Genomic DNA, 144,179 nt, shown 5'->3' with positions numbered 1-144,179 from the left:
ATCTGGAAAGCTTTGGGATTATTTAGTATTTTTTCAACTTAATATTCTCCACACTGTGTGCAATGGCGCTTTGTAAGAAGTAGCATAAAAATAAAGAAAATAAGGATGTAAGCAAAGTTCTGCTGGATTGGCCCATCTAATCCAGCAACTCTCATAGTCACGAGTGTCAAACTCACGACCTCACGTGATGTTTTTTCAGATTGCCGGCAATGGGGTAGGTGTGGTTTTGGCATGACACATCTGGCCCACGGGCCAGCAGTTTGACACCCCTGCTCATAGTGGTCAGCCACCTCCACAGCCAATTTTTTCCGTATTCTTTGTCACATGTTGACCAATCAACAACTCACAAACATAGAGAAACACTTTTGCTCTCTTTCACTCTCACTGTCTAACCCCTGACCCTTAAGATAGGTTACCTGGTAGTCTGATATTCTGTTGATTTGTCTCATCCCTCATTAAACCCATTTTAAAATGGCAGCCATCAGTACAACTGGTGGCAATGAATACCACCTGTATGTTAAGTAAAGAATGGCTTCTATCACACCAGATCTGATTCTCCCTGTATTTTGTTTCAGTTGATGACTGTGAGTTCAAGGGAACAAAGAGAAGGGTTTCTCTCTGTCCACATTTGCAACATCACAAACTAATTGTAACATGGTTAACTTTACTTCTATTCATCCTAGTCTAAATACTGCAGTGCTGTATTTCTTCATCAAAAGAGATCTGTTCTACCTCTCTAACAAATTAGGTTTTTTTCTAGATCCACAGTATCTTGTTAAAGGCATGGTTATTAAAATTATACAAGCACCTCAAAAGCAATATAACTGTATATAAGCATTTTGTTCTATAGGCAACTTTTTTTGCAGTTTCCTTCTTAATAATATCTAGCGCAAAATTGGCTTTTGGACAGCAGTATACCTAGGTTGACTTTTTTTTTTTATTGAACTGTCACTACTATTTCAAAATCCTTTTAAAAATCAATCTCTGCCATCTCAGGTGTTTCTAATATAGGTGTACACCATTAATGTATGTACAGTATTTGTACCAGCACACATTACTTTCTATTTGCTTATGTAAAACTCACTTATGTAAAACTTGCCACTTTGATACCCATCCATCCAGTGTGTAAGTAAACACATTACAAGTAAAAAAAAATCCACTGGGACCTTTACTGATCAGGGAGACATCTCTCAAATATGAAAATGTTCCATTGGTGACTGGGATGTCAACCCAAGCACACCTAGAGACATTGTATGCAGAAAGCTTGAACCTCTCTTTTTTTTCAGTGAGATGTGCAGAGCCTCAAAATGTTTGATAAGCATCAGCCTCTAGCCTTAAAGCTTTTACCTTAATCACTCTCAAAAAGTGGAAGCTATGGGTTGTAGTCAGCAAAGGGGCCTCTCTGTAGATAACTAGCAGCATCCCATACTTGTCTATAGCTTTTCCGGGTGAAGTTTTTTCTCAAAGATAGAAAGGGGAAAGTTGCAAATGATTTGTCTAACAATGTAAAAATCCATTATCTTGAGACTTGAAGTTCCTAATGGTAGCAGAATATATTATTTATATGAAGTCCACAAGTCTTCAAGTTGCCACCCTCATCCCCTAGGCTTCTATCACAAAGACGCCTTTCATGGTCGTGGATGACACACGGAAGTACATCTTTTGCTTTGGGCAAAGATAGAGGGATCTTGTACACTGAAGCTTCTGCAGCAAACTGCAACAATGCCAAAATGATGATGCCTGTGATGATGTAATCATGCACACCCTACAATTAGAGACTGTGTCGGGAATAAATCTCATTTGTATGATGACTCCATATATATATATATATATATATATATATATATATATATATATATATATATATATATATATATATATATATATATGTTGTCCTTTGCCCTCCCATCTCACACACACTATTCCTTCTAGGATGACCAGATGTGGAACAGATGTGTTTACATTTAGGATCTGAAATCTACTAGCATGGTATACTGAGCAAACCCAAAAACTAGTGAAAATGCAGAGTAAGAGAAAGACAGAAAGCGCTTGGCTTAAACAAACCACTAGAGCTTGCTGAATGAATTTTTGCCTATATAAGCCAAGGTGCAAAGCATTCTGTACAACACATGATTTAATCATTTAACTCAATGCCTTTTTCCTACAATTATGTGGTCTTCTTTGAATGTTTATATTGTGATTAAAGTGATTGTATTATGTTTTTATTGTGCATCTGTTACAGAGAATGGATTCATTCAATAAAACTTTAATAAAATATAATGAAAATGAAATGCATGCTTAATTGAATGTAGGTTAAGCATAGTGTAAGGAGTGGACTGGCACACAACTGTTGTAACAATTGCATGTTGAACATTCTGAACCATGCATATGAGCAGCGCTTCTGGGGTTTGAACTGGGTATACCATAAGCCAGGGCGTTGTTTTTATAATTGCATGGACTTGGCAAGGAAACCAATCTGTCAAATATAAAATATGTGCAAAGGTAACCCTGCCTCTCAGATGAGACTATCTTGAGAAATGGGTGAAGGGCTCTCTGTTCCTCACTTCAATTACTCCAGGTTAGGCTGCCTGTTTACTTACACCTCTGCCTCATCCCTCTCTGCCCATTGGAGAGGATGTGGAAGGAGGCCTGGGGTGGCTGCACCCTCACCTCCAGTCCATGGAAAAACAAACACAGCCCTTCTTCTGTTTGTTGTTATAGCGCTGGGCTTGCCCTTCATAACAAAGCCCATTTCCCCCTGCAGGCAGCAGGCAGAGACTTGTTTGCTTATCACTCCGTCAAGGAAGAGGAGGCTTCAGAAGGCGTACAGTCTTCAAGCATTTATATCCTGTTGATAAACAGAACAAGAAGGAAAGGAAATCTGGTCTTCTCCATTCTCCTCCAAGTTAGGCCTAGCTCAGGGCTTTAGCAATTCCTCATATACTGCACTGTGGAGGGTGGTGGGTGGGGAGAGACTTGGTTTCTGGCATAGAAAAAGATCCTTTCAGGGGTGCTAGGTTGAACATGTGCTTGTTCTCTCAAATAGTCTTATGCATTTTGAACCTCCTAAACGCCTTATATAGTTAGCAATGAAGTTATGCTCCTATCTTACACAACATGGATATTTTCACTCACCCATGCAATGCTTGTTATCGACATGACTTGCATTACTGAAAAAGAACATGACCCTGAACTATCTGTGTGTGAGGGCTTGCACATATCATCAGGCTAAATGTTGCAACCAACCATTCCCTCCCTTTTTACATTGTGTAAGCGCATAGATCTTAAGACATAGCAGAACTCAAGAGGTCTGTTGCCCTTGAATGCAGACGTGAGCAGCTCAGTCACACCCAGCATCTTTTCAGGTTCATAGAAAGCCTTCTGCCATCCATTACTCGTCAAGATCCATTTTTCGGTCATCAGTCATTTTCCACTACAGCCTTGTTTCTGACAAACCAATTTGAGATGCATTTCACTATGTTTCACTGAACGTCAACTCGTGATAACTCAAATAGTTTTAAATCTGGCTGGATTCTTTCCAGACTACAACTTAAGCATGAAAAGGGCCATTTGTATATCAAAACTAACAAAAGCCTGATCTTCATGACTTTCAATAAAATTATACTGTAGGTATATTTTTATGACAGTTTGACTGTACCTGTGCTGGAATTGCAGGTGGTGGTTGAGCAGGAATTATCCAGCCCCTGAAGAATTTAAACTATTGTTTAAGTATGTGACTTTTTATAAAGGAAAAATCAAACCTCTTTTTTGGTTCATTCATTTTCAAGAGCCTTCTTTTTTAAAAAAAACACAACCCACTATTATGCAGCTCGCATATGTACTGTTAAACTATCTTTGCTTGCAGTATAAAATAAAATAATGCATTGATTCTGGTCAGTAGTAGAAGAAAATCTGAACACATATTTTAACATAGTTGTCCCTAAACTATCAAAATGTCAATGTGCACAATAAAGATTTCATGGTTTAGCTGTGCACCATTGCATAGTTTATTGAGTTCTTGGTTTATAGCTTTGTATACTGTCACAGATGGCTTATATCATTACCGAAGAACCAAAGAAACTTTTTGGATGAGAAGTAAAACATTTTCAAAAAAAAATCAAGGAAGTCCAGTTGCCTTTTGGAATATGTCGTTACTCCACAGTTTTGTGCATTAGCAAGGCAGCAAGTAAATGCTGACTATTCACATGAATTGTCTTCATTTTTCTGTGGAAAAAATAAATCAGAAATTATAGACTCTTAAACAGTGTAAATAGCTTGCACCAATGTGCATCTTCCTTGGAAACATGATCAAAACTTCTAATGGGTGTCATGGACTTCTAGAAGCACTCTCCAGAAACGAAGCGGAGTAGAAGTCTAGTAAATACTTGTAAAGTTTCAGTCGTAAATTAATATAGATTAAGTGTGCCTATGGATAAAAAAAATACTTTGCAATGCTCAATTCACAGAGCACCTATTTTTATTTTATTTATTTTATTTTATTTTTATTCCATTTATATCCCGCCCTTCTCCAAAGACTCAGGGCAGCTTACAAGCTTAGCAGTAGCCTTCATTCTATGTATATGCCTGCTTGTTAGGGCTTTCACACACACCCCAAGTGGCATTATTACAAAGTCAGCTTAATTGCCCCCAACAATCTGGGTCCTCATTTTACCTACCTCGGAAGGATGGAAGGCTGAGTCAACCTTGAGCCTGGTGGGATGCGAACCTGCACTCACTGCAGGCAGCTGGTGTTACTTAAGGAGGCATTAGCCCACTGCTCCACCAAGGCCTATTGTCTGTCTCTGTGCTGGTTACACGAATCCAAACAGCATAGGTGCTCTAGCACACTAAAATCAGACTAATTGTGATAACATCAAATATCTTTGCCAAGAATGAAGAACCTGAGGCCCTTCTGAGTGTGTTACAGTACCAATCATCTCTGACTATCATTCATGGCTGTGAGCGATGGAAGCGGATGGAAGCTGAAAATGCAACAGCAGTTGGAGTTTTCTGGACTTTGTTATTGTACTAAGAATATTTTAGACTAGTTCTTACTTCAGAATTGCTGATGCTAGCAAGGACCCTGGAAACCATAAATCCCAAGAAATTATATTTCTTCTTGAAACCTCGAGTAATACCAGATGACATTCCCCTTTGTTCAGGTAAGCATGTCTTCCCAGACAATGGAAACCAATCAGAGAAAAATTATACTTAGCAAAGGAACCTCCCATCTCTTGTGTCTGGCCAACAAATTAAGGATATTTGGCAGCCCTAGAAAGGCTGCTCTTTATATAGATGCAAAAGAAAGAGTGAGGGGATGAGTATTCTAAAACCTTAGTAATAAAAATACCTTGCAATGACCACCACAACATCTGCTTTTCCCAAAAGCTTGGCTTTAAGCTTGCGGTCTCTGGATAGCTTCCATCCCAAACGCATGTCACATTTCCTCCCAATGAAAGCCAAATATTTACATTAATCTGGGTTCACTTGGAGGCCAGTCTGCTATCATAAGTTGGAAAGACTGCAGAGGAGACAATGGATGGAGAGTAAGATGGATGGATTAACAGAGGCATCCAGAGCAAGTAAAGGAATGGCTTCTCTGCTTTAGCTGGAATCAATCAACCTGAAGAATCAAAGGTAATTTCAGCTGGAGAATCGGAGCTTTGAGCAAGACAATAGGTTGTGTTCCATCTTTGGGAAGACATCTGGGTGAAACATTAGAAACTACATAGAGAAGACTGAAAAAGTTTGAGTTTCTGAATTGGATCTACCTCCCTCCGTCCAGTGCGCTCCCATAGAGAGGGCCTCCTCAGGGTGCCTCCGATCAAAGAATGTCGATTGGTGGCCCCTAGGGGGAGGGCGTTCTCTGTGGGCGAGCCAGACCTGTGGAACCGCTTGCCGGTCGAGCTCCGGATGGCCCCCGACCTTCACTCCTTCCGGCGGGATCTAAAAACTTATTTATTCGAGCAATCCGGCCTGGTTTGATGGGTTAAGGGTTGGGTTTTTAACATGGTTTTAATTACTGTTTATATCGGGCATAATATTTAATTGTTTTTTAACTTTTGTACTTCGTTTTTAATATTTATTGCCCTGTACACCGCCCTGAGTCCTTCAGGAAAAGGGCGGTATAAAAATTTAATAAATATAATATAATATAATTTGTGCCCCGATCACTTTCTTTTTCAGCCTGTGCTTTGTAACAGCAGAAAACAAGGATTATTTTAGCCACAAAACATTCACATACCAATGGCATAGAAGAAAGAACATCACATTTGGTAATGATACATGATAGTTAAGCTAGCACAGGGCTGGCAAAGCCATGTTCACATTATGCAACTGACTTCTGAGATCTTCATATGATAAAACATATGAATATGATAAAACATATGAAGAACATTTGCAGGAATTGGGTGTGTCTAGTCTAATGAAAAGAAGGAATTGAGGCAACATGATAGCAGTGTTCCAATATTTGAGGGGCTGCCACAAAGAAGAAGGGTCAACCTATTTTCCAAAGCACCTGAAAGGCAGAATAAGAAACTATGGATGAAAACTAATCAAGGAGAGAAACAACCTAGAACTAAGGAGAAATTTCCTAACAGTGAGAATAATAAACCAGTGGAATTGCTTACCTTCTTGTGGTTGCCTTCAGGAAATATTTCAAAAAAGGAAAAAAAGGAAGGGCATCTCTAATCAGGGAAGGATAAAAGAAACAGGGAGGAAATGATTTGTTTAGACAGTGAAAAAATTCCCATAATTTCTTTTCTTTTTTTTAGCAAAATAGTGCAAGCAGGACTGTACATTTTTCACCCTGAATACGTTGTTGTGTACATTCTATTTTTTAAGTTGTATTAAGTAGATTATATTAGTAAGTCTTATTTAGTCTGGTTCACTAACCTGTAATAATAAATTTGATATGATTTCAATATTGTTCTTTATATAGTTATATAGATCAATTATTATTATTTATAATTATTATTTCTTATATATTTAAAAAACAAAATCCTCCATGTTGACTTTTGAACTGGAAAAAAACAGTGTGATTAAGGCTATTACTATAGAGTATGCCGGGGTTCGAGACCGCCAGTGGGACCTCCCAGTACTTGCCCCAGCTCCTGCAAATCTAGCAGTTCGAAAGCATGCAAATGCAAGTAGACTAATAGGTACCACTTTGGTGGTCAGGCAACAGTGTTCCATTCACCTTTGGGCATATACTCATGCTGGCCACATGACCACAGAAAGGGTCTTCAGACAATGCTGGTTCCCTCAGCCAAGAAATGGAGATGAGCACTGCCCCCTGAATCAGAAACAACTGGACAGGGGAAATTTTTACCTTAACAGAATCTGACATTTGTTATTGCTATTACCACCAGGACCACCACAACTCATTGGCCTTGTTGGTTTTCATCTACTTGCTCTAGTTTTTTGCCATTTATGTATAACCTGCAATCATATACCACATTTTCCTTCTTAAACACAACCAACTTGGTCTTTGATACACATTTTTCAGATCCATATCACCATTGCATCACACAGTTAATCTTCCATTTGTTGCAAATTACCAGGTTCTCAGACAACATCCCAGCATCCCAATATCTCTAACATTACAACTTTTCTTTATACACTCATCCATAAATACTTCAAACAGTGATTGTACATCCCTGCTAAATGTGCTAAGTAACCCATTGTGATTTTGTTTGTTTTGTGTACTTTTTTTAAAAAAAATACTACTCTTACTGTCTTCAGCAACAAAACGTCACTGCCATACCCCTGTAAAAAACCCTCCATAATTGAAGCCTGCATCATATGTTTTCTCTACGTTAAAAAAAATCAATAAAGTTTCTTACGTTTCTCAGTGACCTGCTGCAGAGCAAAACCTGGTCTGTACATCCCCTGCTGACATGAAGCCTCATTGCACTTCCCAAATTTTGTGTATTGTCACCTTACAACCCCTTTTGATCAGAGTTCTGTCAAACATTTTTAGGCACACATAAACTAATCCCAAATTATTCTTCCTCTCCTTTGAATAGAGGTAATACAGTAAAAGCATTTCCCCAGCCACCAAGCCGAGGTGTAGAATTCATAAACACATTAGACAAGCGTTGCAGCCACTTCATAAGCATAGCATGCCTACATTTTAGAGCACTGATTTAAGTTCCGGTCTCCCATATGTCGCTGTTATTCCCTACAAATCTTTAAAATATTTCTGCAGCATGCATTCTCTCACTTTGTCCAAAATCATTTCATCTCTTTTATTTTTATTACTGTTACTTACATTACTGTCTTCACGTGCTTCTAAAACAGCTCGCTATTTACAATAAAACAGGCTGGCTAAGAAATTCTGGGAGCTGAAATCCACCAATCTTCATTTTGCTAAGTTTGAGAAACTCTGTTTTAGGATAATCCTTGCTCTCCTGGACTACATTCTTTGCAACTATATTTTTTTTCTCCCTATACAGATGACAAAATATAATTCGCTCATCCTCATTTGGAGAGTAATCATACCTGGATAAGGAATTTTTTTTCATAGTCACAGCTTCTAACATTTTCTTATTCCACCAAACATCCTTTTTCACATTTCCCATTAGTGAACCTTCATATAAATCTGGGGCATTTTACAACATAATTCTTTTCATCATTTCCAATGAAGCTTCTATTCGATCTTTATTCATATCTACTTTTGATTTGTTCTTTTCAGAGATTAATCAGTCTTCTAATATTTTAATAAAAGATTACATCTTTACTTTTTCTTCCAAGTGCATTTTTATCCAAAATCCACTCTTAACACCACCAAAAGATGTCTATGGAGATCCTCGGTCATGGTTGTCCCAAAGGTGCTTTTTCAAGAGGTAACTGGATTTTCTTGTTTTTCTTTGAAGACATTTCGCTTCTGATCCAAGAAGCTGCTTCTTCAGAGCTGAAGAAGCTTCTTGGATGAAAAATGAAACGTCTTCAAAGAAAAACAAGAAAGTCCAGTTGCCTCTTGAAAAAGCACCTTTGGGGCAACCACCAAAACATGGTCTATCCCACTTTCATGACCCTTGTTGGCAATTTCCATTTTTTATCATGGTAACATGCTCCCCCCAACTAAAATTTGTTATTACAGCACCTTCCCCCAGGAATGCTATCCCTCCAGAACTTTGACTAGCCTCCATGCTTTTCTCCTTTAGATGAGCCTTAAGGCTTCAGGCTAGGATGAGTGTGTGGCTTTTTTGAAGATCAGATTGTGTTATAAGAATGTGGGCTTTTCCCTCTGGCTTAATCATTCTTGTCACTTAAGATTGGCTCGTTTTCTTTCCAATTTTGGTTCCTTTTATTCTCATTCACTTTCCAGAGTCGTGCGTTTATTCATTAATTCTTGCATGCTGCCAGGAGGCATACAGAGGTGGGCAGCCACTTATTAATTTATTAATTTTAAAATAAATAAACCTTTTGCTGTGTACGAGGATAAACAGCTATATGCCTAAACCACAGATTTAAAACAGAATTCTAGCAAGGAGATACTCATCAAGCAACCAGTGTTTTTGTTGTTTATTCTTGGGTCTTAGAATGTCTGCACCATTTTTCTGTACTTTCTCATCTCATATCCCACCATCCATTCATGTCACCCAACTAAATATATATTTTTCGCCTGGATCTTATCTTTCCATGTATTCTACAGTTTCCATAAGTCATGATCACCAAACCATCCTAGGAGCCTGAGTTTGACCTCCAGTACCCTTTGTGGCTTTGGTCAATCAAGGCTTTCACATAATTCCTTTTAGTAGGATAAACTAAATAATAAATTAGGTTATTAACCTTAGTCATATCCTTGCCACGTGCAGATTCCTTGCAAGAGTGAATCCTGTACTTAGTCATTTGGGGTAGAATATCAGTATATTACAAGCACAAAAAGAACACTGGGTGAGCATATTTTCTTTTCTAATCACTTTTGGAAAGGAAAGAATCAATAGTAATAGATGCTTTGAGTGTAGTCCCGAAAAATCTAGAGCACCACTTGAATACTTTAGGCATTGACAAAATCACAATCAGTCAATACAAAAGGCAGCTTTACTTGGAACAGCTTAAATCCCACACCGATACCTTTAACACCACCAAACAACAACATCTGTCTATTCCAGATCCTTGAGAAGGACTCTATAGGTGGATAAAAATGTCAAATCTAATCTAAGCATCTGGCTAACTATGCCGCAAACCATAATAATAATAAATGTTGGATTAAGACTAATATATCTGGGGAGATTTCTGCAAGGCCAATTCAAAAATCAGATTCAAGAAATACACAGACTGCCTTCAGGGAAGGGAGTAGGTAAACTATAAATAACCATTAAAGAAAAGAAATGTCAGATAATGTGCATATGAAGAATGAGGCTTTAAGCAATTATTCATTATATAATTTTTATTTTTCTCCCTACATGGCTTAGGCCTGGGATATTTGCAGGACCGTCTGCTACCGGGGACGACTTCCCATCGCCCAGTGCGCTCACACAGAGAGGGCCTCCTCAGGGTGCCGTCGGCCAGACAATGTCGGCTGGCAACCCCCAGGGGGAGGGCCTCCTCTGTGGGAGCACCAGCCCTTTGGAACCAACTCCCCCTTGAGCTTCGGATGGCCCTGGACCTCCGGTCCTTTCGCCGCGACCTCAAAACTTTTCTCTTCCATCAGGCTGACCTGGACTGATGATGGGTTTTTAAATATGTTTTAATTTTTAACTGTAGTTAATTTATTTTGGGGCTGTTATGTAATTCTTTTTTTTATTTTTTGTATTGTTGTTTTTTATTGTTGTAAGCCGCCCTGAGTCCTTCGGGAGATAGGGCGGCATATAAGTCCCAAAAATAAATAATAAATAAATAAATACCTTTTTAGGCTAAATGTGAGGTGCAGTTGGAAACTCTGGTTGCCCCGTTCTTCAATATACAGTACAGGTAGTTTACAATTTACAAAAGTTCTTTTAGTGACCATTCAAAGTTACAACGACACTGAGCGTTTTTCACAGTTACAACCTTCGCAGCATCCCTCGTGGTCACGTGATCAAAATTCAGATGTTTGGCAACTGGTTCATACTTAGGACCACTGGAGTGTCCAAAAGTTATGTGGTCACCTTTTGTGACCTTCTGACAAGCAAAGTCAATGGGGAAGCCAGATTCACTTAACAACAACTAAGGCAAAAAAGGTCACCCAAAAGAGGCTAAACTCACTTAACAAATGTCTTACTCAACAACAGAAATTTTGGGCTCAATTTTGGTCATAAGTCGAGGGCTACCTGTATGTTAAGCTAAAGCATGTTACTTCAGTCAGAAAAGAGTTTGTCTACATCTACAGCAGGGGTGTCAAGACTCAATTTCATTGAGGGCCGCATCAGCATTGCGGTTGCCCTCAGGGGGCCAGATGGGTGTGGCCTGGGTGGGCGTGGCCTACTGGGTGGGCGTGGCTAAAGTGTGTATGGCCTACTGGGTGGGCGTGGCCAGCTCTACATCGTTCGCATCGAGGATGCCTATGGGGGCCTGGGCAGGAGTGGCACAGATCTGAGGGTCTCTGGCAAAAGGAGGGTCTCTGGGCCAGGGCCAAGGCAGTGGGGGCCGTTCCCTCACTGTTTCCAGGATGGCTTTGCGGGCCGCATGAAACCACTTCGCGGGCCAGATCTGGCCCCCGGGCCTTGTGTTTGACATGTCTGATCTACAGTATGCATGGGGAAGGAGATTGTAAGCATTTCTTCTGAGATGATAATATATCTCAGAGTTATCCAATAATCACATTGCATCAGACGCAAAACTGGAATAAATCTAGTGACCTTAATGTGACCAAGAGCACTGATACTGTGCATGTGTTCACCTAAAATAAGACTGATTATAATTGGTATAAGACTGACCTGGCTTTCTCTTGCTTTTCCCCCCCACATAACTGTTTTGCTATCTAGATTAATATAAGAGTTTCCACTTTCTTTGTATCAGTTTAGTAGATGAACCAAGTCAGCAAGTATATTGAACCTAAGTGAGACTTCTGAAAATTTGGCTGGCCAAGCATTCACAGGAATAACTTTCCTTGGCTTGACCTCTTCCAGGTCTCATGGAATCACAACTCTCAGTATTTTCATGCCACGGTAGCTAGGAATTCTGGAAGCTGTGGTCTAAATATATTCAGAGGATGCCTGATCGAGGAAGGCTGCATTGAGCATCCTTACATTTTCACAACTGCTCTCCTATATATTAGCTGTTTCTTTCCAAAATCACACTTGTCAAACAATTACTGCAGTTATAGAGGAAGAAGCCATTTTGACCATTGAGTCCAATCTATTGCTCAATGTCATAGTCGAATTCAGGCATTCCAGTCTCATGGCTGCCTGGCCTCTACTTGAATATAATCAAATGAACATTTAGGAAGCCCACCACTCTCTGAGTAATTGACTCCACCATCAACCAAGAACATTCTTCTTACTGTCAGCATTTTGTTTCCAAATACTTAATTAGAATCTGCCTTCCTGGAACTTTGATTTATTATTCTATGTCCCACCCTCCTCCATAAGAAAACAAGTCTTGATCTTTTTATATGCTATCACATCTCCTCAGTGACTCATCTTTTTTATAGGCTAAGCACACCCAGCTTTTTGGTCTCTCTTCAATGCCAGACTCCTGATTGTCCTTACAGCTCATCTTTTGCATTCTCTGATCCTTCTTAAAATAGATGCTCAGGATTAAACACAGTATTTGAAGGTGGGATCTGGCCAAATCAGAGTGAAATGGAACAATTGCTTCTGCTAAGTCAGTCTAACACTGGTATGTGAAGCAAATTTCTTCTGTTTTAGAGCTATTGTAGTTGGGATGGCCGTGAGTGGCAGGCCCAAAGCCACTGTTATGTTACTAAAATTTTATTTATTTTATTTATTTATTTTATTGAATTTATATACCGCCCTTTCCCGAAGGACTCAGGGCGGTTTACAGGGTATTTAAAACAAAGATCGATACAAAAGTTAAAAACAATTAAAAAAGATTAAATCAGATCCCTAAAAATAAAAACCCCAATTAAAATTCTCAGCCTGGGCCGGAAAGCTCAAAGAGCGAGGTCTTCAGGTCCCGGCGAAATGAGCGAAGGTCGGGGACAGTCCTAAGCTCCACGGGCAGCTGGTTCCAGAGGGCAGGTGCACCCACAGAGAAGGCCCTCCCTCTGGGTGTTATCCGCCGGCAATCTTTTACCGGCAGCACCCTGAGAAGACCCTCCCTGTGTGAGCACACTGGACGAAGGGAACTTGATGCTGGCAGCAGGTGTTCCCTCAGATATGCCGGACCCAAGCCATTTAGGGCTTTATAGGTTATCACCAGCACCTTGAATCTCACCCGGAGGGCAACCGGAAGCCAATGCAGCTCGCGGAGTAGAGGTGTTACATGGGAGTATCGGGAAACCCCCATCACAACGTGCACGGCTGCATTCTGCACCAGCTGAAGCCTCCGAGTGGTCCTCAAGGGCAGCCACATGTAGAGAGTGTTGCAGTAGTCTAAACGGGAGGTCGCGAGTGCATGAGTGACTGTGCGTAGGGCATCCCGGTCCAGGTAGGGTCGCAACTGGCGCACCAGGTGAACCTGGGCAAAAGCCTCTCTGGTCACAGCTCCTATATGGTCTTCAAAATTGAGCCGTGAATCCAGGAGGACGCCCAAGTTGCGAGCCCTATCAACGGGGGGTAACACCTCACCCCCCATCGTTAAAGGTGGAATAATGTGGTTAACCCGAGATTCCGATATGCACAGCCACTCAGTCTTGGCAGGATTGAGACGAAGCCTGTTTCTCCCCATCCAGACCTGGACCGCCTCCAGGGAACAGGACATCACGGCGAGGGCATCGCTGGGTTGGTTCGGGGTGGAGAAAAAAAGTTGGATATCATCAGCATACTGATGATACCCCACCCCGAAACCACAAATGATGTCACCCAGTGGCTTCATATAGATGTTAAACAGGAGGGGCAAGAGCACCGACCCCTGAGGAACTCCACAAACGAGAGGCCTTGGGGTGGATCTCTGCCCTCCTGTCAACACCGACTGCGAGCGGCCCAGGAGGTAGGAGGAGAACCACTGTAAAATGGTGCCTCCCACTCCCAACCCCCTGAGACACTGCAGTAGGATACCATGGTCGATGGTATCAAAAGCCGCTGAGAGATCTAATAGGACTAGGACAGAGGAACAAACCCTGTCCCGAGCCCGCCAGAGATCATTCACCAGCGCGATCAATGCCGTCTCCGTGCTGTGTCCGGGCCTGAAACCCGATTGGTACGGGTCCAGATAATCAGTTTCCTCCAGGAACAGAGGAAGCTGATGCGCCACCACACTCTCAACAACCTTCGCCAAAAAGCGAAGGTTGGAGACAGGACAATAATTATTTAAAACAGCCACATGAGTCGGGCCTTGAATTACCTGGGTCAGGTCCAAGGCCGTCATGGAAGCCATGAACTCCCAGGCTAACTCCGACGACCCTCCCAGGGAAGGCAGGTTGAAGTCACCCAGCACTATAAAGCCTGGGGAATTCCACCGCCAACTCTGAGAGGGTGTCGAGCAGCTCAGGCAGAGCTGTTGCCACACAGCTGGGCGCCAGGTATGTGAGCAACAAGCCCATCTGAACCTGAGGACCACATCTCAGGAGGAGGGAATCACTCCCGCCAATCTGGACAATGGTGGTCTCCCACGGACATAAAGTCTCCCTGATAACCACCGCCACCCCACCACCCCTACCCTGAGCCCGTGGCTGGTGTAGCACACAGAAACCTGGGGGGCATAACTCGATCAGAGGGACCCCTCCCTCCGAGCCCAACCAGGTTTCCATAATACTTGCCAAATCCGCGCCTTCCTCCTCGATCAGGTCACGAACGAGGGGAGCCTTATTAACAATGGATCTGACATTAAGGTAAACCAGCCTGAGCTCAGGGACCTGATCACCCTCACCCCCGGGCAAAAGGGTGCTAACTGGAGGGTCGGAGCACATCACCGCTTGCAAGCAGCGGGGGCGCAATCCCGGATGTCGATACGGCCCTCCGTGCACACACCTGCTGCCATTCCCTATCGTCGTGGGGATTTGAAACCCCACCCCAACACATCCAGAACCAGCAGCCTCTACCCCAAACCCCATCCTGCCGGGACCACAAACTGGCCCGGACTGAGTGCCGGTTAATAATTCCCTCCCTACCCTCACCCTCCCTAACCTTTTAAAATAACCGGCTAAAAAGTAAATCAGAAGCCTCTTAATACGTCTCCGCTCAAGGCCCCTATCTAAGCCCAACCACCTCTCGGGGTTCCAACAATTGGGCCCATCATTAAGGGAAGCGTAGAAAAGGGCGGCAGGTCGAGCCCAGGAGGAAGAAACCCCCCTAAGGGCATACAAATCAGCTCCAGAGTAATGCAGGTGAACCATACAATAGTAAAAATGTCCGCATAGGGCTGATGTTAATAATGGGTGGATCAATGATATTGATGATATTAAGTCTGGTAGGTGTACCACAGTCCATTAGTCCAGCTCAGCTCTCACCTGAGGTGGTACTCAGAAAAGAAACCCCAACTGTCCTCTCACTACAGCTGAGGAGTCCAGCCTGTCATGGACAAAGTAAGGAATCCCGGGGTAAAACCTACTCCAACTGGTCTCCCACACCAGTGGGGCGGTTGATGACCAATCCAAGACCGTCCTTCCACCACGGTCCAGACCCAGGTCCAATCCGGAATATTGATGGGAAGCACTAATCCCCAACCGGGCATTAAAGCGTAACCATGGCCGATCTTCGGGCCATAGTAGTGCCTGCCAACCAGCACAAGGAGAAGGGCCAAGCCCCGGCCGATCTTCAGGCTGCCGACCATTACCGCCAAACACAATATAACGGCAAGGAGAAGGCATTTCCATCCCCAAATTCCCAAATCCAGGCATCTACCAGCAAATCCACGGCGGTAGGACAAAACCACGGCCAATTTCCAGGCCAGGAAGCCACCGCCGCCATTTGGGGGAAGAGGGAGGGCTCTGCGCCGCCGAAAACAGCACCTACCAGCTGATGTAAAACCAAACTCCAAATCAAATCCCCAGCTCGTCCGATCATCGCCGCCGCCGCTCCAACAAGCGGTGGGTATCCATGGCGAGAAAAACAGCAGAGGGAGCCTGTAGCACAAAGCCCTGGCCGATTTCCAGGCCAGGAAGCCACTGCCGCCGTTTGGGGGGAGGGGGAGGGCTCCGCGCCACCAAAAACAGCGCCTACCAGCTGATGTAAAACCAAACTCCAAATCAAATCCCCAGCTCATCCGATCATCGCCGCCGCCCCTCCAACAAGCGGTGGGTATCCATGGCGAGAAAAATAGCAGAGGGAGCCTGTAGAACAAAGCCATGGCCAATTTCCAGGCCAGGAAGCCACCGCCGTCATTCGGGGGGAAAGGGAGGGCTCCGCGCCACCAAAAATGGCACCTGCCAGCTGATATGAGTCCCAAGCTCCAAACCAAGTCCCCGGCTCATTCAATCATCGCCGTCGCCCCTCCAACAAGTGGGGAGTGTCCACGGTAAGAAAAGCAGCAAAGGGAGCCTGTAGTATTTTTTTTTAATTTTAATTCCATTTATATCCCGCCCTTCTCTAAAGACTCAGGGCGGTTTACAAGCTTAGAAGTAGCCTTCATTCTATGTATATGCCTGCTTATTAGGGCTTTCACACAAACCCCAAGCGGCATTATTATAAAGTCAGCTTATTGCCCCCAACAATCTGGGTCCTCATTTTACCTACCTCGGAAGGATGGAAGGCTGAGTCAACATTGAGCCTGGTGGGATGCGAACCTGCACTAATTGCAGGCAGCTGGTGTTACTTAAGGAGGCATTAGCCCACTGCTCCACCAAGGTAAACGGAGAGAGCCTGCAGCAACTTCAATAACCATCTGGAAGTCCCGGATAACAAGGCCTGACCATGAACAATCTCCAGGCCGGTAGGCAGACGCCGCTATCCAAAGGGGGAGGGAAAGCTCAGCGCTGCCAAAAGCAGCGCCTGGCAGAATGTCTTTGTATCCAACTCCCCCTTAAAACGGTCTACCATGTCATGCCGCGGTCGGGCCTCCCCAGCTGACCCATGTAGAGCCCGTTTCGGAGTGCACGGAGCTCAGACTGCAGCTGCCGCCATCTTGGGCAAAAAAATAAATAAAAATAAATTGTGAACTAAGATGGGCCTTCTCTGCATATGGGAGATATTATATAACACACACACATACACACAGAGGAAATACAGAGTTGTGTTTTACATTCTTCTAGAAATACACTTTTCACTGATCAGTGCAACTGAACTGGTCATGATGTGAAGGGGAATTTCTGCCTGGAAGGGAACTCAGCATGACTCATTGTCTCATGAGTGCTTGGAGACAAATATCTTTTCAATAAAGAATATATGCTCTTGAAATGCAGCCAATCCTGTTTATAGCTAGTGCGTGCTAAATTCCACATACATCCTCTGTTAACCCTCTGAAGTCATTGCTTGATTTCTGTGTGGGGCTTCTGTCCCAAATGAATCAATGATCACACTAACTTGTATGTACATCTAGATACTGACTTTGACTTTGCTACTCCTTAGTTTAGCTTGACATCCTCACCTCAGTCATAAAAATGGAAATGAGAAATTGCTTTGCCTCTTTTGTTGGGTAGGGCCTCATCTGAGTTTATGGTATTCTCACAGGGGACAAAATTGAACTGCTTAATAAACAACAAATAGGTCCTGAGCCAAAGAGGAATATTTTTTTTCTAACACAAGGAAGTTAGCAACAATACATTTGTTTTAACGGGCTAATCTCTAGGACAAATGGTTCATTTTATTGCCTGAGTGGAAAGACAAGATGGCATTCTCTGATTTCACATATAGATAGATGAATCTTTAATTCAGCCCTGGTAGGCTACTTTACAGGCTACAGAGCAAGCCATGTGATACGACCACAGCTTTAGTCTCTAATTTCCTGGGACCACTCTGTCTTCAAACATCTGCTATTGAAGGCAGTTGCTTTCCTCCTTGTAATGGTAGGGCTGGGTCTGATCATTTTACAACTGATCTGTAATGCAGCGCTGATGACGTAGCCCAAATACACACAGTATTACAAGTATCTCAGGGACAGTGTCTTCTTATTCATTATTATGGCTTCTCATTTCATGGAAAGTAACTCTGGATGATATACAACAATCCAATAAAAACAGTAATAGTTCAATGACACAGTTCAATGGCACACTTGTCTTCTTGTGTCTGTGACCCTAAACATCTCCCTTCCAACTCTCTCATCCATCCTTGTTGTCTTGCCACACTGATCATTGCTCACATATCCACTATTACGCTTTCATTTTATTTTATTTCACCTTTTGCAGTTTTGTATATTATTCTTTTGTTTTTTTAGAAATAAGCTGCCCTGAGGGTTCAGTTTGAACAGAAAGATAGGCAGTGACTGAAGTAAAGAAGTAAACATATAGAAAGCAGAGCAGGGCCAGTTAAGCATTAAATTAAAAAAAAAACGAAGTCTGAAAAGCAAACATACTAGAGAAATGTAGCCTGAGGTTTGTGCTCCAGGATGTTGCAAATTACAAAAGAGAAGCTGTGAAAAATCCAGAATGTTGGACATACTTGGAAGTGATATAGAGCACCTATTTTTCACTACATCAGGTAAAAGGAAAATATACTTTTTATGTGTTTGTTTATTTCAATGGTTAGATCTTTTGTTCAGGAGCTGAAGGAGAGATACAATTTTTCTCCTCCATTTTTTTCCTTGTAGCCACAACCCTGTGAGATAGGCTGGACTGAGAAACAGCAACAGGTTCATAACTATTCAGTGGGTTTCCATGGATGAGGATAGACTAGAATTTGGGTGCTTCAATGCCAGTCCAAGCCCTTAACCATCATGCACTTAGGAAACAGACTTCCTGTTCCCTCCTACCATTTCTCAAAAATATTTTTCGGATGCTGCTCCAATATGACATGAATTTATCACTTTCTCTGCTAACACTAGGGGCCTCATGTTTTATTAAAGAGCAAACAGGGAACCTCACATGCTCAGATTAGGAACAAGAGAAACTGAAAATCCACCTTCCCTAAACATGACTTTTGAGACTTCAGATTCCATAGTCCTCCAACCAGTATGACCAAGGGCCAATTGCTTCTTCGTTTCTGTTTGCCCAACTAAAATGTTAGCTTTTTAAAATTGTTTTCAGTGGTCTCGTAAGTCATAGAATCATAGAATTGGAAGGGACTTGGGGGTGGGGTCTTCTTGTCCAATCTCCTGCCCAAGTTATTTTTGAGCTAAAATGTCAGTGTGTGAACTCCCTTGACTTCTGAAGAGAGCATCAATGCAATTTCCTTGGGACTATTACGGAAGTGGTTTCCCATTACATTTTTCCAGGATGACTGTTTAGCTTCCCAATCTAGCCAGTACCACTTCAGTGGTTAGAGAACACCCAACCCCCAGTATTAACTAGATATACCTCTGCTGAGCTTTGAGATCAACAGAGATTGTTAATAAACAATCTTGATCTGACCCCTTTCAGTCTGGTTTCAGATCAGGTTATGGGACAGAAAAGGCATGGATTGCGTTTGTGGGTTGATCTCTGGCAACCAGTTAAACGTTTGCTTCTGGATCCAATTCAAGGTGTTCGTTGTTACCTTTAAAGCCCTAGATGGCATGGGTCCATCTAGACTAGGACAGCTGAGGAGCCCTTTCTCCCCACCCCATCCCACCAGCAGAAGAGGCCTGCCACGGATCCCATCTGGTAAGGAATCAAAGCAGGCAAGTCCAAGGAGAAGAGCCTTTTCTGCTGTGGCCCCATCCCTGTGGAACATTCTACCATTGGTGGTGAGAACTGCCCCTTCCCTTTTGGCCTTCTGGAAGGCCTGGGGCCCCAAGGGGGGTGCTTACCGCTGTAAGTAGCTGAGACCTCACCCCTGTCCCATCCATCTCTTACCTCTCTTAGTTTGGCTTTAGTACAGTTTTAAATAATATTTTAATCTGTGTCATTTTAATCTTTTACCTCTTTTTTGCTTATTTTATAATTTGTAAGCCTCTCAGAGTCACCTTGTACGGGAGATGGCTTGCTAATCAATCAATCAATGCTCCTTCCACCGTGACCTGAAGACATGGATGTTCCAACAATCGGGCCTGGACTGACTATAGTTTTAAATTTGGTTTTATTGGGTTAATTGTTATGTATTTATTACATTTGTGGTTTAATTCTTTTTTAAATTTTGTATTTTATGTTTTTTAACTTTTTATTGTTGTGAACCGCCCTGAGTCCTTAGGGAGAAGGGCGGCATATAAATTTAATAAATTCAAATTCAATCAATCAATCTTCTAATTTGGGGCAGTCAAATAATCCAGTCAACTGGATGGGAGCAAAAAGCTTGGTTTTCATATTTCCTTGCTACAACGTAGGGGCCATTTGGATTTTTGCAATCCAGATGAGAAAGTCCTACAAGTAAATATAGAAAGAGATGATGAGACTTTTCTATTCAAAGAAGCATTTGCTTTCTGTTACCAGATCCTCTTACCTGAAGGCTGCATACATTACTATACTTCGTTTCACCGGGAAATCCCTTTGCTATATCTATATCTTCTGTCATGGCCTGTGGGGGGACCCCCTGGTATTGTTGGAAGTTGTAATCCAGGACATCTGGAGACTACCAGATTGAAGGAGTTGAACTTTATTGTAGCACTGTTTATTAGTATTGATGTATATATATTAGCCCTAAAGGTCCCATGTCTTTCTGTTCTTGGAGATAGAGCTTCTGTGTTAGAATTAAGTTCCAGCTAATGACCTCTAACAACTTTCACTAAAACAGTGGAACAATATAGGGTGAAAAGTTAACCTCCTTTGAATCGAGATTATTTCTAATGATTTAATGGACACATCCATGTGGTTGTCTTGGGAACAATATGGAAGTCTGAAAGTGCTTCTGGCTTTGGAGAAATTACATTAGCAAGAAACTTATATTAAGTAATTGCCTATGTTGTAAGGTTCATTTTTGCAGTTCTTACATGTAGAATAACAGGTGAAGTGTTGAACTATCGATAGGCAGAGAGGAATTATGGAATTATGGAGGTCAAATGCACAAACACACAATACCGTTTGGCTTTGCTTATATGACACATTTAATTGAGACTCTAGTGGGGGTTATTCTGTTGCGGCAGTAGATTGACCTACCCAGCTAAACCAAACTAAATGAGTTATGTTTAGCCTAAACAAATCCACTCTTGCATAGAACTAAACAACCTCCAACAATTAGCCATATCATGAGAACTGCTGAATATAGGATTAATTAACCCTGACTTCCTCTAAATCAAGCTGAAGTTGTTGAGGTTCCATGGAAGTAAATCTTTGCTAGGCATACATTGTTTCAGCATCTCTTCCATGCAATCACATGCGACAGAGTGGAAAGTAAGCAAAACCTATCTTACTCTGTACACCGCCCCGAGTCCCTCGGGAGAAGGGCGGTTTATAAAAATAAATAAATAAATAAATAAATAAATAAATAAAACCTATGGGAGGTAAGATTGCCTGCCTAGACCTGTCTAGGATAATGCTCTATTTGAGCCACTCAGAAGTTGAAGTTGGGCAGGATCAGAACTGAATGAATAAACAAACAAGCAAACAAACAAACAAAAATCATTCTAGCTTAGAGGGTAAATGAGGAGTCCGGCAGACAGCTTTCCAGATCCTTTGTGATGACTGAGAAGTCTGTAAAAACAGGCCAGAGTATTCCCATTTGTGTGCTGTCTGTTCACAAAAGTTTCTGTGGTGCCTGGGAAATGGCTAGATTGCTTGGGTAGTACATAGCTACCAGAAACTTCAGATTTAATACAAAAGTCTGGATCAGATTCAGTGGAAATTAGAAAAACCCTCTTTGCTGCCATCAAGTGACCATGCTGGTTTTTGCAGTCCAGATTTGCTAGCAGTAGGCAGAAAAAAGGGCCTTAATATTGTATGCATGACTGGATAACCTGAAGCATGTTGTTACGTACTCAGTTTTGAAAAAATATTATTTATGAGGTCCATTTAATTTTCTATTCTTGTGGAATAGTTATCTGCAATCAATATGCAATGTATATTTCCATAGAGTCAAAGGATTCCATAAACTTCCATTCAAGGAAACATATGTATGTGTTAGGCAACCAGTATGTATATGGCAACTGGCATTTAATTCAGAAGTAGTCCATAATATTAAAGAGGAACCAGATGTTTCATCCTAAAGCTGTTTGTTCTTACTCAAGTCACACCCAAGTTCCTCTTTCCACAACTGTATGACAATAAGACAGCATGAGTTCTTTTAAAAAGTATAGATTCTCTTCCTCTTGGGGGGGGACTAATATACATGAAACCAGTGTGGGAAGTAAGCCGCCCCCCGAGGAAAGAAATATTTTGGGAATATTAAAAGGCAGAATATTATATTTCCCCAAAGGATCTTAAAGGCAGAAACCAGCCCCACTCCCACCAAGCCTCTCTGCCCCAAACAGAAACCAGGTCTGCAGAAATGCAAATGTGATAATCTTGTCAGAAAGATTGGAGCAAGGAAGCTTGGATTAGAAAGACAAAGATCCCTAGAATCAACAATCCCTCACACCAAAAAATCCAACAGTCATCAGCCCCAACCCCAGGGAAGCAGGATGTGACCTTTGGGACATACAGTAATAGTATCCACCACTATCAGGATACCAGAAAGGCACACTCAGTCTCAGGTCGAAGTTCATACCACAGGAACAACTCCAAACAAAAGCTCAAGAAGGTATAAAAACCCACCACTCCCTACTTCATGTGGTCAGATTTCCCAGAGGCATCTTTCCATCTGGCTCTCCTCTTCAATAAACTACAACCTTCCTTCTAAAGCAGTCTCCATTTCGTTTATTCCCAGCTTGGACTGGACCCTGATGAAGATTTTTCTTTCTACACCAGCATTTTTGTATGTCTCCATTTTACAGCCTGTATCTAATGCGTGTGTCATCCTTTGCCCTGGAGTATCCATTAGAGGTTGATCAAAGGGAATTGAAGGCTCAGCAAAACTGTAGGTACTTCTCTTGAATGTGTGCGCAGGAAAGATAAGATAACCTTTATTGTCATTTTTTTATTGTGAGCACAACAGCACACATCAAAAATGAAATTTAGTTGCCCACTCTCAAAGTGAAACACATACATGACACACACCTAAACATACTATATACAACATATGTATAGACCCACCGCCATACATATACATAACAAATAAATATTAAATACTGTCCATCTTGAATATATAACGGAAGGAGGAAGCTTGAGAGTTCACAAGGTTAATGCTGTATGAAATGAAACTATGGCTGAATCTGGATGTTCTGCTGCAGATACCATGAAGCCTCCTCAAAAAGGTAACAAGGAAAACAGGTCATGAAGAGGATGTGTAGTGTCCCAGATAATCTTACGGACCCTACTCAAGCAACGCTTCTGTGCTATGTCCAGGATGGGATGGAGGGAACTGCCAATGATCTGTTTGGCCATCCTCACCACTCTCTGCACCGCCTTCCTGTCTGAAGCAGTGATGCTTCCATACCAGACTATGATGCTGTATGACAGGATGCTCTCAATCGTCCCCCTGTACAATGTGGTCAGGACAGGGGAACAATATCTGTGAGCTGCCTGAAAAAAACTAACCTTAAAAATTGTGTTGAACTATTATTGTTCTTGATGATCTAAAAAATAAATATTTGGAGCAATTAATTTTATTTTTAAAAATGTACAATTCCTACCATTGTGTTTTTAATTTAGCCTTTGTAAACAAGCAGTCATATTAATTCTCAAACTCCATCTGACTTTTGTTATGTTGAGTATTTAACATTGATATTAGAAACATGTGAAGAACCGAAAAAGCCAGTATTCAAAGTTATGACAAAGATAACAGCAAAAAGAAGGTAATCTTGAGAAGACTTGGGAAGTTACCAAGTGCAATGCTATTGCTTTTTGATGTTGTTGTTGTTAGCTGCGAAGTCGTGTCCGACCCATCGTGACCCTATGGACAACGTTCCTCCAGGCCTTCCTGTTCTCTACCATCTTCTGGAGTCCATTTAAGCTCACGCCTACTGCTTCAGTGACTCCATCCAGCCACCTCATTCTCTGTCGTCCCCTTCTTCTATTGCCCTCAATCTTGCCCAGCGTTAGGCTCTTCTCCAGTGAATCCTTCCTTCTCATTAAGTGGCCAAAGTATTTGAGTTTTAGCTTCAGGATCTGGCCTTCTAAAGAGCAGTCAGGGTTGATCTCCTCTAGGACTGACCGGTCTGATCGCCTTGCAGTCCAAGGGACTCGCAGGAGTCTTCTCCAGCACCATAGTTCAAAGGCCTCAATTCTTTGGTGCTCAGCCTTTCTTATGGTCCACCTTTCACTGCCATACATTGCAACTGGGAAGACCATAGCCTTGACTATATGCATTTTTGTTGGCAAGCCGCCCTGAGTCTTCGGAGAAGGGCAGGATATAAATGGAATTAAAATAAAAAATAAATAAAAAATGTCTCTGCTTTTTAGTGTGCTGTCTAGATTTGCCATGGCTTTCCTCCCCAAGACCAAGCGTCTTTTAATTTCTTGGCTACAGTCCCCATCTGCAGTGATCTTGGAGCCCAGGAAAATAAAATCTGTCACTACCTCCATTTCTTCCTGATCTATTTGCCAGGAATTGAGAGGGCTGGATGCCATGATCTTAGTTTTTTTAATGTTAAGTTTCAACCCACATTTTGCACTCTCCTTCTTCACCAGCAACAAGAGGCTCTTTAGTTCCTCTTCACTTTCTGCCATTAGAGTGGTATCATCTGCATATCTTAAGTTGTTGATATTTCTTCTGGCAATCTTAATTCCAACTTTTGATTCATCTAGCCCTGCCTTTCTCATGATGTGCTCTGTATATAAGTTAAATAGGCAGGGTGACAGTATACAGCCTTGCTGGACTCTTTTCCCAATTTTGAACCAATCAGTGGTTCCGTGTCCAGTTCTCACTGTTGCTTCTTGGCCCACATATAGGTTTCTCAAGACACAAATAAGATGGTCTGGTACGCCCATCTCTTTAAGAACTTGCCACAGTTTGTTATGATCCACACAATCAAAGGCTTTAGTCAATGAAGCAGAAGTAGATGTTTTTCTGGAACTCTCTAGCTTTCTCCATGATCCAGCGTATATTGGCAATTTGATCTTCGAAATCCTGCCTGTACTTCTGGTAGTTCTCGATCCACATACTGCTGGAGTCTAGCTTGTAGGATTCTAAGCATAACTTTACTAGCATGAGAAACGAGTGCAATGGTGAGATAGTTTGAACATTCTTTGGCACTGCCTTTCTTTGGAATTGGAATGTAAACTGATATTTTCCAATCCTGTGGCCACTATTGAGTTTTCCAAATTTGCTGGCAAATTGAGTGTAGCACTTTTACTGCATCGTCTTTTAAGATTTTGAATAGCTCAGCTGGAATACTGTCACCTCCACTAGCTTTGTTGTTGCTCAGCTTTTCTAAGGCCCACTTCACTTCACATTCTAGGATGTCTGGCTCGAGGTCAGTGACCACCTCATTGTGATTATCAGGGACGTTAAGCTCATTCTTGTATAGTTCTTCTGTGTAATTTTGCCACCTCTTCTTAATCTCTTCTGCCTCTGTTAGGTCCCTGCCATTTTGGTCCTTTATCATGCCCATTTTTGCATGAAACGTTCCCTTCATTGCTCCAATTTTCTTGAAAAGATCTCTGGTCCTCCCTATTCTATTGTTTTCTTCTATTTCTTTGCACTGTTCATTTAAGAAGGCATTCTTATCTCTTCTAGCTATTCTCTGGAATTCTGCATTCAATTGGGCATATCTTTCTTTTTCTCCCTTGCCTTTCGCTTCCTTCCTTTCTTCAGCTATTTGCAAAGCTTCCTCAGACAACCATTTTGCTTTCTTGCATTTCTTTTTCTTTGGGATGGTTTTAGTTGCTACCTGTTGTACAGTGTTGCGAACCTCTGTCCTTAGTTCTTCAGGCACTCTGTCTATCAGATCTAATTCCTTAAATCTATTTGTCACCTCTACTGTATGTTCAACCGGGATATGATTTAATTCATACCTGAGTGGCCTAGTGCTTTTCCCTACTTTCTTCAGATTAAGCCTAAACTTTTCAATGATAAGCTCATGGTCTGAGCCACAGTCAGCTCCTGGTCTTGTTTTTACTGACTGTATAGAGCTTCTCCATCTTTGGCTGCAGAGCATATAGTCAATCTGATTTCTGTGTTGACCATCTGGTGATATCCATGTGTAGAGCCGTCTCTTGGGTTGTTGGAAAAGAGTGTTTGCTATGACCATCGTATTCTCTTGACAAAATTCTATCAGCCTGTGCCCTGCTTCATTTTGTACTCCAAGGCCAAACTTGCCTGTTATTCCGGTTATCTTTTGGCTTCCTACTTTAGCATTCCAATCCCTCATGATGATAAGGACATCAGTTTTTGGTGTTAGTTCTATAAGGTGCTGTAGGGCTTCATAGAACCAGTCAATGTCATCCTCTTCAGCACTGGTTGGGGCATAGACTTGGACTACTGTGATATTGAATGGTTTGCTTTGGATTCGAACTGAGATCATTCTGTCATTTTGAGGATTGTATCCCAGTATTGCTTTTCCTATTCTTTTATTGACTATGAAGGCTACTCCATTTCTTCTGAGGGATTCTTGCCCGCAGTAGTATACCTGATGGTCATCTGAATTAAATTCACCCATTCCTGTCCATTTTAGTTCGCTGATTCCTAAGATGTCGATGTTCAGTCTTGTCATCTCTTGTTTGACCACATCCAGCTTTCCTTGATTCATGGATCTTACATTCCAGGTTCCTATGGAGAAAAAAACTTTACAGCATCAGACTTTCCTTTCACCACCAGACACATCCACAGCTGAGCGTCCTTTTGGCTTTGGCCCAGTCGCTTCATTCTTTCTGGCGCTACTAGTACTAGCCCTCTGCTCTTCCCCAGTAGCATATTGGATGCCTTCTGACCTGAGGGGCTCATCTTCCAGCGTCATATTGTATTGCCTTTTGGTACTGTCCATAGGGTTTTCATGGGTTTTCATGGCAAAGATACTAAAGTGGGTTGCCATTTCCTTCTCCAGTGGATCACGTTTTGTCAGAACTCTCTGCTATGACCTTTCCGTCTTGGGTGGCCCTGCACGGCATAGCTCATAGCTTCATTGAATTACGCAAGCCCCTTCGCCACGACAAGGCAGTAATCCATGAAGGGGATTGCTTTTTGATAAGTTGGAACATCTCATGAAAGTGTCCTATAACCAGTCTGCCCACTAAAACACCTAGTGTGCCAGCTTTCTGAATCTGAATGGTAATAATTTTGCAAAGCCTGAGAGCCTTTGGCTTAAAAATGGGGCTTTCTGCAAGCAGAACAGCTTCACTATGCTCAGTCCACAGTTCTGGACAATGAACAACAGGTTTTCTCTCAGAAAAGTATTGGGACACTTAGGGCTTGATTGGTTGGCACAGATTCATGGATCTGATAATCCATGCTCTCCCAAAGGACAGTGGGAGTTCCCACTAAAGTTTCAAGCAAATCTCACCAAATTGGTGGTGGTGGTGGTGGTGTGTGTGTGTGTGTGTGTGCGCGTGCGTGCGCGCATGTGCAGGAAATGGGAGTAAAGGCCTAGAAAGTTTTCAATAACATATTTAGTCCCCTTACTAGGATCTAGACCAGGGGTAGGCAACCTTGGCTCTTTTATGACTCGTGGACTTCAACTCCCAGAATTCCTGAGCCAGCATGGCTCAGCATGGAAACCTCTCCCTTTCCCCTCAGCATGGCTGGCTCAGGAATTCTGGGAGTTGAAGTCCACGAGTCATAAAAGAGCCAAGGTTGCCTACCCCTGATCTAGACAGATACAGGGACCCAAGAAGGAAACTGCTATTGTTGCTGTCAGCATCCATCCAATAAGAATTAAGAGGGGAAAATGGGGTTGCAGTGAAGGGAGATCCTTTCATTTTCTTCTGAAGTGCCGGGAAGGAAGACTCCTTTTATTTCTTTTGGAAATAAGAGAACCATGGCTGTGCAATTCCACACAGTTGTGATGTTGGCTTTCCCCAGATGGTAAGTTGCCTAGCTCCATTCAATCCTGACAGTGCCATTGTATGAAAGGTAAGCTGAACTGTTTTTATACAAACAAGGAAGGCAGGTATGTGTGTGTGGGGGGGGGGAAAACATGTCTTGTTAAGAAATCTCTGAATTAGTCACGTGAACACAAATGTGTCAGCAATGCGAGCTTGTTTCAGATCACCAAATACAATTTTTTGTTCCATGCATAGAAATATAAAATAACTGACATGTGGGAAACCCTATTTTTTATTATTATTATTATTCAGACTAGAAAAGGAATACAGCATTTCATTGGAAATTCAGTTTTCAAAGAAAGACAAATTAAAGAAGATATAATGAAATGTATACATCATGATGAATGATGGAGATTCAAGGACTGGGGAAATTATTTTCTCTTGGAAATAGAGATGCAAGCGAGTAACCCACTTAGGGAAATTTGTGAGTTGCAGATAGCGATTAATGAGAGTATGAACCTCAGAAAAAGCTAGCTTGGATATTGCGAATGTTGCCTCATCACAGGACCTTGAGCTAAGTGTTAATTATCTTTTCAAGTCATCTGCTGCTGTGATCTTGATCACTAATCTGCCTGTTCAGAATAAGCCCAAGATATTATCCTTATTTCAAAATAAAGGGATGAAATCCCATATCCAAATGCTTCCCCAATGTTAAAAAATGTCCCTGCAATTAGAAAAAGATTAGATTAAAAATGTTTTCTCTGGCATGGTATGCTGTTTTAATGTACATCCTAAAATTGCACTTAAATTGAGCATTACAGTAATTGAGCATTACAATAATTGAGGATTATAATTATTCCAGCCTTAAAATTCTGAAATCATACAAGGCCACTTCCAAGATATCTTGATTAGACACATCCTTTTTCTAAACCAGCATTCTTGTCAAATTTTACTTTTAAGAAGCATTTTTGAAACACTTCCATTTTTAATTAGGGTGAAATGATTGAGCAAAAAAAAATAATACAAAAAGATTTCCTGTTTAGGAAATGCAATTTCATTGCCTACAGATACTAACTGCCTGAACGATATACGGCAACATATCAAAGCATACAGTCTAGATTACAGGTATCAAACTTGATTGCCTCGCTTTACGTATCATGACATTTTTTGCCTTTGCGGAGCCAGGGAGGGCATGGCCTGCCCATGACGCATCAGTCCTGCGGACTGAGAGTTTGACACCCTTGGTCTAGATCAAATATGGATTCAAGAGATATCAGGACACTAATAAAAATAATAAAGCACTGGGTTTTTTCCAAGACAGTCATTAATTGGTCATTCAAATGCAACTCCTACAGTATTCGGGTTGCAGGTATATTATAATAATAATAATAATAATAATAATAATAATAATAATAATAATAATAATAATTTATTTATTTAATTTAATTTATATACCGCCCTTCTCCCGAAGGACTCAGGGCGGTGTACAGGGCAATAAATACCAAAAGTACAAGATACAAAAATTAAAAACAAATTAAACAATTGTGCCTGAATACAATAAATTAATTAAAAAACAATAATAATAATAATAATAATAATAATAATAATAATAATAATAATAATAATAATAATAATGTTGGAAGGGACCTTGGAGGTCATCTAGTCCAACCCCCTGCTAAGGCAGGAAACCCTATACCATTTCAGACAAATGGCTATTAAACAGCTGTGTGAAGAAATGGCAAAAACATGCTTGGACATGGTCCACAACACTGAAAACTCTTTGAGGTGAAGCTTTCATCATTTCTTTTATCTTTTACATTACCTTTAAGGATAGGGAGGCATCCAAATTTTCTGAGGAGCAGAACTAGGAACAGTCTACCTGAAATGATCTTCAGACATTGCGACAATCATTTTTAGTCAAAGGTTTTCCAGTGCCATACCATCTCCAAGGAGAGGGAAATTAGACTCATTGCAGAACTACAAAGCCAACAGATTGGAACTCTCGGCAATCATCAGCAGTGTGGCTGCAACCTTGAAGAGCTGAAAAGCTTGGCCCTCTTTTTATGCTATGGGAACTTCCAAGAAGGGAATTCACACATTTTTAAAGTTTAAAACATGAAGTTTAGCTCTAAGGAAAGAACTGTGGAGCTCAAATCAAATAGAAGCAGGGTGATTTCTTTATAAAAACGCATTAGCCTTTGGAAATTAAAACAGAATCCCTACCACCACACATGCACACACACCCTTGGATTTTTGTTTAGCTGGTTTTGACTCTTGGCAGCATCATACAGAAATGTAGCTGACCAAATTTATGAAGTTCATAATCCATGTCATTCAGTTATATTTGGGTGAGTTGCTATATAAACAAACATCTTCTGCTTGGCTACTTGTGATGCTTTGTGCATTTCCACTCCCCATTCTATTAAAAGTAGATACTCTTCACCGCTTCCAACCTCAATATGTTGCAAATAAGAGCACAGACGCTTCTTCATTGATTCACTTCCACTGTGGCAGCAATTGGAACTCCCCAAAATCTCAACCCCCAAAACCCCTATAGGTTGAAATTAAATGAAATCTCTTGAACAGATCCCAATGCACCACACAAGGCATTATTCCATAGAGCCTTGGTGGAGCAGTGGGCTAATGCCTCCTTAAGTAACACCAGCTGCCTGCAATTAGTGCAGGTTCGCATCCCACCAGGCTCAAGGTTGACTCAGCCTTCCATCCTTCTGAGGTAGGTAAAATGAGGACCCAGATTGTTGGGGGCAATAAGCTGACTTTGTAATAATGCCGCTTGCGTGTGTTTGTGTGTGTGAAAGCCCTAACAAGCAGGCATATACATAGAATGAAGGCTATTGCTAAGCTTGTAAGCAGCCCTGAGTCTTCGGAGAAGGGCGGGATATAAATGAAATTAAAATAAATAAAATAAAATAAATAATAGAACATAGAATAATAGAGTTGGAAGGGACCTTGGAGGTCTTCTAGATACATACAATGTGCAGACCTTGGAGGTCTCTGCAAAGTTGAAAGCCTCACTTTCTCTTGGAAAAATCTGCTAGTGTTAGAAGCTAGAGTGAGACAAATGATGGAATAGACTACTCACAAAACTCAGTGTTTCAAAGAAAATGCTAGTTTTATAATAATAATAATAAATAATAATAATAAAAAACCTTAATTGTCAAAGTACAACATGTGTACATTGAGATTAGCTGAGCCTCCCCCCATGCTCTCTCCCCCCGTGCTCTCTCCCCCCAACACACAGTGACAACAAACCCTCCATCCTACCACACCATGTGAACCAACTACACCACACACCGGCTTCCTTGATTCTGATTACCATAGTATTTGGCACCAGAAATAAACAGGTGTCAAACACAGTCAACATTGTGGGACCACATCCAGAATTGTTCTGCAGTGGCTCACAAAAGTCTCCTCAGAAACCCAAAATAAATACTGGATTCCATAAAGAAATAACAAGGATATCAATTTTAAATGAAAGTTATTCTCTTCTGCTTTAAGGGATTTCTGCAAAAATACTAGCAGCACTAGCTGAACTTCCAGCTCAGCTCAGGATGGTGTCTATGGAAGACTAGAGAATGGAAAGCAAGCAAAGACAAATGGAAGAAGTCTCTCTGCTTAGCAAGGAGGAAGTAAAAAAAGAGAAGCACAATATGGGTACCTCTGAAATTTTAAAACTATTGGTGTCCCAGTTAGTGAAAAAACATAACCAGCAAAGTGATCAAAGTAAAAGAGCTCTTTCAAAGGTCTGGTTTACAAGTAGCTCTACTTATGGTAAAGGTTTTTTTAAAAAATATTATTTAATAAATGTATGTTAATAGCATAGCATAATAATACATGTAGTCCTCCACTTACAACAAGTTCATTTAGTAACGGTTCAAAGTTACAACGGCAGTGAAAAAAGTGACATGACCATTTTTCACATTTACGACTTTTGTAGCATTCCCCATGATCACCTGATCAAAATTCAGATGCTTGGCAACCGACTCATACTTATGACCATTGCTGTGTCCCAAGGTCACCTTTTGCAACCTTTTGACAACCAAAATCAACAGGGAAGCCGAATTCACTTAACAACCGTGTTACTATCTTATCAACTGCAGTGATTCACTTAGCAACTGTGGTGAGGAAGGTCATAAAATGGGGCAAAAACTCACTTAACAAATGTCTCACTTTGCAACAGAAATTTTGGGTTCAGATTGTGGTCCTAAGTGAAGGACTACCTGTATGCATTGTCTTTGTTGTTTACACCACAGAAAAGTTTGCATCAATGTAGCACAAAGCTTCTGTATTGCGTCCTCAGTCTACAGTTCTCGTCTTGCATGTTGACAATTTGAGTTTCCTAGGCTGAACCATTCCCATCCAGCTCCCATTGGAAAGCGTCCAGCAGGAGAGAGTCTACTACTGTTCTTGGGAAACAATTCCACTGCTCAACAGCTTACCATCAAATTCATCCTAATATTCAGCCTGAATTACCTTTCTTTGGATTTCAGCCCTTTGGTCCTTGACATACTCCCAGTTTCAATAAGCAGTAGGATGTACAAGTGGCAACCTTTTAGATGTTTGTACACTCCTACCAGCAATCTGTCTTCTCCCTTTCCAAGCTAAACATGTCTTCTTTTTCAATCATTCCTGGTACGGTAGAGAGACAAAAGCGATACTGTGGCATCAATGTGCAAGATCATAATTCATGCAAAACATACGTGGGGTTATGTATCCCAACTGCACAATACTAGTTTCATCAGGCTGACCCCACCTTTTGCCTTGCACTGCAGATATTGCTTTTCCATGTTCTTTTTAAAATGTAATGTTTCTTGAATTTTCTGGTACCTGCCACTGGACTCAATACTATAAATATGGTCGAACCACTGCAGAAGATCAGGAAGAGAAATCATACTAACAGTAGAGTCTCTTTTCACTTTCGTCTTAACCCCTTGTGACTTCATGGATGTATTATGTAGCTTTATTCACAAGAATGTCAAAATGGATTGCTATCTTCTGAAAGGTCATTCTTATCTCTAGTATGTTTATGACTCAGTTCTGGATAAGAAGGAAAAGCTGCTTAGGACTGTCATGCTTAGGACTCCTTAGGGCTGTCGCGTTAGGGCAGTCTTAGGACTGTCATGTTAGGGCAGTCTTCCACAAACCATCCTCCTCCTGAGAAGATGAAATAAAATTCTCATAACTCTGTTTCAGTATATTCATTGGGCTGCTACTTGGGGTGGTAGAAGTTGTTGCATGACACACTTATTTGCAGTAAGTGCTTAGCACTACTTTGGGAGCGAATTTCCAAGCCCATGTGGCGAAAAGAATAGTGAAATATCTTGAGCTACTTTGGCCTACCTATCCATATAACAGGCTCATTTCATCCTCTTTAACTCCCATTGTGATTTATTCTTGTTCATGTCTTCATTTTTCTTCATTTTGAGGGGAAAAAGAATACATCCCTAATTATTGGTCTCTTGTCTGCTGTAATTTTACTTCCACTGCAGGATTTATTCTTTGCAAGATGGAATTCTTTCCTCTGAATTAATTTGCTATTCTTTTGTTGCTCTAAGAACCTGAGAATCAGTGGGAACGTGGGTAACTTTTTTTTTTAAAAGAGTACATTGTGCTATGTAAACAGATCTGGATAGAATATTGCGAGGAACGTTTGGAAGGCACTGGAGCAAAGATCTTTCTCCACCCGCCTTCCCCAGTTGGGAACTGCTGATCACTGTAGACACTCCACTAAACTGATTGCAGACCTTGGGATTTGCTCTGTTTACATGACTTGCTCAATCTCCTATTGCTCATTGGTCCAGTCATTTGGAAAGTATGGCACTGACCCATAGGGAATTATAGAGCGGTGTCATGTTGGTCTCTATTGCCTTTCCCAGCCTGATGTTTGTTTTGAATTTTTTTGCCACAACATCTGTCCCACATCATGGAATGATTTAATAATTTGGAACCTGTAGCAAATACCAAGATATTTACTGGTTGCTGCTGCTCTTTCTCCTCCTTTTGGGGCTTTCACAAAAAAGATATTGGGTACTTTGCTTTGTTCTGTGCTGTGCTCATGCTGCCTTTCTTCAACTGTTTATATCGGCCTGTGTCAGAATGTGCCTCGAGACCATTTTTTGTCTCTTCTAAAGTCTATTTCCACCTGTGGCACTTTTTGGATCCACTGTAGATATTTCCAAAAGATCTTAGCTGACATTCCAAAACTTCTTAAATGGGCAATTCAGAATCTGTAGCAATATTTTCTTTCAGCAAATCCAGACCTCTGAAGTGGTCTTTCTACCAACAAATGACTTCATTTCCTTTTGGGGAAAAGGCAACAGTTGGCCTCAGCATCTGTCCATTCCCACAACCAAGTACTGAGATATTTGAGGTCCCCATGAGAATAGATGTCAAAGGACAGAACTGTGAAACTGTGTTTACAGTGAGGCCTTTTGAATGTTTTTTGGCAAACATTTAGTTCTAGGAAGTTGCTGTCAGTTTATATTCCAAAGTTTTAAAAAATAACAAGGCTAAATCCATAGAAATGCCTACAAGGAGATAGATATACATGCAGATATACATACACGGTGGCTCAGTGGGTTAGGATGCTGAGCTTGTCGATCAGAAGGTCGGCAGTTTAGCGGGTCGAATCCCGAGTGCCGCGTAGCAGAGTGAGCACCTGTTACTCATCCCAGCTTCTGCCAACCTAGCAATTCGAAAGCACGTAAAAATGCAAGTAGAAAAATAGGGACTACGGTGGGAAGGTAACAGCGTTCCGTGCGCCTTTGGCGTCTAGTCATGCCGGCCACATGACCACGGAGACGTCCTCGGACAAACGCTGGCTCTTCGGCTATGAAACGGAGATGAGCACCGGCCCCTAGAGTTGGAAACGACTAGCACACATGTGCAGGGGAACCTTTACCTTTACCTTTATACATATTGAATTATTGGGACTGGACCAGTAGCAGAACTGCTCATGAAATCCCCTTTCACAGTTCCCATGGATTGTGTCCTGTAGCTAGACTGAGGACAAAAAAAGTCCTCTAGTTTTCTGTGATTCATATTTAATCAAGGAAAAATAAGGCACAGTTCCTGCTACTCACCATATAGCCTGGAAACCCACGTGTGCAATACTTCAAATGTTCATCATAGAAGCACCTACGATTATACCACCTAGTAACTTATTACATGTAGCCCCACCAATGTGCTAAAGCTGCTTTCTGTATTTCTATATCTGATTGGTTTAGGGATCATTCTCATACGATTTGGTGTGGAGTTGTGCGTGTTTTATACGGCCACATTGTTTAGTTTCTAAATGCCAGTTGATGCCCAGAAGCCAGTGTTTTATTTGCAGAAAGAGATGTGTGGAATTTCAAGCCAGCTTGGAAACTTTACTCTTTGACCTTGGTAAACTAAAGTTCAGTGAATCAGTAGTAAGGCAACTGCATATTATCTAGTCCCCATATGCTAACCAAATACAGACTGCCCAGCTGAGCCAAATCACCTCATGTGCCTTGTCCTCCCAAGCAGCAGCAGCTAGCATTTGATCTGATAGCTAAGCCTCTAATGTTGAAACCAACAGAAATCCACTATTCAGCTACTGGAAAAGAGGATCATTGAGGGTACAATGTGCCAGTTTAATGTTTTAACTAGAGCAGTTCTCCCGTCGTATGCAATGTATGGACTTGAAAAACTTGCCCTGACAGATTTGTAGCCCCTTGGCATGAGACACCTAAGGATATTTCAATGGATGCTTTGGGTGATATCATCTCCTGGAAGGACACTAACTGCCAAAAAATGGCATAAGGAACAAAATGACTATATTGATCAATGAGAAGAAGGAAGGGGGGAAATATCTTTTAGGACCAATGGAAAAAGAACAAAGGCATGAACAAATTCTTAAGTTCTTCAGAATTTTTCATTAGACAAGAGAAAGAGAGAGAGAGAGATGCAGAAGAAGCACGAAAGCCCAAAGTCACAAAACAAGTATTCAAAAACAAGTGAACAACAAAAATAGAAAATCAACTGCATAAAACTAAAAATAATTGTGCTTCAGAGGCCAAAATTTGTTCTGTTCCCCTTAATGTGAATTCTAGTTATTCTGACCCAAATGCCCAAGGAAAGAGCCAACTGTTAGCTGCTTTTCCAAAGGCCTGCAAGTTTGGGACCAATCTTATAATCGCAAGGGCAGGCAGTGCCAAAGAGAAGGCAGGCCACTAGGTCCCAGATGCAGTGGTGGGATTCAGCCGGTTCGTACCACTTCGGCAGAACTGGTAGCTAATTTTTTGTTGCCCAGGCCCAGCATGGACTTCCGGAAGTGGCATCCACACAGAGAACCGGTTGTTCACATATTTGAATCTCACCACTGCCCAGATGCTAAATACTCACTTCAGTGCCCCCTCCTGTTTCAGCTCTCAAAAGACAGAGGGCCTTCCAGAAGTATTTGCATAGCCCGGATGGTCAAAGTTATGTGGGAATGAGCCATGTAGAACCTTATAGGTGATAACAAATACCTTGAATTACTCCTGAATGGTGATGAGACAGTTGCATTGGAACATTTTGCATCCATTTCGAAGGAATTTTTAAGGGCAGTTCATTGTTATGTGAATTCCAATACAGTAACGCAAATTGAGAAAGGCTACTATGTATTTCAAAAAACAATGCCTGAGTCAAATGGATCCTCATCCTATGTTGGTAGTTCCATCAAAAAATAACAATGGTAAAAGTAATCATCTGAGGTTGGTAGGGAAAGAGAGGAGACTCCATTTTATTTATTTATTTATTTAGGAAATTTATTTGCTGCTCATCTTGTAGCCAACAACTCTTGATGGCCATAGCAAACTATACCCTCAACTGAATAATAATGGCATTTCTTAGTTTCAAAGACTGATGAAAGTGTCTTATTTTGATCAAAACACTGGTACATCTGTAGTATGGTACACTCTGACTAGCAGCAACTTTTTTTTGGATGTTATCTTTTTAACTGGAGAAGCCAGGGATTAAGCCCTATATCTGGGGCATGCAAAGCATGTGCTCTGCCTCTGAGTTAAAACCTCCTTAGCCCACGGTATTATTGGGGCAGGGAGAGAATGCTGTTACTGAGAGCCTAGCTATGCTAGCACTTTGCACCGGGGGAATATCTGGATGTTCTGGAATACGCAAATGGCCAGGAGTGATCATCTATGAAGGAGATGGATATTTCAACATCACACATTAACTGCTAACCAGAACTGAGAATGGACAGAAGGTGAAATGTGATTTGCTGAGTTTGGGAGAGCAATATCATGAGGCAGATGGTCCTGGTGCCATACTCTCCCTGTACAAGTTAGGCTTCGAGGAATTGGTGTGCCTGAACCAGTCAGGTCCTGTTGGACTACCTGACTTCAGAGAAGCAACCACATTCAAAAGCAATCTTTGTGCTGGGCTTCTTAGAGCTTCAGGGAAAAAAATCAAGTGAGACATGCAGTTATTTGACACTCTATACTTATGTTCTAAAGTTCTGCTTTAATGCTTACGGAATTTTTTTTTTACCAGAGTTGAATAATATGGCATTTTTAACTTATGCTTACTCTGTAATAATACTAAAATCTTTAAGCTGGCATGTTACAGCTATTGGCCAGGATCCAAAGCACTGCACAACTAGTTTTGCATGTTCCTCAGAGCACTGAACTTGTCTTTTCTCAATAATAGCTGCATGGCCAGGCCTCTTTTGAAACTGAGGGAGGCTTCAAATAATAGTTTATGATATGACATTGGGTCACACCCAATCCCTTTTATATACAAACCTTCTCCTATTTCCATCAAGCTTTCTTCACTTTTGTGGACAAATTTAAATTTGTTGAAAGAGAAAAACCTTTGTGATCAACTGCAAATTGTCAGGAGATCTGCTGGAAGATCTGATCTAGCTTCTATTCACTTCTGCGGTGAAAGATGAGAATGATGTCTTTAACAGTGGGAAGTGAATTTTTGCTGAGACAGCAGTACAGGACTAAGAAAGAAGATTCAGCACCCATCAGTTGCTAGGACCATCCTGGAGGGCATACATCATCTATTTCCAAGGCAATCTCTGAAGCACAGAAATCTGTTCTTCAGCTGGCCCTGAAAACCTGCCCTTCTGTTCAACTTCTTTGGGCCTTGCTCTGTAGTGTTGCAACATGCATAATTTATGTTGTGTAGTGGGTTCTGGAGAGCAGGAAGGACACCGAGACGATGAGTACAGCATAGCAGCTCTTTATTAGGTGAAGGAACTGTACTGGGGAATAGGGGCTACCTGTGCTCTTTATATACCTGGCCAGCACCTGGCCAGGTACTCAACCAACCAATCGGTTTGAACCTCTGTTTCCCGCCGAAATGCTTCCTGCCAAAACAGTTACAGTTCAACGCCTCCTGGTGGTGACTCTTATACACAGCTTTAGGTGTTGCAATAAAGCTTAATACATAACAATTTAGTTCCTAGGTAAAGTTATAAATCTGCTACATTTCTTCTTCTGGGATTTATTAGATGGACATTTATGTAACGGAAAATTACTTATGAATTCTGGGAGTTGAAATCCACGAGTCATAAAAGAGCCAAGGTTGCCTATCCCTGGACTAAGGGAAAGGATCTCTTTACTCAAAATTATCAGCAGCTGAAGAGATGTTTTTGGCGCGCTTTGATGGCTGGTGAAACCCCAGCTATTTGGTCTACTCACTTGACTGGGATAAAGGGCTTCAAAGGTATAATGTTGCTTAGGAGATTTATTTATTTTATACGTTTAATTATTAGATAGATTTATATCTTATCTTTGCTGAGACAGCTCAAGGTGGCATATGTCGTGCTTTCCTCCAATTTTTCCTCACAGCAAGCTTATGAGTTGGGCTGACAGAGAATACAGTAATTAGTCCAATGTACCCCAGTGAGCTTCAGTGGATGAACACAGACTTGGCTCTAATCAACATCTGAACGGGTGTATACCACACTGGTTCATTGACTACCATTTCTGAGATCCATTGTCTGTCTTTATGCTTACCAGCATTCCCTTTCCAACTCTTATATCTGTAAATAAACAAATATAAAAAAATATTGTGTGTCATGGGGGTTTCCCCCCTAAATGCTGATCTGAACCCATATTTCTCAAACTTGGGTAGTTGGAGAAAGATAGAGCTCATAAAAATTGTTCAAAAATTGACCAGCTGTCAAAACTAATTGTTATCTAGCACAGCCTTCCCTAACCTAACTTTATCCAGAATAACGGAGTTGGAAGGGACCTTGGAGGTTTCCTAGCAGGAAACCTACAGCATTTCAGACAAATTTTTGTTCAATCTCTTCGTAAAATCTTCCAGTCTTGGAAGTACCCACAATTTCCGGAGACAAGTCATTCCACTGATTAATTGTTCTAACTGTCAGGAAATTTCTCCTTAGTTTTAGGTTGCTTCTCTCCTTTATTAGTTTCCATCCTTTGATTCTTGTTCTGCCTTCAGTTGCTCCAGATATGCTATAAGTACTGCTCCCAGAATTACTAGCCAGCTACCAGATCTAGTATCTCTGGAGGACATCCCTGTTTTAGGAATAGCTGATCATTCCATCACATCATAAGGATGCTTGTCTGGAATCATGTAATGGTAATGCCAATGTAGTAATCCAGATTTGAAGGAGAAAGGGTATTTCCAAGCATGCATGAGATCAAATGTGGCACCTATTGGTAACTCCTTAACCTCAGTGCATTTTTCCTGAGATTATGGTGCAATTCTGAAGCACCAATATTTAAGTTCGGGACAAGCTTTATCTGTTGCCAACAGATGCAAAGTGCATACCCACATATTTTCCTTTCACTGCATAACTTAGTTTAATGCAAAAAACTGGAATCACAGACCAACAATGTTGGAAGATTTGCATTTTCATCTTGTTGGTTTCCCTTCCCTTAAGTAGTATCTGTCACATGGTATCCATTTATGAAAGGATTTTTCAGCAATATTCTCTCTCTCTCTCTCTCAAAAAAAAAAAGCATAACATTACTGACTAAAATACTTATCTTAAAATAAGCAAAAAAGTGTCTCTATATAGCTAAATGTCTCCTCTATTTCCCAGCCATATCTACAAGCACTGGAAAAATAGTTCTGACTACACCCCCTTTCTAGGGAATAGACTCAATGCTATCCCTGGAGTTAAAAGTTGAGGCTATTTTTGGAACTTTGCAAAGCATCTTGTAGTTATATAAACATAAGGCTTCTGTGTTTGGAATCAACTTAGTAAAACAATGGTTCCACTTGAATTTCTCCTAATTCCTGACCAAGCCTCCTCAGCATGTAAAAAGAGTTATGGGATGACTTTGCAATATTTTAAACTGCTGTTTGAAACAGCCCCTTTTATTTACCTTTCCAGCAGTCTGGCCCATATTAAGCCTTGTCCCAGTGACTTCCATTAGATAATCATTCTTTTGATATCCACGGGGTTGGCTAGACAGCACAATCTCCTCACTAGCTGCTAGATTGTAGGCTATATTTGTAGGAGTGTCAACCTCGATTCAAGAGATGCATCTCAGGAAATCCTTGAAACAAGTATCCTGGGAATGGAAATGCCAGTTATTGTGGTTGCTTGGGGGTGACAATATTCTAGGTTAGTTTTAATTGTTCTCTTTTGGCTCTTTTCAGCCTCAGCTCAATTTGTGGGTCAACTCTTATATTTTCTGAAGGCCAGTGTCTTGTATCACATTCTTGCATTGAGAGTCTGCCTATTATCCCCAGATGAAAGGATCTTCTTGGTTACAAATCTGAAAAGGAGCTGTTTGAGAGCAGGCCCGTTATACAACCCAACACTCCCCTCACTACAGCATGACAACAGAGAAAGGGAGCTCAAAGGCAACACATCCAAAGAGGGACACTGGATAAGGAACAATGGATTTATTTTGTTTGCTCAGTTCCTCTCTACCCTTTAAGTCCCCCCCCCAATCCTGCCATAGCTGATGATTAATCAACAGACAAAATAGAGCAGTTCAAAACTTTGAGTAATGTGCTAACAAAAATAAGAGAAGCAAGAGAAAGAGTGGACGCTCTCTCACATGCTTTTGAGCAAATAGAACATTTTACTTTTCTGACTGAATAGTAGCATTATCTATGTTGGCACTTTTTGTTTTATTTTTTTAATGTTATACTATACTACAGGATCCCATAATCTCTTATAACTCTATAAGGTTTTGCTTCTTCTTCTTTGCTCCCTTGGCGCGCGCGCGCGCACACACACACACACACACACACATATATATATATATGTATATATATATATATATGTGTGTGTGTGTGTGTGTGTGTGTGTGTGTGTGTGTTTTCTGAGGTTTTCGCGGGTGTTGTATGTGGATCTTTGGTCATTCGGGTTTTTTCCCCGCGTAGAATTGAAGGTGTAGGAGCAACGTTTCGACGGAATCCCATCCGTCATCCTCAGGCTGGTGGCTTCAGCTTCCTTCTTCTGGGAGAAGCATGTGGTAGTGGCTGTTTGTTCCTCTTTTTTAAACTGCCAGAGGGGGTGTGTTCTGTGGGTGGAGGTGTGCTCTGATTGGGTGGGGGATTAGGTGTGTTCTGATTGGGTGGGGGATTAGTTGTGTGCTCACTTCACATATTAGGACCTCATGCTTCTTTTTTTATTTCTAACAAACACAGTTTTACGTGTTCCCAATTTTAGGAATTGATCATGACATTTGGACCCAATTCCCTGTTACTCTAAACTGGGGGCTTTCTCAAACTGCTTTATTTTAAACCAAATGGCTTTTCCATGTAATCCAGAATTGATTCATCTAATGTGCCTAGCAGCTGATCATCCCTGTCCTTGCAGGTTTTAAGATGGAAATGCCAGAGATCATTCTTGGAGCAAGAAACTGAATGTTTTAGTATCTGAGGCCAAGTTGTGGCATTTTTTTAAAAAAAATCCTTCCATCTAGTAGAACCTGTGCAAAGAAGTGGAATTGAATAACAGAAGTCTGAGTCACACACTAAAAAGTCAAAATAGAAGAAAGGGCCATTACTCTGACCTAAAACTCAATCATTTGGTGCCCCATTCTTCTGATCTGTATCCCAACTGATGCTCTCCAGATGTATTGGTTTATGACTCCTACTGTTCCAAGTAACAAAGGCCTTGTTGGGCAGCAATAAAGAGAGACGTGCTCCATCACAGACCAGATTAAAGAAGGGTGATTTACAGCGGACAATCTTAAGAGCTCCACCGTGACTGGGGACAGGTCAGGTGACTATGCCATCATGACTGATTCACTTTGGTCAGGTCCCGAATGACTTAATGCTAGTGACGCTATCCTTTATCCCTCAGCCAGGATCCGTTCTGAGCTTGAAAGAAATGTCAACTGGCTCTATAACTGGAGCATGCCCACAAACATTAGGAGGAAGGGATGACATCATGTCATCAGGTCTATAAAGAGCTTCATTGCCTTGGACGACGTTATTTCCAACCAGATGCAGGGATCGCTGGCTGGGAATGACAGAAGTTGCAGGACAACATTTTTGGCTGGGGAGTATGGGTACTGTGAGCCCAAAACATCTAGAAAGCTCCTGTTTGGAGAAGGCTACTTTAAGAGAAAAAGAACAGGAATTTTTTTTTACAACGGACATGGTTTCCTTTTTCAGCATATGAGTAAGCTTTTTTTAAGCTTCCTTTTTTCTAAACTGTAGAAAGAGGCTACTCAACCAGCACTGCATCTTATGGCAAAAAGCAAGGACAGATGCTAGCCTAAATCTCAGAATTTAAGTCCACATTCTGAGCAATCGTATTTCACAGAAGCAAGTACATGTGAGCTGAAAACCAGAAAGTTAGCAAAGGCATGAGACTGCCCTCAATATGTACCTTGTGGCCTCTCCTGCTAAATGGAGTCAGGTGCAATTGCTTCTTCAGACCGCTCTCTCCCTGCACATGGCCTACAGTATAACATCATGTCATGCTTGTTGGGGTTAGACTTTACAAAGGAAAGACGTGGAACAAGGCTGGAAGCCATAATAATAATAAAGTTGGAAGGGACCTTGGAGGTCATCTAGTCCAACCCCCTGCTCAGGCAGGAAACCCTATACCCTTTCAGGCAAATGGCTGTCCAGTCTCTTCTTAAAAACCTCCAGTGTTGGAGCATTCACCACCTCTGGAGGCAGGTTGTTCCACTGGTTAATTGTTCTAACTGTCAGGAAGTTTCTCCTTAGTTCTAGGTTGCTTCTCTCCTTGACTAGTTTCCATCCGTTGCTTCTTGTCCTGGTTTCAGGTGCTTTGGAGAATTGCCTTCCCTATGGGGCCGGTGGTGGAAAAACAGCTAAGGATTTTAGGAAGTATATTGAATTTGCTGTGTAATAAACAAACCAACTAATAAAGAAGCCTAACAAAGCACTGGGGGGGGAGGGAGAACAGAAAGTCTATGCAACCCAGTGGCTGACTCCGCAGCATACACTAGGCTAAAATGTGGTTAGCTAGTTTGTGATTCATTGTATATGAATCAGACAATATATGGAGTCAGACAATATGGCTAGTATATAGCTCAGTGTTCTGAGTGACCCCAGGCAACTTCACTAGCATTTTAGCCCTAATAAAATCTAGTTTGGCTCTGAGTTAAAAGCTAAAAGAAATCCTTCCTATAAACTATCTCCAGCAATCATGGAGATCATGTACAAATGGTCTGTTTAAATACCAAGAGTATTTATTTAGATCAGCTTTTCCGTGCCTAGGAATTTGAGCTCAAGCTGGGCTGCTGAGAGGCCGAAAGGTTACAGAAAGCTGAGTTAGAGAATGATCAAGATAAAGAGTTGCTCTTGAGTTGCATTCAATTCCTGATAACAATGATGAATCAGTTTAGAAATGGTCTATGAACTATATATCATAGGCTTTGATCACCACAGCTAATAGATTTTAGTCTAATCTATTATACATACCCAGCCCATGTGGTTAATGTAGAATTCTGCAATCATGCAAACTCAAAATAAATGAGTTAATTGAATAAACCATGGGTTGGCTAATGATGGGTAAGCAAGCCTGAGAGAAGATCCCAGCGGTGGAGTCTTTCCTCCCTGGCATTTCCAACTCCTTGTCGCAGCTTGTCTCTTTTGACAACTGATCCTCCTTTAGATAAACTCTTTCAACTGGAATGGATTGCTTTACAGTTGGTGATAACTGAACAAGATCAAATGCTCAGCTCCAGCACCGTTCTCAGGCTGAGCTGCCATGCAGAAAATCCTGACCCCCCTCCTGCAACAAGGGGCAGGCTGCTTGTTCCTACAACAGAACAGAAAGGATTAGCAGAAAAGGGAGGGAGAGAGAGAGACTCTTGAAAGTAATCCAGCATCTTGCATTCCCAAGACAATGCAGGTGCCTTCTCAAGCCATCAGCCAAACTACCTTTTGCCCTGTTCACATAGAGAACGTGATCCCAATGGGTGCATTGCAAAACAGCTAACAACTTCATGAATAACAACAGAGATGAAATTCTGAAACTGACTTATGTTATTTGCCTGGGGAGAATGAGGGAGCAGGGCTCCAAGAAATGAATGCCACAGAATTACCAGGGCTCTAAGGCAGCATTGCTATAGAAGTGGGCCATAAGCTGCATAAAACTTGGAAAGCTTTCAAGTTCAGAAATGACACGTTCCCCCAAATGAGTTGTCCTTCTTTTCTTTCTTCCACTTCCTTCCCAGCTCTCTCACCCCCTCCCTTTGTTGCTCTCCATTGTGCTTACTCTTCAGTTTTTATCATCAGGCGGCTGTATCAGCACCTCTTCTTTTCCTCCAATATTTTAACAAAGCCGGAGAACATTGCAAAATAAAGCTGCAGTAACTTCTAGCATCTTGATTCCTCCAGTGGCCCCCACGGCAGTGTTTTTTAAACTTTTCAAGACCATGCAATGTATGCATGATAAACGTCTGTTTCTTTTAAACATGGGGGAATGAAAAATGTTTTAATTATGCTCCTTGTTTTATATACATTAATGGGATATATAAATTGGCACTCATTTGGAGTGAGCACTGAGAAAATGCTGCAGAGCATCTGCATCTTTATACATTCCAAAAATTAAATTTAATTTAATCATTAGGAAAAGACAAAGAGGCTGTATTGGTGCTATTGCTTATTTGAAAAGCAAAGGAGAATAATAAGAGTTCCAGGAAGAAGGGAAAGAATGCCAAGAATGAGAAACAAGGAGGTAAAGAAACTGATGAGTATTTAGTGTGGTCAGCCATTCAGGGTATCTTGCCTAGGAGTGACTTGGGGCTGCTGGTGCCAGTAGGTTTCCATGGCAGTTATCTGGTTCTCCCTTTTGGCCAAAGAGATTCAATACCATTAAATGAAAACTATCTACACACACAAGGTGATGTGTGCAGACCTTCTTCACAACTTGTTTGTTCATTCATTTCTTCAAGGTAACACTGACCTCATCTCCAGCTCCTTCTGGGCCTCTATGCTCCTGCTGAGGATAAAAAAGATGAAACATAAGAGATTTCCTGGCACCATTCTCTTTGAATAAAAGGACCAGTGCCCAGGCACAAATTCGTTGCAATTGGAGGAGTCGTATTTGTTATGTACTGGGCTCTTTGAGGAATACCACGTGGGTTGCTGGAGCAGCTAACGGCTCTCCAGCAACCCAGACTACAAGTCTCCTGTGCTGCAATTGGCTATTTCCAGGCAGCAATGGTTGATTCAAACCTACTGGCTGCTGCCTAGGGGCTAGACTATATATTGCGGCTAGTTGCAACCATTTCCGCTGTTCAGTTCGTGCACGAAATAAACAGTGAGTTACCCTGTACTCTGTTCTGTGTCTTCGTTCCTGCACCAAAGAACCCGCTATTTAACAATATTCATAATCATGTCCATAAATCTGCTATAACCTGCTGTGAAGAAAGAATACAGTTACATAATCATAGCCAAGCTAGAGAGGAATAAGTGTTGCAGTTAAATTCTTCTGGAGAGTAGAAGGATGAGAAATTTTATCTTCCATCTCTAAACCCTTCATTACTTGGTAGTCAATATTTATTGCAAGAATATAATGAAACAGCCTTCTAGAGTCTGATGCCTATACATCAGACGTGTCAAACACAAGGCCCGGGGGCCGGATCTGGCCCGTGAAGTGGTTTCATGCGGCCCGCGAAGCCATCCTGGAAACAGTGAGGGAACGGCCCCCACTGCCTTGGCCCTGGCCCAGAGACCCTCCTCCTGCCAGAGACCCTCAGATCTGTCCCACTCCTGCCCAGGCCCCCATAGGCACCCTTGATGCCAACGATGAAGAGCTGGCCACGCCCACCCAGTAGGCCATACGCACTCTAGCCACACCCACCCTGTAGGCCACGCCCACCCAGGCCACACCCACCCAGCCCCGTGAGGGCAACTGCAATGCTGATGCGGCCCTCAATGAAATTGAGTTTGACACCCCTGCTATACATACAATGGACCAATACCCATAATCCTCTCCATCATTATTAGAAGCAGCTGCTGCTGTTATTTATCATCACTATATTCTTTTAGAATTTTCACAGTACATAAATTCCCTAATAAGAAATCCTAAAATACAGTATTAAGTTATTAAATGTAAAAGTAACAGCAATGGGCCTCTAACCAAATGACAATAATAGCAAAAATAGCAAGTTTAAAATAATCTAAATACTGACTCAGATACAATTTTAAGAAGTTTTTCCTAAAGGCCAACAGACGTCATTAGTTTCTCCGAAGGGAGCATTTTTTCTCTAACCCAGACAAAGACCCTGCCCATAGTTTTTACAAAGTACTTTCTGTGGTAGACAAGAGTGCAGGATCATCTCAGCCATTGCAGTACTTCAACAGAGATATGTAGGTGTAGGCATGACAGTCAAATGAGACTTTAATTATCCCTGTATAATTAAAATCTCAAAGCTTGTTGATCACCAGGCATCCACTTCCATCTTGAAAAGAAATTTAAAAACTAGAAAGCTTTTAATACATTCACACACAAACACGCGCACATTACATAAGGTCTAGTTATAGTATATTGTTTATGGAGCAAGGTCTTCCCGGAAGATTTCATAAAAATCTTTTATTTCAGAGAAGAATAGGATAACTTAGGCAGCTTCCTTAGATTAATCAGCTTTTTTAAAACTGTATCACTCACTCCTCTCCCTTTGTAAGCTTTTCAGCCTTACCAAACTAGCTGTTGTTTTTTTTTTAAAAAACATATATATAGACACACACACAAACACACAAACTGTTTAGACAACCTCCTTTCTCCCTGAAACTCACACTGCTGGTACACATTCGTGTGTCCTAGCAATAGGGAGGAATCGACAGGGAAAAGTTTATGAATGAAGCTGCAGACAGAACAATAGCAGGAGCTCAGTTTCAAATGCACTTTCTTTTAAGAAATGCAGATTGAGACACAAATTATCAGTTTAAAAAAAGGCAAACAAGCATCAAGATGAAACAAATTATTTCAGGAGTTCAGGAGCAGGAACTTCAGCACTAAAGCTTCTGAAACCAAATCCTTCAACTGAAGTATGGGAAGAACCATTTTAAAAAAAAAATTCAGCTTCTTAACGTTCTTTCAGAAGGAAAAGTAGCCCTTTCCGGTCTAATACTATTCAATTTCTGACCAAATGTTTTCTGAACAAATGTTATTGTATCGATGAAGCAAAGTTGGATCACCACATTATCTGTCTGCATTTGGGGCGAATTTCTGAGGGAGCCAATTTTGTAACCATTTTTCATCCCATATCAAACATCTCCAGATCAGATTTACAGAAAGAATGGGATTTGTTTTCTAAAATGTATGATGTGTCTGAAGAATCTTTGCTAACATTATGTTGTGTATACCAGCGCATCCATAGCAATAGCACTTCAATGAATCAGAATAGAGCTGGAAGGGACCTAGGAAGTCTTCTAGTCCAACCCCCTGCTCAAACAGGAGTCCCTATATCATTTCAGACAAGTGGTTGTCCAGTCTCTTCTTAAAAACCTCAAGTGATGAAGCACCCACAATATCTGAAGGCAAGCTGTTCCACTAGTTAATCGTCCTCACTGTTAGGAAGTTTCCCCTTAATTCCAGGTTGCTTCTCTCCTTGATTAGTTTCCATCTGTTCTGTCTTGGCTTGGCTTCTGGTGCTTTGGGAAATAAATTGACCCCCTCCTCCTTGTGGCCGCCTCTCAAATACTGCACCACTGTTATCATGTCCCCCCTAGTCCTTCTTTTCTCTAGACTGGCCATTCCCAAATCCTGCAACCGTTCTTCATATGTTTTAGACTTATACATTGCATCACAGTGCTTTACAGCCCTCTCTAAGTGGTTTACAGAGTCAACATATTGCCCCAAACAATCTGGGTCCTCATTTTATTGACCTCTGAAGGATGGGAGGCTGAGTCAACCTTGAGCCGGTGAGATTCGAACTGCCGAACCGCTTGCAGCCAGGAGTCAAGTACTAACCTGTTCTGTACCAGCCTGCTACCGGCCCTGCAGAAAAGGCAGGGACAACCCCTTTTACAAGAAGGCAAGAGGCTGGAATTACACCTGCCAAATTTATTGCTACAAAAACAAATAGAACAAGACACGAACCAAGAAACAGGAGCTTTTCAAGCAGTTGCCTTCAGCAAACCAGCCCTCCCACGCATTCCCCCTTAAATACAGTTCAGGGCGTGGCTTCTCTCTGCCTCCTTCCGAGGAGCCCCATTGCCTTCCTCTGTTTACTCCTGATTGACTGCCTCCTGCGTCGGGCGTCCTTGAACAGGGCCAGCTGTGGGTCATCTTCATCCACGCTGTCAGGCTCACACAGCTGGGTCTGCGTCGTGACCAGATGAGAGGGGCCTGGCTGAGGGCTCTCATCAAGCTGTCCAATCCCCTCAGCAAGCTCTTCAACACCCCCCTCCTCCTCCTCCTCCTCTGAGTCGTCCGACCCAACTGCGGAACCCACAGGCTGACCCTGAATCACAACATAACCACTGTACCACCAGGGATCTTCAAGCTCTCTGAAGAGTAGAATTTTCTTCAGCCATCTCAGAATTGTCTATGTGATCAAGCAAAGTTATGAGATCACAAGGTCAGTCCAGAAAGTATGCAGAAAGAGACTTCTTTTCTCCAGCAAACTGACACATTTCTAACCATACTGAACTTTTTAAAAGTTAAAGAAAGATGAAAAGATCCCTTGGCTTCTTTATGCTTTACAATATTAAATGAAATCTGTCTCATCATGGATCTTTCCCCAAGGAAAGAAGACATTAATACCCAAAGTTTGTTCTTGATAGGTTCTATAATATAATTCTTTTTTATCTGCTCATTGTAGAGTTGTAACTATTTATTTGGGAATGTACTCAGTAATCTAAATATAATATGTTCAAGAGTCAAACTGAATATTATTGAGGGCTACACATTAAGAACAGAACTACTGCTAAGCTTGTAAGCCGCCCTGAGTCTTCGGAGAAGGGCGGGATATAAATGGAATTAAAATATAAAAAAAAATAATTATTTGCATATCTCCCTTAGATATACTTACGAGTCCAAATCTTCCCTGCAAAGCTGCTGTAACTCACACAGGGGAAATTACAAGTTAAAGCACATAAGAGGCAGATTCAAATCAGGGGATTGATACAGGATCCTTAGAAATAAAAAAAAATCCCTCTTATTAATAGCTAATTGAGCATTTTTTATGGAAAGTGGTATCAAATAGTTTAACACGAGCACAATAAATGGATGTACGATCTACTGTTACAAAAATACAATGGATTTTCTATGGGCCAAGCAATATTTCAAGAGTCTTGGATTTTGTAAGTGACATCTTCAAATGGTCAAAATGAGCCATGTTAATAAATATTTCTCCCTGCTCTGTTGTAAGGAAGAACAGCAAGAGGCACTATAACAAGATGGTTGAATACATCCTCATACATAAAGAACTTTGGAAAGTTGCCTTTATGTTCAATTTACATATAATTCAGCCATTTCTGCAAACTTCTGCATTGTTGATGCTTCCCTTTATATCTGAGAATGATGAAAAACATACTTTGTTAGCAAATGTGGATTCTCAGAAGCTACTATAAGCTCAAGATACATATTGCTGTGCTTCACACTTATTGTACTTATTGCATCAAAGTGGAAGTGAAAATGCTGAAATATCAAAAGCTATTTAGTGATATTTGCCCTTGAGACAAGGGAAGTACCATAAAAAGGCACCGTATGCTGGGTCGACAGTCTTCCAATTGTTGTTGAATTTCAAATCCCGTAAATGCCATCTAGCCAACCCATAGGAATTGTAGTCTGAAATATCTAAAAATTCCACCATGGGGAAGGTTGGTTTTCTGTCAGGCACATCTCTCCAGGACTGTCAAAACTAGTAATAGTAGGGGCATCATTGACATTAGTAATCCAGCATTGAGTTCTAGAATTCCCTCATGATCTAAACTAATTTATAGATACGTTTATAAATGCAAATCTCTTTGTAATATCCAAAGAGAACCGAAACCATATTTCAGCATATTTTGGAGAAACTCTCTATTTAGAACCAGTCAGCCAATACTGGTTGCATTTGGAAAAGAGAACACCAGAGACTCGTGACATTTTGTAATATTCGGTTGGCTTTGTTTTAGTTGCTAAAGTTTCTTCACTTGTTTGTCTGTTAGACTTCTTAGAGGCTTTCAGTACCGTTAACCATGGTATTCTTCTACTAAGGTTGCCTGAGTTAAAGGTGGATAAAAACTACCGTATTTTGCAGTAATTCCATTCAGGCTTGGATAATTGTCTGCAGGTGGTAATGGAGGATTTCTGGTCAACCTTGTGGCATTTATATTGTGGGGGTTTCATTAATTTTCACTTGATTTCATGCAACTGTCTAAAATGAAGCAGCTGGTGGAGATCATTTGGATATGTGCAGTGAAGTGTCATGTGTATGAGATGGCACACAACTCTGTCTTTTTAATTACACCTAGTAGTGTGTTTTTATGTATATGTTATTAGCAGATGGGTTGTCTAGCCAAGTAAATGATGCTCACCCTGTTAGAACTTTGTTACAACTTTGTTCTAAATCAGACATGTCAAACACAAGGCCCAGGGGCTGGATCCGGCCCGCGAAGTGGTTTCATGTGGCCCGCGAAGCCATCCTGGAAACAGTGAGGGAACGGCCCCCACTGCCTTGGCCCTTCTCCAGAGACCCTCCTCCTGCCAGAGACCCTCAGATCTGTCCCACTTCTGCCCAGGCCCCCATAGGCACCTTTGATGCCTAGGCCATACACACTCTAGCCACGCCCACCCAGTAGGCCACGCCCACCCTGGCCATACCCACCCGGCCCCTTGAGGGCAACTGAAATGCTGATGCGGCCCTCAATGAAATTGAGTTTGACACCATACTATTAAGACTTTGCAATCTTAAACACAGTCTCTGAACTAACAGCAAATATGTTTTATTCTTGGAAATATTAATGGAAGATGGGTGCGACTGAAAATAAAGAACCTGCTTTCATCTGGTACCGAAGTCATTAAATGAAAGGCTAACAAGTTTTTCAGAATTTGGCAGCCATCATGCATTCTCATACTATGGACCAGGTGCCCCTCCCAAATTATTTGAAATCTGGTGAGATCAACATTGCGTAAACTCTTATACAAGACTGCAGAAGTTATTAAAACATGGCTGATTCATGAGTTTTGGATCGTTTTTTTTATTTTAATTTAATTATTGGGGAATTATGAGCATGAGAATCACAAATTATCTGGCATTCATATATAATACATTGCTAATTAAGGTACAAATAATATTAACATTAGTGCAGTAATAACTGGTGCTCTTTCCTGAAATGCTCAGACAAACCAACTAAGAATCTAGTGAAAGTCATAAAAAGGGACTTCTGGTTAAGATTCCAGTGTAGGATTGCAATAGCTGAGCTGCAAAAATCTGGATGCCCACAAGATGTTAGTAAAATGTTGCAGAACATTTGAACTCTTTCCTGCCATTTAGGGGTTTCATGGATTTTTGAACCCAAATGAGCAATCTACTCCTTAAAATTATGGTATCATAATATCTATGAATTAAAGCTCCATTAATTCATTAAAATTAATTGCAATTAATTAATTAATTAATTAATTAAGATTAATTAATTCAATTTAAATTGATTAAATGAATTCATGTATGAGTTAAATTTTGACTGCAAATTAAATTTATGAAAACTGTAAAAAAGCATATGCTGTAAAGTACTGAAAATACCGATAGAGTTTGGATTTCAACTTATGTGAAGGTTGAAGGAATCCATAAAGATTTTGGACAAAGGCCTTGCAGTTGCTAAGAAACTTCGGGAGCATTTGCTTCTCCGGGAGACTCTTGGCACCTGCAAAACAAAAATAGAACAATTGAACTTGCAAAAATAGCTGTCTGCTCATAATTCTACCTAGGAGATGTACCAATGGGCATAACGGTGCCTGTTAAAGAAAGTGATAAAAAGAGAAAATCTCTATCTCAAATCATGCAGAGGGTATTATTGGAGAGGCTAATTTATATGCTCTCACCTTCATGGGAAGGAAAAATGTGGGGATTGATGGGGCTCCCATCACAATAGGATGAAAAGGTATATCAGGGTGTATTACACCAGGGCTTTTCAACCAGTGGTACGGGTACCACCTGTGGTACATTGGCACCTGGCAGGTGGTACACGACCATCCTAGAAAAGTAGCGGGGGAGGGGAATGAGCTGAACCGGTGGCAGCACCGCACAACCCTGAGCGAGAGATGGCTGGAGCTGCAGGGCTGTCAGGGCTCAGTGGAAGTGCCAGGATTAGCGCCAGGCTCCAGCTGGAGCTTGGCACTGATCCTGGTGCTTCTGCTGAACCCAGAAGAAGCGCCGATCAGCTAGAATGTTGAAGCATCCCCAGGGTCTTGTGATTTACATTCAGATGCTTGGCAACTGATTCATATTTATGATGGTCACAGTGTCCCAGGGTCATGTGAAGTGACCAAAGCCTGCTGCAACCACCTAGCAGACGGGGGGAATAAAACCAACCCCCCACCCCACCCCCACTACCAATCCTCAACAGAAATGCTCACAACAATGAAAACCTTGGACAGGAGGAAGAGCACCGTTGGGCGGGCAGGCAGGTGTCCTGCTCAGCTGTGGCTTGGAGGGCGCTTTTTTCAGTGCCATTGTAACTTCAAATAGTCACTAAGCGAACTGTTGTAAGTCGAGGACTACCTGTACTTCATCATTTTTTTCCTTTTTTTTGGTCATCAGGTTTTTGACACCTTGCTAGGTGACTAGTGGTACTCGGATGTTGCCATATCCTAAAAGTGGTACAATGGGTGAAAAGGTTGAAAAGCCCTGTATTACACTATCATTGAATTTCATACATAACAAAGATAATTTAAGGTTAAGATGTTGGATTAGGACAAAAGGCCAAGGTTTAAGTCTACTCTCAGCCAAGGAAGCTCCCTTTTTGACCTTGGGTCATTCAGGGAGTCTCTGCACACAAATGGATTTGAGATTATGGGGAAAACTGGAGGAAGTAAGTACTATTCTGAGCTTCTGGAGGAAAAGGTCTATATTAATCTTATTTATAAACAAATAGAAAATATCCAAAAGTAGGTGGAGAGTACCCATTCCTTCTCTGATGCTTTCTCTTTGGTTTGATAACCATCTTTTCCTCTCGTTCTATTTCTCACAGCTTTTTCTCTTTTTCCCAAGCAATAAGCTGTGGGGAATGAAAAAATCGTTCTTATGAGTGGTTTGAATTTTTCAAAAGGCTTTTGAGATCACACCATGGACCTCAGGTAAATCCAGACCCCTAAATCTTATCTGCCTATCTCCATATGTTTCCATTTGTCCAGATACGGCAACTAGAGGGGGCACGCCGTCGATTAAGCAGTGGCATCTTTGGGATCTATGTGATGGCTCTGCCTGGGGAATCGTGTCCCCTGGAAATGTGTACTACCTTCTGACCTTTCATAAATTGAATGACACCTGGTTGTTCTCCCAGGCCCTGGACTAGAATGAGGAAAGCCTCCTTGGTTGCTTGATTAGTTAGTTCCTGGCTGTTTGGCTTTTGGGGTTTCCGCTGTCTTCTTTTTTCCTCTTGATATATCTCATTTTAATTTTTATCTATAAGCCACTCAGAGTCCTAGTGGAGTTGACAGCCTTGAAATTAATAAATCTATAAAATAAAGTAAAACAAAGCTATTTCAGAATAATTTTAGACCTTGCTTCTTCTCTTACCTGCAGATTTACATTTTAATTCTTTAACCTCCTATGCAGCATTCCTAAGAAAATTTGCTAAATCTTTTACCTTAAATAACATGCAAGAGAAAATCAAATGGCAAGTAGATAATTTGGCATGTTTTAATTTAGCTTTAGAAATGCAAGCAGAGGGCAAGAGAAAACTATAGGGAAATACTGTGTTTTCATGAAAGGATCTTATATAATTTAATCAACTACAGTAGAACTTTCAGATCTGGGTTGCAAAAATCTAAATCAGTGACAGGAAAGAGATTCAGACAACTAACTGTGCTAACTAGTATCTAACAACTAGCTAGTATCTAATACTAGTCCAGATTTGGGGATTACAAATATGGCAGTTCTGTATATATAGTGATTCATTTTCTATTTTTTGTAGTGCTCACTTGGTCAGCTGCATTTCTTTTTCTTCACTTATTTGCCATCTCCTCCAGCTTCTTCCATTGTAATTAGAGAAGCTTTGATGTGATCCATCAGGGTTTTTCTGATGTTCTTACATGCAGAAACTATATAAACACATTCAGTAATGAAGGGGAAGCATATATGAGGACAATATTTTGGTCAAAGCAAGCAGCAGTAACAAGAAGTCCTTCCCTTGGAGGCAAAAATTCTTCATGTCGTGAATGAAAGCAAATATATGTATCCAGTGCTTTTTTTGTAAAAACAAAAGGTGCCGGAACTCACACATGTCATACAGCCCACCTTGCCTACCCTACAAGGTTCCATCCAAAAAAGGTGCTGGAACTCCATTCTGAGCATTCTATGACAAAAAAAGCCCTGTATGTATCCCAAGATAATGTTGAAGGATTCAATCTGGGTCGGTCACTGGGACCAGGGGTTTTGTCTTCTGAGCTTTCAGACTCTTGCTGGAGCCCATTTTCAGGGAACCTCTCTCTAGCAGAACACTAGTGTGCTTCAACTGTTAATAGGCAAGTTCACTTTTCAAAGTAGAAGATTAGGGTTAAAGGTTATTCGCATTAGAGTACATGCTGCATCTTATGGATACATATAATCTCTAGACCTGTATCCCTGTTAAGGATTTTCCCAGCACCCAATGGGATGGGTAAAACTGTATGTGTGTTCATGGACATATGTCTGAGCCTTGCAGCAGCTGCAAACTCCAACAGTTACAATAGAAGTGTGTAATTTTAAGCCTGTTTAGGCTACCAGCTCTTCAGCCAATGGAGTAGACATTCACATATACACAAAACCAGCTAAAATGCACAGAATAGTTTCTTTAAGAAAAAATATAGGAATAACAATTGGCTTTTAAAGATTAGCATTGTGATTACAAAACCTGATAATGTCAAAGTTTCTGTCTCAGATAAAACTGGAGAGAGCTTGGAGGAAGTCTACTGTAAACAGAGATAAAGAAAATGAAGTTGACAAAATGAGCATTACAAACAGAGATAGGGAAAGTAAAAAAAAATCCTAGATCACTACCATAACCAAGGCCACAATATTGGCACAGCAAAAATCCAGACGACTATGAGATGGCAACAAAGAGTTTAGCGCAGGGCCAAAGCTTTTCGTTGACTGAGGCAAGAACAAGATGAACCTTTCCCTTGGTCCATATGTGGAAATGAACTAGTGCACTTGCTAAATCCAACTTCAGCCCTGCCAATCATAGTTGCGGAGAGCAGGCTCAGCTCAAAACAGGGTCAGGCAGCCCACAGCCATTATGCTGTCACCCTGAGACAAGGTGGGCAAATTTCAGCCATGTGGGGTTTTTTTCCTTCCCTCTTCCCCAAGTAAGAATGGGAATGGGGATGTCAGGAAAATGACTCCCATTCCCACCTGAACCCCCAATGTGCTCAAAATAACTTTTTTCATGCAGCACCATATCTTCTATTTTAAGTTGTTTAGAACGTCTGGCATTTGTTTGCGTTTCTGAGCTCTTCCATTGACTTATTTTAGCTTTGTTTTCATTCTTTAGGCCATTGTTGTTCTTATTCCTCATCTTCATTCCAGCAGAGAACAGTTCATTCTGTATATTGTAATAGTAAAAGTAAATAATTTATTATCTTACTACAAAAAATGCTAACAGTGGAGAGATCGGGCAGCATAAGTACATTTGTGGTTTGAACGTAGTCTTTCTTTGAACTGAATATGGGGAGGGGAAAATCCAAGATCCAAGAGCCATATGTGACCTCAGTATCCCTTTTTGGCAATCCTCAAAATCCTGACCACAATTACCAAAAATCAGTGGCTTAGTTTCCCATCATTCTGATAGTTTTCATACTAAAAGATTTAGTGCTGCTTATTGGAAGCAACCTTATTTCCTTAGTAGAGACTGCTCTTTGCTTCCTTCCATAGAATAACCAACTTTTCCATCAATGCATGTACCACTATTGAGTTGTAATGAAGAATGTGATTGTGTGAGTGCCACAACCAATAACCTAACATAGCCTTCTGTGTAGCATTAGCAGCTTTTCTAAGTGTAGAAATTGAAAGTAAAAATAACTTTCAATGAATAACTAGAATTCATTTTTAATATTTTGAAGCAGCAAAGTAATCTTTATAAATCCTTATAGTACTAACTGGTCATGGTGGTGAGAGATTTAAAAAAATCCTTGTTGTTTAAAGTCTTGGATAGTTTTGGATAGGATTTCCTTACTGGCACTGGTTAATGTCAAATTATTCCTGTTTTCTCTTTTCTTTTTGGTTATCTGTGCTGTTTGCATCATTCTTTCCACTTCCCTCTGAGGGACCTTTTCAACCTTTGCTAATATTTCTCTTCCTCATTCTCACTCATCAGGTTTTTCACTGGTTACAGACAATGGAACAACTGATCATGCTCAAAACTTCATATTTGTTCATTCCATTGTGCCTAGATAGATAATCTTGGCTGATTCTCAAAAGTCAAGAATGGTTAGACTGGTCAGTTTTGGATGCAGGGAGCACCAGGAAATCCCAGAGCTTCAAGTGGGAAGCTGAAGAAAGCAATGGCAAACTACTTCAGTATTATTGGCATGAAAATGATATAAACATGATTATAATGCATGGAGAAAAATCCCATCTCAAGAGGCTTAGACACAAAGAGTTAAGAAACAGTTTAAATTGGATCTAGGTATCTCTGTAGAGAGTGACCATCTGAGATTGGGGAGAAAGAACTCCAATTCCCTCTCTCAGGTGGACTTTTAAAAAATGGACAGGAAAATTCCATTTTGTTTTCATTCCCTCTTACAAGTAGCAATGGAGTCACTCTTTCTCGGCTATCATAAAGCCAAGTGAGCAATGGGGTCTGGAACTGGTTAACCAGAAAAATGTATCAGTCTCGGGAACAGTGGAGCTAGATTAGTTTGAGAAGGTTTATTTTACTAAATGAAATGGACTGTTGGGAATTTGTTTTTTTGCATATCTTTGTTTTATCTTATTATCCCATCCTATTTCCTTCTGCCCTGGATCTGTGCCTGTGTGTTTCTGATGGGCTGGGGAAAATCTCTTCAAATTAGTTGTTTACTTTCCTTTTTATTTTCCTTTTTTCCTTTGTCTTTAACTCCTGATAATTTCCTAGCTTTTTTATACATAATGTTTAAAAAAACTTTTTATTTATTTATTTTAGCTGGGAAATTCTGGGAGCTATATTCTTAAAGCTCCTGAGGTTGAGAAACAATGGACTAAGCTACTGGGAAAGGTCAGAGGAGGTTTGCTACTCTGTTCTTCATAAATAACACCTGTGCAGATAAGTCCATCTTCTGGAAGAGAGCAGTTGGTGGCAGTACCCCAAAAAAGCTCTTACCAGAGATCTGGCAGAATGCAGTAAGAAGATTGTGGGCAGAGGATCTAGAGACCCACCTGTAAGAAGTTGAGCTCAGTTTGTAAAATGCTTTATCTGATAAGTGCATTTCTCGGAAAAGACACTTCCTTTAACCTCATAACCCTCTCTGCCTCATCTAACTATTAAAGTTATTCTTTTAGTTTCAAACATGGGAACTTTTATATTGCTAGAAATATATTGTAGACAGTTGCAGACTCATTCTCTGTTTAAAGTTCATACATCTGCTCAGAAATTTGACGACAACGATGACGATATCCATTCAATTGTGTCCAACTCTTCGAAATTCTTTCTCTATCTTAAACCCATTAGTATCTCCCAATGGTATTTGCATAGTGGCTTCCTGATTTTTGTACAGTGATTACATCAACTTGATCTGATGTACTGTTACCCCCAGGTCTTTTAGGGCTGTCCATAGCTCCTCATGATCAATACAATCAAAGGCTTCCTTGTAGTCAATGAAGCACATGTAAATGATCTTTTGATATTTGTGAGATTTTTCCACGATCTAGCGCAGATTTGCAATATGGTTGTGAGTCACCACGACCCCTTCAGAAGCCATCTTGGAAATCTGGTAATTCCCTTTTGATGGTTGGTGCCAGATGTTGTTCTATAATTTTAAGCAGAATCTTGCTGATGTAAGGGATGAGAGCAATTGTGCAACTACCCATTTTGGCAGTAGAATGAACACTGAATGTTTCCAATGCCGTGGCCAAGTGTTGGTTTCCCAAATGTTCTGCAACAGGTCTCTAATGATTGTGAGTGCTACAGGTCTCAGTAATTCTGGAGGGATAGTGTCACGCCTGGAGTCTTGTTGTTTGGCAGTTGGCTCATTGCCCATATGTTCTTTTCCTCAAGGATAGCTGGTTCTATTTCTACCTCTCTTTCCTCATCATCCTAACAATGGGCCCCTTTGCTACCTGCATGTAGCTCTTCTGTATATTCTCGCCTTCTGTTCCTGAAGTCCTGTTGGTCGAACAATTATTTCCCTTGCTTATTTTTAATGGTGACTTTACAAGCAACAGATGGTGCTCAGATCTTTGGGCATAAATGCATTCCTGTTGTGCCCCTTCATGTAGTCCGCTTCACGCTGTTTACATCACTAGTCCCAGTAAACTTCATTATCCTCTGGAAAGCTGCATTCGGTCTTCATGCTCTTTCCTGTTTTTGCCTGCTGCCTTGGCTGATTTTCTCTGCTCAGCTACTTTGATGGTTTCATTTGAGAGCCCCTTGCACTTTTTTTCTGGCTTCTTGTATGGTATGTGTTCTTCTGCAATTCCAGTAATGGTCAATTGAATTGCCTACAACAGTTCATCAGGTGCCCTCTCAGCAGTATCTAGTAGTTCAAACCTATTTTTCACCTGAGTTGCATATGTAGTAGGGATTTTGGTGACACCAAACCTCTTTGCAGGGACTGCCTTTTGGATAGTGAATAGTTTGACTTTAATCTTTGCCACAACAATTCATGAGCTGAACCGCAATCAGCACTTGTGCCCAGAAATTTTTAGAAAGCCAAAGATAAACTAAGAGAAAGTATCTTGGGACATCAGATGTATAAAGAGGTGCTTAACAGGCTACTGTTGCCTGCTATGGAAGCCATTTTGTAAACAGATAAACCCTTTGCCCTGACCGTTTTCAGAAGACCCACAGCATGCTTTCAAAGTTGAAGATCTACTGCTGGTCCAAAGAGTTGCCTATTCCTTAAATAGGCCTTTGGGTAACTCTTGTGCTTTTCTTTGTAATTCTTTGCAATCCCTTTTTGTTTGTATATAATCCTATGAATTAAGAGTCCAGGACAAACAAAGTTTAAATGTGTGAATAATATAGAGTGGGTTTCGGTGATAGAGCTGAAAGGTGTACTGTACACACTTTCTTTAAGCAATTGCAGCTATTTCTCTAAATTCTAACACTATCAACTGTTAGTTGATTACTGTAGTTCAGAAATTACATCCATTACTGAATCCAACTATAAATCCTTAACATCCAATAGTATGGATCCATAAGTAGCAATTAATTACATGGTCTTCCTGCATCAGGCACCTGCATATAACTATGATTAGTTTCCATGCTGCAGTTTCTCTTGGCTCATAGAAGAGAAAGAAAACAAGAAAGTATTATAAACATAGGTAGACTTGAGAATGGTCTGGATGTGACCAAGTTTGGAGACCCAATATTCTTTTGATTGCAAGCTGCTCTTTCTTGAAGCAGTAACTTCTTCCTTCTCTGTTGCGCTAGAAAAAAATTAGGTTTCCATTTTTATGTTACTTAAATGTCTATGGAGATTCTCAGTCATGCAGGTCATGGTTGTTCCAAAAGTGTTTTTTTAAAAAAGGCTTTGGACTTTCTTCATTTTTGCTTGAAGACATTATTCAGATGTTCTTATGTGCTGGCCCCTAATAAATTGGGAAGTTCTAGCATCCAAAATAATTTTAGACAGTATCAAACCACCCAAATGTTAGTTTGTGAATACCAATACAACACAAAACATTTGCAACTTGTTGGGTATGTGAAGAAATGTAATTACGGTAATATCCTGTAAGGTTATGAAGCCAGTGAAAGTCTGACAAAAATTACATTTGCCTTCCTGCACTTTATTCAGTTGAAGGTTTGGAGAAAACACAACGCAAACATTAACACTGAGTTTAAAAAGTCTTAGCATCTATCCCCAAAATGAAGTCAGTTTTTGGATCCTGGTTGTTCCTCCTACTTAGACTAGCAGTGCCCTGGAGTACAAGCCAAAGTACATTATGAACTGTTGCACTATGGAAAGCAACTCTAACTCACACTCGGAAGAGGAAATATAGAAGAATAGAGAGCTTTTCAATATTTTTTACACAAAACTGAATGTGATTTGCTTCACAGTCAGACTCTACGTGCTTAAGTTCTTAAGAGACTGCAAGAGCACATATTATGCCTCTTTAGCACTGCTCTCTTAATACCTATTTTATTAGCCCTCTGGAGTGGGGAGTCAGAACTCCTAACTCCTTTCAGCTGCACATAACAGAATATGTGAAAGAGCAGAAGATGGATCAACAACAGGGAAGGAGAACTTCCCTGGTTGAAAAGGAAGACTGCAGCTCTATTGTGCTTCAGAAATGTATCACACACAATTATTTTCTGCAAAACAAGTTATATACTGGATAGTAAACTGACGCGGGGATTAATAGCATTTGTTCCTTGTAATTTGGTGAAATTATTTTATATTGGCCTCTTTTCCCAGATGACAAATTCTTTCACTTTTGTGTCATTTTTCTAAATAGTTGTTTTTCATTATGTGGTGATGAATCAGAACTGAGAAGTTGTGGCTTTTGAGGATCGGTGTCTGGGTTGCTGGGTTTGGGATGCAGCAAGGCTGGCCGATGAAGATACTCTCAGCCATCTGTAGAAAGTTCCAAGTTCAAGTCTAGTTTAAAATAATAACACCAGTAAATATAGTTAGGGTAGATTAATAATGGCTGTATTCAGAAAAAGCATCATTCAGCCTACAGTAAAACAAAATACAAATGAATCTTTGATCTGCACATATAGCCTCTTCATTCCTCATCAGAATTTCTTAACATTCATAGTTGCCACTTCGTTCTAGCAGGAAGTCCTGGTTACCAGTTTTAAAATAATCTAAACTCACAAACCAGCTTCAAACTATGGTTTAACTTTTCTTGTTCCAAAACGGGACAGTATTTCCACAGTGTGGCTGAAATAATAAACTCTAGTTAATTAAGGTGATTCAGCATAAACATATTTTTAGAGCCAAAGTACACAACACACACATATAAAAATCAACGGTAATTCCTAATGCCATCTTTCCCTCTAACTCTCAATGCAAAATGATTCTTTTTCCACCATTCACATTACTTCCAGTAATCCTAGCTAGTATAATCAGTTATGACTATGTAAACTAAATTAAGCAAATTAGGACTCAGAAAACTTTTTCCTTCCCCCACTCCCCAGGCAGGATTTAATTTAGCACTTGGGCTTTGCTTCGTCACTCAGTCACAAAAAGAAGCTTTGTGAATTAGTTAAAAGAATTACCAGAGAGTGTTTCTTTTAGGTAGAGTTGAGGTTTCCCTGGGAATCTATATGCTACATTCTTCAAAAGTCTACAATCAACAGAATAGAGACCTGCTACCATTTCCCCCCCCAAAATAATAATAATAATAATAATAATAATAATAATAATAATAATAATAATAATAATAATAATAATAATAATAATAATAATAATAATTATTATTATTATTATTATTATTATTATTATTATTATTATTATTATTATTTTATTTATATACCGCCCTTCTCCCGAAGGACTCAGGGCGGTGAACAGGGCAAACATATAAAAATACAAAGATACAAAAGTTAAAAAAGAATTAAACACAATGCCCAAGCTAAAACAATAAATAGATATATTAAAAACAACAGTAAGATCCCAACCCATCCCCCATCAGGCCAGGCCGGGTCTTATATTACTTTTTGCTCCAAAAGACGCATTAGGGCTTATTTTCTGGTTAGGTCTTATGTTTGGGAAAATACAGTACTAAATGCGCCCGTCTGACTGACAATCTTAACTGGGGCTATATTGAGGATGGGGCTTGTATTACAAGCATCCTGAAAAATCATGCTAGGGCTTATTTTCTGGTTGGGTCTTATTTTCGGGGAACACTGTACTTTAAGGCTATACTGACTACTGCATAGTGAGAGGAGAACTTACGGAGAGGCACAATATGTAATGTTTCTGACTGTTTCTTCCTCATTTCTAAGGGATGTTGTGCTTTGCTTGTTTCTGCATCTCTTAAAAGTTTTTATTATTATTATTTATTTCTGACCTGTGGATTAACATCAATACTGAGGTGGACAACCCTGGAGGCCACATCCAAGCCTTTGTGAGGGAGAAGATTGTGCATCCCCCACTTACTTTGTTTAATAAGCAGTGATTTCCTGGATAGAAATAGTGTGGGGGTAAGGATGCTAATCACAATATAGAAAAGAATAGCTTAAGGAAGGAAGGAAGGAAGGAAGGAAGGAAGGAAGGAAGGAAGGAGCAATTTGGGGTTGTGCAACTAGATGAGAAAATGGATTTAATCTACATGCTTAACCTGAAACTTCTGAATGTTCCCATTATTTCAAACCAGGCATAAACAAAGCTAGTTTAATTGAGAGTTGCTGTTAAGACCTGCTGCCTTGGAGAAGGGCGGTATAGAAATCAAATTATTAAATTATTATTAAATCTTGCACGTGTGTGAATGGGGCTTCGCTCACTTGCATGGCCTGGTTCCTGGAGGCCATGCTGGTCCACAGCTCAAGGGTTGAGGACCCCTGATCTATTGGATAAAGTTGCTTAGATTGACTCCAGGCTGTGAGCCAGTTCTCATGGACCTGACCAAGACCCAATCAGGCCTGCTTATCTGGGATGAATTTGGTCTTACTGGCTTTGATTAATTGCACAGGGTTTTTGGAATGGTGTTTGGCCATTTGTGTGTTGGACCCATGTCCCTCCAGGTAGCTGAATTGTGGCACTGATGGATTCAACCTTGAGAGAGGGAGTGGTCCCATCTCTGCTTAAAATGACAAGCCCCTCCTCAAGAAGTTATCTCTTGATCTGACAACTTGGGGTATCTTTCATCTCATTTCCAATCTTCCCTTCTTAGAGAAGCTATTGAAAAAGTGGTTGAACTGCAGCTTCAGAGAATTCTGAAAGAATTATTATTTATTAAGAAATTATTTGAGCCCCTTTTCAGCTGAGGTTTAGACCTGACTGGGTACAGAACTGAAGTAGAATTGATTGCATTTGTGGATGATTTCTAACAGGAGTGTGTGTGTGTGTGTGTGTGTGTGTGTGTGTGTGTGTGTGTATTCTGGCTCTCCTTGATCTCTTTGTGGCTTTCAATCTGGCATCCTGGACTAGTTCCAAGGATTGGGAGTGGAAGGCATGCTTTTGTGCTATTTTTTTCTCCTCTTCCCAGGGCCAATTCAAGTTTATGTTAATAAAGGTGGAGAAATGGAGCCCATTCTTCATTCTTTGTGAGGTCCTTCAGGCTCAATGCTCTTCTGACTCCTATTTATCTGTGAAGACACTGGGCAAGATCATTGAGCAGTATGTGGTGATACCAAAACCGTGCTGATGATAACAGCTCTGCATGTCTGCTCCAGGCCAAATGATTCCATGGAGGTTCTGTCTCAGCATTTAGAGGCTGTGAGAGTCTGGATGGGGAGAAACAGGCTTTAGCTCAATCCTGGCAAGACTGATTGGCTGTAGATTTTAGCCCTCCCCCACTCGCCTAGATCCAGGGATTTTTCCATCTCTTGTCCTGGATAATGTTGCACTACCAAATACAACCAGTGCACACCTTGGGAGTATTTATTTGTTTATGAAATTTATTTGCTGCCCAGCTCATATCCAATGACTCTGGGTGGCTTACAACATAAAAACATTGAACATTAAAATCATCCATTATAAAAAACAAAGCGGATTAAAACCATTAATTAACAGCCAAAATCATGGGCACAAGATGACAAAGAAGGGAGCTGGGCAAAGGTGGGGTTGACTTTTAATTAGTCAACCACCTCCAGTAAGAAGCTCCCTCACTGGGTACCCAAGACATCTGGCAGAGCCAAGTCTTAAGGCTCTTACAAAACGTCAGGAGGGTGGGAACCTTCCTCGTGTCCTCTCAAGGGGTAAGATGTTCCAGAGGGCAGGAGCTGCAGAATTCCTTGTCTGATGGGATCCACAGTATATCCCCTCTGTTGGCATGAGTGGGGCAGGCCAGTCCCATCGGGGTGAGACAGATCTTCCTAGGTACATGGCTCCTATTGGAAAAGTGACAGCTGTGGCCAGGAGGACTTTTGCAGAAATTTCTTTTGTGCCCCAGTTGTGCCCATTCCTGACCTGGGAGGCACTACTCCTAGTCACTCATGTTTTACCTCCCAAGTGGATTATTGCAATATGCTGTACCTTGGGCTTAAGAGACCATCTGGAAGCTGCAACTCATCCAGTATGTGGTGACACAGGCAAAGTTATGGATGCACCTCAGTATATGACTTCTGCTCTGTGAGTGCACCAACTCCCAGTATACTTCAAAGTGCTGATTGTCACTTATAAAACTCATCACAGCATGGGGCCAGGTTATTTCTTTTCTCTGCTTGCTTCTATTCATCCCACTAGCTCCAATAGGAGAGGTTTGCTTCTGGGTTCCTCAATTAAGGAGTGCCACCTAATGGGACCTAGAAAGCAGGCACTTTCTGGCACAATTCCAGAATAGGGAAGACCTCGATATGCTCCTTAGCATGAAAGTTGTGAGGTTAGGTAGCCTGTGCATTGTCATTGTCTTGCTGGTTAATTTTTCTTAGCACCTATTGTAGATGCTTTATGTTTCACTGATATTGTTTTTCTTATCATTTTTAATATATTATATGCTTCCCATTTTGAGATGGGCAGCCATATAAATTGATTTAATATAAACAAACTCCAATTAATTTTACTGAAAGAATTGACATCAATAGAGATTATATTATGTAGCTGCCTACCTCTGATTCTTTTCTCCATTTTTAAAACCCCTGTGCAAAATTTATACTTTTTGGATTACTGAATTCCCAGAGCATGATTTAAATGTGGTATCATAATACCATTTTAGAAATGAGAACCAAACCACCTGGTTCTGATACATGAAATGATTGGTTCTCAAAGCTTATGGGCCTCAGCTTTAGTACCTCAGCTGGATGGACTTCCAAGAGATATGGTTCTCATTATGGGAAAGGCAAAGTATACACATTTCATGGGGCTGAATAATAGCCATACTGAAAAAAAGCTTAAAATGGCTGGTGTTATTAAAATTTAAGTGGGTTTACTATTTGAGTGTTCTGTTTATGTAACTAAGGAGCTTATGGACATATGTGTTAGTCAACCTACTATTAGCATTAGTATCCCCAGTTCATTTATTTATGGAAGAGGCACATACTTTAACAACGTATTACATAGACAGCATGGGTCTTATATTTTAGGTCATCTGACAATCTCAACCCAGTTGGTTGTAGGAAAACTGTAACGGTGTAATTAACTGTAATAAACTTTGCATAACGTATTATTTTCTCCCTCAAGCTAAATAATCGTTTTCTTTCCCCTTTCCATTACCCAAGTAAGATATTTTTCTGAATGTCAGCAGTCTTCCTCTCATTAGCCACGGGGAAGGATAAGACAACGGACTAGAGAGCCTTTGGTTTTGTCTGGTATGCCTCTTATCAGCTACAGGAAAGATTTGTTCTGGGACAGCTGTGCTAAAGAAAAAACCCAATAACAACGGTAGCTGTCTGACTGCTGAAACAGCAATCTTCATGAAGAAGTGGTAGATTTAGTCAATGCCACAAACCCCACGCCCTCTACCACCAATCAAGCCTCAGCTCCAGCGCAGAAACAAAATAAAACTGTTAGAGGAAGTATGTGGTTAAAAACACCCAGTAGAACATACAGTTCTGTGTGGCATTTGGGGATGGGTGGGGGCCTTGTGATTCTGTGCTTTATAGAAAGGAGGGTGAGGTTAATCTGTGGGAACAGAGCATGCTACAACAAGCCAAGGTTTGCACCATGTGGTGGCATGTCTCACCTTGATGCTGAAGCAGAGATAGATGCCACATGTAGATCCAACCTATGTAGAACATCATTCCCCAGTCTAGCTGTATTTGTCTCATCTCTTACGGTTCTTATTTCTTTTCTTTTCTTTTCTTCACATTACAATATCTCAGGAAAGCTCCTGCTATTGTTTGGTGATAATCCATATTCAGGATAGGCAGAATCAATATGAATCTGAAATGAGGGGAAAATGCTGTCTGTTTTCAGGCTGATCACAAATTGCTTGCAGTGAGAATATACCATAAGTCAGTAAGCAGCTTGCTAAGCAAATTACACATTCATGCACTGTGAAGCAGTTGGCAGATACAGATGTGTGACACCGTACAGAGAAGGCAGATGATAAACAAGGGTAGTTGCAAAGGCTACAAAGTGCAAAGCATAGCAATAAGCCTGTGGTATACCTCTGCAGAACCCAAATATATGTAAAGAAAGGATGAGGTAAGCAACAGCAGACTGGAGAGATTACAATCTCCAACTGTGTTGTTCTATTCACACCTATACTTGGAGGGAGAGAGAAAACCCATGGTACTAATTAAGCCAGGACAGACTTGAATGCTCTATAAGATCCCCAGTCTCATGCTAAACCTAGCCATTAGAAGTTTCCTTCTCCTGTTATTGAGATCTTTTGAGTGAAGTCAGACTAGGCAAAATCTGGCTCAAAAACAGAAACTGTGAGAGGGACCTTGGAGTCCTAGTGGACGATCACTTAAACACGAGCCAACAGTGTGCGGCAGCAGCCAAAAAAGCTAATACAATCTTTAGTTGTATTTGCTGTTGTTAGCTGCAAAGTCGTGTCCGACCCATCGCGACCCCATGGACAACGTTCCTCCAGGTCTTCCTGTCCTCTACCGTCTTACGCACTTTTGTTGACAGGGTGATGTCTGCTTTTTAGTGTGCTGTCTAGATTTGCCATTGCTTTCCTCCCAGGAGCAAGTGTCTTTTAATTTCTTGGCTACATTTCCCATCTGCAGTGATCTTGGAGCCCAGAAAAATAAAATCTGTCACTACCTCCATTTCTTCCCCATCTATTTGCCAGGAATTGAGAGAGCTGGATGTCATGATCTTGGTTTTCTTAATGTTAAGTTTCAAGCCAACTTCTGCACTCTTCTTCTTTACCTGCAACAAGAGGCTCTTTAGTTCTTCTTCACTTTCTGCCATTAGAGTGGTATCATCTGCATATCTTAGGTTGTTGATATTTCTTCCGGCAATCTTAATTCCAACTTTTGATTCATCTAGCCCTGCCTTTCTTATGATGTGCTCTGCATATAAGTTAAATAGGCAGGGCGACAGTATACAGCCTTGCCGGACTCCTTTCCCAATTTTGAACCAATCAGTGGTTCCGTGTCCAGTTCTCACTGTTGCTTCTTGACCCGCATATAGATTTCTCAAGAGACAAATAAGATGGTCTGGTACTCCCATCTCTTTAAGAACTTGCCACATTTTGTTGTGATCCACACAATCAAAGGCTTTAGCATAGTCAATGAAGCAGAAGTAGATGTTTTTCTGGAACTCCCTAGCTTTCTCCATGATCCAGTGTATACTGGCAATTTGATCTCTAGTTCCTCTGCCTCTTTGAAATCCTGCCTGTACTTCTGGTAGTTCTCGATCCACATACTGCTGGAGTCTAGCTTGTAGGATTTTAAGCATAACTTTACTAGCATGTGAAATGAGTGCAATGGTGCGATAGTTTGAACATTCTTTGGCACTGTCTTTCTTTGGAATTGGAATGTAAACTGATCTTTTTCAATCCTGTGGCCACTATTGAGTTTTCCAAATTTGCTGGCAAATTGAGTGTAGCACTTTTACTGCATCGTCTTTTAAGATTTTGAATAGCTCAGCTGGAATACTGTCACCTCCACTAGCTTTGTTGTTGCTCAGTTTTTCTAAGGCCCACTTCACTTCACATTCTAGGATGTCTGGCTTGAGGTCAGTGACCACCTCATCGTGGTTATCAGGGACATTAAGCTCATTCTTGCATAGTTCTTCTGTGTAATTTTGCCACCTTTTCTTAATCTCATCTGCCTCTGTTAGGTCCCTGCCATTTTGGTCCTTTATCATGCCCATTTTTACATGAAACATTCCCTTCATCTCCAATTTTCTTGAAGAGATCTCTGGTCCTCCCTATTCTATTTTCTTCTATTTCTTTGCACTGTTCATTTAAGAAGGCATTCTTATCTATTCTAGCTATTCTCTGGAATTCTGCATTCAATTGGGCGTATCTTTCTTTTTCTCCCTTGCCTTTTGCTTCCCTCCTGTCCTCAGCTATTTGCAAAGCTTCCTCAGACAGCCATTTTGCTTTCTTGCATTTCTTTTTCTGTTCTTTCTTGCATTTCTTTTTCTGTTGTACAGTGTTGCGAACCTCTGTCCATAGTTCTTCAGGCACTCTGTCTATCAGATCTAATTCCTTAAATCTATTTGTCATCTCTACTGTATATTCAACAGGGATATGATTTACTTCATACCTGAGTGGCCTAGTGCTTTTCCCTACTTTCTTCAGTTTAAGCCTAAACTTTGCAAGGAGAAGCTCATGGTCTGAGCCACAGTCAGCTCCTGGTCTTGTTTTTACTGACTGTATAGAGCTTCTCCATCTTTGGCTGCAGAGCATATAGTCAATCTGATTTCTGTGTTGACCGTCTGGTGATGTCCATGTGTAGAGCCGTCTCTTGGGTTGTTGGAAAAGAGTGTTTGCTATGACCACTGTATTCTCTTGACAAAATTCTATCAGCCTGTGCCCTGCTTCATTTTGTACTCCAAGGCCAAACTTGCCTGTTATTCCGGTTATCTTTTGGCTTCCTACTTTAGCATTCTAATCCCCCATGATGATAAGGACATCATTTTTTGGTGTTAGTTCTATCAGGTGCTGTAGGGCTTCACAGAACTGGTCAATTTCATCCTCTTCAACACCGGTGGTTGGGTCATAGACTTGGACTACTGTGATATTGAATGGTTTGCCTTGGATTCGAACTGAGATCATTCTGTCATTTTGGGGATTGTATCCCAGTATTGCTTTTCCTACTCTTTTATTGACTATGAAGGCTACTCCATTTCTTCTGAGAGACTCTTGCCCGCAGTAGTATACCTGATGGTCATCTGAATTAAATTCACCCGTTCCTGTCCATTTTAGTTCACTGATTCCTAAGATGTCAATGTTCAGTCTTGTCATCTCTTGTTTGACCACGTCCAGCTTTCCTTGATTCATGGATCTTACATTCCAGGTTCCTATGGAGAAAAAATCTTTACAGCATCGGACTTTCCTTTCACCACCAGATACATCCACAGCTGAGCGTCCTTTCGGCTTTGGCCCAGTTGCTTCATTCTTTCTGGCGGTACTAGTACTAGCCCTCTGCCTTCCAACCTGAGGGGCTCATCTTCCAGCGTCATATCATTTTGCCTTTTGGTACTGTCCATAGGGTTTTCGTGGCAAAGATACTGGAGTGGGTTGCCATTTCCTTCTCCAGTGGATCATGTTTTGTCAGAACTCTCTGCCATGACCTGTCCGTCTTGGGTGGCCCTGCATGGCATAGCTCATAGCTTCACTGAATTACGCAAGCTCCTTTGCCACGACAAGGCAGTAATCCATGAATACTGGAATACTGCATCCAGTTTTGGTCACCACATTACAAAAAAGATGCTGAGACATTGGGAAAAGTGCAAAGAAGAGAAATTAAGATGATTAAGGGCCTGGAGACAACATATGAAGAACGGTTGTGGGACTTGGGTATGTCCAGTCTAGAGAAAGGAAGGACTGGGGGTTACATGATAGCAGTATTCTAGTATTTGAGGGGCTGCCACAAAGAAGAAGGGGTCAACTTATTTTCCAAAGCATCAGAAGGCAAGACAAGAAGCAATGGATGGAAACTAATCAAGGAGAGAAGCAACCTAAAACTAAGGAGAAACTTCCTAACAGTGGGGACAATTAACCAGTGCAACAACTTGCCGTCAGAAGTTGTGGGTGCTTCATCACTGATTAAGAAAAGACTGGACATCCACCTATCTGGAAGGGTATAGGATCTCCTGCTTGAGCAGGGGGTTGCACTAGAAGACCTCCAAGGTCCCTTCCAGCTCTATTCTGATTGGGTTTCAGTGCATATCAACAACATTTAAAAAGAGTTCCTTATACATGGAAATTCCTTCAGCTGAAAATGGTGTGTGTGCATGTATTTGGTCTGAGGTGGTATGGAAGTTCTTGGTCAGTGGCAGCTGTTTCATACATGTAAAAATGCAATTGCCAGAAATTGAACATAACAGTCAATATTTAGTGCAATGATACAACACTAAGGGGCTATATTTGTGCACTGGTACTGGTAGGGATTGCTTTGTTATTGCTGGAAAGTGATTGAAGTAGAATTTTCCCAAGGACTTGGTTAAAGTAGTTTATTTGACAAATCCTTAGCTGTAAGCCCTTGGAAAAGGACGTTCAGAAGGTTTCAGATAAGGTAATAGTTAATATTGGGTCTTCCATGTTTCCCAGAATTAAATATAAGCCAGACATGGATTATTCTTGCCTAAAATGATCAAGAACAACAACAGTAATCTTCTAAAGGAGAAGCTATTTGGATGGCAATGCCGAACAATAACTATAGTAGACTCTGCACGTATTTTTTTAAGAATATCTACAGAACAAAGAATGATGCTGGAGATTGGCACTTGGAAGTACTAGCTATTTGAAGACGATGTTATAAAAATATTGGGTAGGCAGGAAAATTGGTAGGTGTCAAGGAGGTTTCACCAGTATAATAATGTCATTGGGCACTTTGGGTACCATCCACTTTTATAGATTGTCAATCAGCAAAATAAATGCCATCAGTAACAATAGCACTTAAGACTTACATACCACTCCGTAGTGCTTTACAGTCCTCTCTGCGTGGTTTACAGAGTCAGCATATTGCCCCCAACAATTTGGGTCTTCATTTTACCCACCTCAGGATGGAAAGCTTGAGCCATTCAGCCATTCAGCAGTCAGCAGAGTTAGCCAGCAATACTGCTTTCTAACCACTGTGCCACCATGGCTCTTGATTACAGTATAAAGTAATTAAATATTTAATACTTAAATAAGATCTTCCTCTGATCTATCCATACTTTAAGATCTTCAGCAGGAGCTGCCAGCTGTTGAATTCTCTTTCCAGAAAGGTTAATTGATGACTTACTATTTTTGGCACTAAGGCAATACTATTTTAACTGCCCAACTTTTCAGGAAAAATAAAATGTAAGGTTTCTTAATTTTACATTATCTTATAATTATTGCTTCTTTCTTATTAATTGTCCTGGAAATGTTATGGCATGATGGGATTCACAAGAGTCCCATAACAAACTTTAGTGTTAGAATATATTGCTGCACATACATTATTTCAGCAACACTTGGATCCACTCTTTAATGCTCGTTTGTAGTATATTATCCCACATTACAGAGAGATGAGGGCTTGAGACAGAGTTAGTTATGTAGGGCAACCAACAGTGAATGCTTAATTCCACCTCATTGCTCACGCTCTTAGTTTATGGTTCCCTAATCTAAACATAGCTGTAGTCTACTGCATTAATAAAAAGTAAATGCAATGCCTTTCAGATGGTTGGCACTGCCAACTCTATGTGCAGAGTTCAACTGTTTTTCAGAGGCAAACTTTAGCATAATAAGAGCAATGTTGCTTAATACAAATAAACTAAACCTTCTACTCCCCACCCCCATGGCTGAAAATGACTAACTTCCATCTGCTACAGGGACTCCTTAAAGCAAACATAGCTTTGATAGCTGGTATTTCTTTTATTCCCTTTCCCTCTATCTATATATGCTCCCTGTTTCAGGTTTTATAGCATTACTCTGTGAATCAGCTTCAGTATTTATTCATTCTAATCATCCAGAACGTTCAGAAGAAATATTTCCTGTTGATGAGATGATGCCGGATGTCAAGGAGGAGGGATGGAGCAGAGTAATGGACAGAACTGCTACTCCTAGGCCTGCTGCTGAGTCATTGCGTACCTTTTGGCCCCTTAACCAATGCTGAGGGGAGCTTGTTTCCATCTGTCTTTCTCCAAAGACTTCAACAGTACTAAAGGTTTGCATAAGGCCAGGAAACACATAGAAAGGTAGTGCAACATGAATTAGAAACAGTATGCACAGACCCATTCCTTGCCCTCCAGAAGTAGAACAAAGGGTTGAATGTGAAGAAAAATGCTAACAAAACTTTGATTTGTGTCTTGTTCGTCTGGTGGTAGTGTAGCTGAAGGGCAAAACATGCTTGTGGAAGAAGCAGGCAGCCCAGCAGCAAAAAACTTGACTAGCTTTAAGTTCCCAGTACGAAGTAATCGTGACTACTCTTGCATCATTGCTGAAGAATGTGGAACGAGGCTGCCAATGTACTACGCATACAATTAAACCTAGCATAGGAAAAAACAAACCAGAGAATGTTTATCATAAAGCATCCACAATCAATCCTCTTGATACCTAGAGATTTTGATAGGTTTCCTTGTTTGTTTTATTTGACTTGAGCCGCTCCAATTATTTTCCCAGCATTTAAGCAAAGTAAGGAAATGCCAGATGGTATCCTCTGGTCCTCAACTCTTCTGAAGATAGTAGCCAGATGTTGAAGACAGTTGAAAAATCTGGAGGCAGTTAAGTGGAGGTTTCACTTCTGCGTGTTGAGCAAGAGGGCCAGGGTAGTGGAAACCAAATGAAACTATTTTTTTAAAGATTAATTTCTGGCAGCTATTAAAGGAGCAAAAGCTCTTGTGTGCCTCAACATTCTTATAAAGCCTTAATCCTAAAGGAAACTTTTTCCAAGTCTCTGACAGGTCCTAAAAATTTAAGTGTCAAAATATGGCGGAAAATATGCAGATGGAACAGTGGTATTCAAAACATTTGCAATGCAATCAATTCAGTGCAACCCAGGCTAGCTTATAAAACAGCGAGAGCAAATAGGAATTCTGTTATAACTATGAGGAAATGTAATAAACCACATTTCGCCTGAAAGCAACTGGTCCGCAGTCCTGTTTCCTCTGTTATTGCAAAATTGTGTTCCATAATCACCTTAGTGGTATTTAAACACTGCAGTGGTTTCCCTTCCTAGCCTCTTTATAGTTTAATGGAAAGAGGATAAATCAAGAGCCCTACTTTCCTTCATCAGTATTCATTTAGGAGAGGGTTGGTACTCTGTAACTTCTAAACATGGTTTCTGAGCCTCTTAGAACTTCTCACTGGTGCCACTGCCAACTGAAAACAAGATCTACCATTTTGAAAAAGAAGCATACAAAATGCTGGTGCAATAGGGCAAAATTAGTTTAGCAATTGTTTTTTGGCCAAAAGATACAGCAAAAATAATAGAAAACAGGTCAAGCCTTCCACAAAAACCAAAACAAAACCCAACAACAGAAAATTCCAGCTTCAATTTGCATGTCATGGCTATATCCATTTTTTAAAAAAACAGGCAGCAGCAAATTATAAAACACCAAGGCAGGCCAAAGTCATGCCACTGATTCCCAAAGAAGTGACTGTGCCCTTCCTGTTCATCTTTAGACTAAAGCTCTACAGCAGGGGTGTCAAACTCAATTTCATTGAGGGCCGCATCAGCATTGCGGTTGCCCTCAGCCTACTGGGTGGGCGTGGCTAGAGTGCATATGGCCTACTGGATGGGCATGGCCAGCTCTACATCGTTCGCATCAAGGGTGCCTATGGGGGCCTGGGCAGGAGTGGGACAGATCTGAGGGTCTCTGGCAGAAGGAGGGTCTCTGGGCCAGGGCCAAGGCAGTGGGGGCTGTTCCCTCACTGTTTCCAGAATGGCTTCGCGGGCCACATGAAACCACTTCGCGGGCCGGATCCGGCCCCCGGGCCTTATGTTTGACATGTCTGCTCTACAGGATAATAGGCGAATGTAGACCTGAGCCTTTTTCTGTTCTAGGATAATAGATTATCCTTGCATATTAGTATACTGTAGTCAAATTATTCTTACAAAATGGGATTAAAAAAAAGCTTTTCTCCAGAGGAGCTAAACAAGAAATTATTTCCTACTCAATTTGGTGCAGTATTATTTATGAAATTTTGTTTGCTGCTCATCTCATATCCAATGACTCTGGATGCAGTAATTACAAAAAGACAACCTTCATTTAGAAAAAATATGTTCTTTGTAAAGCATGCTTATCACTCAAGCACAAGCTTGTAGATTAAAAAAAAGAGAACAATGAAACTGTATTGCAAACAGTTCACATGCTTTTGTTATCTCATCATTTCCTTTAGAAATGACTTGCAAGGAGAAGTTTTAAGCAAAGGCATTAGCTTACTTTTTCATCCTGAGGCCTGAAGCGTCTAGTAAGGGATTGAAACACAAGCTGATTTAAGTTCTAGCTTTGGGAGTCATGTGGTATAGAAAATGAATAAACAAGTATATACTTTGTACCTTTCTTACTGTATACACCCAACTTTTATCTCAATTAATTGAGTGCTGAAACTACTTTATAGTAACAGATTTCCAAAGCCGCCCTTCTGTCACAAGCTAAACATACCAGTATTTGTGCTGTGTACTACTCATTTCTTTCTGGAAAACCATACTATGGCCTGTTACAATTTGTAACCACGTTTTCTCATCTGCCATGTATTTCTGAAAGTTATGGTTACTTGCATCTTGCCATGGTAAAAAGTTAACTCAGAATTGATTTTACCTCCTTGCCATATAAATGGTATTACCGTGTTGTAAGAAACCCATTTACTTACCAGACATATCCCTCCCCCTGAAAAAGCTGTTATGGAATTTCTTCATAAAAGGCTTGTTCGCCACCCACTTGAGCATTCTTTCTGAAGCCAAAGGAGAGTCAGTTAGCTGCTTAGGTATCAGTTCTCAACTCTTAAGTAATATCTTTTGTAGATTGAGGCACCAAATACATTGGCCTCCACCTTGTATGATCCTTGGAAATTCTAAAAATTGAAATTTCAACACCCTTGGGCAATACCAGATGAGAGATGGCTGCTTCTGTCGGGCCATATATTGCAACCACTGTCACAGCTCACACATTGCTTCTTAACATAACTCAATGATTCAATGCTACATTTATGACCTACGGGTCATCCTTACCTATCTGCTATTTGCAGATTTTCCACTTCCTTCAGCTGTCCTAGATTATTCACATAGCATCTCCTCCTATTCATCTCTGCATCATCACATCAACTCCCCAGTACGGGGTTCTTTCTGAGCTGCTCTTTGAATATTTATGGCAAAGCCCGTGTCAAACAGATTTTTTCCTTTCCTGGTGGAATCTGGACCGCAAAAGGTTGAATTGCAGGACTGCTAATAGATGGATATTTCGAAAATACTGTATCAGATACTTCATCCCATTATTGTGTTAATGTCTATATAAAGAAACAAAGAATTGCACTGATGTTCTTCCACCAGTTATCAGCCTATATCTGAGCATGTAAATTGGGGGAATGTACAAACTAACCCAAATCCAATAGATCTTGATCAACCCTTTATTTCCCTTCCTTACACCAGAGTGCCCTTAAATTCACATGCAAGCGAAATAGATGGGGGGGGGGGGCAGTGCAGGACCAAATGCATTCAGTCCTGTTGTAAAAGAGGCTTAATTAGCAGAAGGAACTATTCAGCCTAGATTTTTAAAGGGCCTTATTATAGCAGATACTTTCTCGGATCAGAACTATTGTTTCATTTTTAGATCTGAGAAAGTATCTGCTATAAGGCCCTTTAAAAATCTAGGCTGCATAGTTCCTTCTGCTAATTAAGCCTCTTTTACAACAGGACTGAATGCATTAGTTTATGAGACATGACTATTATATGTCTGATTTCTTCTCTTTGCCTGCCTGTCTGCATATTGAAAAGGTAACAGGATTCTGATGGAGTCATAGTAACAGAGGCCTGGGGCCCAGGTATAAAGCACTCTCAGAATTCCTATCCAGCACATACTCAAATATATAAGAGTGTGTTAAGGCTAAAGGCTGCACTTTTGTCGGTTTAATATATAAACTGTTGGGTGAGGACTGGGGAACTCCCTAAGTTCAAAACCACTATCAGCTATGGAAGCTCACTCTAAGCCCAACCTACCTTGTATGTATTGAGGGGGAAACTGGAAGGAGTGCTTAGATAGGCCTTGAGTTCCTGAATGAAAATCAGGATACAGCTCAAAAAAAAAGCAACTCTTCTACATTTCTAAAATAGTTGAGTGCACAAGCATATCACATCTGCCTAATGCTCTCTAATAGTTTTGAAGCTTGTCTGGGTTTTTTTGTTTTTTTTGGAATGAGAGCTGTGCCATACTCAGAAATATGTGTGCCCAAGTAAGAAGGGCTATTGGGGGGTGGGTGGATTTCCTTAGATATTTAGGATAATTTTTCATCCAGTTTGTATGTAGTCATTCAACTTGGCAAAGTACAAGATGAGGATGACTTCAAAGTTCTGGGGAATTTGCTTCCGGAACAAAGTAAATTAAAAACAGTGACATACTATCAACAATTCCTGGAAGCATGAGAGATAAGGTTTGGATTAGGAAGCAAGCCATTCAATGTTTTCCATCGCCGAGAGGAACTATCTGGCCCTTAAAAGTGTACTTTCTGTATTTTGTATGGTATAATTTGCTTTGAAAGCAGGAATCCCATCTGCTGAATTAAGTATTATTTTAGGTGTTGAAAGTATTAAAGAATTTGCTATATTAAAATAGTGTTTTTCTACAAACAGAAGTAAAAACCAACGATAACATTAGTTTGCCTTATTTTCATATACATGTTTGGAACATCAGCTTTCTTAAACATGTGTACAAATCTGATGTTAGGAGGATTTGGTAAAGTAGTTATCTCATTCTCAGCAACTTCCTTTTATCTTTTCTTTGCAAGTAAAACCAGTTTCACTGTCAATTCTTGAAAAAACACTTGGGATTTATTGATTTAAACTGCAAACAGTCGTTACAAAAGATTTTCTTAAATAAACTCACATAAAGGAAAAAGGAAAAAAAAGCAATGTAGTGAACAGTAATGGGAAAAATTACATTCAATGTGTTCTTTGTGCCAGCAATGTTTACCTTTAAAAGAGGAAACACTCCATTCTTGGAATACAGAAATGCAAAGACAAACTACATTTGGAATGTCTTCAGACAGGCACTTGAAACCAAAGGGTAATTTTCTTTTCCTTTAAATACTTACAAAAAAAAAAGGAAGCAAAAGATCTTCCTTTTCATTGTCTCACAGCACAGCTTATGCTTATACATTCTAGAGGCCAGCAGTGAAATTCGCATTCTGCTGAAGTCACTGACAAAATACTCCAATGACATCAGTATGGCCAGAATTTCACCCCACCTGGGAGAGGCCTTGTTGGGCAAAGGAAGGCAAAGAAGCACATGAAACTCAATTTGCAGTCTGACACAAAAAGGGGAACGATCTAAAATAAATAATCCGAACACAGTTGTTGCATTTTTTAAATTAAATTTTCATTTTTTAAAAATAAAATAACCAAAAAAGTGTAAAGTTACAAAAATGTCATTGTAGTATAATATATTAAACTGTGGGGGAGGGGGAAAAAGAAAGACTTCACAATCTTAAGATTAATATGGAAGATCATAATTTAAACATAAAAGAATATATTCTATGAATTCATCATCCAGATAAATATGAACAAAATTAACAAAAAAGCATAGGTTTCAGCAATAAATACGTTTTTGATAAGTTAAATAAGCTTTATATTGTTGTGCAGTGACAAGCAAAATTTGCTCTCCAATTTCTGAAGTTATACAAAATTAAAAACCCAGAAAAAAAAATAAAATAAAAAGCTTGGCGTGAGTGCTCTATGGATAGGTCTATTGTACTCTAGAGCAAAACCATTAAAGCTATGACTACTGGAACTTTGTTTACACTGAACTTGCATGTGTGGAATGAACACCGTTAGATACCCCTCCCCTCCCCACTTTTTGTGAAGATGTCACATGTACATGCGGAGAACCTGTAGCACCAAAAGCAAGTCGTTCAATGTCCATCTGGCTTAAATCTCCATTTACCAAGTCCCACGCATGTTAGAGTGAACTGTCCATTCTCAGCTGTTCTTCTGGCTGACCTGAGTTGATTCAGGCAACAAGCCTTTATAAAATGTGGAAGGGGCTGGATGTTAACAGATGTCCACCTGCCCTCTGTCTACTGAACACAGGCAAAGGAAGGGAAGACAAAGAAAGGGAAGAGGTTTCTGCATCTGAACTACTGCTCATGACAGGAGTTGTTCTAGATATTCCTGCACATCTGGAAATGCAGAGCTCCATAGATGCTGCTGGTGCCCTCTGCAGCTGGAGAGGTAATATAGTCACAGTGAACATATTAAAAGGCACTACACTTGTAAACGTTTATCACTTTTTTCGTAATTTGGCACTTGCGGTTTCAGCCAGTGTCTGGACTCTAGGCAGGTGGACAACCTTGGAGTTAACATCAAACCCAAAGATGCTAAGGGAGATTTAGGAGAGAAAGGGGGCTACAAGCTTAACATTGTAATACATGTGGGAAGAGGCCAAAAGGCAATACCAGATTATTCGTCAGAGATGGACAGTCTGCTGAAGATGGGAAGACGTCTTGAGGTGTCCAGGATTGGCGAATCCGAGCCACTGTGGCTACTGCTAGAGCTGCTCAGATAACCTTCCTGGTCAGAGAGAGAGCCCTGTGGACTCGGAGGAGAGTCAAACATGTTTGGGGACTCAGACATGGGTCTAAGAAGGAAAGCAGTGGGTGAGCCCCCCCCAGGCACCTGCACCCCCATACTAGGAGCAAAGAGATTGGTCAGCTCCTGGCTGGAAAAGGTGAATGGATTGCTGGCACAGTCAGGCAAAGTAGGAGAAACCAGGAGGTCATCAGCACTTATGATGGGCGGAGGGGTTATTGAGGTGGGGCTGTCCAGCAGCCCATTGGCAGCAACAGCACTTGGGAAGCCAGCAAAGCTGAAACTGTGTTGGAGGCGGGGTCTTTCAGCAATCACAGGCTCTCGACCGCCACCAGCTACAGCCCGGCGCTCCTCAGCATTGTGGATGAAATGACAGCGAGGCCCATAAGGGCAGAAGCCAATGGTATGGAAAGTGCGACAGAGCTCCGTCTTGTACTTGGGATGGCGGGTCAAACTTCGCAGCTCATGAATGCCGTGAGCAAACTGGCACTTGTCTCCGTATTTGCAGGTCCCATTCTCCTCAAACGGGCGGCAGAGCTCCGTCTTGTAGCGACTTGAGTTGACTTGCCCACTGGGCTGCTTTTGCTGAAGCAGGCGCTCTCCACCTTCGGAGAAGGAGCGGTCTCGAAAGCGGTTCTCCCTGGGCCCCAAGGCTGGGGCTGGCTCTCCCTTAAGGCCGTTAAGGAGATGGGTCTGATGGAACTTAGAATTGGGCAGGGTGACAGAATGCCTCCTGGGGAAACCCCCGCCAGCCGGAGTTCCTACCGCCTTCCTGTCCAAAAGACACCCTCCAGCAGCAGAGGGGTTGTAATTCAGCATCTTGTTACTCTGGAAGGAGGAAGTAAAAAAGCAGTCAGCAATCCAGCTTTCAGCTTGACTTGTTTATGCTCTTAAACCTGACCACTCTACTACCCTTTTTCCACAGCCACACAACTGATTTGCCAACAGTAAAATGACTAAAGCTCTCTTCTGTACCAGACAGGTCAAACTGTAGGGAGCACACACCACTAATCACAAGCATGAAGTAAGCAAGCAACTCAAGATTTTCAATAGCTTTCCCACAGGTTCATATTTATTGTATCAATGAAACACATTTTGATTTGTCCTACATAAAAGTGTATCACCATACAACAGGAAGAAGTATCAGCCATAATCTGACTATCATACCATAGTACTTTTCTGAATACAAGCTGTAGGCTCCCTTAATAATTTATGCACAAGAGCCAAACCTCGTTTCAACACAATTCTTTCCCAAACCTCTAGAGAAGAAGAATCAGATCTTTTCCACTAACACTTTCAACTTTATTTTTCCAGGACCCTCAAATGTATTTCTTGGTGAAGAGAGTCTATGCAGGCTTTTTGTAAGATATGAGCTTGGGGAAAGATGTTAAGTTAGAATTTCTCAATTAGTATCATTGTGCCACCTCACTTTCTGCACAGAAATTATATTTCACGTGATTCATACATGACTTCATCTCTCTAAAAATTCCTTTCCAATTAGTTTTCTGACCCTGCGAAGGAATCTTTTTTTTCCCCTCTCAAAGTTCGAGCAACTTTTTAGTTTGGGCTACACGTGACCCTCAACCTAAAACACTTTTATTATTTCAAAACTGATTCCGTGTCTATATCATACACATTTAACAACAAAAAAAAGAGGGAAACCAAATGCAGAACAACTCCCACACCACTCAACTTTTGCAAGCGGTTAGCAATACACCAAAGGACGCAGGAAAAAAAAAAAAAACAGCCCAGGTTGTCAATTCCGTTTCTCAAAATTGAGGAAGTTACAGGCTCTTTCTTCCCACTGCCTTCACACGCCGACAACTCTTCACAAGACTTAAGAAACGCATACACCCAAAGCGACTTCGGCTAAACCAAGATAAGCTAGCGGAGAACGAGAAAGACGTAGTAGCCACATGAGTGGGCAGAGCGATAAGAAAAGCAAACTTGCAGAAATAAAAAGGGAGCAAAGTAAAGCAGGGCAGAAACCGGGGAGGCGGGAGGGGGCGGGGTGACTAGCCTGGAAACCAGGGGTCTTCAAACTTGGCCCTTTTATGACTTGTGGACTTCAACTCCCAGAATTCCTCAGCCAGCGAAGCTGGCTGAGGAATTCTGGGAGTTGAAGTCCACAAGTCATAAAAGGGCCAAGTTTGAAGACCCCTGCTGTAAACGCTATTTTGCCGAAGCCTGAAGCCAGAACCTCCTCCTACCACCCCCCTACCTTCCCGTCGCCCATCACGCACGGCTCGAGTTCCCCTTTCCAGCAAGCCGAGACCCGTAAGCGGGAAGCAGCGGGCGCGCCAAGCTTGCGGGAAATTCGTGGCAACCGCCAGCCATCTTTCTCCACCCCCACCCCCGAACAAAACGTGGGGGTGCAGCCGAGTAAGTAAACCCCAGCAACTTTTCCAAAGCAGGAAAAAGACGTAAAGCGACCCACCCACCCCCACTGCCCAAGAAATCCCAGAACCCGACCGCAAAGGGCTGCAAAAGGCTTTGTTGCATTCCACCACATGGAGGGGGAGGGGAGGGGAGGGGAAGGGCGGTCGAGAGGAAACACGCCTTAGTCCCCCCGAGTACCGAATTTAGGATGAAAAAGGGACGCTTCCAGCGAAATCGGCTGCTTCGCGCATGAGTTTTTATCGGTGCAAGGTTTTTTTTAAAACGGAAAACTTGCTTTTTTTTTCCCCTTTCGAACTTTTCGGGTGAACGGCGCAAACCATTCCACGCTTCTTTCCAAAACAAACAAACAAACGAAACAAAACAAAAAAAAAACTACGGGCGAAGTTGATTGAAAACTGAAAAAAATCCTAGGAGAGATCCCATTTTTTTTTGAAACCGCGAAATAATTCCGAGCGAAACAATAAGCAGAACTACCTACCCCAAAGTCAAAACACCTCCCCACCCACTCTCACCCCCCCCATAAGAGACTTTCCAGCAATTCAACTTAAGATTTGGGGCTCACTTGGGCAACTTTTTTCCCCCCCCATGTTAGCTTCTCGGCTCTTTGAGCACTTATGAAGGCCAAAATGCAGCTTATGCTGCTTTTAAAGCAACGCACGTTCTCTCCAACTTTTTTTTTCCTTTCAAACTCTTGAATTTGGAGGAGAGGGGGGAAAAAAAAGGGCGGCAGAGGGCATTAGATGTTGAACGAAAGAAACCCTGTTTTACTCTCCCGAAGCAAACGAAACAAAAGCTTTTATTTAAAAAAAAAGTTTGAGAAGAGAATGCGGGAGGTAACTTACTTTGCATAAAACTTCACTCAAGTCGAAGATTGTTGGAGACACGAGGGCTGTAGACATCTTCAACTAGTAAAAAAAAAAGAGGAATGAAGAAAAAAATATCGGAGTAACTCTTTTGAACAGAAAAACAAAATGATTCGGTGTTGTAAGGCACAGCCTCCAGTTTTCCTGGGACGGACTCCCTTTTGCCCCCCTCCAGCTCCAACAATTCCCCTTTCTCGTTCCTTCCAGAAGAACTTAACCAAAAAGCTCGATTTATAAAGTTTCAGCTCTTTACGCCGTGGGAGGAGTTGTAACTTCATTTAAATGAGAGAGGCGGAGGGAGCCGACGACGAAGGGAGAGGGGGGGAAAATCACCCAGTTGGGGGGGTCAAACCGACCGAAAGCCCTTCGGGAAGACGGACAGGGGTGGGGGGAGGAGGGAAGAAGGGGGGGAGGGCCTTCCTTGAAGCTCTCGTTTTTAATTTGGGGGGCAAAAAAAGTTTTGAAGAGAGTAGTGTTTGTACAAGTTACCTCTAATTAGGCGACGAACGAAGGGGCTAGTTAAGCCTCTTTTGTTGGGACTTGAATGTAACATGTGACGCTATTCGCTGCAGCCGATGCGGCGGCTCTCCTCCTCCTCCTCCTCCTCTACTTAAGGCGGGATCAATTGTTTCCTTGAGAAGGTTTGGAGGGTTCCTTCGGGCTTGTGAGCGGGAGCTCAGGCAAAGTTTGGGCTCTCAGTTTCCTCTTTTCCTCCCCCCTCTCCCCGCCGCCGAGAAGATTTGTTTTTTTTTTTTCCCTGACTGCGGGATCGATACGGTGCAGTCATCATTTTTGCCTGAAATGGTATAGGGTTTCCTGCCTGAGCAGGGGGTTGGACTAGATGACCTCCAAGGTCCCTTCCAACTTTATTATATTATTATTATTATTATTATTATTATTATTATTATTATTATTATTATTATTATTAATAATAATAATATCATCATCATCATCTTGAAGGCGGGGGTTGCTGGACGCCCATCTTTTAAGGGAGCCAGGCTAACTGAATCCCACAGGGCTTTGCTTCCGAGCAAGCCAAAGCAGGAATATGGGAGCTTGGCTGCGTGCTTTTCTTTCTAAAGGCTTTTCTTTACTTTGAAATAGGTTCTGGTCAAAGCAAGGGATGGAGAGAGATCGTCGTAAATGTCGATAGGATCAGAACATTTAAAAAAAAATAAGGAACTCGCGTTGAGTTTCTTCGCGCCGACCAGGGTACGAAGCCGCTCCCGCCCCCAGATTTTTGTATTAATCATCTTAGAAGTTAATTCGGAGGAAAAAAGGTCTGGCCCCAGAATCGTTTGTGTGTTGTAATGTTTAAAAAAGAAAAAAGGTCAAATTTTGGGAGGAAAGAAATTTAGAGAAAATTCCGCGAACCGTTTTTGTCTAAATTGCCGCTGGAAAACGACTTGTGGAGTTGTTGTGTCCCTCTCCCCCCGCCCCCCGCGAAGTTTTTACAGAGATTGCCACATTGCTAACGTGCGTTCCTGCAAAGGGCGCTTTTTTAAAAAAAACAACAACTGCTTCCATGTTTATTTGAATAGCTGGTTGCAATTTTAACTCTGGCCTTTCCTCCACTTTTTAAATTGAGTATTATGTCGGATGGTTTCCCGACCGAGTCGAGTTTTGTTCGTTTTGGCGCTTATTCGAACTGGGGAAGGGACACATGCATCGGAACGTGATTTGCTGAATTTGTTCCCCCGCAGCCTTTTAAGTTGTGGAAGAAAGGGCTAGGTAGACTGTGAAGCGGAGCTGGTAATATTTCCTTCCTCTTTCCATGTGACCTCGCAACTGAAGCCTCACCTCCCGAGATGATTGTGGCACAACACTTAAAGAGGTCTCGGCCTGTTAGGAAACGCGGCGCCGTTTCCATCGCTGCGTAATGAGGCCACTTGCTAGCCGCATTTTCCCGCTCGCTGTAGAGCGCACCATTTTGGTTTCCTCTCCCCGCCCCCTCTCCCGGGTACGTCTGAAGCGTGTGTACATAACGCAGGTTATATCTCCTTTTTCCATCGCCTAAAAAGCTTCCCGCCTTGGGCTGGCTTGCATCTCTGCTTTGATTTAATTCTACTGCCTCGATACGTACTCAGGCGTTGCCTTTTTTCCCTCCCTCCCAGCGTTCCCCTTTTCCGTTTCATTGTATGTATAAGACTGTTGGGGGGGGGCGGAACCCTCCCATTTCAGTGTCTCAAAACATGGGATTCTTCTTACTGGTTAATTAAAGAGGATGTTGGCCTTTGCGAATTTAACTGCCTTTTTTCCCCTCCTTTCCGCTAGGCAAGAGCATGATTTAACTTAGTTTTTTGTTGTTATGTTGGAGAATATTTACACCAGGGGTCTTCAAACTTGGCCCTTTTATGACTTGTGGACTTCAACTCCCAGAATTCCTCTGAGGAATTCTGGGAGTTGAAGTCCACAAGTCATAAAAGGGCCAAGTTTGAAGACCCCTGATTTACACTATTCAACAGGTGCAGGAGAACCTGGACACTGAATTTAATTCTATGCTGAGGAAACCCTTCAAATAAAAAGATTTACAGAAAATGAGAAACTCGGAAATGATCCCTCCCTTTGGGAATGTACTGCCTAACAGAGAGCTGATGCTGGACTTTCTTTGGTGACAGTGGAAAATGAGCAGAACCAGCGATGCCGAAATGTTTTGCTTTACAGCAGGGGTGTCAAACTCAATTTCATTGAGGGCCGCATCAGCATTGCGGTTGCCCTCAGGGGGCCGGGTGGGTATGGCCAGGGTGGGCGTGGCCTACTGGGTGGGCGTGGCTAGAGTGCATATGGCCTGCTGGGTGGGCGTGGCCAGCTCTACATCGTTCGCATCAAGGGTGCCTATGGGGGCCTGGGCAGGAGTGGGACAGATCTGAGGGTCTCTGGCAGAAGGAGGGTCTCTGGGCCAGGGCCAAGGCAGTGGGGGCCGTTCCCTCACTGTTTCCAGGATGGCTTCGCGGGCCACGTGAAACCACTTCGCGGGCCGGATCCGGCCCCCGGGCCTTGTGTTTGACATGTCTGCTTTACAGCATCGAGAAACAAAGTGTATGTTCTAGATAGAACAAAAACTTGATTGAAAGGTTAAAACCTTGTCACCCAACCCTTGAACTATGCCTGAGTTGTTAAAAATCCAGATGTGAAATGGCGGTGAAGAAATACAGAAAAATCCAAACTGTACTGCCATTTCACAGCCATCCAGAGTCTTACAGTCCAGACACTATTTCTTCTTGAAGACCTTAACAGAAAAACGGAAGCTTTCTCAGAAATGCATCTCAGAATGTAACGACTCTTGCTTCTGTGTAAGAATGTTCTTCTGTACCGATTTCTAAAACAAACTTTCAAGAAGGCATAAATTCTGTTAAATGTCAGTTCTATGAAGACAGGAATGTCATCAAATAGACCTTGTGCCAATTTCCTCCCTGTTTGTTTCAGTCTGGCAACAAATGAATACTTCTGCAAGCCCCTTCCTCAGCTGCTTAATACTACTTGGTAGCCCCCCACAGGAGCATTTAAGTAGTGTTCATAGCTTGATGGCATTCATGCAGAAGTAAACACTATTGGTATCTACATGATAATACCCAGTGTAAATGTTGTCACAAAAGGGTTGGTACTGTGGTTGTACAATAACAACAGCTGTATAGCTATCTCAGTTGTGGAACAAACTGTGACTTGGATAGAGCAAGCATGACTTTGGCATAGGAGGAATAGACCTGTGTGTAAAGCTTGCAGTTTTTAACAAATATGAAATAAGCTTGACTACATCAGTAGGTTTGACTTGCTTCATCAGTAGTTAGCCACAAGAATAGTTATTTGCAAGGCTAAATTGGCTCCAGAGATGCCTGGACCCAGTTCAGAAAAAAGACTTCTAATTTCTGTTATTTGGGATTAGTCTGAATCGTTTGTAACAAATCTTGAGAAAATATTTCAGTAGTGCAGGTGATGTCTTCTAAAATTTCTGCTTGGATTACGTCTTTAAAAACTGATTTGGTAATTTATCACAAGCCATGTTTAAAGTCTTACCCTTTTGTAGTAATTTACCCTCTGTAAAAATATGATTTCTTTAGGATATGGAGTGTGTATGTGTGTGTGTGTTGACCTTCAAATCAGTTTTTGACTCTTGACAACAGCCTGGACTAGGGGCTACAGTTTTCTTGGCAAGATTTCAGAAGTCGCTTGCCATTTATTTATATTTAATTTATTTGCCGCCCATCTTACCGTGAGGTGACTCTGGGTGGCTTACAGTGTTAAAGACATTGCTTCCTGTGTAGGACTGAAAGAGTGTGACTTGCCCAAGATCACCCAGCTGGCTTTCTGCCTAAGGCAGGACTAGAGCTCACAGTCTCCCAATTTCTAGCCTGATTTCTTAAACCACTATCATACACCAAACTGGCTCTCCTCAGGGTTTGGCTCTCCTAAATATTTGATGAAAAACCAGAATCCATTGGAATCTCCATATTATGAATCTTATGTCACAAAAATGATAAACATTTCCAGTGACCTTAACTTTAAGAAACCCATTTAAACTTTAATTGTGTGTACAAAATGCTAAAGTTAACAATGGGATGAGCTTCCGTAGAGGAGGTTCCAGGAATTACAATAAAAGTAATCCTCAGCTTATAATAGTTCATTTAGAGACTATCCAAAGTTACAACATCACTGAAAAAAGTGACTCATTTTTCACAAGACCATTGCAGCATCCCCATGCTCACCTAAACAAAATTCAGACACTTGGCAACTGACTCATGTTTATGATGGTTGTAGTGTTGTTGGGTCTTGTAAATCACCTTTTGCAACTTCTAACAAGCCAGGTTCACTTAATAACCATATTACAAAGTAGTTAAGTTACTAGTGATTCACAACTCTGGCAAAGGTTGTAAAGTGGGGCAAAATACACTTAAATGTTTCACTCAGCAACATAAATTTTGGGCTCAATTGTGGTTGTAAATCAAGGACTACCTGTATGCCCTGCTGGAATAAACAAGAGGAACATTCCTAAATTAAAAATATTTCTGCAGTACTTCCAAGTCTCATAATGGAGGCACTAGTCATTGAATATGATCAGCTGCTTCAATGAGTGGTAATGTCTGTTCCAGAAGCCCAACTACAAAAGCAACGGGTGGAATTGCTGAAGAGTTCCCAAGAAAGTATGTACAGCTGAATAGTTACAGCTAGGGGAGCTTTGAAAGACGGGAGACCTTTCCAGGCCAGGAATTTGCCTGTAGGAGTGAAAGTGTAAAAATGATTGTGCAACCTGAATATCCATTGATCATTGGGGAAAAAATAAAATTCCCAAGAATAATAAAAGGATTGGCAAAAGAAAGTGTATAGCCAAATTGCAGCTACATCCTGATGCAGAGGCTTGTAATTACCCTAATATGGGAAACTTCCATGTGTGTCCATTGGGGGGAGGGAAGTAAGAGGGAGAAGCAAAAGGTGTGGAGATGTATGTAGGAGTAGAGCAACCATTAGGTAACCATTAGTGTTCTAAAATTGGATGGTTTTGCCTTTTGAGTAGCCCAGGAGGGATGGGATTCATTTTTTTGTTTTCCATGTCCCCAAATCTGCAGGTGCCTATGAATTTGCGGGACAAGAGGTACTTGTGTAAGTGTCCTGCCTCTTAACTACTCTGTAATTTACATAGCAGATATTTCCTGCTGCTAACTTAAAATACAGAAATGGTCCTGAGGAATTTCTCCAAGATAATATTTGTGTCTTGCATTTTGTACAAAGGAATGTGCTGGGCCGTTTGAACACTCACTTAACTAAACCATAAGGGAAAAAGTTAGTTGGTCATGAAAACCTAGGGTTTTGTTTGGTGTGTGGAAGTCCTGCACCTAGCAATGACATTGTTCAATCAAAACTTAATTGAAAAAGGTTCAGAATTAATGCAGCTGGAAGGACGTCCCCAAGAAGAATATGCCATTTGGGAAGAAAGAACACTTCTCTGGATTTCAACTTCCATTTAACTAGCCAATGTCTACATTCAGCATGATGCAAAGGAGACACGAACTTACCTGATGCATGTAGCCTGGTTATATTTTCACTAAACTTCTTTAAATGTTCATGTTTCAGGCATGCTACATCTCTGGAAAGTGCCCATTTCTCTTACGTTGCTACATTTCTGTGAGTCAAACATTACCAATATGTCAGGAGGTACTGAGTCAACCTGGTCATCTTTGGAAGAATCTTTATAGAAAAAATGATGCACTCTAATTCTGTTGACTTAACACCTGTGAATAATACAAAAGTATCTCAAAGAAGAACAGATTAGATGACTTAATAACAAATGATGTTCTTAAGCCAGCTGATTGTAATAGGACTCACCAATTTCTCAGAAGCTGGAAGCTCTAGTTGGGAATTAAGGGAGCTTTTATCAAATGTAAAAGGCAAAAATTTTCAATAGCGCACTAAGCAACTGAAAACAGTTCTTTAAAATTGTCTTTATGCCACGATTTTTAGAAAATGCCTGTAGGCAAGCCACAAGACTCAGCTCCCTCACACCCATCCAGCAATAAATTGTGATAATTTTTCACAAATTATAAATGCAAGCCCTTCAACAGACTGGCTTGGAACATGCAGGAATGCATACGAATCATCTCTTTCAGATTAATAAAGTGGTCTCATTTTTCCCCAAGGCTTCTTTGGTTGCTTTGGAAGCTCTTTTCAGCTGTCTCTGCATGTATGTGCATGTACAGCTTCACTTTTCCCAGCATGCAGAGAGAACTTGGGGACCTCTTTTTTTTTCCAGGACCGTGTGGCTGTTTCAGAAGCTGCCCCTGGGTGTTCTCTGCATGCTGAGAAAAAAGCAGAGCTGAGTGGCTGTGCATGAATACACATGTATTACGCAGCTGGAAGCAGCTTCCGAAGCAACCACATGAGACTCTTAAGATAAGGCCTTCTTTAACAGTTTGAAAACAGATTCTTTGTACGTGTTCTTGCACATTCTAAAGAACTCTGGTCAGAGAAATTGCATAGTCTTAGAGCAACGGGGAAAGCCCAGATGTAAAGATTTAGGACTGTTTGTATGCAATGAACATATACGTAAATGAAACAAATAAATGGCCACCTAATTGATATCAGTAACAATTATTCAGGAAAACAGACTGAATCTTTTTCAGTTCTTATGCTCTGAGCCAACATTTTAGAGTTTGCAAAATTCTATCTTCACAATCCAAATGAAGCCCTGTTGGCTTTTGCTGCATGATAATGGAAAGTGCAGGTATAGGACTTATTTATTTTACATAATACTTTATAAAGGTTTTAAATTCACTGTGTAAATACTGTGGAGAGCAGTATTGGAAGGGCATTGTTGGTAACTGAAGAAGTTGACGGTCTGACAAGAAGCTGTATAACCCAAACCATGAAACGTGTTACAGTGGTTACAAGAAGATAAGGATGGAAACTGCAGAGGTGTTGTTTTGAAAGAAAGAAAAAATAAAGGGCATCATATGTTCCTTTTGGGAACCAGTTTTCTGTATTATGTGGATAACACTTCATAAATTAAGATTTGCAAATACAGTAATTGTTTGGCAACATTAAGTAGCAACAATTTTACCCAGAAGGATTAGAACATAATTCCAAGACATGCCCTTTACAAGCAATTCTAGAGTCATTTCTCCACAATAACAGATGAACAAACCATGTTTACATGGAATTCTTATCCATGTTTAAATTAACCATGGGTCATAGAATTAACCTATTTTGCGGTTTATATGAGAGGTTGAATCATAAACTAAGCACTGAGGTTAGGGGTCATTGCAAAATACACAAGGGAAAATGTGGTTAATTAATCAATTAACTAAACAGAAAGGGGCATAATATGTTCCAGGGGAAATGGTAACAACAGCTTATGGCTTTCTATACAGCAAGATGTTTAAAATGTAGTTTCCTTGTTTTTAAACATAAAGAATTCAAGATTTAGTGGAAAATTTAATTTAAATTTAAAATGCTTTGCCAGCTGGAGAAATGAGTGGACAGAAATAGCTAATTAGGAAACAAACATACACTGGCGGTATGGCTGAAATAGGGCACAAAGATACCAGAAAGGAAAGAAGCACCTTGATGCCATGGTCATCTTCCAGCCAATGACAGAGACCTGGAAAAACTCTGTACCTCAATTTTTCTTAAAGTGCCTCTCCCACATATGCAGTTGAATCAAAGTACTGGACCATTGTCAACATACAGAGAAATCATAACTCAAATGCTAGACTAGAGAATTTTATTCCTTGAGATTATGTATGCTTATAAGGGGGATGTTGGTGAAAGATGGCAGGGAGAAAGAACAATTTTAGTAGTCTAGGCTGACCGGCGCAAGAATGTCTGGAAACTGTTAACATTTCTCAGTTCCACCAGATATCATATACTAGATACCAAACTGGGTCTCCAAACGCAGTCTGTCAAACTTTCCAACAAGTGAGGTTACAGGCAGAAGCACTCGTACATGTAAGTAATGGAACGGAGTAGCTGCCAATGAATTCTGAGAGCTGCGATCAGAATACAACTGGATGGTGACTTGCAAGGAAGAAGACTGGTGTTTTAGTTAGAGTAGGGCTTTTTATGATAGCAATACAATTATAATTACTGAAATTATATCAATAGGTATGACCTGGAGCTGTCTCGAAGTCCACAGGCAGTCTACAAAAGTCGCCTTCAAATGGTAAGATTGAAATGTGATTGAAAATGAAATAATTAAATATATAAAATAACTGTCGCAAATGCTGTCTTTCCATTTTTTTTAGTCCAAAAGTTAAAACATTTGCACTTGAATGAAAATGTCCTTATGTTAACCATGGTTTCTCTAGTTCTACAAGAATGCAATATGTAATTAACTTTGGAGTCAAATTAAGCAAATTAAATGAAGATAATACTACTTCCTGCTTGTTCAATAATTTACTTATGTCATATTAAAAGTAACACCTTTTTGAAGTGATCTGTGTCTGCCTTTCTGGCTTTCATGATCTGCAGGCTGGTTTGCTCCAGGCTTTTAATTTATTTTTCCCTGACCTGATGTACTTCAATCTCCATAATTACTAGCTAATTCAAAGGACAGTATAGTGATTGTGGAAACCGAAAGGCACACATTTGGGGGAAAATGGATTTATGCATTCTGCAGTTTCTAATGTTTCCATTAATAACTACCATTTGTCAGAGCCATCTAGGAAGTCTTAGATGCTTCATAAGAAAGGACAGATGAGAACAATTTGGCCATCATCATTAGTTCCAGCCTATTATATTCATTCTCCCCAGCTGGATTTGGACCAAGGGAAAGTGTGTCATCATTTGCAGAGCAAAAAAAGTAGGCTAATGCAGTTTTCTTGACATATGGTTTGCTACTGCCTTCTTAAGAGTTGAGAAAAAAGTAACTGGCGCAAAGTTTCGCAGCTGGCTTCTAGATAGGACTAAAACTCGTGGTCTCCTGGTTCTTAACCTGGTAGCCTTTAACCACTATACCACACTGGCTTTCTAATACAATTTGGAGATTGTGTAATCCTGTCACTGACCATTAGGATATCGGCCTTAGCATTACATTTCTCGACTTTGCGGAGTGGAACCTGACAGACATTTAAAATGATTTAATATCTAACAGTTGGCAAGAAAATTAAATCCTTTATGGCATCTTTCCATTTTCCATTTGAGTTTTTTAAGCTATTTGTGTTATTTTTTATTATTTTTTTAATTGAAGTTGGGATTCTATAACAGAATTATGCCAACATTATTTAATTAATCTTAACTTTAATTACTGAAATTGAACTTGTGCAAGACTGAATAAATTCATATTGATCAGATGCCTCATTTAAAATTTCAACACTTAACCACTCTGCTTCAGTAGCCTTCAAGTTGAATACTCAGCAAGTTTCAATTTTCAGTTTTCTTAAACATAATATCTAAGGGAACACCTGCTGCCGGCATCAACTTCCCATCGTCCTGTGTGCTCCCACAGGGAGGGCCTTCTTAGGGTACCGCCGGTTAAGGAATGCCGGTGGGTTATCCCCAGGGGAAGGGCGTTCTCTGTGGGCGCGCCGGCCCTTTGGAACCAGCTTCCCACGGAGCTTAGGACCGCCCCCGACCTTCGCTCATTTCGTAGGGACTTGAAAACTTGGTTTTTTGAGCTGTCTGGCCCAGACTGAGGGGGTTTTAATTTTTAATTAATGGGGTTTTAGTTAAGTTCAGGGATTAATTTAATCTTAGTTTTAATCTATTTTAATTGTATAGGATGTATTTTAACTTTTAATTTTCCCTGCAAACCGCCCTGAGTCCTACGGGAATAGGGCGGTATGTAAATTTAAATATAAATAAATAAATAAATAAATAAATAAATAGCAGAATTCCTTATCCTTATATCTGCTTGAATGTGACTTCTAGGTAAAACGTTTTATTTCTCCTCTCAGAAACACTATGTGTCAGAATCTCTGTTTCAGGTGCACAGGTGGAAAGAATTTCATTATATAGGCATCTTAAATATCAACAGAACAAGCTTCACTTTCTTAAAAGGCAGTTAATTTTTTTTCCCTGGTGGTAATACAAAGAGTTGATAGCACTATTCTAGTAAGCCTTTCAGTTTGTATTGTTTCCTTGTTTCAAAACCATTTTCTTGTTCCCTGTTCATGTTTATTTAACTTCATTTTCTATGGGGCTCCCCTCCCTCCATTCTTCTATTTCCTTCCTGTATCAGTTTTGATAATATTTATTTTTATCGTGATTTTCTTTGTTAACTTTACTGCTTCCTTAAATTTTACATCCTATATATCTAGCTTTGCTATAATGCCCTCTATTTTCAAATTTATTCTTCCCCATCTTTCTTTTAAAGGCTTTACTTTTTCACCTTTATGCTTGATCTGTATTTTTAAATCTTTTAGTTAGATACTTGACAAATATATGTTGAAAAGAATGGATTTAACACCTATCAAATGTGATGCCATTTCTTATTTCATTGAGAGCAGCAATGGTTAGCTAAGCTGTATTTCCTGCTATTTTTTGTATACCTATGGAAATTCATAATATTTTTTCTTAAGTTTCATAAGAATTGATCCATTTATAAGATAGTTAATACAATTAGCAAATAACTTTATAACAAGGTATCGCTTATCTTTTCCTGATATTAATTAGATTTCATTCCTTACATTGCTTCATCTCTGTTCCAAATAATTAAACTATTACACTAAACCATTGTGCCTTTAATTAATTTCCTGTATATTATAAAAGCTTTCATTATGAAGGAAGGAAAAAGACAGGGAAAGGAAATAAAGTATGGTGTTCGTGAATGTTCTCTGTCAAGCGAAGATTCATAATTCAGGCCCTCATCGTTCACATGGTCCTTAAAAGATTTACTGTAGAAACTGTCCCCAGAACTTCTCTTCTTGTTACAATTAAATTATATTTTTCAGTATAATAAAAGAAACAAGCTACTAAACAATGGGGGAATAATCATAAAATAATCAGATCAATCATCTGAGCGCTCTCTGAATACTCCAGATTAAGTCTTGAAAGATGCTGTTTTTAAGATACTGCCAACAGCTCCCGTGTGCTCCAACACATCCCAGGAAATCAGATCCAAAGTGTTATACAACTTTAACTATAATAATGTTGCTATTCTAATTCCATTAAATGTACATTCAAATTTAATTGTAGTCTTGACCTTATTCATTTTTGGGGCCCTTTCAAAATCTTTTGCATACCAGTCAAAACACCAGGGTAGCCTTTGGTAGAAAATGTTGGGACATGGCTACTATAACACTTTCAGCCAAACTTTCAATCTTGAATTGCTGCCAGCAGAGTTGCAAGGCTTTCTGGTGTGTTCCTACAGCACTTTAGGGTTTATTTTGTTTCCATATTTTTTTTGTGGCAAGAGGTCTGGTGGAAATGTCAGTTCATTTCTCTACTTCCTCAGGGGAAATAGAGTCCAAAATAGCTGCTGGCCAGTGACTTTGGAGTTTCACTGGGGAATAATTACAGTGCTCTTTCTGCTTTTTGTGTTGTTGTTGAAAGTCAGATAATGTAATTGTCTTACTCTACATGAGTAAATATGGAAAAATAATATATACTTCTAGAGTAGAGATAAAATGTCACAGAATCAGGCAGCTGAAAGCGACTACTTGAGGCCAGGTCCAATCCCCTGCTTATAAAATATCGCTGACAGTTGGCTGTCTAGGCCCCTTCTGAAAATCTCCAGTCAGGGGGAACCAACCGCTTCTCGAGTAACAGGTTCCATTGTCAAATTGTTTTTATAGCATTCAGTCAGAACCTTGAGAGAACAGATCTTGACCTTATTCTGTCTAACTTCCTTTCAGGTATTTCGAGGAGGAGTTATTTCTGTCATAACGCCTACTCAGTCTTCTCATGGGTAAACATTCTTACTTCCGTCAGTCTTTTTCTTTGTAGGACTGAGTTTCTGATTATTTCGGATGACCTTTCTTAACCAGTTCCAGTTTGCCTGAATTCTTCTTAAAAGAAGGGTGCCCCAAACTGGCCACAGTGCTGAAGAAGCGATCTGTTCAATTTAGAATAAACTGAAGTGATTACCCCTGTGATTTAAAGATTATACTTATCTTAAGACTAACTTTGTATTTGCCTTATCTTAAGACTAACTTTGTATTTGCTTTTGTATTCTTTTGATTCATCCTAAGTATATCATCAAGCAGCATTCCAAGATTGTTTTCACACATTTTTTTCAAGAACAAACAACCAGGTCCACACTTGAAGATTCAAAATTATTAATTTATTGCGCACAGGAATTTTTGTGGACTAGTGATTTGCACCTGGATAAAACTAGATAAGGGCCAATAGGCATTCAAAGGGGATTGGACTTTGTTCTTTTTGTGACTATGTAGAGACTTTAAAACAATGCCCCACTTGACTCCTTCCCCTGTTTCTGCCAGCCTCTCCTACATATTTCTACCGAACCAGGTATCTCCCTAGCAAATACCTATGTAACTGATTTGTTTGCATTTGTTTCGGTTTGACTTAATTTTGTTATTTTATTTTTAGTCCTGTTCTCTAACAAATATCATTTTGATTTAAATTTCTATCTTCTGGGATTTAAGGGATTTGATTTTCGTCCATGTTTAAAAATGCAAAAAAGGGGAGAGTTCGTGGTACAACAAAAAGGCTGCTGATGGGCTGAATATAGTGTTTGCGCTTCTATACTAGGGTATTAACTAACCACTTTGTTTAATAGGTTATTCTGTCCACATCATTAATATTGAAAAGTAATGGCCCAGGACTGGAGTTTGACATCCTACTCAGTATGTCAATCCAGTTTGATGAGGCGTTATTAAAAAGCATTATTTACTACTTTTTGAGCCAGCTATATAGTTACTTAATTGTCATACAGCCCACATATAACTAGCTTGTTGATCATAATATTAGGAGGTGGAATATAGATGGAATACATAACATTCCCACAGTCTACTATGGAAGTTATTAAGCAAAATAATGTATTAGTCTGGCAAAAGCTGTTCTTGGGCAATCTTTGCTGAATGTGTTTTTCAAGAGGCTTCTAGCTAAATCACTTAAAGATTACAAGAATCATCTGCTGTCAGACTTCTCTGTACTTCCCTGGGTCCTCTTTTTCTACCTTTCTGAAATAGAGGCAACATTGGCTCTTCAGTCATCCAGCATTTCACTAGTTTTTTGGGAATGAATAAATGAACGAACGAACAAACAAACGAATGAATGAATGAATAAATAACTTCATCAAACCATCATAGTTTCTTCAGAAATCTACAGTGCAATTCATATGGCTTAGAGTAGGGGTCTCCAAACTTGGCAACTTTTAAGACTTGTGGTCTTCAACTCCAAAGGCTGGCTGAGGAATTCTGGGAGTTGGAAGTTCAGAAATCTTAAAGTTGCCAAGTTTGGAGACCCCTGGCTTAGAGAGTTAAAAATTATTTACAGTAAGGCAATCTCTGATTATTTTCTATCAATTTCAGAGGGTTTTCTCTACTTGCATCCAATTATGAAACAAACTTCTTGCAGCAACATCCTCATAATGTTGTCTTCTCATCCCAAATCCAGAAATTTTTTTATTTTTTTTATTTTTATTGCATTTATATCCCGCCCTTCTCCGAAGACTCAGGGCGGCTTACAAGCTTAGCAGTAGCCTTCATTCTATGTATATGCCTGCTTATTAGGGCTTTCACACACACCCCAAGCGGCATTATTACAAAGTCAGCTTAATTGCCCCCAACAATCTGGGTCCTCATTTTACCTACCTCGGAAGGATGGAAGGCTGAGTCAACCTTGAGCCTGGTGGGATGCGAACCTGCAATAATTGCAGGCAGCTGGTGTTACTTAAGGAGGCGTTAGCCCACTGCTCCACCAAGGCTCTGAGATAGACTTAGCAATCCTCAGCTTTAATGGAGTTCAAATAGCACTTCTTCTCTTGTTCTGGTACTATCTACCATCTGTTTGACTATAATTCCATTACCTTGGCAGTCAGGTTGTAGAGTGCAACTGAAACAAGCAATAGAGGTAGGATGTGATTCAGTAGTGGGAATAGCAAATGACATGCCAATATAGTTTTGTGTCAGATCAAAGATTAATTAATCATAATACTTCAACTCAGCAATGGAGAATGATCCTCAGGTTTCAATACCGCTCTTTTTGCTCTTCACAGTTGTCCGGTGGAACATACATTCTTTTGTTGGAGAAGATTAAGACAAATAAGCCTTTGTCTTTCCTGTATTTTGGTGCTTCTGTGGTATGCTTTTTTTCATTTCCTTTTACATAAAATATATGCAGAAGAAACATTTTGAGGATGGTCTTAAAATCCTTTACCATTTTGAGCTTAGCTTTCCTGATCCAAAAGTTCTGTTACTTGTGTCTCTTTTTGTTTTTAAATCTTCATTGATTTTTTTTATGTTGCATACTGGATTCTTCCTTGCCCTTCATTCTTTTTCTCACTGAGGTCCAATTCATTTGGAATTGTGCTTTTATTATTCTCCCTCTTTTTTTCCTAGGAACTCCATTCATTTGAAGCTTTCTTTTCCATTACTTCTGCCATGGAGTCTTACTTAACTTTGCTCTTTGAACTTCCTTGGAATTCATCTGCAGTTTCCTTTGAAATCAAAAGAATTTGATTTCCCTTAAAATCAAGATCATTTTCCTCCTACGTTCTTGCTACGTCCACTTTCTCAGCTAAGTTAATACCAAGTAAAGATAGTACAAATGATACTCATATGCTTGCCTTACTCTCTAAAGGAGAAAGTTGAGGCATTTCCTGGAAGCCTATACTTGGCTGAGTTGATTTTTCAGTAGATATCAGGGTAATTAATCTCCATCAGTACTACTTCCTATTTGGCATGTATGTAAAATTCAACTAGACCACTGGTAGCAGGACCTTTATACAGTAATTCCCTTTTAAGATTATAACAGCTATTTCTGAGTTTTAATCAGAAATCTTGTTTTCATTGTTTGTTTTGTTTTCATTTTCTTGACTGCTGCCTTTTCCTATACTGCTCTCTGTAGGCCAGACTGATGTTTCTCTTACACACTGCTTTCTATTTCCCTGTCATAATTTCAACATGCCCTTAAGAAAATGTCATTGTCCACTTTTGTTGGCTTTATTCCCGCTTCCACTTTTTCTCTCCAGTCATTTTATGACTTCTTTCTGTTCATTATTTTAAAATAAGATCACCTCAGTCTCCTTTTAGTGTCTGATTTTGCAGCTTGATTTGATGCATAGGAAAGTCTCTGATTGCACCTTTAACAGTGGAGGTTGCTGCTAAGGCACAGATTGTAATTTCTGGAATAATAGTACTGAAGTAATGACCTATTTTCTATAAGCAGTAAAGGTGAAAGGAAAAGGTGTCCCACAGGTTTTACTCCACTAGTTGTAGCCGATTTTAGGGGGCAGTGCTCATCTCAGCTTCTTTAAGCCAGGGGTAGGCAACCTTGGCTCTTTTATGACTCGTGGACTTCAACTCCCAGAATTCCTGAGCCAGCTGGCTGAAGTCCACGAGTCATAAAAGTGCCAAGGTTGCCTACCCCTGCTTTAAGCCAATGAGGTAATGCTTTTCTGAAGTCGTTTCCATGGTCATGTAGCCAGCATGACATCATGGAGCGCTGTTACCTTCCCACTGAGCTGTACCTATTTATTTACTTGCATTTGCATGCTTTCAAACTGCTAGGTTCGCAGGAACTGGGACAAGGATGGGAGCTCAACCTGTTTTATGGCACTCCAGTCTTGCACCTGGGCTACTGGCGTTCCAGCCGACAAGCCCAGCCTTTTAACCACTGAGCCACCAGACAAGATGACAACTTTAACCAGTACAAAATAAAGTTTTAAAAATATATAAAGATACGAATTCTATAAAATTATAGTATTAAAACAAAGTCCAAACACGGATTAAAGAGAATATTTAAATGCTCTTTCAAAAAACTCCACAAGATTTGAAGTTAAGAATTGGATAGATTCATTAAAAGATAGGTGTCTTGGAAAACTGGAAATTCCTGCAAAAGGTATTTCAAGGAAGTAGACGTTCCTCAATAGGACTCTTAAAGTAACTCAACCCTTGCTGGGACAGCAGTAGGCTGTTCTATAGTACACCACAGGTAGTCCTCAACATACGACCACAATTGAGCCCAAAATTTCAGTTGCTAAGTGAAACATTTGTTAAGAGCCTTGGTGGAGCAGTGGGCTAATGCCTCCTTAAGTAACACCAGCTGCCTGCAATTAGCGCAGGTTCGCATCCCACCAGGCTCAAGGTTGACTCAGCCTTCCATCCTTCCGAGGTAGGTAAAATGAGGACCCAGATTGTTGGGGGCAATTAAGCTAACTTTGTAATAATGCCGCTTGGGGTGTGTGTGAAAGCCCTAATAAGCAGGCATATACATAGAATGAAGGCTATTGCTAAGCACATTGATTTGTGCTTAGATTGTAAGCCGCCCTGAGTCTTTGGAGAAGGGCGGGATATAAATGGGATTTTTAAAAAAAGTGAGTTTTGTCCCATTTTACGATCTTTCTTGCTCCAGTTGTTAAATGAATCATTGCAGTTCTTAGTAATACAGTTGTTAAGTGAATCTGATTTCTCCATTGGCTTTGCTTGTCAGAAGGTCACAGAAGCTGTTCACATGACCCCAAGGCATTGCAACCGTCATAAATATAAATATGAGTCAGTTGCCAAGTATATTAATTTTGGTCATATGACCACAGGGAGGCTGAAATGGTCATAAGTGTGAAAAACGGCCATACGTCACTTTTTTCCAGTGCCATTGTAACCTTCAACAGTCACTAAATCAACTGTGGTAAGTTGAGGAAACACAAATGAATGAACCCAGCGATATTATAGGAAGCATGTAATATAAAGTTATAAATGAAAACAATATTACCATTGGGGCCCCATGTTGATTGGAGAGTCAAGGATAAAGTTTTGATGATGTTTCTCAGTAGCAAATTAAAGATCTTTCCAAGAGGCATAAAGTAGTAGCAATGGGGGAATTTAATTACCTGCCAGGTACAGTCCTTCCAGGAAGTTCCTGGTATCTTTCAGAGAGGGTGGAGAAAAGAAATGATGATTAGCTACATTACGCTAATCAATAAGAAAGTTGAGTAAGTAAAACCCTGGCCAGAAGTTTAAGAAAATTACATTGGGGGGGGGGGGAGAATCCCAACAGAATAATTTGATCAATTACCCAGGGAGGTGGGTGGGTTCTCTTCATTGAACACTTTTATGCAGAATCTAAAAACCTTAAGATGATTCTATGAGTCTGTGAGTCTGCTGACTCACAACTCTAATGCTTAGCATAACCACGGATAAGTAAATTACTTATGTTCCATGCCTACTACCCTTGTCACTATTCTCCTTCCTCATTTGCCTTCCCACTGCCACCATTTAGAGCAGGGGTGTCAAACTCAATTTCATTGAGGGCCGCATCACCATTGCGGTTGCCCTCAAGGGGCCGGGTGGGTATGGCCAGGGTGGGCGTGGCCTACTGGGTGGGTGTGGCTAGAGTGTGTATGGCCTACTGGGTGGGCGTGGCCAGCTCTACATCGTTCGCATCAAGGGTGCCTATGGGGACCTGGGCAGGAGTGGGACAGATCTGAGGGTCTCTGGCAGAAGGAGGGTCTCTGGGCCAGGGCCAAGGCAGTGGGGGCCGTTCCCTCACTGTTTGCAGGATGGCTTCGCGGGCCACATAAAACCACTTCGCGGGCCGGATCCAGCCCCCGGGCCTTGTGTTTGACATGTCTGATTTAGAGTGTAAGTTATTTGGGAAAAGGGACCGGTTTCTTTTTTTATAACCAATTCTGCTAAATTCCAACTACTGGTATATCAATATGCCCAAGACATAAAATACAATACTTTCTCTAACTGATCACACTAATTGACTGGATTCACAGATCGTGTTAAGCTATAAATATGGTTTGTTTGCTTTTTGTGGCTTAGTAAACAGTTGTGGATAAGCCAAGCCTGGTTAAAGGTGATGTTGTGAACCCAGTCATTCTGTTCTTCGGTGCCTTCTGTATTTTTGAACAGTTCTGCTGTCTTCTTTGTCTCTTAGTTACCTTCTCTGTAGTTTGCTATGTGGAGAACACAAACGCACCCTTTTCCTCATAGCTAATAATCACCACACCCAGCTCTGCTGGTATTGTTGTCCCAAAGTGTTATCTTATGTTTGTTTGCTCTTATTCAAACTGTAAATGCTTCAGGGCAGGGAGCTAGCTTTATCTCTGTTTGTCAAGCCCTCTGCAAGTTCATGGGCCAATATAAGTGTTTTCAATAATCCACAACTGTAAAATAGGTCACTTTAGAAAAAGAAGCTATATAGGGAGATGAGAGGGTAGGTCAACTCCATACTTCTGTTAATTTTTTTTTTAACTTTCCAAGAAGCAGCTATGACCAAAAGGTTTGTTGTTGGGTTTGGGTGATATTTTGTGGCAAAGAACAGTTTTCAGTTGCTGGCAAGCCTAAGATCTCTGCCATGTTATTGTTCCATTGCATTTGATTTCTTTCAGAATAATAGAAATCAATTTGCAATCTACTCTAAACAGCATTTCAGAGGGCTGCATTAAGCATAAAGGAAAACCTTAAGAGTAGTATCTATGGTGGTGATTGTATCTGGTTACAGAATCATGTTAGGAGTAAAAAAAAACAGTCTGACAGTCAAGAGTAATAAGAAGAGCCGTTCTACTCACTTATAACTTAAAATACTCCACCCGTACCTCTTGTCCCCCAAATATGTTGTATAAATTTCTGGAATTCCTAAACTATAAAATCATTGGATGGGATTCTGGAAATTCTAGTTGAGGCATATTTTTTTATTTTATTTTATTTTATTTTTTTTATTACATTTATATCCCACCCTTCTCCGAAGACTCAGGGTGGCTTACAAGCTTATCAGTAGCCTTCATTCTATGTATATGCCTGCTTGTTAGGGCTTTCACACACACCCCAAGCGGCATTATTACAAAGTCAGCTTATTGCCCCCAACAATCTGGGTCCTCATTTTACCTACCTCGGAAGGATGGAAGGCTGAGTCAACCTTGAGCCTGGTGGGATGCGAACCTGCACTAATTGCAGGCAGCTGGTGTTACTTAAGGAGGCATTAGCCCACTGCTCCACCAAGGCTCTATATGGAAGGCAGTCATTTGGAGAACACTACTTTAAAACCCCATCATTGAGTGATTTGACTGTCTGTTTATATAAGAAGAGGGCCACCAAATCTACATTGCAAAAATCCAGATGACAATTAGATAGCGGCAGCAAATGTTGCTGTGATCTAGTAGTTATCAAGATGTTTGCAATCCAGATACAGTAGCCTTATGTAAAACTGAAACAAAGCACGCTCAGAATTATCCTTTATCCTGTGTCGTACACACATCCACAGATTTTTTCTTTTCACTAAGGAAAAGGGGCATTCCAAGAAAGCCCATTAGTAACACTGGTTTTATATCTGTTTATAGATATAGAGCTTAAATGGACCTGAGCTTAAATGGACTCCAGAAGATGGTAGAGGACAGGAAGGCCTGGAGGAATGTTGTCCATAGGGTCGCGATGGGTCGGACACGACTTCGCAGCTAACAACAACATAGATATAGATTTAGGGCATATGCCTCATCTGTCAAAGTAAATCTTACCAAGTTACAGTTAATCTGTTTCCAACTGCATTTGCTTCTACCCTATAGAATTTTGCACAGCAGCTTTTCCTAACTGGTGACTGCTAAATGGGTTGAAAATAATCTCCCATCATTCCTGGCCACAACACAGGAAAGGCTCTTACACATAATTAAATGGAAATAAGGCCCATTGGAGATATTTCTGAATAAACATACAAATGCCGGTTGGGATTTATCTGTCTTTATTAAAATTTTCTTTTGGGTGCTATCATTAGAGCCTGTTTGGTCTAGTGCAGGGATAGGCAACCTTGGCTCTTTTATGACTCGTGGACTTCAACTCCCAGAATTCCTGAGCCAGCTATGCTGGCTCAGGAATTCTGGGAGTTGAAGTCCACGAGTCATAAAAGAGCCAAGGTTGCCTACCCCTGGTCTAGTGGTTAAGGCATCTGGCTAGAAACTGGGAGACTGTGAGTTCTAGTGCGCTTGAGGCATGAGAGATAGCTGGTGACTTGGGGCTGGTAACTCTCAGTCCAACCTCACAGGTTGTTGTGGGGAAAAGGAGTATTGATATATTCACTGCTTTCAGTTATTTATAAAAATAATAAAGGCATGATAAAAATATAAACGAAGTGCAGCTGATTACTGTAGAATTTAAGACTGTCTTGGGAACACCTTAAATATCTTTGTATTTGCTTTATTTACAGTTACTCAAGCAGATCATTTGAAAGCATTTCCAGACCAAATAGCCTCCTATAGGACACTATTATAGTCCATTTTAAAATGACTTGGCGTCCTCTATTAGTCTACCAACCAGCAAATAGGTTGGTAAACAAAAGGGTCAACATCAGCAGCAGATTAAATATATAGGTAAGAAGGATGAAGCTGTTGCACTTTGATGGTTTAATTTTCCCTAGCCCTAGACCAGGGGTCAGCAACCTGAAACAGTGAAAGAGCCACTCAGAACCGGTTCCCTCACAAAAGGAAAAACTGGGAGCCGCAAAAAATGTGTGCACATGCGCGTACATGCACGCATGCGCAGAACAGGGTTTGACTGAAGAGTGGAGCCAAGGCGAGATATGCACCTACCCTGCATATTTGAATTGGTTGAACTTTTTTAGTCCCACTTTTTTGTTTTTTGGACTGCACATGGCAGAGGACTGGGAGCCGCAGGAGACGGCTGAAGGAGCCGCATGTGGCTCCGGAGCCTCGGGTTGCAGACCTGTGCCCTAGACCATGCTGGTTAATGCCCAGCAACCGCTAGAGAATCAAAGCTTCCCCACCCCAGCCTTGTTGAAAGCGGGAAAAGTAAGATTGGGGGATTTCAATGTGGCCAATGTCACTTATATTATATCAATATAATGAAGCACCAGGAGATTTTATAGTGGTTGTTTGATTTCTTGATGTTTTTATTGTTTTGTGAGACACCCAGGGTTGTGGTTCATAACACAGGTGGCTATGTAAGTCTTTTCAATTAAATAAATATTCTTCAGGATTGCTGCTTTAAGCCCCTGCAATTTCTTTTCCTTTAATTAAGGTCATACCAAAAGTTATAAAGGAATTTCCTATCTGTAAAGTAAATGTGAATTTGCAGAAGCAGAATTTATAAGATTGAAGGATCCTGCATCTGTCAACTGTAGAAGCTTTGCAACAATCCTCTACTTACTGGCAGTATGATGTAATGATACTACCTTGGCCTTAGAGCAGAGAAATTTGAATTCAAATCTAATGCTTGCTTAAGCAGACCACTTTCAAGAGTTTTGAAGATTACAGTTGGGTTACGGTTAGGGTTCTTTTGAAGAGAGATTGAATATAAAGTTATCTTATATTTATAAACTTAAAATGATTGCATAGGACTGGAAGAATGATATTTTCTTTGTACTAACATTTTTCATAGTAGAACTGTTCTCCAGTAACAATAGTTCTTTTATAATTTCAGTCAGAATGCTATCGCAGTTTTCAAGAAGGCAAGTGAAAGAATTTAAGACGATTTTTAAAGCAGTGTTGAAATGTTTCCAAACTCTGGGTGTGCAGGTGAGTGTGTGTTGCTGGATTTCTAGAATGCTTCTTGCTACTCTTTTGAAATCCTATCTAAATGAAACTGAATTTACATGGAGCCTTTTGCACAACTGCTTGGAGATGAGGAGATCAAGGGTTTGATTTTTATTATTATTTAATAAACTTTATTATAAGCATCTCCCATGGTTAGTACTATAATTTGGAACAATATTTTAAAGGTTATAAGGGAACACATTTGTTTTAATGGGTGATATTTAGTTGCTTTCTCCTTTGCATAATTTGAACGGATAGGGATTAGCTTGTTAGCTTTTCATAAACATAATTTACCCATTTTAATCTCCCAAGATTTCAGTTGGTGTTGCTATGTATTTTCAAATCTGTTTTTCCAGCTGCTAAGTCAAGATAGTCAGAATGCTCCAGTTTTTGCTCAAAGGCACAATATACCTCCTGTTTTTTTATTAATCATTATTAATCCATGCTTTGCATAGCCCAGGCTCACCATTATCCTCAACTTAACCACTACACAGTTCTGATGTGTGTGTGTGTGTGTGTGTGTGTGTGTGTGTGTGTGTATGTTTATTTAATTAGTGTTTGGGTTAGTCATGTCCAGTGCCCCACTATTAGGACTGGAGCTCCCAGAACTGCCAGCTGACATGGCCAGGTTAGCTAACCCAGACACCAAACCCATTAAAAGGATTGAGACATGGAAGTGTCATTTTATCTCTGCATCTCTTACTCATTAATGTAGCTATAGCATTCAGGCGAACATATAGGAGCAATTCTGAATAGTTGGGAAATCATCGTGGGTGAATTACAAGAGAGAAGTAGTGATGTGTGGGAAAAAGCTATCTGCACTGGGAGCATAATAAGAGACTATGTAATAATAATTACTATTATTGTAAGAAGGGTTGGGTGCCTTTCTGAGTAAAAGGTGTCCGACAGTAACCTTGCTTGGTTTGTTTTCATCTGTGAGTAAAATAGTGGTTATATACATCTGGCATTAATACTCATGGCCAAAACAGCATCCTGGCTCTTGCTCAACTATGCATATTCTCTTCAAGTGTATGTAGGCCAGACCAAATAATAATTGAAGCTCACATACACCTTTGCCCTGTGCTGTGCAGAAAGTCTCGGGCAGAAGATAGAAATTACCTCTGAGCTTCAATACTGCTACAATGGCTTATCCTCAGATTTACCTCCTTTTTCAAGAGCTAGAATCACTTCTAACCCTGCCCCAAAGTAATACCCTCTGTCTGCAGTGCTTCTATATCCCTCCTAGACTACAAGCTGCAACAGGATTTAATGGGAAGGATAGACTTAATTCAAATGGGAAAGGAAGAAAGTCCTTTCCTGTCCCATACAAAAAAAATTGTTAGAATACTCCCCTAGGACTGTTCTAACAATTCTTCTAAATTTGATGAGTGTGACATGCCAACTGTTGCTTGCACTGTACCATTGGCGAAAGGTGAATTGTTATTTTTCCTTTATGATGAGGATATAACTGTAAACTAAGTAGAGAAGGTCATCGTGAAGCTTGTATTTCCTAGGCTATTTTATTTGCTTCTGTAGGGACTTGATCTGCTTCACTTTAGACATGTTGCCTAAGAATAATGCAGTTGGAATACTTGTTTTACATGTAGGATTCTCTTCCCCTCTGAACAAGTTAAAAATGATTAAGGTTTCACTGCAGAATTCTAAATGTGATAAATAAGTAAACAAATGTTTCTTTTCATTTTACCTAGTCAAACATTCTTCAATCGTTATTTAATAGGCTTTTATGTTGAAATAGATTCCAAAAAGAGGCATTGGAGTCTGCAGAGGTGCAATGTAGCCCCCATGTATAATGTTTTAAAGGAGCCACATCTTTTTCTAGATTGCTTTGTACAGCTAGTACATAATTCCAGGGGGGGGGGGGGGAGAAGCACAGCTGCTTTAAAAAAAATTTCACAGGTGCTATGTTTGAACAACTGTGTGCTTGTAAGCACTGCCCTATTGTTTATCACCAGGGTTGATCATCAAACATTAAAGACATAAGGTAGCTTTTCCCAAAGAACTGCCTTCCAGAATGCACTTCCTGTAGTTCCAGCCAGAAAGCCAAGAGCCTGGTAGAATACGGAAAGGGGACAGTCTCCTCTGCATTGGTCCTTATTAAGCATCATCTGTTATGTGCTAAAACCAATGTTTGCATTTTACAGTGGTGTTAGCGTGATGGCGTGCATGTCAGATACCAAATGTTTTCGAGATATATTGATCCAGGTTTTTATGACTTTGCAAAATTATTGAGGAGGTGTTGAATTCATTCTTTTGCAAGCCAGTGTATACAGTATGCAGTATTGTATTTGCCATGCAAGATGTGACAATGGAACATTCCAAAGGGAAAGAAAGAAATACATGTGAGAAAGAGTAAAAAGAAACATTGAAATTGGAAATCCAATGCACTGACATTCTTTTTCTTGCTGTTAAAAGTTAGGTTTGGAAATCTGGCTAAAATCTAAACTCTAGCTAAAATGCAGCAGAGCTTCACTGAATTGTTTTATTCGGGGGAAAATGATGGACACTCTGAATTTATACATGTACTTTGGAAATATTGTGTCAGGCACCTCTTGCGATTTCTAACCAGGAAAAAAGTACGCAGCATTCACTGAGTAACTTTGACTCACTGTGACTTCATAAAAATGTTCATATGATTTTCTTGACTACAATGCAAAAATGGTTTTGAACACACCCTCACAAAACACTAATCCATTGATGGCGTTGTTTAGTCATTTATAGCAAGGTTTGCACTTGCTTTATTTGTGATGATCGTCATCTTTCAAAATTTGATTGATGTTCAGTTAAACCTGTGACAAAGACTACTGCATAATATGCACAAACGTTAGAACACAGAACATAGAACAATAGAGTTGGAAGGGACCTTGGAGGTCTTCTATCCAATCCGCTGCTCAAGCAGGAAACCCTATACCACTCTGGACAAGTGACTGTCCAGTCTCTTCTTTAAAGCCTCCAGTGATGGAGCACCCACAACTTCTGAAGGCAAGCCAGTTCACTGGTGAATTGTTCTCACTATCAGGAAGTTTCTCCTTAGTTCATTAGAACAGGAACATAAGGCTATCTATACTTCTTTTCTGAGGCAGAAGTTGAAAATGCTAAAAATGCTGTGTTTGGACCAATCAGTAGCCTGGTATTTGTAATTTCCATTTGATGCAAGGTTGGTTGATTTGTGAGGCCAATTTTTTTATCAGCCAGAAAACATAATGCCAGAAATCTGGATTGGCATTAGTGCTCTTGCTGGAGTTTACTATTTTCTAAACAAGCCAATTAAAAACAGCCAAGCATGCTCTTTATCTGCTGAAGCCTGTTTGGATATTTTCATGGCTAGAAAAAAAGTTACCAGGTGAGACTGATAAAACCAACATTAAAAAAGCTGAATCAAGTAAATTATGTGGCAGTTGATGGATTCCTTTAGGTACAATTGATAAACCAAGGTCCAAGACCATTAAAACCATAACAAATGAGAGCAGAGACTGCCCTTCCCTCTCTTGCAGCTGATTATTGGATATTAAAACTCTTTTGAAGCAGAGTAATAAGATTTTCAACCGTGACTCATAGATTATTCCAGATAAATAGGTTGAACTTACTTAGTTACTAAATAAGGTTTAAAGAGACAGGAGTGCAATCAAAGCTTGGAAAAACCATTGATTAACTTAAGAGTCTTCCTTTTAGTATTCCGTCTAATTAGCGACCAGTAGTTTGCAGCAGAATTTGGCCCTGGATGTCCATCTGCAAACACAACTTATTTCCTACCAAATGAGTTTCCGTGTAAAATAGAGATTTTCTCTCTTTTGAAACCCTATCACTGCCATCAGTGGAGAGCAGCCAAACCTTTGGGAAGCAGAATTTTTACAGTGATTTACAGTGATTTGAAGGAAGGTCCTGACAGAAATGTCTCAAGTTCATTCATCCTTAAAAATTCCTTTAAAATGTCCTGTTATTAGATTGTATGATGGAGAAAATGGGTTGTATTGCAGCCATGTCAGGGGTAGTTTAGAAACTAGGGTTGCTGTTTCTTTCATGAGAAATCTTATTATTTGCCTTTGAGAAGGGCAGAAACTCAGCTGAGGACCCTTTGAAATTTCTGTGTATACTAAACAGAAAAGGGAGTATTGATGAGCATCCAAAGGCTCTCAAGTACTCTTCAGCAAGAAGGCAGGAGGGAGTTAATAGAATTTTATGTCAGTGGGTTAGGATGCTGAGCTTGTCGATCAGAAGGTCGGCAGTTTAGCGGGTCGAATCCCGAGTGCCGTGTAGCAGAGTGAGCGCCTCATCCCAGCTTCTGCCAACCTAGCAGTTTGAAAGCACGTAAAAATGCAAGTAGAAAAATAGGGACCACTACGGTGGGAAGGTAACAGCGTTCCGTGCGCCTTTGGCGTCTAGTCATGCTGGCCACATGACCACGGAGATGTCCTCGGACAAGCGCTGGCTCTTCAGCTTTGAAACGGAGATGAGCACTGGCCCCTAGAGTTGGAAACGACTTGCACGCATGTGCGGGTGAACCTTTACCTTTACCTTTAGTCTGTTGCCTTTTTGTATTTCACTTTGCCTGATTAGAAAATGCTAATCTGAGGCCACTTCCTTCTGTCTTTCCAGGGACACATGCATAGAGCTTCGGGGCCTTCTTCCTGGTAGGATGTTAACTAAATGTTAAGTTTTACTTGCCCTATAATCTGTGTCGTGTAAATAAATCCCTTTCTTTTACAGTTATAAAATCTGCTTCACTAATCGTCTATGGAGATTCTCAGTCATCCAGCTCATGGTTGTTCCAAAGGTGCTTTTTCAAGAGGCAACTGGATGTTCTTGTTTTTCTTTGAAGACATTTCACTTCTCATCCAAGAAGCTTCTTCAGCTCTTGGATGAGACGCTTCTCGGATGAGAAGTGAAACATCTTCAAAGAAAAACATGAATGTCCAGTTGCCTCTTGAAAAAGCACTTTGAGTGCTTTAATAATCATTGTACAAGTGAGGAACATCTACAGTTGCATGTATATGTGCACGTGCATGCATACACACACAGAGACACACTCAGATGAAAACAAACACAACCTCAAGCTCCAACAGTAGAGAGTTGACTCAAGAGGGCTTCTGTAGTCCAATGGTTGAACATCTAGGCTTTGGTTCAGTGACATTTTGGTTTTTTTAAAGGCCTTTTCAATTTTTTGATGCATGTATGTAATTGCTTATTTATTACATGACTATTTATACTTTTTCCTAGAAATTCAAGGCAGTATTTTTGATTTCTCTTTCTTTCAGGCTTCCAACTACTTTACAACAGGGATGGGCAATTAATTTTCCCAAGGAGCCACGTGAGAAACTGGGACTGTTGTGGGGTCGGGGCACGAGCCAGAGGGAGACAGTCAAAGGACCAGATGTGGCCTGTGGGCTATAAAATGTCCAGGTCTGCTCTATAGGTTAGGTTAGGGTGAAAGACGGCAAGTAGACTGAAATGAAATTATTTAGGAAGTAGGGTTTCTATGGCCCAGATCCAACCTCTGCTATCTCGAACCTTCGTGTCAAGTGTCAGACCATAGTCTGAAATCTTAAGACTATCATTTTCAAAATCAGAATCGGGATTTAATGCCAAGTTAACCTTTAACCAATTAACCATTTTTCGGCGGTGTCTTTAATAACTACATGGCAGGTGAACATTTATCAAACGGTTCCTGATAATGTCTAGGAAAAGCTTCTAGACCTTTGCCCTGCTGCATGCTAAAATTAAAGATTCTGTTAGCATCAGTGGGGGATCCCCTATGATACTCTTCCCATACTGACTTAACAGGCCTTATTCCAGCAGCTTTACTAAAATGTTCATGAGAGGCTGTTGTCTTCACAGATCTGGCAGAATGACACTGCTAGAATACAGAGGTTTGTGGGATTTTTTAAAAAAATGATTAAAGGTGCTATATTCAGACTGAGTATACCAAAGAAGTTAACTTTAAAACTACGGTATCTCTTCTTACTGGAAAGTCTAAAAAAATAGTACTAATGGAATTTGGGTTCATGCTAAAGTGAATGTTAGCTTGTAGCATGAATTAATTTGTAATTCATGCTATTGCATGTTCAATCTAGTACTGTTTTCAACAAACAATTTAGAAATATAAACTAGCAGTTCATCTTGAAAATTAATTAAGTTGAATGGTAGAATCAGGAACTCAGAATTTTACACTTATTATGGCCTGAATGATCTTTTCTAAGATAGCAGGCTTTTTTTTTCTTTAATGTAAAATCAACCAAAGGCATATTTCCACTATGTTATCTTATGTACTTGGGAAGTTGTTACTATTGACGGGATTAATAAGGACACAGGTCTTGCATGTTCTGGCATTCTACTTGTGCAGATGTGGCTTATGATTTTTGTAAAAACTATAACTGACCTTGTGAGGAGGAACATTTATATTTAATGCTATGGATATGCTGAGTTCAGAGGAGATCCAGTAGGGTTGGAGAAATAAAGTGGGGTGATGACTTTCACTGATTTCTGTTGTGAGGGGAACCCTTGCAACAGCCTGGGATCTGGCCCTGGAAATCAACTGGCCCTATTCCTCAGCAGGAAAACTCCAGTATCTTCTATAGACAGGAGGGGGTCTATTTTTAGAGTGGCAAGTTTGGATCAAAACTGTCAAGCTTTGAATAAGAAAAACACCACAGAAGAATGGAGAAGAGATTTTGCTTATTAATGTGCAAAACTAATAATGTTGGTTTAAATCGGTAGGTAATTAACTTAAGAGGGACTTTTACCAGCTAGAAGTATCATGACCCAGTCAGGATGTGGCTTACAGCTGTGCTCCTCCCATTAGATACTTGAGTTTTATTTCAAAACTATTCACTTCCCTCTTTGCTTTTCCATTTAGGAAGTGAAACCTCGGCTTAAGATACCATGTCTAAATTCTTTAAATTTGTCACATGCAGTGGCTTTTTGGTCAAAGGAAAATGATTGCGCTTTGAAAAATGTTCAAAAGGTTACACTTCTTTCAATTTATCTTTCAGTGTATCAATAAACTATTGCTTTTCAAATATTTAACAAATATGCTGCATGAAGTGCATGCATACTTCAGGGTTTTTTTTGCAGTACCTGTAATCAGTTTGATTTCTGCTAGCTTGGTATTAAGAGTGACTCTCTATATGAATATAAAAATGCAATAACCCGAAAGCGTATACTGTATATTCTTTCATGAGCTGAACTGAGATCTACAAATGATCTTGCCTCACCTATTTTGTATTTTATGATTAGTGGTTTGAATAATTTGCTATACAGTACTGTGATCTAACAGCCAGTTGGAGTGGCGGTTAAGGCATCCGGCTAGCAATCAGGACACCTTGAGTTCTAGTCCCATCTTAGGCACAAAAGCCAGCTGAGTGACTTCAGACCAGTCACTTTCTCTCAACCCTAGGAAGGAGCCAATGGCAAAAGCCCTTCTGAAAAACCTTGTCAAGAAAACTGCACTTTCCCAGGCAGTTGATGAGAGTCAGATACAGTTGAAAAGCAGTGAAAAAGTACTGTGAGTTAGTGAAAATCTGTTCTCTCATATTAGAATGCACTGGTTCTGCCTCGATGAAGAGGTTTCTTAATGAACCCAGGGGACTCTTCTGCTTTCCCACCCAAGCTCAGACTGTTTGCTTTGTTAGATTTTAATTTAACATTGTAATAAGCAGGTTTCGAAAATACTGAGGATCTTTACATCTTCTGAAAACATTTTGTTCATCCCATCCCATTAAAAAATATTGATGGGAGTTAGATGCATCTTATGTTCTTCTGAAATCATCTTTCTAGATCTGTGCCCTTTGAATGCAGTGGCCTTAATGTGATCTAGGGAGGTGGCAATTGAAGAATTATGGCAGTTGAAATCCAAGACATCTGGTTGACGAATTCTGTTTTAACAAGCTACTTATCTGATCCAGTTGATATATACTGGCCAGTCTTTTCTTTCATCAGACATAACATCTTCCAGGGATTACAAATAGATACAGTACAGCTTTTTTTTTGGCATGCAAACCGGGGAGTTTCATGCAAGACAATCAACTTAATCTACAATTTGGATGAGACCGCAGCTAGTTTTCCAAACCAAATCTCTTTGTCCTCATAGCTCCTGGAGGCCAAAAGCAAAAATATTCCAGATATCCCAGGAGGATTTTTGCATTCTGCAAACAATCTTAAAACAGCAACTAAAAAGAAGCTGCTCCAAAATCTGGAGAAGGAGAACATGGCAATGCTTCCTCCCACAAATGCAAGATAAAAACTGGAGGGAAGAATCTTCCCAAAGCTCTCACATAGGGCGAAGAAACAGATTATCACAAGTCTATCTTTGGCAGAGCAGATGCTCTTTCCATTGTAGTACTTGGCTGTGAAGCAGATACTTGGGTCAGCAACTTTGGGCCAAGGAAACAAAAGGGCATTTGTTGTCTTTTTGGCAACATTAACAATCTTTACTTTGAGGTATTGTTGACTGTGTAGCAGATAATCCGGTCAGCAACTTTGAGCCAAAGAAACAAAAGACTATTTGTTGTTCAACTAAAGAAATGCTCCATCTCCTAGTTAAAGAATTACTGGACTTTACCTGCTCTTATCCCTTTGCAGTGCAAAAGGCAAAGGGCTTAATAAGTTACCTGTTGGATCTGATTACAATTAAAGAGGCACAGTGAAGAAACCCTCCCTTTTCTCTTAGATCTCCCATCCAAAATCCCATAACACGGAAATGTTTCTTTGGTTCTCTTTTAATTAAAATAGAAAACAGCCCGTAAATCTTTCACAACCCACTTTTATCAAATGGATTGAATTAGCTGTTGCTTATGTAAGATGTTCTGAAATAACTAATAGCTGGTATGTCACCCTGGGACTGCTCTGGTTGTAAAAAGTCATTTACTGCAGTCGCACAAAGATTACTGATGAGATAGAGGAAAGTGATCAGGCAAAACATGATCAAAATCGAGGAGGAGGAGGAGGAGGAAGGAGAAATTTAGCCATGTTTCATGGTTTAAAACTTTTTTTTTGTAAAGTAAATGAGTACAACATTATGAAAATGTAAGACATTTAAACAAAAGGTTCGTGTGTGTATATAAGTGTGTGTGTGTATGTGAGAGAGAGATGTGACAGGGAGAGAGAATGTAATTTTTACATATAATCCACTGAAGATGCAGGTTTTTTAATTTGAAATAATTCCAAAGGATCCTCAAGTAAAACAGAACTTCCCGTCAAGGCTGAGCTGATCAGTCTGTTGGTTTCCTTAATGTAGTAGGGATCTGTGCTCTGAAAGCCTCACTCTGCTCCAGGAGACTGTAAGGGCCAGCTCCTTCTTTATTCCCAGTTCTGCTAAGAGTACTATTCTGAGTCATTCCTTGAAGAGAAGGGAGATCTAGTGCTAAATTCTGATGGACTCCAGGTAAGCTGGATGGCAGGGGATAAAGGGGTCTTAAGGAACCTAGAGAGGGCAGCCCGGGGAGATTGCGGGAAGTGAGGTGTGTGTGTTATGTGTTACTTTAAGAGAAGTGTAGATTTTTTTAAAAAAGAAATGTTCATTTTGCCTAGCATGTATGTTTTCCATGGGTTGTTTTTTTTTTTAATTGGTAGGGGGTGCACTCTGAACTTTGCACATTTCCCTACCGTGAAACAACTTTTATTATATGCTTTATAAGGACAAATAGACAATACTTTTAGTGCTGTGATCCTTTCCTGCCATCTTAATTCCTGTTCCACTGTTGCATTCAGTTTCTCAACAAATTCCTTTGCGTTTAGTCTCATCGCTTTGCAAAACAGAAAACAGAAAGAGAGGCCAATTGTTCTCGATTCAGTGATTTGGAGGCCACATGTTACATCTGCCTTGTATTCCACTTCTTTGACAAGTTCTTTCCTTAGGCCTCATCAGTCTGGTTCTGGGAAATGGCCTTTTTATGGTTGGCTGCACAAAATGGACAACTGTTTCGGAAAGCCACCATAGCCAACATTTACTGGAAGTGCTCACAACGATTGCTACATTCTGACAAGTATATTTTAAATTAAAAAGCTCATATTGAGGGGAAGCCAGACTAACAGAATTTGTGTAAAGAATAGGATAGATTACTTGGTTATTTCTGGATTTGGAGCTTAAAATAGATCCTAAACTTATTCTTTCAGTGGTAGGAACATCAAGCTGAGGTTGGTAGTCTTTGCAAATCTTCACATTGCACGTAAGAAAATTTTGGTTTTTTTTTTTCTTAATTAATATCTGTCTGCCTTGAATGGTTATTATATTTTCCTTAAGATGTCAGATAGGTGCCCTCACGCTATTATCTGCATGGAAAAATAGCCATTTGCTGGTAAATATTTTTAATCCAGAACTTTTTCTTTTGAATGTAACGTTTGTTTCACTAGCAATTTAAATAAACCATCTCGGGTGTAGGACATACTCAAGTGCCATGCTCAGTGTTGTCAACATATAAATAATACAGTACACAAGTTTATTCTTGACTGAAGTAATAATGCCAGCAATTGCTCCTGGTGTTGAAACTCGGGTCTAACGAATATGATTGAGTGTAAAGCAGAAATTAAATCATAGAATCACAGTCACGTGATCCAGCCATCCTACAGTATTTCATGATTTTTGTGCATAAGTAAACAAGTACAAGTTCATTTAGTCACCATTCAAAGTTACAGCGGCACTGAAAAAAGTGACTTATGACCATTTTTCACACTTAATGATTGTTGCAGCATCCCCATGGACACATGATCAAAATACAGACACTTGGCAACTGACTCATACTTATGACGGTTGCAATGTCCTGGAATCATGTGATCACCTTTTGCTAACTTCTGACAAGCAAAGTTAATGGGGAAACTAGAGTCACTTAACAACTGTGATACTAACTTAACAACTTCAATGATTCACTTAAAAACTATAACAAGAAAGGTCATAAAATGAGTCAAAACTCACTTAACTGTTGCACTTAGCCACAGAAATTTTGGGGTCAATTGTGGTTGTAAGTCAAGGACTACCTGTAGTACTGCAGACAGAACTATTTACAATATTGATCTATGTTTAATAGTTCTTCCCTTATGTTCTATCCCTAACAATTTCTGTTCTGTTCGTTTCCATATTCCCCATTTTACCTATTAAAAGAGGTTTTTCCAGTCAATGTTGAAGGATAGCAGGTGTGGCTTTGATGAAGGAAGGGAAAAAGAGTTTAAAATTATGCCACAGAAGCAAGAAAAATACTAATTGATATTTTCCCCCTGTTGTTTCCTTCCTGGGACTGTTTTTTTCAAGTTCCGTCTTTCAAATCTCATGTTGGAATGAATGACTAAAATCATATGAGATTTTTATGTTTGAGCAAAGTACTGATCTTCGGTCGCTGAGTTCAGTGCTGAATAGCTTAGCTGCTAATCCAGACTGGTAAAAAGTTGTCTTGTGTTTCTCATGCATTTTCATCTGCTCATGGGGGATCTTATTGGCTAGGTTTCTAGGATCTGCTGGTTCAGCTCTTCCAGCACGTCATTCAGTCAGGACAGCGGTGACCTGGTTAATCTCTCGTTCTTCACTTTTGACTTATCTTTGTAAATGATTTATCAATTGGCGTGGATCCCTGTTTGCTTAAGGAGGCGTGTAATGACCTCAGGCATGCACTGTATACTGAAATCCAAACTACATCTTTGATAATGACCGTTGGCGCAACCAGCAAGAAGCCATCTTGCTAGCTGCACCAACGGCTAGAAGTGAAAGCAGACTAATAGCTTAGGTAAAAGGCTAGAAGTGAAAGCAGACAAATATCTTTTAAGACATAAACTTCAAGAAACCACTAGTGGTCATACTATAAACAAGTTACAAACTTGTTGCATTATAAACAGATTGCAAGGACGGATTTTTGTGACAGGATTAGCTTTAATTTCATTGTTCATGATTGTAACTTCTGACTTAATTTTTGGGCTGTTTTGGTCTCTTCTCTCTTTTTTCGTAACGTAATTACCTAATTAAAAATTCTGAAAAATTCAAATGCCTGCACACTCTTTTGTGTCATTTTGGTTGATTTAATAGTGCTGTAAAAAGCAGTATCTCGCTAGTCTTTGCTGGACTTAGAACCTAAGTAGAGTGAAGTCTGAATAATACTTTGAAGGGAAATTTCAGAATATTCCAGAAATGTAGACCAATAGTAATAATACAAAACTACTTCCATATGGTTAAGCAAGAAAATCATGGTGCGTGGTGGGCTTCATGTTAGTTATTTTCAGTGAAGATAAAATGCAGAACTAGGTGTTGATATGTCAGACACATAATTAAGATTAACTCGCTTAACAGGAGAAGGTTTATCGAGACCACACAACTTCCTCTAGCAAAGAGGTAAGCAACCTTGGCTCTTTTATGACTCGTGGACTTCTCAGGAACTCTGGGAGTTGAAGTCCACGAGTCATAAAAGAGCCAAGGTTGCCTACCCCTGCTCTAGCATAACAGTACAATGTGATACAGGCAATCCTCCGTTTACAACTGTTCATTTAGTGACCATTCAAAGTTACAACAGCACTGAAAAAAGTGACTCATGACCGTTTTTCACACTTATGACCATTGCTGCATCCCCATGATCATGTGATCAAAATTCAGACACTTGGGCAACCGACTCATATTTATCTCATGTGATCGCTTTTTGCAACTTTCTGACAAGTAAAGTCAATGGGGAAGTCAGGTTCACTTAATAACCGTGTTGCTAACTTAACAACTGCCGGGATTCACTTAACAACTCTGGCAACAAAGATTGTAAAATTGGGCAAAACTCACTTAACAACTGTCTCACTTAGCAACAGAAATTTTGGGTTCAATTGTGGTCGTAAATTGAAGACTACCTGTAGTAAGATTGTAGAGGGGATGCTTTCCATGGCAATCTTATGAAGTATGTTCAGTCTCTCTCTCTCTCAAAGTTTTGCCACCTTAAATAAGAGAAGCAAAATATTTCTAATAACGCATTTAGCTTGCAGATGTTATTGTTGTTTTAATGTTTGTAAATTGTTTTATAATTTTAGAATTGTAAGCCGCCCAGAGTCACTTGGTTGAGTTGGATAGCTATAGAAATTTAATGGGGGGGAAAAAATACCTTCTAGCATTGCCTAGTCATCACTGAGGCACCATAAAGCTTGTTCTCATCAGCATCATTTTGGCGTAATGATGGATGGATTATGCTACAAGTCCTAGTGGGGGTGATGTCCAAATGTGGGAAATAATAGCTGTTATATAATTGACGTGGTGCTGGGATTTCTTGTCTCTATATTAACTGAATTCTTACTTAGAAGCTAATGCCAACTCTAAACAAATAGTGTTAAATGCTCTTTGTTCTATTATGCCTATTTATTTAGCACTAATTCTGAGAAATGGATGGCACATACTTCCTTTCCACTGGCCAGGATAAGGCAGTAATTTATAATGCCATTTTAAATATGAAAAAAGATAAGGAAAATGTAATTATGGTAGTAATGAAAGTGAATCTATATTGGAAAACAGCTTGCTGAAAATAAGTTCTGGGGAAGAGCACGAAATAGAGTAACTTCTGGAGGTGGTATGGCAAACTGAAGATGGCTCTGCGAAAGTGGAGCTGACAAACCGCAACAAAGATCAAAAGAGCCAGTGAGTAGACCACTAGCAAAACGACCCTAGTGAAACATAAATGAGGAAAATGTAGTTACCAATTCAACAGAACACTACAGAAAGACAAATCTGATAATTAGTTGGATTAATTTAAAGTTTCTTTGGCGATATCCAATATTTTGTTCACTTGCTTCTAGTAACTCTAAAGTTGTAGACGTTTTTCCATGCTCTCTGAAAATATTTGAACTTACACAGACAATCTACTGAACCTTATAAAGCATTTAAAAGCCATTGTTTTCTTTAATATAATTAATCATTATTGTATCTAATCATTACTTCCATATGTATAATAATAGGCAAAGTCAGACCAGGTGTGGTCAACATGGGATAAAGAATTTATCTACCAACTAATGTTTTTGTCTCATATATAATTGGGATGTTATGATTCTTCCTGGGTGCAATTGAACAGTCAAATAATATGTCAAGATCCCAGTGATAACCTAATTGTCCTCATTTCATAAATGTTAGATCCACCTTGTAATTGAGGCTCAGTCTTTTAAAGTCTTAATTACTATTAAGATCTGAAGACTATAATTGAAACAGTAGATTAGCTTAGAACCTAAATACAAGGTTCTTAAAAATTCAGGAATCTTACTGAGCATCAGCAATGTGTCAAAATATTAATGGAGAATATTTAAATTATGTATTTATGTGTATTTGCATTAGAGAGTTATATATGAATGTTAGTGATATCAGAAAGTGGAATCGAAACAAGTGCTATAAAAACATGATGAAAAGGAAATTATGAGTACTACAAGAATGTAAAAAAAAATACAAGCCTGCAGGAATAGATAGTATAACTGAAGAGACGTTAAATTATGGAAAGAATTTATTTCTCAATGACTATGTGACTTGCTTAATGTGTGTGTGAAAAATGCATCTACGCCTGATGAGTGATACTATTATCCTGTGCAAAAGAAGTATCAGGAGCACATCACAAACCACTGGAGGGGTTTTTATTAAGCGTGCCTGGCAGATGCTTGGCAGAATTATGATCAAAAAGTATGAAAAGTGGTGATGAACAAAATGTAAGAAGTGCTGTATGGGTTTATGTAAAACAGGTGGTGGCAGACCAGACTTTTCAGCATGTCAACTGAGGAATGTATGAATGTGAGAAAGACGTCCTTTTGCTGGTGTAGAGAAAGCATGTAATAAAGATAATAGGCTAGAATAACAGAGCGCTTTGCTCAAATATGGAGTGAAATAGCATTGCTGAATGTGATGAGAGTAATATATAATAGAAATAGGCATATTTAGAGAGCCAGTTTGGTGCAATGATTAAGGCACCAGGCTAGAAACTGGGAGAGGTGATTCCTGCCTTAGGCACAAAACCAACTGGGTGACTGTAGGCTATTCTCTCTCAGCTCTATGAAGTAGGCCAGGGGTCTTCAAACTTGGCCCTTTTATGACTTGTGGACTTCAACTCCCAGAATTCCTCAGCCAGCAAAGCTTGCCAAGTTTGAAGACCCCTGGAGTAGGCCATGGCAAACCACCTCTGAAAGATGTTCCCAGAAAAACTGCAGACACTTTGTCCATGCAGTCATTGACTCAAAGGCACATGTAGACACACACACAAAAGGAAAGTTTAGCAAACGGATTAACATTTGTAATAATGCCGCTTGGGGTGTGTGTGAAAGCCCTAATAAGCAGGCATATACATAGAATGAAGGCTACTGCTAAGTTTGTAAGCTGCCCTGAGTCTTCGGAGAAGGGCGGGATATAAATGGAATTAAAATAAATAAATAAAATAAAATTTAGGAGAAAGTAAGAGAAGGGCATCTAATAGCTTATGGATGAATGTATAAGAAAATGCTTGTAATGATATTATTAAGGATGTAAATGTTTGTGTACTTTTGTATGCAGAGAATGTCACGTTATTGATTAAGAATGTGAATAATTTTCAGTAAATATTAGTTGTATGATGCAAGAGGAAGTCTGGATCTGAAAATTAATGAGTCAAAGGCCAAAGTAATTGTTTTTGACAAGGAAAATAAAGTGAATCATAGCAAATTGTATTGTGCATTGTGCATGTGTGTGTGTGTATGAAAAATTAGAGCAGGCAGATAACTATGTGTAATCTAGTAGAATGTTTTCCTGGAGAAATGGATGGAAATTTTTTTAAATGTGCAAATGCTACCAGCAAGGTAAGGAGTAATAAGTGGTGAATAATAAGGCATAAATATTTATCAGAAGTGAAAATGGCTGTGTACAAGACTACGTTTTTGCTTACTGTCTTATATGAAGTAGAAATAGGTCAGTAGTGAATGGGTATTGAAAGTGAATTGAACAAAAATATAAGCATCCAGTACAAAAAAACTATTGAAGTGCATTTTTACATGCTTTCTACTTGCATTTTTACATGCTTTCGAACCGCTAGGTTGGCAGAAGCTGGGACAAGTAACAGGCGCTCACTCTGTTACGCGACACTCGGGATTAGACCCACCAAACTGCCGACCTTCTGATCGACAAGCTCAGCGTCCTAACCCACTGAGCCACCGCGTCCCTTGACGCATGATTAAGAGGAAGTTAAAGACAAAAACGTGTGTGTGTGTGTCTGTGTGTATTGGACTATAAGAAAGGCTGACCGCCAAAGAATTGAAGCCTTTGAACTATGGTGCTGGAGAAGACACCTGCGAGTCCCTTGGATTGCAAGGCGATCAAACCAGTCAGTCCTAGAGGAGATCAACCCTGACTGCTCTTTAGAAGGCCAGATCGTGAAGTTGAAACTCAAATACTTTGGCCACCTAAAGAGAAGGAAGGACTCACTGGAGAAGAGCCTAATGCTGGGAAAGGTTGAGGGCAATAGAAGAAGGGGACGACAGAGAATGAGGTGGCTGGATGGAGCCACTGAAGCAGTAGGCGTGAGCTTGAATGGACTCCAGAAGATAGTGGAGGACAGGAAGGCCTGGAGGAACTCTGTGTGTGTGTGTGTGTGTGTGTGTATGTGTGTGTACACACATACACGCAATGTACAAAGTGGTGTAATGGACACCATAAAAGCAAGAAGGTTTAAAAGGATAGAAAGGAACAGAGATATATAATAGATGGTCTTAATATAAAATAAATTTAGATATATTTCCTTCTTCTTCATCTTACATTTTCACTTTCTTTGCTTTACATTTAACATAATATTATTATTTCCATAACATTGATTACTTCAGAAGAGAATAGCAGATGTGCATATACACTATGTAGGCATGTATGAGTTTATATGGGTGTCAGGACCCACCTCAATCCACATCTTAGGAAATAAGAACTCTTGGATGCAAGTTTAGTCCAAAAGGAAAATGTTTACTAGGATGGAATCGATTGTGGGAATACAAGACGGAATCTGAGAAAAGTTACATTTCAATCCTATATAAACCATTCCCATTTCAGCCCCTCCCCTCATCCATTTGGTCAGGCTGTCGTCAGTTGCTAGGTGTCAGGTCCTTCCATGGGAAAGGGAACTCTCCTTGGTTTTATGGTTATTGCTTTCCTTTTCAGTTGTAAATGAAGATACAAACCAGACCTGTCTGTCCCCCTCCCTTCCCCCGTTAAAACATCCCCTGTTGTTTGAAAATCGCTTTAGTAACCATCCTCTCCCCCCCCCCTCGGAGAGATGGCAGAATCCCCAGTAATAGCACGTTGTTCTACCTATACAATTATGAAATGTGATATAAATGGATTCTGACATTCGGCTCTCCTTTCAGAAAAAAGATGAGTCCATCTGTGGGGAAAGAAAACATATAAATGTTAGCCTGGTTTGTTTGGATATTCTGTATGAAACCTCTTAAGCAACTTAGGTGCTTTAACATGGAGTTTGTTAACCCACTCATTTTCTGAGGAGGGGAGGTGTTTCCATGCCACTAAATATTGTATCGTTCCATGGTGTTTTCTGGAATCTAAGATTTCTTTCACTTCAAAATGTTGTTCTCCTTCCACCATGATGGGGGGTGGTGGTGGTGGGATTTTTTCTCGTAGTGGTGATTGTTGTTCTCTCTTTAATAGACTGCAGTGGAAGGTTGGGTGTATTCGTCTAAGATTTTTGGGTAGTTCTAATTCAACTGTTACTGGGTTTATGATTCTTTTAATTGGAAAGGGTCCAATATATTTTGCTCCTAGTTTTTTACAGGGTTGGAGTGATTTCAGGTATTTTGTGGATAAATATACCATCTCTCCTACCCTAAACGGTGTGGGATCGGTTCTTTTTTTGTCTGCCTGTGTCTTGTATGCTTTTCTGGCATCTTCCAACGCTTTCCTAACGATTGGTCATGTATTTTGTAATTGAGCAATCCATTCCTTCAGATCAGGGATAACCGGTTCTTTTGGGGTTAGTTCTGGTATTGGGTTGAAACTCTGGCCTGTAGCTACTTGAAAAGGAGTGTAACCTGTGCTTGAGTGGACTGCATTATTATATGCTACTTCTTGCAAAAGGCAGTAGGTCCGTCCAGTCGGACTGCTGAAAATTAATATAGCATCTCAGATATTGTTCAAGTATATTATTAAGTCTTTCAGAAGCTCTGTCTGTCTGAGGATGGTGACTAGATGACAGTCCTTGGGTGGTTCCTAAGAGGGATAAAAATTCTTTCCAAAATGCCGACGTAAATTGCACCCCTCTGTCAGATATGATGCGTTGTGGTACCCCGTGCAATCTGTAAATATGCTGTACAAAAAGTTTTGCTAATGCTTTTGCAGTCGGGATTTTTTGGCAAGGTATGAAATGTACTTGCTTAGAGAATAGATCTGTGACAGTCCAGACTACGGTGTTTCCATTACTTTCTGGCAATTCTACGATAAAATCCATGGCTATTTCTTTCCATGGGGCTGAGGGGTTTGCCACCGGTTGTAACAGACCTGGCTGTTTCCCTTGCAGTCTTTTGGCCATCGCGCAAATTTGACAGCTACCCACATAGCTTTCTATGTCCTTTTTCATAGATGGCCACCAAAATTGCCTTTTAGTTAAGTGTAAGGTTTTTACAAAGCCAAAGTGTCCTGCTGATTTTGTATCATGGCACAGTTGCATGAAATTGATTCTCTGTGTGGCAGGTATATATAGCTTCTCCCCCACCCACGGCAGTCCATCTTTAATTGTGCACACATGTTTATTTTTCTGGAACCATTCATCACTTTCCAAAGATTTCCTGAATTCTATTCCAGTTTGGCTATCTACCTTCGGCTTCATTTTTTCTTGTGCCCTGGTGGTGACTGGTGCTGCCAGTTGTTGTTCCGGTACAAGTGGTTTAAAGTCAGTAACTCTTGTGCTGTTATATTGGGGCATGCAGGATAATGCATCTGCCAGGAAGTTCTTTCCCCCCGGTAAGTGTTTGAGAGTGAAATTGAATCGGTGAAAATGTTGGGACCAGCGGGCTTGCTTAGGAGTGAGCTTCCTGGGCGTTTTTAGTGCTTCCAAATTTTTGTGGTCTGTCCAGACCTGGAAAGGTATTTTATTTCCTTCTAAAAATTGGTGCCATGTTAGTAATGCCCACCTCAACGAGAATGCCTCTTTTTCCCATATTGGCCAGCGTTGTTCTGTTTCTGTGAGTTTTCTGGATGTGTATGCGCATGGTTGCAATGTCCCCCCCATCATTTTCTTGTAATAGTACAGCTCCTACTGCTACATCACTCGCATCTGCCTGTATTACAAAAGGTTTGTCGGGATCTGGGTGTTTTAGGACAGGTTCAGCAGAAAAAAGTCTCTTTAGCCTCTCAAATGCTGCTTGACATTCCATTGACCATTTCAGAGGCTGGCTGGGTTTTACGGGTGACCCCCCCTTCGTTTTCAACAAATTTGTGAGGGGCATGGCTATTTGGCCAAATGCGGGGATGAATTGGTGGTAGAAGTTTGCAAACCCCAGGAAACTTTGCAATTGCTTCCGTGTGCGGGGGGGTGCCCACTCTAGTACTGCCCTGACCTTCTCAGGGTCCATTTCGATGCCCTCTGGAGATATGCGATATCCCAGGTAGTCGATTTTTTCCTGATGGAATTCACACTTCGATAATTTAGCATATAAGTGGGCAGCTCGTAACTTCTTCAGGACTGCTCTGACTAGTTTGATATGTTCCTCTTTGGTTTCTGTGAAGATAAGGATGTCATCGAGGTAAACCAGGACCCCCTTATATAGGTGCTCTCTCAGCACGTCATTAATTAATTGCATAAAGACTGCGGGAGCCCCTTGCAGTCCGAATGGCAATACTTTGAATTGATAGCACCCCATTGGGCAGTTGAATGCAGTCTTCCATTCGTCTCCTTCCTTAATCCTAATACGGTAGTATGCTTCCCTCAGGTCTAGTTTGGTAAAAATCTTTCCTTTCGATAGGTGGGATAACATATCCTTCATTAGGGGAAGGGGGTACAGATTACATTCACTAATTCTGTTCAAATTTCTATAGTCCACAACCAAACGAAAGGACCCATCCTTCTTCTCCCTGAACAGAACCAGGGCGGCCACTTTGGGTTTGGCAGGCTCAATAAATCCTCTTTCTAAGTTTTTCTTTATGAATCTCTCCATTTCTGCCATTTCCCTTGGGCTCATGGCATACATCCTGGGTTTTGGGAGTTTTGCCCCAGGTTTGAATTCTATGGTGCAGTCTGTGGGGCGGTGGGGGGGAAGCTCATCTGCTCTTTCCTCACTGAAAACCTCAGCCAGGTCCCTGTATTCCTCCGGTATCTCTGGTAATCCCTTCTCTTTCCCCACTGCTGCTGTCTCCTCCCTCTGGGTTGGGGGGGGTGCTTTTGGAGTCTAAGTTCTTCTGCCCCCCCTTTGGGAAATTGAGTTCTGCTGTCCTCCAGTTTATCCCGGGGTTCCATTTCTTCAGCCATTCCAGTCCTAGGATCATTGGGCATTCCATGCCTGGGGCCACTATAAACGTTATGTCCTCCTCATGGGGCCCCAGTGATAGGTGGATTGGTAAAGTGGCTAGGGTGGCTGGTCCTCCCCCTGCTATTGTCCCATCTAATTGACTAAAGGAGATTGGTTGTTTTAGCCTCCTCACTGGGATGCTCAATCTCTCCACCAGCGTTGGGCTGATAAGGCAGCGGAGGCACCCAGAGTCTATCAGAGCTTTTATTTTGGCTGCTTCAGGCATAGGGGAAGCTAATATAGTCACTGTCTTAAGTATGGGTGGAAGGGGTCCACTTACCAATGGTTCTCCCTCTGAGCTGTCTTCCGAGTTGTCCACCGTCCCTGCGGTGCAGGCCGGAGTCCAGTCCCAGTTCCTGGCAGGAATTGTGGACTCTACAGCCTCTGTCCCCTTCATGGAAGATTCTTTTGTGTTGCCTTGGGGCTTCCCCGGCTTCTTGGAGGATGATGCCTCTGGTTTTCATGGGGGGGCTTTTGAACGACATTCTACAGCACGGTGGCCCTCTCTCCCGCAGTTGAAGCAACTTGTTGATTTTTTGGCTGTGGCTGGTGGTTTTTCCCCCTCGCGTGTTTGCTCGGGTGGCAGGCGGCCCCATGGTTTTCCTCTGCGGTGTCTCTTCAGTAGGTCTATTTCCACTTCCTCCGCCAGGATGTACCAGTCGTCGAGGTGGGGTGGGTCTCCTCGAGGCAGGCAAGCATCATACAGGTCGTAGTTCAGACCGTCTTTGAAGTGGCTAAGGAGGATGTCTTCTGGCCAGTTCAGCTTGCTGGCAATGGCTCGGAATTCTTGGGTATAATCAGCCACTGCTCGCCTGCCCTGCCTCACCGTTTTGATTCTCTCCCGGGCCTTATGGTCAGCCAAAGGATCCTCGAACCGCCGCCTCAAAGATGACATGAATCGGTTGAAGTCGTTGAGTTCTGGGGCGTTGGAGTCATGCAAGTTCACCACCCAGTCTGCAGCCGTCCCGTCCAGGGCAGATTGCACAATTCGGATGCGTGTTTTGTCACTGGGGATGTCCCGTCCGTACTCTTCCATGTAGCTGAGGACTTGGGTTAGGAAAAATCCCAGTCGTGATGGCTCCCCCTTGAATTTGACTTCCAGGGGCGGGAGTCTTTGGCTGGAGCGTTGTCTGCGCCGTGGCCGGTATCGCTCCTCATCCTGGTCCCCATCTGTGGTTCTGGGGGTGGGTGGGTACTGCTGAGGCAGCAATTCCTGTTCCATTGGATGGCCCCGGGGTTTCAGGTGTTGGATCCCCTCCGTTACCTTTCCAGTTGTGTCCCCAGGCGTTGCCTCGGTTGCGATTTTCAGCTCTCTCCTCCCTCAGTGAACTCAGGGTTGCTTTCATCAGATCAATGGCCTTTTCCAGGATCCGCTCCTCCTCGCTGGCGTGCAGGGAACTCTCCATCTCTTGCCTCCATTCCGGTTGGTGGTTACTACGCCTCAGGGTCTTTTCTCCCGAAGCCTTTTCCCACTCACTTTTCCTTCCAACGCCCATCGACCACCGGGGTTTTCGGTCGTACTGCTCCACCGCTTCTTCCCCGGGGGAATATGCTGCTTCAGCTTCCCATTGTCTCTGGGATTCCATTTGGGGGGAAGACTCCCCCTACATGGGGCTTCCCTCCTCTCTTGCTTCGTCGCCAGACATTGTATTTGTTGCAAAGTCCCCCTGTAAGGTTTTCCCTTCCAGGTTGACTCTTAAAGCAGATTCCGTCTACTGTCAGGACCCACCTCAATCCACATCTTAGGAAATAAGAACTCTTGGATGCAAGTTTAGTCCAAAAGGAAAATGTTTACTAGGATGGAATCGATTGTGGGAATACAAGACGGAATCTGAGAAAAGTTACATTTCAATCCTATATAAACCATTCCCATTTCAGCCCCTCCCCTCATCCATTTGGTCAGGCTGTCGTCAGTTGCTAGGTGTCAGGTCCTTCCATGGGAAAGGGAACTCTCCTTGGTTTTATGGTTATTGCTTTCCTTTTCAGTTGTAAATGAAGATACAAACCAGACCTGTCTGTCCCCCTCCTTTCCCCCGTTAAAACATCCCCTGTTGTTTGAAAATCGCTTTAGTAACCATCCTCTCCCCCCCCCCTCGGAGAGATGGCAGAATCCCCAGTAATAGCACGTTGTTCTACCTATACAATTATGAAATGTGATATAAATGGATTCTGACAATGGGTGTATGTGGTATGTGAATTGCCATAAACAAATACTTGCTATATCGAGTGAAAGATTCAAAGTGATTTTACTTCATTTTCAGACACAGTTTTAAACAGTTCCACCATTGTATTATGTTCTTTTTTGCAGTTTCTGAGTACTTTAAAACCTTTACTTCAAAGGTAGTTTCTACAGTACTGGGCAGGGACAGGGGCCTCCGGTACAAATTTAATAAGAGGCCCCTTGTTACTTTTTTAGTTAATTTTTTTGTGGGGTTAGGGAGGGGGGAGGGATTTCGTGGTTGGATGGAAATGGGGGGGAGTCCACCAACTGTTGTTCAGGCCAGGTCCGGGATTGATCACGTAAGGGGGGAGCTGGGGTTGGTTGCCTCCGGGGCTGTGGAGCGGGTCGTGGGATTACCTATTCCCACGATGTTAGGGAATGGCAGCAGGTGTACGAACAGAGGGCCGCATCGACATCTGGGAGTGCGTCTCCACTATCTCCAAGCGGTGAGGCGCTCTGACCCTCTGGTTTCGCCCCGAGGCTCCGGGAGCGAGGATGAGCAGCCACCTGAGCTCCAGCTGGTGTACTTGAATGCCAGGTCCGTTGTCAATAAGGCTCCTCTCATCCGGGATCTGGTTGGGGGTGAGAATGCGGATCTGGCTTGCATTATGGAGACCTGGTTGGGCCCAGAGGGTGGTATCCCTCTGGCTGATCTTTGCCCACCAGGTTTCCGGGTGCTTCACCGGCCTCGGGCTCAGGGTAGGGGCGGGGGAGTGGCAGCAGTTATGAGGAAGACCCTGTGTCCGCAGGAGGCCACCGTTGTCCAAATAGCCGGGTGTGATTCCCTCCTCCTGAGATGTGGCCCTAGGGCGCAGTTGGGCTTGCTGCTGGTGTACCTTTTGCCTAGTCGCGCAGCAGCAGCCCTGCCTGCACTTCTCGATATCCTCTCGGGGCTGGTGATTGAGTTCCCCAAACTTATGGTTTTGGGTGACTTCAATCTACCATCACTGGGAGGATCATCTGAGTTAGCTCTGGAGTTCATGGCTTCCATGATGGCCATGGACCTGACACAAGTAATTCAGGGACCGACTCATGTGGGGGGCCACACGCTTGATTTGGTTTTTCTATCTGGACGGTGATTAGATGATATTGGTGGGGGTTCTCCAATTGTTTTGCCCCTGTCATGGACCGATCATCATCTCCTGTGGCTGGTCTTCCGTTTTGCCACTCCCCGTCGTGGGCCTGTTGAACCAATGAGATGGTTCCGCCCCAGGCGCTTAATGGACCCTGAGAGGTTCCAGGTAGCGCTGGGGTCCCCACCTGCCTCCTTTGCTCACAGCTCGGCAGATGCCTTAGTGGAAGCCTGGGAAAAGGCAGCCACGGAGGCACTTGACCGAGTTGTAACCTTGCGGCCCCTGACCCGGTGCAGATCCCAGTGGGCTCCATGGTTTTCTGCGGAGCTCCGGGAGATGAAGCGTCAGAGACGGGGCCTAGAGAGCTGTTGGAGATCCAGCCGGTTTGAATCCGACCGATCGCGACTAAGATCCTTTACTAGGTCTTATCTCATGGCGATGAGGATGGCGAGGTCTAATTACTTCGCTACCCTCATCGCGTCTGAAGATAACCGCCCTGCCGCCCTGTTTAGGGTGACCCGCTCCCTCCTTAATCAGGAGGTGAGGGAGGAACCCCTGCAGGGTCATGCCGAGGAGTTTAGTCAACATCTGTCAGACAAAATCGCTCAGATTCGGACCGGTTTGGACTCCGACTGGGCAGAGTCTGACGATCAGGACATGGGTGGTCTTGTCAATGTTATCTGGGAGGAGTTCGATCCTGTGACTCCGGAGGAAGTGGACAGGATTATGGGGAAGCTGAGCTCCACCACATGTTTATTGGACCCGTGTCCTTCCTGGCTGGTTTATGCGGCTCGGGAGGGGACACGAGGCTGGCTCCAGGCAGTGATATCTGCATCTTTGAGTGAGGGTAGTTTCCACGCCATCTTGAAGGAGGCGGTGGTGAGACCTCTCCTCAAGAAGCCTGCCTTGTACCCAGCTGTATTAAACAACTTTCGTCCGGTCTCCAACCTTCGCTTTCTTGCGAAGGTTGTTGAGAGCATGGGGCGCATCAGCTCCCTTTGGTCCTGGAGGAAACTGACTATCTAGACCCATACCAATCGGGTTTCAGGCCCGGGTACAGCACAGAGACTGCATTGGTCGCTCTGGTGAATGATCTCTGGAGGGCCCGGGACAGGGGATGTTCCTCTGTCCTAGTCCTATTAGACCTCTCAGCGGCTTTTGATACCATCGACCATGGTATCCTGCTGCGGCGTCTCAGGGGATTGGGAGTGGGAGGCACGGTCCTTCAGTGGTTCTCCTCCTACCTCCTGGGACGTTCGCAGTCGGTGTTGGCAGGGGGACAGAGGTCGACCCCTAGGCCTCTCGTTTGCGGAGTTCCTCAGGGGTCGGTCCTCTCGCCTCTCCTGTTCAACATCTACATGAAGCCTCTGGGTGAGATCATTTGTGGTTTTGGAGTTGGGTATCATCAGTATGCTGATGATACCCAGCTTTTTATTTCGACCCCAAACCACCCCAGTGATGCCCTCGACGTGATGTCCCATTGCCTGGAGGCGGTTCGGGTCTGGATGGGGAGGAACAGGCTTCGGCTCAACCCTGACAAGACTGAGTGGCTGTGCGTGCTGGCATCTCGGGAAACAGAGTATTCAATCTCTTACTATGGGGGGTGAGTTATTACCCCCCGTAGATAGGTCCCGCAACATGGGAGTCCTCCTAGACTCACAGCTTTCTTTAGAAGATCATATAGTAACTGTGACTAGGGGGGCCTTCGCCCAGGTTTACCTGGTGCGCCAGTTGCGGCCCTATCTAGACCGGGATGCCTTGCATACAGTCACTCATGCACTCGTGACCTCTCGGTTAGACTACTGCAACGCTCTCTACATGGGGCTGCCCTTGAGGACCACTCGGAGGCTCCAACTGGTGCAGAATGCAGCCGCGAGAGTCGTGTTGGGTGTCTCCCGATACTCCCATGTTACACCTCTGCTCTGTGAGCTGCATTGGCTTCCAGTTGCCTTCCGGGTGAGATTCAAGGTGCTGGTAATGACCTATAAAGCCCTACATGGCATGGGTCCGGAGTACCTTAGGGAGCACCTGCGGCCGGCATCAACTTCCCTCCGCCCAGTGCGCTCCCACAGAGAGGGCCTCCTCAGGGTGCCACCGGTCAGAGTGCTGACTGATGGCCCCCAGGGGGAGGGCGTTCTCTGTGGGTGCGCCTGATCTGTGGGACTGTTTACCGGTTGAGCTCCGGATGGCTCCCGACCTTCGCTCCTTCCGACGTGATCTAAAAACCTATTTGTTTGAACAAGCCGTCCTGGTCTGATGGGTTTGGGTTTTATTACTGTTTTTATGTAATTTATTTATTGTATTTGGGCATTATGGTTTAATCTGTTCTTAATTTTTGTATTTTTGTATTTTAGTATTTATTGCCCTGTTCACCGCCCTGAGTCCTTCGGGAGAAGGGCAGTATACAAATTAAATAAATAAATAAATAAATAAAATTTATATTTATATTTATAAACATATTATATTTATATTTACAGGTGTTTGGTTGTCAGAATTGTAAAACAGAAGCTACAAAATGAAATGTGTATAGCTATAAATTCTTTGCAAGCTGGATGCAAGTATGACAACATAAATGGATGGATTCTCTGAACAGTGAGTGTTTATGCAATAAGGAATATTGTGTCTTCCTCACTAGCTTTGAATGTTGCCATAATGTTTCTGGAATATTTTTTTATTTTCTAACGTACATCCTATCCTAGTCTTAATGGACTCTAAGTTAAAGCATGCAGTACAGAAGCAAAAGTAAAAATAATCTATGGAAAGTTTCACATTTTCCTGTTTTCTAACAATGACAAAACCTTGTTCGTCTGAGTCTTCTTTGCATTAACTTAAAAAAACCTATTTTAAAATTAGTGTTTGCAGAGGATGTTTTTCTGAACTGTTGAGGCTAGAAAAGAGCATTGATAAAGAGACTCAGATTTTTTCCCCCTATATGGGCAGAAATATGTAGGTATCTTTATTAATCCAAGGGTATCAAGCCTTTCCTGCCACTATTCAAGGCCATTATTATCTGTCCTGAAATTTTTACATGCATGTTTACATATGTGAATAGGGTAGAGGTCAGCAATTAATTTTCCCAAGGGGCCACATGAGAAACTGGGATGGTTGTGGAGGGCTGCCACTACCACCACCCCCGCTGTGGGCCAGACAGGGACAGTCAAAGTGCTGGATGTGGCTCGCAGGCCATAAAATGCCCAAGTCTATTCTAGAATCAGGCTCAAAACTGATTAGCAATGATTATGATGGTGCGTAGAGCCTTTTGTTATTAAATAAGCTCCTCCCACTCTTCCCTCTGAAAGTCTGCATTTATACATATGACAACATGTCTTGATTGTACATAAGTGATGCAACTCTGTTGACAAAGTCCAACTGGCTCCTCAAATATTGCAAATCTTTTTTTCCTTACTCATCACATGCAAGGCTCTAATGAAATATATCCAACACTCCCGATACCACATTTCTCTCTTTAACTTTTTCTTCACTGAAGCTGTTCATTCCCACTTTTTACTTGGTTTAATCTGGGCAGGAATGCTATCTAGATCTGATCCATTTTGCCCTTTTCTTAGCATCTCTCTTTAGTTTGTGTATTCTTAATATTATTATTATTATTATTATTATTATTATTATTATTATTATTATTATTATTATTATTATTGTTGTTGTTGTTGTTGTTGTTGTTGTTGTTGTTGTTATATAGGATACCGTATTGCTTCCTCCACAATGTTTCGGGAGGAAAAACACAGATGTTACTTCAAATGATACAGGGCTTTACTAAAGACTTCAACAATGAACCTGAATGTGAGAAGAACGTCTCAAAAATCAAGAAGAAAAGTTGCACTGAGTAAGACATAGTGAAAATTATTGAAAAATGTGGGATACACATGTATGATAAAGCCAGACAGATTTAGGTTCAAGATATGGCTCATAGTATATGATTAAGGTGTGGCAAGAATTGTGTTGCAACTAGTCAGCCTTGGCAGAAAGAGACCAAGAGTTTCTCTTCAAGACATCCTCTGGAGTTTTAAAATTTAAAGAATCAAAGGCATACACTGCTTCTGCACCGTTTAGGTTAAAAAAAAAACCCAAACCCCAAACCTGCAGATTTTTGTGGCTAAGAAGACTTCCATGCAAAGTTTCATTTTGTTTTGGTATGTTTGGGGCACAGTTAGAAGGGGCTGAGGTTCTTCTCCTTTATTAAGTCTCTCTCATATGGCATGTGCTAGTATTGTAGTGATATGCACACTTGAGTGTATGTGTGTGTCTCTCTCTCTTTGTCTCTTGTTCTGGAATTGCAGTATGCTGGGGGATTTCCGGGATATCTTGGTTATAAAAGAAAATAAATGTTCAAACTGAAAATGACATGACAAACTCACAAGAAGGCTGAAGTAGCCCTTTAGAGTTCCAGAGCTCTGACGAAAGTTGCAAGCAACAAACTTTCTGTATAAACTTTGCTAAAGCATTTCATACGCTTAAGTCAGGGGGAAAGCATTCAAATTACTAATGTACTTCTCTTCTTGAGTTTTGGAGTTATATAAACAAGAAAAAAAGAAAAGCAATTGCATCTGTTGGAATATTCATGCTTGCCTTTTTTGCAAATGGGGTGAGGCAGAAAGGATGGTAGGCAGTTATGGGCAGAACAAAAGTTAGGAAGATAAGCTTCCCAGCAATATGGTTAGAGGTTTTTTTTTATCTTACATATATAAAACAGCATTGAACAGCATATGTGAACACACAGTGGATACTATGTGGTAGTTCTGGCAGTAGGAAAGGAGAGGAAAGAAGTGCTAACTGTAAAAAATAGGTTATTTTTGCCACAGCCCTGGATAATTAGTTGATACCATTCTGCAGTACTAGATGCAAAGGGAAGGCGTGCTAATCTTTTCTACGCAGTTCTTGCCTCTCTTCTCAGTTATGTCTGGCCCCACTGGAAAGCAGGTGACAATAGCTCCTTTCCCCATTTTCTTTATGGCTAACAACACTCAGTAAAACTGACAGCAGTGCCACTCACACATACACACATACATATGTATAGAAAGACAGACACATACGCATAAACATCTTGTGTGAATCTCGTTTCAGGTTCAAGCTCTCTTGGGGAAACTGGTTTAACACCTTTTCCAATTTGGAATTTCTCATTAAGCTCTTCAAAACAGAGGCCACCACCAGCAACTAATTGTTAGAAATTGGGAGGGAGAGCCATTGAAAACTTTATGGGCAGACCTCCTCACCAAATGGAACCCCATTAAACAATTATTTCGCCAGTCATTAATCCAATGAAGCCAAATGTCTAAATACGGTGACATTTAAAAGTTTGTGAACCCTATGTGATTATTATTTCTGCGTAAATATGATCTAAAATGTGATCAGTTCTTCACACAAGTCCTAAAATCAAATAAAGAGAATCCAATTAAAGAAATGGGTCAAAACATTGTAGAGTTACTCCTCGACTTATAACCACAATTGAGCCCCAAATTTCTGTTGTTTAGTGAGACATTTGTTAAGTGAGTTTTGTCCCATTTTACCAATTTTTCTTGCCTCGGTTGTTAAGTGAATCACTGCAGTTGATAAGTTAGTAACCCAGTTGTTAAGCGAATCTGGCTTCCTCATTGCCTTTTCTTGTCACAAGGTCACAAAAGGGGATCACCTGACACTAGGACACTGCAACCGTCATAAATATGAACCAGTTGCCAAGCATCTGACTTTTGATCTTGTGACCATGGGGGTGCTAAAAAGGTTGTAACTATGAAAAATGGTCATAAGTCACTTTTTTCAGCACCATTGTAACTGTGAACCAAATGAACTGTTGTAAGTTGAGGACTACCTATAGTTGTTTATTTATTGAGGGAAATGAATGAAAGTTACATATTTATCTATGGCGAAAGTGTGTGAATCTCTAGGATTATCAGTTCATTAGAAGGGGAAATTAGAGTCAGGTCAAGGAGGAATCTATTACTCTCCAGAAGTAATAATGCTGGCCATCTACAGCATAGGTGTCCAACCTTTCGGCTTACCTGGGCCACACTGAGTGAAGAAGAGATGTCTTGGGCCGCATATAAAATATATAATATATAATAATGTGTATAAATCACATAATGTTAAAAGTTTATAATCTTGTGGGGCTGTATTACTACAGTAGCTGCCCAGGGCTGTAGGCAACCTATTGGTCATGGGTTGGACATGCCTGGTCTACAGTTTGCAAAAGACCATGTGGATAAGCCAGAAGGCTATTGGAAGAATGTTCTGTGGATGGATGAGACCAAATTGAACTTTCTGGCTTGAATAAAAAGCCAAAGACGAAAATGAAAGACAAACACTGCATTCTAGCATGAAATCCTTATTCCATCTATGAAACACGATGATGGCAGTATCATGATTTGGGCTTGTTTTTCTGCCTTGACCAGGATGGCTTGCCATCACTGCTGGAACTATAAATGCCATAATCTGCCATTTATGGAGCTATGAATTGTGTCTGTGAACTGAAGCTAAAGAGAAAGTGGGTGTGCAGCAAGTCAACAAAGAATTCTTAAAGTAGAGAAAGTTATTGTTCTGGAATGGCCAAACCAAACTTCCGACCTTCGTTCTATAGAAAGGTGGAAGGGCATGAAGTGGGCAGCTCATACAAACCCATAACATCCCTGATTTGTAGCTGTTCTATAAGAAAGAATGAGCTCAAATTCCTCCAAGGCGATGTGCAGGACTGATAATCAATTACTGGAAATGTTTAGTTGCAGTTATTGTTGCTCAGAGGCTGGGAATGGAGTGCAACCAATTATTAAAAGCAAATGTTCAGATACTTTTGCTATATAAATATGCAGCTTTGGATCATGTTCCTCAATAAATAAATAAAAGAAGGATGTTTTTTTATTCATTTGTTTACTTGGTTCTCTTTATCTGTGTGAAGAACAAATCATAAGCTAAGTCTTATTCATGCAGAAAGATTGAAAATTCAAAAGGATTCGCAAACCTTTAAACACCATGGTATTAAAAGTCGTCTTTTGGGGAAAAGGAAACTGGAAAAATAAAGGGAAGAACATTCACAGGATCAAAATTTCAGATAAATACAGTTAGTCCCTGCAAAACAAGCTACAGGTTTAGGGTCCTTTTGCAGAGAAGATGGTTGAAAAGAGGTCCTCTCAACCACCTGCCTAGATGTTAAAAAAGCAGGCTCCTCCTTGCTCTTCCTCATGCTTTCTGAGAACATTTTTTTCTTTTAAGAATACAGAGGTAAAGATGAGGAATTTCTGGCAAGCGTTGGGATTTCAGGACATGCTTACAATTTATTGCAGATAGAATGATTGGCAAAAATCTGGTCCACCTCTGGGAATAAGGATAGATAACTCCCTTCCTTCCTTCCTTCCTTCCTTCCTTCCTTCCTTCCTTCCTTCCTTCCTTCCTTCCTTCCTTCCTTCCTTCCTTCCTCCACAATTTCATAGAATGAAAGGGATAACTGAAAAACAGCTGTATGCCTGGTGAAGAAAAATCCTTCATCTCTAATGCCCTGGGTCTAATCAGCAATTCATAAACCTTGTAACAATTAAACATCTGTTCTTAAAAACCCTTGGTGGAATCATAAAGGCTCAGTCTAGTAGTTTATTGCCAGCTGTGATATTGTATAAATAAGATTACATGGGAGAGGCTGGGGGGGGAAATGACTACAGCTGAATTCCATCTATTCAGTCCATTCAGCGTAGGGTCAGTTTATCTGATGCTTTGGGGGGGGGGGCTATTGCACTGTTTGATGGGGATTGTCACAGAAGCAAAACTTTCATAATGGACAAAAATGGCCAATCGGATCAAGATTAAAAAATAACAGCAGTTGTACAGTGCCTTCTTAGTGAACTCTCTGTGAGCCATTTCAAAGGATGGGGGTTTTTTTTGGTATTTATCTCCACTTGTGGAAAGTTGGGGATGGGTGGGAATCTGCCATTCTTTCAGTTTTATAAGAGTTTGTCCTGAACATAAAAAGTATGTTCCTTAGGTTAACTGCTGGACTTTTCCTCTGCCTACATTACTGACTCAATGTCCATTTATGACCTGAGGTCTTATGTACAATTATCCTTCTCCCACCCCACAATGAGTTGTTAAGCACTTTATTTACAAATAGGAAACTAAGATATTTGTAGAGGTTTTGGGGATTTAAATAAATTGGTAGTTTGGGGGTAAGATGATTCAAGTAGGGTTAATTACTAACTGCATTCTCTTCACTTAACTTTGCTGGGACAGTAAGATTGACTGGTTTAATATGAACAAACAAAAAGCATTTCATCAACAAGATATCAGTTCATTCACCTTCCTTTGCTATTACATCATGCAGCATAGAATTTATTAGTTTATCCCCTACAAATATTTACTTTTACCCACATGCTAGAAAAAAAGGTTGTGCCCGGAACCAGCTTATTTTTAAAATATTAAATTAAAAATGAGATGGATCCTTATGAAACATTAAAATGATAACAGTTCATCAATGTTTCTTCTCTCTTCCATAAATACTGTGCCTCCTGCTGATACGTGCATTTGCTTATGATGACTTCTGGTTTAATTTTCAATTGAATATTTTGGGGAATGGCCAAAAGTCCTTGAAAGTAAAATGTTGCCTCCTATTTTTTGCCCCAGTAATTTCTATAGAAATAAGAATCGTCTGTCAAATATTTTTTTAAAAAATGGTGGTTTCTTCTTATGATCAACTGATGGTTGGACAGTAGCTGGCTCCTCACATTTGTATCTCACTCCTTCAATTAAAAGAAAGAAACATGACTATATTAGTATGTGTTTAGCTTAGGAAGTCTGTGAAGCCATCCAGTATAGCTGTAAACCATAGTTTCTCTCTCTTCACACACTACAGAAAGCCAAAAGAAACCACTTTAGGATCAGCATTCAAATATTTGAATGCAGAAGTTGAGTCATAGTTTAACTATAGTTAATTCAACAAACCTCAAATGACTGAATGTACACAACACGATAAGTCAAAAGGAGTCAAACCACATGATGGTTAGTATGCTATACACATATAGCCAGTAAGTAGATGGTGAGTGGCAGATCTGGTTCTGCTTCTTTCTTTGGCTTTTCCATTTTTAAAAAAAAATCATGAAAAAGAATGATAAATAATACGTCACTTTTAAAATGACAAATATTATCCTGCCCTCTTAACCTACTGTTGTCATCATTGTTCACTATTTTAACTGGAGAAAAAATCTGAACCACTGCATAGGTCTTCTTTTTTTTTAAAATCCCAGTGTGTTGTCATTTTCTTCTCTGAAATGTTTATTTTAGATGCACAAGATGGAAAACGGCTGAGAACTTTCAAAGCAAAAGCAGGAGGAGAATATGGAAGTTGAAGTTCTCTGGATACATTCTAAAGACAGTGGTTTTTTCTTCTCTAAAAAGGTGAACTTTGCATCTTGGAACTGCCCTCAGCTTTGCCTGCCCGGGAGAAAGTTGTTTCTAGCATTGTTAAATATTGTAAGTCATAATGTAGCAAATGTGAAGTCTGTGCCATTATTTGTCTGCGCTCTACATTATTATGTTTTATATGTGGGGCTGTCCCTAAAGACATTCAGAAGCTGCTACTTGTCTAAAACTTGGCATCTATATGAGTGTTCAAGCTGTTTCAGTGACTTCCTCTGATTTGCAAGTTGCAAAAAGTAATGCGGTTCTATGCAGTTATTTGTGTCTTGTGTTTTAATTGTGATGTTTGCATAATAACCTTCCATCAAGAACTCATGTTTTCATTCTTCGCATTCATTTTAGTTTTTCCAACAACCCTGAGGTGTTCAAATGAGAGATGTTGATTGAGCAGAAGTCACTCCGTGAATTTTGTACCTGAGCAGGTTGTGCAGTAGGCTTTCCAAAGAGTAGGAATTTTTAAAATCAAATGAACTTAATTTTTTTTTAAAAAATAACATATTTGATTGGAATTGAAAAGGTATTGATATCATACTTTAAGTTTTAGAACTTAAATTAGAACTGAATTTCCTTTTTGCTTAATGGGTTAGCACGGGTGGGCACTTAATCTTCTCAAGGAGCCACATGAGAAAATGGGACTGTTCTGGAGGGCGGCCGCCACTGCTTCCCTGCACTACTGCTGCCTCCCCTTCCCCCCCATTGCCACTGTGAGCTGGACAGGGACAGTCACAGGGCCCGATGTGACCCAAGGGCTGTAAAACACCCAGATCTGGGTTAGTATCTGAGTGGACCATATAATTATTTAGCATTGTGGTATTGTTATGGCTGAAGATTGACACTAATCACAGTTATTTACATAATTCCAAAAATAAAAATCTGTATACAACATATTTATTTATTTATTTATTTAATTGGATTTATATACCGCCCTTTCCCGAAGGACTCAGGGCGGTTTACAGGGTATTTAAAACAAGAAATACAAAAGTTAAAAAACAATTACCGTAAAAATAATTACAACAGTCCCTGAAAAAGTAAAAAAAAACCTAATTAAAATTAAAATTCTCAGCCTGGGCCAGAGAGCTCAAAGAGCCAGGTCTTCAGGTCCCGGCGGAATGAACGGAGGTCGGGGGCAGTCCTAAGCTCCACGGGCAGCTGGTTCAAGAGGGCAGGCGCACCCACTGAGAAGGCCCTCCCCCTGGGTGTTACCCGCCGGCAATCTTTTACCGGCGGCACCCTGAGAAGACGCTCCCTGTGGGAGCGCACTGGACGAAGGGAACTTGATGCTGGCAGCAGGTGTTCCCTCAGATATCCCGGACCCAAGCCATTTAGGGCTTTATAGGTCATCACCAGCACCTTGAATCTCACCTGGAGGGCAACCGGAAGCCAATGCAGCTCGCGGAGTAGAGGTGTTACATGGGAGTATCGGGAAACCCCCCTCACAACTCGCGTGGCCGCATTCTGCACCAGCTGAAGCCTCTGAGTGGTCCTCAAGGGCAGCCCCATGTAGAGAGCATTGCAGTAGTCTAAACGGGAGGTCACGAGCGCATGAGTGACTGTGCGTAGGGCATCTCGGTCCAGATAGGGTCGCAACTGGCGCACCAGGCGAACCTGGGCAAAAGCCCCCCTGGTCACGGCTCCTATATGGTCTTCAAAATTGAGCCGGGAGTCAAGGAGGACACCCAAGTTGCGAGCCCTATCAACGGGGGGTAATACCTCACCCCCCATCGTTAAAGGTGGAATGGTCTGGTTAACCCGATATGCCGATATGCACAGCCACTCAGTCTTGGCAGGATTGAGACGAAGCCTGTTTCTCCCCATCCAGACCTGGACCACCTCCAGGAAACGGGACATCACGGCAAGGGCATCGCTGGGTTGTTTTGGGGTGGAAAGAAAAAGTTGGGTAACATCAGTGTACTGATGATACCCTACCCCGAAACCACGAATGATCTCACCCAGCGGCTTCATGTAGATGTTGAACAGGAGGGGCGAGAGAACCGACCCCTGAGGAACTCCACAAACAAGAGGCCTCGGGGTGGATCTCTGCCCTCCCGTCAACACCGACTGTGAGCGGCCCAGGAGATAGGAGGAGAACCACCGTAAAACGGTGCCTCCCACTCCCAACCCCGAGACGCCGCAGTAGGATACCATGGTCGATGGTATCAAAAGCCACTGAGAGATCTAATAGGACTAGGACAGAGGAACAACCCCTGTCCCGAGCCCGCCAGAGATCATTCACCAGCGCGACCAATGCCGTCTCCGTGCTGTGTCCGGGCCTGAAACCCGATTGGTACGGGTCCAGATAATCAGTTTCCTCCAGGAACAGAGGAAGCTGATGCGCCACCACACTCTCAACAACCTTCGCCAAAAAGCGAAGATTTTAGTGGTCAGGATTTTATATTAAGATGTCCGTAACTAGTCAAAGCAGATGTCAAAGAAATGAGGTAATAATTTTGTTTGATTAGGTTGACTCAGCCTTCCATCCTTCCGAGGTCGGTAAAATGAGGACCCAGATTGTTGGGGGCAGTAGGCTGACTCTGTAAACCGCTTAGAGGGGGCTGTGAAGCATTGTGAAGCAGTATATAAGTGCTATTGTTATTTCCATTGGTATATATTTTAGATGTAATGATGACGAACTTAGGAACTGTGGCAAATATTGATTGTCATGGACTTTTTTCTTCATTGTACGAAGTCCTTGCTTTGCTTCCCACTTAATTCCAAAAACTAAAAATGACAGTTTAGGGAACATTCATAATTCAGCAAAATACACCACATTAGCATTTATGCTGCCCCTCCTCCCCATTTTGGATACTCACAGGGTACTAAGTGCTCACAGCTCTACTTAATAACTTTATTGTCACTTTGAATGTACCCCAATCGGCATACATCAAAATGAAATTTCGTTGCATACAGCTCTCAAAGGGTCACCACTGCCAATATACAGTCCTTGTTCGTGGCCAGCTCAAGTTTTAGAATGTTCATTTTAGTCTCTAGGGAGCGAACAATGGCAAACAGGACAGATGGAAACAGAGCTTCATGTGGATTAGCCCTCAAATTAGCTTGTATTCCTGCATGACTCCTTCCCCTTTTCTGATCCTGTCTCTTCCACCTTTTCCTTAAAGGGGCCTCACTCCTTTTCACACCTGGAGCACGCTGCCGCCACCTCCAACTCCTCCAAAAGCCTCTCTTCCTTCCTCTGGGCCTGCTGACAGCCTTATCCAGTTCCTTTGCTCCATAAGCCCCGGGACCTCTCCTCTGCCACCTTCAGAAACCGCCCTGATTTGCCATAGAATCTGTCGCTGTGCCAGCAGTCAGATCTTGGTGCCGGCAGAACAATTTCAAACAGCACAAAGGATTTTTAATGGTCTCACCAACAGTTCCGAAACAGCTAAAAGCTCGCCGTACCAGCAAAGCTTGTTGGTCGTATGTTAGCTTAGTCCCACTACGTTGCTCAAACACATTAAAACCTTCATGTGGCCTATATCCCTCATATCCCTCCAAAAACTTTTCACTTTTGAGAGCCAATGCAGCTGCAGCCGATCCAGGTGCCGCCATCTTAACAGATTTCTTACTTAGTGGAAATGACATCAGATTTATCTAGAGAAACCATTGCATAGAATACGAGCATACATTTTCCACAAATACAGTTGAAAATATGGATCAGATATATAGATGACATCTTCACCATAATGAAAAAAGGACCAATTAGAGAACACCCACAGAACCATCAATAACATTTTTAAAGGAATCCAGTTTACTAGAGAAGAAGAAAACAACTTGCTTCCCTTCCTAGACATCCTGGTCAGCAGAGACCACAATGGCAAACTAGATACACAAGTGTACAGAAGAACCAGCCATACTAACCAGGTGCTCTACTACCAAAGCAACAACCTAACCTCCCACAAGAGAAGCTGTGTAAATAAGCCAAAACTTACTGCACCCAGAACAGTAGAAAAAGGAAATGTTCCAACAAAATGGATGCCCACGCAGCTTCATCAAAAAGTCCCTGACCACTCAACCCAATTTAGCACAACCAACACAAACCCTAAAAAGAATTAACACTGCCATACATCAAGAATATCTCAGAAACTGCAAATAGACTATTTACAACCACATGGAATCAACGTAGCCAACTAAAGCTCTTCAAAACATCCTAAGTAAACCCAAAGACCCAGCAATCCCAGAAAAAAAGGGGGAGTCATCTACAACAGAGGTCCCCAACCTTTTGAGCACTAGGGACTGGTTCCGTGGAAAGAGGTTTTTCTGAGCACTGGAGGGGGCGTGGTTTCATGTTCTGCCTGCATCCCACGGATGGGGCTTTGCTTGTTTGTGTGGACCAGTTTCTGGCATGCCGTGGCCCAGTGCCGGTCCATGGACCAGGGATTGGGGGACCCCTGATCTACAATATACAATGTAAGAACTGCAATAATCACTATGTAGGACAAGCAGGCAGAAGACTGGCAAAAAGCATCCATGAACACCAACTGGCAGTCAAAAGGCATGGCAAAAATTCTTTAATTTCACAACATATAGACAGATTTAGCCATAATTTCAATTGGGAAAAATGTGATAATCCTAGACCAGGCTAAATCCAAAAATGCCAGGGAATTTCTAGAAGCCTGGCACTCTGATAAATCAGCCATCAATAGGAACATATACATTAACAACATCTATAGATTATGCAAAAGAGACAATCAAACCAGCTCAAAAGAGAAAAAGACTCCAGCACTTCCTCCACTAGTAATCAGCACTCAGATCAGCATAGATTAACTCTAAGGTCACCTTCAGTCCAACAATCAACTGCCACAGAGCCACTAGTACACAGCCCAACAAAAGAATTCCTAAGACTGCCCCTACCCACCCAGACAGGCAAGACACCAGAATATAAACAGACAGCAAACTGCACTCCTTACTAGCACTGATGATGTTACCTAGTTAGGGTAATGAAACGTCTGCAAGAAAACAAGCAAGCTCAGAGAGCATCGAGGACCCCTGATTTTCTACTTCTATATCTGTTTGACTTAGGTTTTGCATTAGAATCGCTATTCAGCCTTTTTGTTCTTTTTAAAAGTAAAAAGTATTTTTCCCCAAAAACATAAAGCTGAAAAGGCTACTCGATCTATTTCTCATTAATTGTGGCTGCTTATAGGTGAACTACTGAACTTTACAACCTGTTCTATTTTTAAGTTAAAAAAATGTTTGCAGTTGCAGCAGTATCAATCTTTAGTTGCAGTGTGAGTCCCATCTAGTGGTTAAACTATCTTTTTTAATTTTCCTGCACAGAATATACTTCTATCAAGCCAGTGGTAGAAACAAGGTAAGCTTAACCTCTCAATTTCATGGCACCTTCACTGCTATTTCAAAATGAGCTTTTGCTTCAATAATGTTGCAGAAGACAAATTGGAGAGGATAGAAAGGTGAGGAGGGGGGGGCTGGGGACAGGGTGTAAGACAGTGAAGAGCAAGGATAAGATTGAATGTCTATGGAGATTCTCAGTCACCCAGGTCATAGTTATCCATCCCAAAGATGCTTTTTCACAAGGCAACTGGACTTCTTGGTTTTTTTTTGATGACGTTTTGCTTCTCTCAAGAAGCCTCTTGGATGAGAAGCGAAACGTCTTCAAAGACGTTTTCAGTTCCCTTGTGAAAAACATTTTCCAGATAAGATTGAATGCTATGAGGTTGCCACTGATTGTGTGGCATGTGTGTGTGTTTATGTGTGCAAAGATAGGAGAAGACACATCACAGCTTCTTTCAAGGGATGCCTGGATAGGTGGTTTAGAAGGAGAGGGAGGTCCTGGGGACCAAAAAGGAGAAAATTCTGTGATTTATTCTACCATCTTTATGAAGCTTATACGTGCTTGTGAAGTGAAAATGGGCATAGCTGCTGAGTATATGAAGCACGATCCGTGTGCCTGCAAGGAGAATATATTTCAGAGGTACATATTTTTGAAAACATGGATCCCTTCCTATAACCAGTTGAGTGACTTCAAAGCAACATTTGTGCAAACAAAACCTGCTCATCCAAAAACTGTTGGAGAGAACGGATGATTTTTACGACAACTCTTTTTTCCTTTAATTCCTGGAAAAGTGCACTGTACAATAGGAAGTGGGGAGAGGAGGAAAACCTTGTAGAGTATTATGTGAGTCTGCAACAGAAAAGCAAAATAGCGTTGGCTTAGCTTCTGTGTTTATATAGAAGCTAAGTTTACACAGCTTCTATTCTAGACAGTAATGGGTGTGTTGGCATGAACATTAAATAACAAGTAGAAAAATAAAAACACTTTTATTGGATATGCTTGTGCCTGTTGTGTTGAAATACTTGCTGTGCACGAAAGAGCAAGGGCGTCCTCTGGTGGCATTCAAAAGGCCACACAAAAACCCTACAGTGGGAAAAACAATGAAAATGAGAAACTAGCATGTTTAACATACAGGGAGAACAGCAATTTGGAAAAGCTAGCTGGTTTAAAGATTAAAGATTA

General features: G+C 41.0%; 1 protein-coding gene and 3 long non-coding RNA genes across 15 annotated transcripts; 2 read left to right on the top strand and 2 right to left on the bottom strand.

Moving 5' to 3' along the window:
• Positions 1-44,144: 44,144 nt before the first annotated feature.
• LOC310632439 lies at positions 44,145-45,862 on the bottom strand. Its single transcript, XR_014490852.1, has 3 exons — positions 45,753-45,862; positions 45,319-45,422; positions 44,145-44,227 (listed from the first exon to the last, which is right to left on the bottom strand). It is a non-coding gene; the product is annotated as an uncharacterized lncRNA (long non-coding RNA).
• Positions 45,863-53,036: 7,174 nt separating this feature from the next.
• On the bottom strand, positions 53,037-89,502 carry ZFP36L1 (ZFP36 ring finger protein like 1). Of its 12 annotated transcripts, XR_014490708.1 has the most exons (7): positions 75,620-75,804; positions 75,262-75,342; positions 66,538-66,737; positions 62,767-62,878; positions 54,555-54,674; positions 53,878-54,088; positions 53,037-53,222 (listed from the first exon to the last, which is right to left on the bottom strand). XR_014490708.1 is itself a non-coding variant. In XM_083348507.1 (3 exons), the coding sequence occupies exons 1-3, from the start codon at positions 88,464-88,466 to the stop codon at positions 79,058-79,060; spliced, it is 1,029 nt and encodes a 342-aa protein (XP_083204633.1). In that variant the 5' UTR covers positions 88,467-89,502; the 3' UTR covers positions 77,410-79,057. The 12 variants fall into 12 exon arrangements, 2 of the variants coding, with proteins under 2 accessions (XP_083204633.1, XP_083204634.1); XR_014490709.1 differs by lacking the exon at positions 62,767-62,878 and having other exon boundaries at positions 75,620-75,803; XR_014490710.1 differs by lacking the exons at positions 53,037-53,222; positions 53,878-54,088; positions 54,555-54,674; positions 62,767-62,878 and adding exons at positions 60,517-61,349; positions 61,976-62,043 and having other exon boundaries at positions 75,620-75,798.
• On the top strand, positions 83,337-88,327 carry LOC310631807. Its single transcript, XR_014490717.1, has 3 exons — positions 83,337-84,409; positions 84,915-85,120; positions 85,480-88,327. It is a non-coding gene; the product is annotated as an uncharacterized lncRNA (long non-coding RNA).
• A 135-nt stretch (positions 89,503-89,637) lies between the features above and the next one.
• On the top strand, positions 89,638-143,002 carry LOC310631808. The gene is made up of 7 exons (XR_014490718.1): positions 89,638-91,099; positions 97,058-97,141; positions 104,433-104,527; positions 130,777-130,891; positions 131,997-132,140; positions 137,570-137,683; positions 142,982-143,002. It is a non-coding gene; the product is annotated as an uncharacterized lncRNA (long non-coding RNA).
• Positions 143,003-144,179: the final 1,177 nt, after the last annotated feature.

Source organism: Vipera ursinii (assembly GCF_947247035.1).
Source record: "Vipera ursinii genome assembly, chromosome: 1".
NCBI lineage: Eukaryota > Metazoa > Chordata > Lepidosauria > Squamata > Viperidae > Vipera > Vipera ursinii.
This window is presented reverse-complemented; position numbering and strand designations above follow the sequence as displayed.

Coding starts and splice junctions, on each gene's coding strand:
- ZFP36L1 (XM_083348507.1), bottom strand. Junction 80,015..82,428: donor TGAGTGAAGTTTTATGCAAA/GTAAGTTACCTC, acceptor TCCTCCTTCCAG/AGTAACAAGATGCTGAATTA.